Genomic DNA, 116923 nt, shown 5'->3' with positions numbered 1-116923 from the left:
CACTGTGGGACCTTTGTAATGCTGCTGGACCTTTTACCTCTTAAGGTACCGCAGTAAGATATGGCCGCAGCCAGGGCAGTTTCTAGGTAAATTATTGTCTAGAGTGAATCTCAAAATATCGCTCCCCCCCCCATACCAACCTACTTAGTGTGCCGGCTCGTTTGCAAGCAACCCATTGTTAGTGCATAGCACAGATAAGTCTTTTTTTCCACAAAATATTTTATTTGGTTTTCAATATTCAAATCAAAATTTTAAAAAAGTAGAACAGTAGAATAAACAGTTTACATAATAATGTCAACAACAATGTCATATAACAAAACACTGTTATAGCCTTATTCAGCCATGGGTAACCTCTTGTATTTGGTATAATAAGATTACCCACTGGTCACAATAGGGAGTAGTGCTCGGAACGTGAGCACTCCATACAAGACCGCTGCGTCCCCATACTGTGATTTTGGAAGCAGGACATTGTTACATCCTTGCATGCATAAGTAAGGTGGTTCTGACATTTGTATCCCCAATGAGCTTAAAGGAAGGTGAAACATGGCATATCAGGACATGCTCCAGCTATTTCTCTGAATATACTTACCTTTTTCCCTGACCCGTAGGTCTGCAATAGGGCCAGTGTAAACAGGGAAAGGTTCCAGTCGGGGTGGCAGTTGATAACGGATAACGAAGTTAGGCTATATAGGGTGTACTAGTCGCTATCTGAATAGGGTGTATCAGGGACAGTGTTGTACTCACTATCCCTTTTTCATTCTGACAGTTTGACTTTTCATCTGCAAACTTTGTCTACATATACTGTTCTCCCTGTTTTATCACCTATTTTATTGAAAATACATGGCCGCAAATGCATCTATGGCTGTGGGTGTCTACATAAGAGGAGACGATTGAGGAGACGGTGCACTTCCCATGCATTGATCACAGCATCAACTTCTATGGTGAGTTTCCTTACTTAGAACCATAGCATTTGTGGATCAGTAGTTGGTCAATCCTGATATGGATCCTGAATTTTAAACAGTTACAGTCCCATTTGTGTCTAGTTCATTTTTCCATTCATTTCATGAACATATTTTAATTATCTAAAGTAAAAGTTATATTTTATTCACCATTTATACTAATTTCTTATGACATAAGGTGATTTCCCTATTTCTACCTGATACCATTAATATTAACATATATATATACATACACAGTATATGTAGTAAACACCTACAAGCACAACACTAAGCCAATTTAAATCAGAAATATACAAAATCTTTATTATTTCTCATTAAAAATTACAAAAAACCACAAAGGGAAAGAAGGGGGAGTAAGGAATACAGGCGGATAGTGAGAATGTCACACAGGAAATATTTAAAAACAAGGACGACTGGGAGGGTAGTGAATGGTACAAAATCAAGTCACATGGGATTAAAGCTAATCATGTAATCCGTATAAGTGTAACAGTACACACGCATAAAAGTACTAACAAAAGTTATTTAGGCTGACAAATGCAGCCTTTTGAATGCATAAAGTGCCCAGTGCAGACGAAGGCTAGCGCCGAAACGCGCGTCGGGGAATCTATCCACGGCAGACGGGAGCTATAATACTAAACATGGGTATGTTTATACTTTAATCCTTTGCACATGCACTGGGCACTTTATGCATTCAAAAGGCTGCATTTGTCAGCCTAAATAACTTTTGTTAGTACTTTTATGCGTGTGTACTGTTACACTTATACGGATTACATGATTAGCTTTAATCCCATGTGACTTGATTTTGTACCATTCACTACCCTCCCAGTCGTCCTTGTTTTTAAATATTTCCTGTGTGACATTCTCACTATCCGCCTGTATTCCTTACTCCCCCTTCTTTCCCTTTGTGGTTTTTTGTAATTTTTAATGAGAAATAATAAAGATTTTGTATATTTCTGATTTAAATTGGCTTAGTGTTGTGCTTGTAGGTGTTTATTTCTAAAAAAGCCAATCAGATGATTTGACCGAATTATAGAAAGGGTTGAAAAATAGGACGAGACTACCTTGGTACTATGTACATTAGATGTTATGAATCTATACCCTTTTCCATATTTGTAGCAGATTTTTCTGTACAGTATATGTAGTACCAGATTTTATAGGGTTAAAGGGGGTGTGATGAGCCGATGCAGTAGAATAAACAGTTTACATAATAATTTCAACAAGGTCATAAAACAAAACACTGTTATAGCCTTATTTGACTATGGCTAACCTCTTGTATTGGGGTATAAGCGGTGGAGAGATCTCTTACAAGATTCATATACATAGTCCTCACTGTGCTCCGCACACTGAAAGGCTCAGTTAGAGAAGTGGTAATTCGAACAGCACCCTGACTCTGACTTGTTACTATTTAAGCCCGCCTAGTTGCCTAACCCTAACACTTCGGGTTACAGACTTTCCGCACCCCCATAACCAGACAAGGCTCATGTAAGGATAGTTACATAGGACACCAGACGTTATTAATAAACTCTATTCCCTAGAGCAGTGATGGCGAACCTTTTTGAGACCAAGTGCCCAAACTACAACCCATAACCACCCGTTTATCACAACGTGCCAACATGGCAATTTATTCCCTTACATATTGCTTCCCGCTCTGTTGTAACTTTCATTCGTATCAGTGTTCTGAGGACACCAATACAGTAGATAGAATGGTTCCCAGAACAGGAAGAAATTAGTAGCTCCAGGCAGCGCTGTTGCTTTATAATAACATTGAGAATGACAAGTCCTGGGTTGCCTGGGAGTGCAAGTAGATAACTTGAGTCCTCTTTGGTGATGGCCTGGGTGCCCAGAGAAAGGGCTCTGAGTGCCACCTCTGGAGGTGGCAAGGAAAACCGATAACCGATAACACCCCTTCCCCCAATTGCATGTGTATGCTAGCCCCCCTGCCCCTCCTTTCCCCAGCCACAATGGAGGCCATCATCACTACATTCGCAGGCCGAAAATGAATAGTTTCCATGACGAAAAAATAGTTTTTCTCTCCTTCTTCTCATATCGCAATGTGTCAAGTTTGTCTACGTTCATCAACTAGTTTAGTTGTTCTATCAGCTGTCCTATAGCAGGCAGTTTTGGGTCTTGTCAATTTTGTAGTATACACCTTTTTGACACTAGGAGAATGATTTGTGGAAGTCTAAGATTTTGGAAAATCTGTGGTCTAGCATCAACTAGCCCCTCTGAACTATTCTCACCATCAAGTATGTCGTGCAATAGGTATGTTTATGGTAAAAGACTTTTATGACTTTTACTGACATCCTGTCTCTATGTATTTGAGAAGTTTTCAGGGATACCCACACTCTCTTTTCTTTCCACAAAAAATTTGTAAATCTCTAGCTGATGGTTTGGACATCAGAGTGCCTTAATACCATAGCATCAGCAGTGTCTGCATGCGTAATTGCCGTTTCCCTAATACCCAACGGTTTATGTGAACACAGACCAACACTGGAGGACTGTGCACTGGTCCGCAGGGTTACAAAACTATCATGCATGCGTTTGGAGCCCTGTGTTCCGTTGCTATGCTGCCCGGTGCATGCGTGAATGGAGATGACCAGGTTAGAATGTCTCCTACATTTAAGCAAAATGCCAATTGTCAGGCTAGGATGACTTTAACGGGATGCTACATAGGTGTTCCAAGCCTAGTGCATACAGAAGTTCTCTTTCACATAATACTGTCAGCGCATTCTGCTTGATCTCCTCCGTGAGGCCCATTATTCATAAATTGTTCCTCCTGACCTGGTTCTCCTGATCTTCTATACGTTGGAACAATGGGGCTTATTTACTAAGGGTGGCACATCTGCACTTTTGTCGGACTTTGCACCATTTTCGGGATTTGCACGCCTTTGACAGGTATTTAAAAGTTGTCTGAGCTGGGATTGTGTCACATGCAATCGGATTTTGGCGCAGCTGCGCTGGTTTCCATGCAACACAAATTGGGGACGTAACATTGGAAGATCCGATTTATTCTCACTGAGCGCAGGATTGAACTTTCAAATTGTGTTGTAAGACAATACACTTACATACACCAGGAAGAAGAAGGTGAACTTCACAGAACAAGAGCGGGGAAGCGACACATGCATAATATCGGGCGCACGATCTTAGTGAATCAGTGGCACTTAGTGGCACAGTGCATTATCGTCGGACAATACATCTTAGGTGTACTTCGGGACCGAGTAAGTAAATGTGCCCCAATATCTTAATTTCCTCCAACACTTTAGTAAGAGAAGATTGCAGGTCCTCATTGTCACCCTCTAGGGTCAGAACCCTATTTTACTGTGTATTAAGATGTGCAGCATATTGCTTGATATTTTCCCCTAGCTTATTACAGGAGGCCTGCAGTGTACACTACAGTGTTTTCTGTGTATCAGGGGCAAGTTGTCTAGCCACCTCAATGGCCAGTGATTTGTAATCAATGCCAGGCTTTTCTGAGTGCCGCTTGCTGTACTTCACTGCAGAAGGACTAGCTGGTTCAGTTTTACTTACTACTGCCTTGGGATGTTCAGGCGCCGTAGCTATCTTGGAATCGCCTGGCATTGTTGTGTCTTTCGGTTCTTTGGGGTTTGCTGGTGCTGCGCAGGAGGTATAGTTCCATAGACCATTTCTCCGGGACTTCTAGTAAGCTCCTTACATGACCGCACAGGAACCAGTAGTCCTCCATTTGTTGTTTTTTTGAAATGCATTCAAACCAAAGTCCAACCCCTGGGACTACTCAGAAGATTCTATCAGGATGCAAGGTAAGTTATAACACACAATTATATTGTAATGCAAATGATGAGAAAAGGCAGAAAGACATATTTGCAATGCAGCTGTATAGGGCTTCTTCAACCCAAATGAGGAAAGTGAAAATGAGGTCCCTAGTGACGGGTTCCCTTTAAACAAATTAAATAAAAGTGATCTGAGAGAGAGATTTCACAATGTTGTTTACATAAATTGTGTGGTGGGAAATGAGAAAAAAACATTATTATTTGTTAACAAGACTTTGCTGTTATAATTGCACTGCTTGGACAATGCCATCTTTTTGTTCTACATAAATGAAACAATTATGTTTGTTGTGGATGGAACGCAGACTGTCTGTAAATAAATAGCTGACTGGTGATGACAGGAATACCACAAATCACGGTTGTACCACGCTTTTGCATGTAATCATGAGTATCTTATGTCTCTTAATGCCAGGGCCAAGCTTGTGACAGTTTTCTTTTTAATGGTGTAACAAATCAATTCCACTTTAGAAAATGATACATTTCATCTTAAAAGAGATCACTACTTTACAATTAGTTAGGAGTCATAAGATATTGTTAAATAATTTCTATTTTATTCTACATTATCAGAAGACTAGACTGTGAAGAACTGCTTGATTCATAATAAACCTCTGACGCAGAGCCTTTAATTTGATTTATCGCCTAGTCATGGTACTACTCCTAGACTATCCTGAAAAACTAGGGACACTAACTTATATATACAGGCACAGTGACTGTGGTAATCTTCATATATTTGTTATCCTTCTAAAAGGTTTTTAAATTATGTTAAAGGGTTATCTAATTGATCCTAACATATACTGCCAGTATGGAAGTATATGAGGATTTACCTCGCACATTGTAACTGATGGTGTAAAACGATGGTGACCCGAGGCTGTCATGGCAACAGATCCCCCCCCGATGACTTCACAGGGGGCAGTGATCAAGTCCAATATGGCGGCACCCATGATTTAAATGCCTACGGCAACTTTGCCGGAGGCGTTTACAGGGTTATCACCCGTGATAGGTGGTGTCACCGGTGGGTGTTTGTTCATATAACCACAGCCAAATTGTGACATACAGATACGTCACACGTTGGGGTTAAAACCTTCAAGCTTTATTAATACAAAAGAGGTTTCTTTATAAAATGTTCATTGGCCAATACATAGGCATTATAAAAGGTGCACTTGGCATGGTTAAGCTAAGCGTTTCAAGCTGTTCTCACTTTGTCAAGCACGGAGACACCTAGATGAAGCTGAATTTAGTACTCAGCTTCATAGGGATGCAGAAAAGACGATGGTGTTCATTTGGTGCATGCTACTTGTAAGCTGGGGTCTGTGTGCCAACGCATATGGCCAATGGCTCTTGCACTGCTTTAATCCTCTGAATAAGCCCTCCTGCACACAATGTTTTTTTTTGTGGCGGTCTCACAGCTCCATGTACAGTATTGCTCTGGGCACACACTCACTGCTGTGGATTCCCCAGTACCGTGTCTAGTGATGTGAGGAAAAACTCAGAGCATGTCCTATTCTAATCTGTGTTTGTGGGTCAGACAGTCCCACAGAAGTCAATGGGGCGGTAAAAAAACGTATTGCTCAGGTTTGTACAAGGTTTTCTGACTGTTTTTGTGGTTAGATGCTAAGCAGTGATCACATGACCTCATGGGCTGCCCAGCTCAGTTACGGAAACACACCTTACACATGGACTAACTTTGCAGATATACATTTGTGACATGGGTAAAATACCGATCACACACAGCCCACAAATATGCCCATTACAGCTGCAGATTGTAGACATAGAAAACCCATGATTGTGTGCAGGAACCCACAGAAAGCACCTACCCATACAATCTAAATCACAGGGAGGGTTTCTCCATGACACCACCTTTTTAAAAATTATTTAGCTTTAGTGTATTTCCTTGTGGTAAATGAACATGATGTTGGCTCCCCTGAGCATGGAAAACAAGATCATTACCAGTGAACCATAGACTCAGAGGCTGTTTGTGGGAGGATCTTCTCTTGTAGTTACGCCCCTTTACACCCCTAGGGGGCTCTTGAGAACATCCCACCTATGATCAGTTCCAGGACCTTGGATGAGCTGTAGCTTCTCAACGGGAAGTCATAGGATCAAGGCTCCGGTCTCAGTGGATACGACTGGATCTCTGGATTAAGACTGCCACAACATTCCCCCCCCCAATCACAGAGTAAATTAAATTTTATATCTTTTCTTCCTTTGAAGCCTTTTTTCTTCCAGAGTAAAGTTATTCAAGATGGGGGAAGTGAGTGACATGTGTGATGCACTGATGAACAAGACAAAACCTGACAAGTAGAGGGCATCTACTTCCCTACTACACATGGAAATGGAAAAGGCACAATGGTGTTGTGGGGAGCCAATGGCTTTCTGAATGACGCAGATGGAGTTGTGTTGTGGGACACACAACCGCCCAGCACAGAGGCCAAAATCTGGGAGTGTCCTGATGGATTTGTGATGATAGGGATGTATGCTTGCTGGCATCAAATGCTTTATCATACCCTTATATCCCTGATGCTATATAACACTATAAAATTCATAACAGAGTACCTACCTAAGGACAGCATTCATCGGGAGAAGTCACCGTGAAGTTCTATATTCAATTCAGCAGATTGTCACTTGTAAACCCTGATACCTGTCAATAGTGATATCCTCCAACTATAGGAAAATTGCATTCCATTGCTACACTGGGGTGAATGTGGATCACTTTTATTTATAGTAAACAATGTCTTGGTACATGGGGATCCTCCACTGTTCTTCCCTGCTTCTATCCTGTTTTACAGTGCAATGAGCTCCCTTTGCATCCATCGACAGCCCACGGTAGCGGGGCACTGGTGCAGATAATGTCACAGGCAGCCTGGAGGTCCTCTGACCACACAAAACACCAACAGGCTAAAAAAACCTAGAACAGCATTTATCCTGTACAACAAAATATGGAAAAGAAAAATAATATAAATGTACAATTTTATTGGTGCATGACTTGTTATCACACGTGGTTCTGATTACTCTCTGCGATACTAGTGGCTTGTGCACCTGTGTGACATCACATGATCATGGACAGATATTTATCCAGTGTAAGTAAACATAGAACCTTACAAAAGCAGAACAGCAAACAGAGGTCTAGAAAACCATGAGGAATTGATACAGAAAGTATATTGGAAAATTGTATAACTTTACATTACACAAACAGTATAAATTATTTGCTGAAAGTGGACAACCTCTAACATTTTACATGCCACCAGCACACGGGCGCCTACATCTTGGCTGCGATCATCATGTGTGTCCTTAATCTTTAGAAGACCCAAGGACTTGTAATTTCTTCAGATCATGTGCAAAAACACCATATCCTGCTATACTTTATTATGGCAGTACATGGTAGAAGTATTCAGACCCCTAGGGTTAAAAGCACCTAAAGTAAAAATATAATTAAAAACAATGTACAAGTTCACCCACCTTTACCTAGAATTGATATCAATAAACAATATAAATCATAAACATGTTAGGTATTGCCACGTCCCTAAAGTCCCCGTCTATCAGTATATAAAAATGTTTTTTCCTGGAGGTGACCCTGTAACAGAAAATAGACGCCACTTTTTTTTGTCATTTTGCAACTCATAAAAATTTTAAAAATAAATTCAAAAGACAAAAATGTCAGATGAACAAATTGTATTTAAGTCCTGCAAAAAAAAAAAAGACACCTTACAGAGCTATACATGCCAAAGTATAAAAGTTAGTGTCAAAAAGAAGATTTTTGTTTTGTACAAAAGGTTTTATTTATTTTAAACTATCACAGAGGGGGTGGATTCTCAGGACCAATGTTAATACGCAACTTAATACATAACTAAAAATTGAAACAATGACGTCATTAGTAGAAATAAAACCACTTCTACTTAATATTAATATGTGCTCAGAGGATGGACTGGCTCATTTCTAATTGCCCTATGTCTGTAGGCCTTGGATGATATTTATGATTCCCATCTCTGTACATACATCCAAGTGGCTGCCCTTAGCTACACTGAGCAGCCACTAGGGTGAAAACATCGGAATTCCCCATTATCAAACCCAGTGTACTCGATGTATGTAACTTATTGTTAGTACTGCTTCTTACGTCTCAACACATTATTACACCCATTATCATTCAGGTGAGTGATGAGGACAATTAGGAGTTGCATGAGCTAATCCAAACTTGCTGACAAGTCTCTCTCTCATATTCCTTGTCCCGGTTTAAACATTATAGACAGATGCGGCAATCAATTGAATGACACTATCTGATTCATCCTTGGTTATAGGTGTCAATAAAAGGTCTTAAAGGGGTTATCCAGGTTTAAAAAATTTCTTATGGCCGGGCTGGGGAGGGCTATTTAAACACAATAAACATGTACTTACCTCCTCCGGTGCTGCCGATGTCCCGCGCCGCGGCCCGTCTTCTCCGTGCGCCGGTTTCAGTACAAGGGCGCACAGGGAGCTTCCGGCCGGCCAGAAGCTCCCATGCGCACCATTTCCCAGCGCTTACAACGCTGAGAGATAGGGACGGATGGGAGGAGCCGTCCACATCGCGGACCGGAAGCTCCCTGTGCACGGCTTCCGTGCCCCTGTAAACAAACATGGGCACGGATCGAAGGGACCGCGGCGCGGGACATCAGCGGCGCCGGAGGAGGTAAGTCCATGTTTATTATGTTTAACTAGCCCTCCCCAGCCCGGCCATAAGAAATTTTTTAAACCCGGATAACCCCTTTTAAGCATCCTGTGCAAATCTCTTTACTAGTTGGAAAACCTTTCTTGAGTAACACAACGATAGAATTGTCGGCCTTATTCCTCCACGTTTGCCAAAATCCATTTCTGAGGAACAATTCCTACTTACTGTTAGAAACTTCCCCTTGGGGGATCCCCTTGTTGAGAGGGACAGGGTGGTGGCTGTTCCAGGACTGCTGGTTGTTAGTTGCAGTTGGCTTCCTGTAGGCAGTACTTGTGATCACTTCCTATTAATCAGAACACTCAGGTAAAAGAGCCCCGGATCATTTTGATGAATTGCTGAGACAAACGCAGAGTAGTTCAATTGTCCTATTCCACAGAATATAAATGTTGTCTATGTACCCAAGCCAAAGGCCCAGGTACATAGACAAGTGTTCCAGCTCTTCACAAAAAAAACACAAACCACTCCTCCCACGAGCCCAGGAAACAATTTGCGGATGTTGGCTATGGTTTGCCTAGTGTTGGAGAACTCCTCCTGTTACTCTGCTCTATTCTTCCTGCCAACTACATTATCCACGGACCTTCTGTAGATGAATACTATTTTGGACCAATATTTATTCCAATATTCTTGTTCCCAGATTTCATCAGAAGCATTAGCCCATTTAAAACCAAGGGGTTACTATAAGTATCTCGTAATATGTCGCACTGTTCTTTGTTTTACAAATGCTAGCTATCTTCTAGCTAAATCTTTCCATGTTGGATGCCCTACAATTGAGACCTATTATAGGTCACCATGTTGTTAGCAAGGCCGGGGGCTCTGTCCTCCCACCTACCGCGTTCCCCCCAGCTAGGGCGGTGGTGCTAGTCGCCACAGAAGGCTCATATAGCCACAACTTAGTCTGACCGGGTACCATATGGCACCCGGGTTGTATATGTATATATGTATGTTTATGTTTTTGCTTATGTTTTATCTTGCACACATCCCCCCCCCCCCCCACTTCTTTCCTCTCCTACTCATGCCTCCCCTTCCCCCCTGGCTCTCTCAGGATTACGGGTCACTATTCAAACCTTGCTTCACACTTGATTCCTCATGACAGTCCTAACGTTTTGTACATACAACACTAGAGGTCTTAACAAACCCGAGAAGAGAAGCCAGATTCTCTATAGACTCCACAAGAAGAGAATCATGGTGGCCATGTTCCAAGAGACCCACTTTAAAGCTGACAAAATCCCGAGATGTGTTAGCAAATTTTATCCATCTTGGTATCATGGCCCCCACCCTTCACAAAAAATATGCAGAGTTTCTATAGCCTTTCACAAGTCCTTCCAGCCCAAGGTGCTAAGTTCAGAGGTCGACCCAGAGGGCAGATTTATTTTCCTCAAAATTGATTTCCTTGGCAATGTTCTCACCTTTGCTAATGTTTATTTTCCAAACCAGGGCCAGGTCCACTTTGGCTTACGAATCCTGAAGAGGTTAACTGACTTTGCTGAAGGATCACCAATAATCCTGGGTGGTGACTTCAATATCCCGTTCGAACCCTCGCTCGACTCTTCCACAGGTAGGTCCTCGGTATCACACACTGCAATTCGTAGATTAAGACACACCATGCTTCAACTAAAACTGATAGATCTGTGGAGGACATTACATCCTGGTGTTAGGGACTACAGCCACCACTCCTATGCCCACAATAGCTACGGTCGACTGGACTACTTATTTGTCTCCCACTCTCTGTTAGACAGAGGCCCTAAGAGCTCCATCGACAACATCCTATGGTCCGATCACGCCCCTGTGTACAGCTGGTTGGGTAACATAGGCAGACGTTCGAAAGAATTCTCGTGGCGACTTAACGACAATCTCCTAAACGATGCTCTCTGTACAACGGAGGTTAGAGACACGGTAGCTAAGTTCCTGTCTGACCACGCCTCCTCTCCGTTGCCTCCTCCAGTCTTATGGGAGACACTGAAAGGAAACATTAGGGGTACCTTCATGTCACATGGAGCTCGTCTCAAGAGAGATAATTCTGCCAAACTGCTCTCCCTGTTCTTAGAGTTATGTTCGAAAGAATCCTCGAACAAGACCTCTGGATGTCACCCGGGCTGAGATTTCCGCTATTCGCCACCAGATTCTCCAGATTCCAGATCAAAAAAGTCTCTGTTTCAGGGACAAAATCAAGAAGGATTATTATGAATATGGTGACAAATGCGGAAAGCTCCTTGCCAAGGCGCTCCACCCACGATCCTCCCAACCCCCAATCATCTCTCTCAACTCCCCTCTGGGTGAAGCTATTAACTCCCCAGCCGGGATCCTGCAGGAGTTTAGGAACTACTACGCATCTCTCTACAATTTAAACCCAACCTCAGACCCAGAATCTCAGACCTCGATAAATAGGGAGATTTCGTCCTACCTTGATAATCACCCACATAAGAAGATCCCCCTGAACTCGGCTTCCTCATTGGACAGCGATTTCACTGAGGAGGAGACTATGTCCGCAATTAACAACCTTAAAATAGGTAAGAGTCCGGGACCAGACGGGTTCACCCACAGGTTTTATAAAGTTTTCGGGGAGGTCTTGACTCCAATCCTAACCAAGTTCTTCAACTCTGTCTCGTGCGACTGTCCCTTCTCACCCCCTTCTCATATCTTGGTAATTCCGAAACCCGATAAGGATCACAAAATATGTATCAACTACAGGCCTATCTCGTTAATTAATATGGACGTCAAAATTATAGCAACTCGTCTCTCCCCTCTCATCCCCGATCTCATACACCCAGACCAAGTCGGTTTTGTCCCGGGACGTGAGGCGAGAGACAACACGATAAAAACTTTAGCCATTTCCTCCTGGGCGAGGCGTTCGGGGATACCCCTATGTTTATTGACAGTAGATGCCGAAAAGGCATTCGACAGGGTCCACTGGGGGTTTCTCGAGGCCGCGCTCAGAGGAGTGGGCCTGGGCTGTCGCATGAGAGAGAGGATCATGGCTCTATATAGAGGCCCATCTGCTAGGGTTAGAGTCAATGGCTCCGTCAGCTCCTTTCCCCATCTGTAATGGTACCCGCCAGGGCTGTCCTCTCTCTCCCTTTCTATATACTCTAGTTATGGAACCTCTGGCGCACGCTCTGAGGAAAAACCCGGTGATTGGGGGGGTCAGAATAGGAGGTAGAAACCACAAGCTATCACTCTTCGCCGATGACTTACTTATGTATGTCACAGACCCTGTCAACAGTTTCCCCAACATTTTGAAAGAATTCGAGCTATATAGTAAGGTCAGTAACTTTAAGGTTAATATACAAAAATCTGACATCCTTAACATCTCCCTACCTGAATCGATGATCCCTTCACTACGCTCTTCCCTTCCCTTCTCCTGGGCTAATGGTCATATAAAATACTTAGGAGTCCGGATCCCATCGGATATTGGACGACTATTTGACCTCAACTACGCTCCTCTTCTTAGATCTCTAGAGACAGACCTCAAATCCTGGAGCTCACTCTCGCTCTCCTGGTTTGGCAGAATAAACTCTCTTAAAATGGACTCGTTAGCTAAAATCCTCTACTTCTTTCAGACGCTCCCACTAGACCTTCAGAGATCCTTTCTTCAAAGCTTACGTAAAATTGCCACTAAATTCATCTGGAAGGAATCTTCCCCCAGAATAAAATACAGCCTCCTGACTAGACATAAAGAGGACCGGGGGGGGGGCAGGATTACCGGACTTTACCCGCTACTACAGAGCATCCATTTGTAAAGTAGTCCTTGACATCGCTTCACAGAACAAAGACAAACTATGGGTTGGTATCGAGAGTGCTTTCCCCAAACCTAGCAACCTACCTGGCTTATTCTGGCTACCCCCCAAAACCAACTGGGAGATCTTGAGAGTTTCTCCCCTAATGTCAGGGGTATTGAAAGCCTGGAGCAAATTCGCACCCACTTCTAAAATAACCAGCATCCCTGGCCCACTCTCTCCTGCCAGGGAATTCCCAGGCCTACCCCAGGTGCTCTTATCCTCCCCACTCCTGGAGCCTATTGACGGGAAACCCCGAAAAATTGTTGACCTATCCGATACAGGAATACGTCCCCTCACTGACATTTTAGGTGAAAAGGGAAGCTACCCAGGGGCTTGGCTCCATTACCTCCAATTGAGGAGTTTTTTTAGCTTCCCTGAACCCCACAGAGTGTTTTATCAAGGACTTAACCACGTTCAAGAACCTATGCTCTAAACAAATCGTGCCTCCCCATGGTGTGTCTTTCATATATAGGCTTTTATCTGATACTGATACCGAGGACCATCTCCTGTCTTACATGTCGGCCTGGGAAAAGGAGCTGGGGGAGAATTTTGCCAAGGAATCATGGGAGAAATCCCTTATTCTCACCCACAAAATGTCTGTTTCTGGTAAAATACAAGAAACTAACTACAAGATCCTTACCCGTTGGTATAGGACCCCAGTTCGCCTCCACAACATGTTCCCATCAGCCTCGCCAACCTGCTGGCGCTGCCTCTCCGCCCTGGGAACTATGCGCCACGTTTGGTGGGATTGTAAGGTTGTTGCCTCCATCTGGTCTGCCGTTTGGGATCTCTATAAGGATATGTGTGGAGCTTCTGGGGATCTCTCACCCGCAATGGCGCTACTCTCAATGCTACCAGGTCGCCTACGCGACATTAAGAAAGGTATCTTAAGGCATCTCTTGGCGGCCTTCAGGTTAGTGATCCCCAGACTATGGAAATCTACAACCCCCCCTACCCGCTTGATGTGGGTCGAGGAAGTAGACCGTATCTGTCGCATGGAACAACTCCGCGCGTCGGACGGCAATCGGATGGAGACCTACTTCTTCACCTGGTCGAAATGGACACAGTGGAGGAACTCCGACTTAGTTGCCACATGGCTTACGGGTAACCCTTGATAACTGAGGTATTTTCCTTACCTTCACTCTCTCGATACACTTATATCTTTTTCAAAGACCCCGCAGAGCCAGGGGGGCCTCCTTACCCCCCCTCCCCCAACTTCCCTTCCTTCCCCTTACATCCTCCCCTAAACTCCCTTTCCTCCAGTTGTTCTTATTACTTGTTTTTGTAAAAAGGTGCCTTGAATGCCTACACCTGTGTTATTTGCCATTATTCTGTACTTCACTATGGTGCTGTGTCCCGAATATATTAGATGTAGGTCTCTGGGTACCTGTACTTTGTTTTTACCCTTCATACTACTGTCATTTTTTCCACAACTGTGTTTTTACTTAATAAACTCTTATTGAACCATAAAACCAAGGGGTTATCCCCGGAGGAAATTAAGGATTTTGTCAAAACACTTCCAGGAGGGAAATAAAAACTTATTTACCACTTCTCTTATCCCACTTGGTTAAATTATTTAACAAATTCGCCAGGGTTGAGCAAATGACACAATGTTTACCTCCTACATTACAGTGGTCCCCAAGTATGATAAAAGCCCATCAAAAGCCTCTAGTTATAGACCAATCAGACTGTTGACCGCAGATCTAAAGCTCATTACCAAAAACATTTAGCGGAGCGATTGGGAATGGCATTAAAAATGTTTGAAGACATTTTTTTGCACAACAGATTCCCATGGGCTTCTGTGATTTGCATCCATGAAAAAAAAAAAAAAAAAAAAAAAAAAAAAAAAAAAATAGAAAAGAAAAGAAAAGAAAAAAAGGGTGTTTTCACATTGGCAATAATGGCTTTGTGAGGAATCCGTGGAAATCACTGAACCATGGATGTGAAAGGGCACTAAATTAGAGACTAACTAACGCATTATGGATTCTGCAGACCTTTGGTAGTCTATATCGAGAATATGAGAAGTCTGCATACATGTTAAAATGGGAAGGATGGCTAGGGAGTACTATCCCTATACCTACATAGATATCATATGGTATAGAGCACCCAAGGGTTTTATTTTGTACATTATTTACATAATTTACTGGGATCATTTGTTGAGAAAGGTTGCAAACTTTGATCAGGCTTGTATTTGGCAACAGGCAGCAAGTGTTTAGCATGGTTTGCCTTTTTTTTTTAAATTTACCTTTCTTCAAGGAACAATTTAAAGTCCATTATAATAAAGAATGAAAGTCAAAAATGAGAAAAGTTTATTTCATAAACAATTCCATATAAAATACATACATCTCATCAAGACAAATTACAAAAATGCTGTACAACAATGAAAGTGTTGCGTTAATGAAAATACTGCTCACACATATCTGCATTGAAGTGAAATATATACACATTGTGGTAACTGCATCAACGGAAATATTCCAGCCATTTTACTCCAATATCCAAATCTTTTATTTGAAAAACAGTCATTCAATGGTATTTTTGAAGATGCTATCTGCCTGATGGGACAAGTTCTGTCAAAATCCTGTCAGGTTGTTTTTTTTTACACTAAATTGGCCCAAGCATGTGCAGAATCAAGCATAATCTGTTTTTAGGGTCTAAAACTAAGATTCCCTTAAGGGCTTAAGTCAGGATTTGTATCCCCCTTTCTACAGGAAGATCCATATTAATATGAGATTTAAAATGCTGGAACAGATCAGTAGGACTTTCTATCCACCATTCAGCAGATTTGTATTTTCATGAGCAATAGAAAGGTTAGTTAGGGGCACTATTGCAAAGATTACTTGATGCTGCATATGTTGAGGTTCCCCTTTAAACCAGATATAGGGACTCAAAATAAATACCAGCCAACCAAAAAAAATGGTCAAAAATTACCTAAAAGGTTCATTGTTTTTAGAAAAGCATTAACAGTATGGCCGGGCTCACCAAGTGGATATATTCATTTTACAACGTTAGTTCTATGCACTTCACGAGTCTTACACCAAATATCAGGCAACAGGGGTAAAACAGTTATATAGCTGTATAGCAGTTTTTGTTTTCTTTACATACGGCACAAGAAATGAAAAAGGGATATTAAAAACAAACGCAAACCCATACTCCATGATTCCTTTAAATAACAAGAAAAAAAGTATTCAAATATTTATTATCAAAGTTCACCAAAAATCCACAATATATTTACTCCTGATAAACCAAGGTTGACTCTCCTATGGGAAAAAAAAACACAAAAATCCAAAATCAGACCGTTGTTGACACAATCAGATTGTACATAATTTGATATTGAGATAAAAAAAATCTTTACTGCAAATTTGATGTTCAGGTGATCAATTGAAAAGATGCAGCCATACAGAGCTACTGTACAACAAACTAATTCACCTATGAGCCCTCTCCAATCACCTGCATCATTAAGGGCTTAAGAACAGATTTACGAGAATGTTGTCCTTTACAATTCACCTATCATGGAAAAACTTGCTGGAACTGATTGGCCTTCTGACAGGTTATAGAAATGTGGGTAAGATTCCTCTCGGGTCATGATCCCAGACAGATTGGGAGCTACTACTTAATGCCCAACTACTGAGGGCATTGAACCCCAAACCGTTGTGGTCCATCATTACATGGACCATAACAGTTTTCGATTCAATTACCATAATTAGGCTATGATTTGTGCTATAAACCTGACCAACACCTCGCACTACAACCAACCCCCTTGTTATTTAGAGGGAAAGAGACCAGGTTAGCCAACAAATAAGTGTAAAATAAGACCAGATTTAAGATCTTAAAAATAACCAGATTTATTGTTCAGAATTAGCACATTGATCAATCGGGCACAGTTTAGGATGGTAATAATATATTCACTGGTGGTCCCATGACATAGCAGAAAACTAGAAGGGAGCAGTTAACTCACAAATACAGAAAATGTTAAAAGGACAGCTACCATCAGTTTACTGATGGTGGACGTGTCCCTAATTAGATGTCCCTCAGGACTTCTTTTATTATAACTTTATAGGCTGCGATTGCGGAAATACAGAGTTATATAAGTTTTGCCAATTACCATGTGGTGCACAGGTAACTTTTATAACTATATTTCCACAATTTATGCACATCGCACATTGTAATGAATAGGTTAACGGCTGTCAGGGCAACCCATCGCCACCCCTGGTGACATCACAGGGGGAGGGACTCCCATACTCCGTCAGGATTTAAATGACTCCGGCAGCTTTTCCAGGAGCATTTGCAGGGTTAACACCTGTGATCGCTGCCTGGTGTAAGGAGTTAAATACAGATATCACTTAATTGTATGGGTGTTGTTTTCACTTAGGATTTATGTAGAAATTCTTATTCCTTGATTTTACTGACTAAAAGTGAAAGGAACATCAGCCACTGAATATCCATAATTCTTCCATTCCACTTACCCAAGCATCCCAGATTCTTTAGTCTTTATTATGTACAGAAACATAAGCAATGTATGGAACAAATTGTTTCTCCCCTTGAAATATATAAAAAAACAAAAGTATATTAAGTCCTTGCGTATTATGTAGCTGCTCAAAAATATCTATAACTGTTACATTGGTGAAAATATAATGAAGACAGCACAGTGTCGAAATCCATTTGTTCCAGTTTCATACAAATTACCAAATAGACAACAATAGCCAAGACTATACACTCAGTGCTCCAATTCAGCTGAATGGAGTTGCCATGCATGCATGGCACAAACTCAACTTCACGCAGAAGCAGGATGGAGGTCAACGGATACCTATTCCAACGATAGGCGCAGGTTTATGATATAGAGTGGACAAGTCATAAATACTAGATGGTAAGGGTGTCCCTACAGTATATCTTAACCAGGAATTTCTTCATGACTGATACCAAAAGCAGTAACAGCACCCGCCAAAACAGGTTTTTACTTTTTATTTTCGGTAAACAAAAGCCGTTAACAAGTGTTCTATGCTATGCTTTGTCAGAGTTACTCAAAAAGATGGTTTCTATTTTTAATTATGTTACCTTCGGCAAGTTGTATATATGCTTTTGGTAGACAAGTTCATAGTGTGGAGGGTTAATGTTGCTCTGATGGATGCAAAAGACATTCTCATTGGTAGTATCTAAAAAGGAAAACAAGTATCAAAACGGTTTAATTGAGAAGTGAAGACTTGGAGAATGCTCATGCATACAAAAGCATCTGCAAAATAAAATATAAAAAAAAAGATAAAAATCGTATCATGTCTGTTGCATGAAATTTGTTATTTGTGTATGCTAACCTAGACCATTTGGCAATGGCTGACCTAATAATCTATTGATTTTGCTGTAACATTCATTTGAAAGCCACATCCAACAACTTTAAAAATCATTTGCTTTGTAAATTGCAATTAACACGTAAATTTAAGTATATGTGTAAAGTCATACATTAAAGTGATCCAACAGCATTTTTAAGCTGCAGACAGTGTTGGGTGATTGAGATCTGTGCAGACTTACCTTTCTGCAAATTGCCTATAGCAGAAGGACTGTAAAAAATGCTTTTATATTACAGGATTGAAAACCATCCACAAAGCGCATTTATTCTGGTTAGACTACATTTATATAACACCAAACATACATGTCATAGATGGCTATAAATTCTGGTGCAAATCTAAATTTTTCCTGCCCACTTTAGCAGGAAACATTTAAAATTTGCATCAGAAATGACAAACTCTTAAAAAATTGTACACATAAATTGCCCCATTGTGCATGGATGATTTGCAGAAGTTAGTGATCATTAAACACTTCAGAGACCATCAGAAAATTTGGACAAAACACTAGGCCAAACTCTGCCATCAGGATTCATGATGTGGATTTTTATTAAAATGCCCTATATTCGGAGCAGAGTCAGTATGGAAGGTGCCTATAATATAGGTCATATTCCTCCTTTTTTCCATGAGGGGATAATGGCAATGAAAAAAATTTTAGAATTTTCAAATACAGCCTCTTGCAGTAATCTAAAAGTTTTTTGGTGAAATAGCATACAAAACCAGACTTGTACTGTGTTCCATAATGACAAAATTATGGCATTTAAAAATAAACATATCTGAACACATACAGACCGCTTAAATACATACCAGGTTTATCTGGAGTCTGAACAAAGTGTTGGGAGGTGAAAGTTTTGCCATCAGGATACTTGGGATGAGGAGGCAGTCGAGAGTCAAGGTATGTACAGAAAACATGCATGAGTATCTAAGTGAGGGAAAGAGGAAAAAAAAAAAAAAAAAAGGTGGAAAATTTTTTAAATACAATTTAGCTTTATTAAAAGGGAACCGGCCTTCAGGATTTCACATTTTGACCTAGTGACAGGTTCCCATAGGCAGTTTAATACCCATTATCAGTCTTCATTAATAATAAACATTGTTAGTTTCATTGTTAGCTGGATCCCTGCCAGCAAAGTCATCGGAAGCCTCTGGGCAAGGCTGTGAGTACCTAGAAAAGCTGCCGGCGGCATTAAAGAGCCGGCGGCGCGTGGGCGCCGCCCATCTTGGCTCCGATCGTCACTCCCCGTGACGTCACCGTGGAGCGGCGATCCGTTGCCATGACAGCCTCGGATCACACAAAGATCTGCACATTGTAATAGATGGTATGCAAAATCCCCATATACTGCCATACTGTAGTATGGCAGTGTATGGTAGGATCAATCAGACAACCTAGGGTTAAAGTACCCTAGGGAGTCTGAAAAATAGTAAGAATAAAAAAAAAAAACTAAAAATTCAAATCACCCCCCTTTCCCTAGAACTGATATAAATATAAATAAACAGTAAAAATCATAAACACATTAGGTATCGCCGCGTCCGAAAATGCCCGATCAAAATATAATAACCGTTTTTCACTGCGTTTTACCCCGTAGCGGAAAATAGCGCCCGAAGTCGCAAATTGCATTTTTTAGCCATTTTGAAAAATAGAAAAAAATTCTATAAAAAGTGATCAAAAGGTCGCACAGTCCTAAAAAGGAGAATTATTCTCACCGTTAATTCGGTTTCCATTAGTCCACCATGACGGCCCCAACTGGAGGATGACCCTTGACCTCTGTAGGGACAGGAAGAAGAGAGGTTAAATACCCCACCCCGGCATCCGTACACCAGTGGCTTCCAAATAACTACACCGGCCTTGGATGCAACCCATTTATTGTATGTTATCAATGCACACAGAACAAATAGGCAATTTCAACTTTTTTTAAATTACAGGGTGGGAAATATATATGGGCCGTCATGGTGGACTAATGGAAACCGAATTAACGGTGAGAATAATTCTCCTTTTCCATAGCGTCCCCCATGACGGCCCCAACTGGAGATGTACCAGATAAATAATTAGGGTGGGACAACAGCTTGTAAGACCTTCCTTCCGAAGGACTGGTCTCTAGCACTTTGAACATCTAGCCTATAGTGTTTGGCAAAAGTTAGGTGAGTAGACCAGGTAGCTGCTCTACATATGTCCTCTAACGAGGCGCCCCGTTTTTCCGCCCAGGAGGCTGCCACTCCTCGGGTCGAGTGGGCCCTAATAGTCCCTGAAATGTCCAGGTTGTTGGCATCATAAGCTTCTTTGATGACTGTTCTTATCCACCTGGCGATGGATGCCTTTGAAGCTTTTCTGCCCTTGCACTTTCCTCTAAATTGTAGGAGAATGTTGTTGTCTTTTCTCCAGGATTTGGTAACTTCAAGATAATGTAGCAGGTATCTTCTGACATCTAGCGTATGCCACTCCTGTTCTTTGGGATGTTTTGGATTCTGACAGAAGGAAGGCAGAATAATCTCTTGGTTACGATGAAAAGATGAAGCTACTTTGGGAGTAAAGGCTTTATCTAACATTAGTACAATCTTATCTTCACATATTTTAAGATAAGGTTCTTTAATAGACAAACTCTGGATCTCACCCAAACGCCTAGCTGTTGTTATGGCTATGAGAAAGGTGAGTTTTAGCGTTAATTCTCTAAGCTTGACCGACTCCAGAGGTTCAAACGGTATTTTTGTGAGATAATCCAGTACTAATGAAAGATCCCAATTGGGGATATTCTGTTTTATTTGAGGTCTTAGTCTAGCCGTAGCTTTGACAAACCTTTGGATCCATCTATTTTCGGCTAATGGGGTGTCGAAAAAGGCACTGAGGGCTGAAATCTGGACTTTTAAGGAATTCGTCTTAAGGCCCTTGTCAAACCCTGCTTGCAGGAAGTCGAGCACCTGTGAGACATTAGGGGACATTTGGTTAGGAGGAGTCCTGCCACAAAAAGACACAAATCTTCCCCATATCCTGGCGTAGATTTTGTGGGTAACTGGTTTGCGGCTCGCTTTGAGTGTGGAAATTACCTTGTTTGATAGTCCCCTGGATATCAGCAATCGCCTTTCAGGATCCAAGCCGAGAGCCGGAGAGCCTGTGGATCTGGATGGTAAACTGGACCCTGGAACAGAAGGTTGTTTAGAGGTTCCAGCATGACAGGTCCTTCCAATGCCATCTTTCCTAGCCATGGAAACCAGTTCCTCTTTGGCCACCAGGGAACAATGAGTATAACCTTTGCTTGGTCCTCTCTGATCTTCTGAATCACTCTCGCTATGAGAGGTATAGGAGGAAATGCGTACATTAGAGGTCCGCTCCAGGACTGGCTGAAGGCATCCCTTTGGCAAACCGGAGTATTTGGATCCAGAGAGAAGAAATGAGGAACTTTTGTATTTTTGCTGGTGGCAAAAAGATCTGTCACTGGTTGTCCCCATTTTTGTATGAGACTTGAAAAGATGTTCTCGTTTAGACACCACTCGTTGTGGTCTATCGTCTGACGACTGAGATAGTCCGCTACTTGATTCAATTCTCCTTTTAGATGGGTGGCTGAAAGAGAGCGGATGTTGGTTTCTGCCCAGATGAATATCTTGTCTGAAAGATTGAGGAGATCGGGGTTCCTGGTACCCCCCTGATGACGGAGATAAGCCACCGTGGTGGTGTTGTCTGAATAAATTTTTACATGTTTTCCCCTCAGGCTTTGAGCACTTGCTCTTAAAGTCTCTAGTACAGCTCTCAGTTCTCGGAAGTTCGAGGAACGGGATCTGGTCGAGTACGGCCAAAGACCTTGAACGGGAAGGCCTGCTATGTCCGCTCCCCATCCTGACTGACTTGCGTCCGTCCGGATATTTATCACTGGCCAGGGATGCCATGATATCCCTCTTCCCAGGTTGGAAGTATCTATCCACCACTCCAGGGATTGCTTGACAGCTTCCGGAATCTGGACCTTTTGATTTAGATGTTGGGGATCTTTGTCCCAGGAGGCCAATATCCAACTTTGAAGGACTCTGGTGTGACTCTGGCTCCACTGTACACTCTGTATGGAAGATGTCATAAGGCCCAGTATCCTCATGGCTTCCCTTATCGTGCAATGACTTCTTTTTTGAAACAATATGACATGTTGCATTAGTCTCGTTGCTTTCTCTGGCGGTAAGAAGGACATCTGCTGGATCGAATCTAATAACGTTCCTAGAAACACAACCTCTGTACTTGGGTTTAGTTTGGACTTTTCCAGGTTTATTATCCATCCTAACTGATGTAGGATCCTCATTGTGAAATCTCGGTGGTGTATAAGCTCTTGTTTCGAACTGGCCACCAGTAACAGATCGTCCAGGTAGGGGATGACTAGAATCCCTTTCCGCCTCAAGAAAGCTATCACCTCGATCATGATCTTTGTGAATGTCCTGGGGGCCGAAGAAATCCCAAAAGGCAGCGCCTTGTACTGATAGTGGACCTCTTCTCCCCAAGGTGATCGTACTGCGAATCTGAGGAATTTTTGAGATTTTTGATGTATTGGCACATGGTAATATGCGTCCTTCAGATCTATCGTACACATAGACGCTCCTGGTTGGATCAGAACTGCTGCCGAGCTCACTGTTTCCATCTTGAACTTTCGATATCGTATGTACCTGTTCAGATTCTTCAGGTTGCATATCATCCTGAAAGAGCCATTCGGTTTTTTTATCAAGAAGCGGGGAGAGTAGTGTCCTTCTTTTAACTGTGTCTGAGGTACCGGGATGATGACATCCAACTGAATGAGTTTTTGTATCTCTGACCACAGCGAGTTTGAGAGGTTTCCTGAGGGCTGCTCTGTCAAAACAAATTTTCTGGGGGGAAGAGAGGTTAGTTCTAGATGGTAACCTTCCCGAAGAATACTTAGTATCCAGGGATTTGATGTTATCTGAGTCCACTGGAAGTGGAACTTCAATAGTCTTCCCCCCACCCTGGCGTCATTGTTTTCTAAACGCTGGGGCCGAGTTGCTGGCACTGAGAAGGAAGCCCCTTCCTCTCCCTCCTTTAGGGTAGCTCCACCTGCCCTGTTTGCCTTTCCCTCTAAAGGGCTGTTTTCTGTCCTTAGAGTCTCGAAAGGGCTGCTTTCTTTGGTTACTTCTGGATTCCGGAAACCCTTCTCTTATAAAGCTACGCATTTCATCCACAAATGAGGTTCTCTCTTCTCTGAGTAGATTATCTACGCAGGTTTTACAGACCGGCTTTTTATAGTCCGTAGGGAGTTTCTCTAAGCACATATTACACTTTTTGGAAGTGGTTTTCTTTGTGCCGGACTGATCTTTAGCTCTCCCTTTATCCTTCTCCTTTTCCCTGGGCTCCTGCCAAGGAGAAGGAGAGGTAATTAGTCCGTAACCGACACCTCATGTGAAAAATATAGGGACATGTGGGTGACCCACCACCCTATCCCCGGTTGACCCTACTTACAGGGTTCAAGGATATGAGGTCCAGACTTGAAGCCTCCATGCCATGTGTCTCCATATTCCCAATTGTGGGACCACTGATATCAGCAAGCCTAAACATTTATAGAAATGTGAGATAGACTGTGACATTTAATCAAGTGGAATATAACAAGGGAGTACCTGAGGTATCTTGAGGGTTATACAGCACAAGCCCCTAAGAAAGATATACACATGTCTATATAGACCTGAATTGTATATAACACATATGACACATATGAGGCAACCATACAGCATGTTAACCGACCTAGTTGGCTGGAAAATGCTCAGAATAGCGTCCGATTCTAGCGACTACTCTCGTCAGGACCAGAGTGCGACTATTAGACCTCAGATCAACGTGAATACCTGCTTTTTCAAGCTTACCGCTCCACGCTCCTGCTTCCGGGTCGCGCCATCGTGACGTCACATCCGGTCCCGTCATTTCCGGCGGAAGTCGTCACCAGAGTCGGACGGCGGCCGGCCCACGTGACCTCCGCGATGGACACGCTCCGGGTGTCCTTAGCTGCGCAGAGCCGCGGGCAGAGCCGGAGAAGAAGGCATCTCTGTCTTGTGGCAGAGGAAAGGACCGAAGTCCGATCGAGGCCGAGACTGCCTTAGGGTAAGGGACGATTCCCTGCGCCACACTGGTCCCCCCTCACCGTCCCAACTACTGGGGATGAGGAGAGACTTCTCTCTACTCCCTGCCCTGTGTAGGGACAGGAAGCCACTGGTGTACGGATGCCGGGGTGGGGTATTTAACCTCTCTGCTTCCTGTCCCTACAGAGGTCAAGGGTCATCCTCCAGTTGGGGCCGTCATGGGGGACGCTATGGAAAATAAAAGCGTTGAAAATGTCATCAGAAGTGGCAAAAAATGACACCACCCACAGCTTTGTACACTAAAGTATGAAAAAGTTATTAGCGCAAGAACACGGCAAAATGAAGAATTTTTTTTCTGTACAGGAGGTTTTAATTTTTGTAAATGTATGAAAACATTATAAAACCTATACAAATTTGGTATCCCTGTGATCGTATTGAAGTAGATCTGTTATTTGGGGCGCACAGTGAAAGCTGTAAAAACCAAGCCCACAAGAAATGGCGCAAATGTGTTTTTTTCATCATTTTCACTGCATTTAGAATTTTTTTCCCGCTTCCCAGTACACGGCACGAAAGATTTAATACCATCACTACGAAGTGCAATTTGTTACGCAGAAAATAAGACATCACAAAGCTCTGTACATTGAAAAATGAAAAAGTTATAGATTTTTGAAGGTGGGGAGTGAAAAATAAAAACGCAAAAACGAAAAAGGGCCTGGTCCTTAAGGGGTTAAAACTAAATGTAACCAATAATGTTTTTAATAAAAGATTCAATGTTCCTACCCTGTTTCCCCTTAAATAAGACAGTGTCTTATATTAATTTTTGCTCCTAAAAAGGCACTAGTTCTTATTTTCAGGGGATGTCTTATATTTCCATGAAAAATAATTCACATTTATTGTTGAACAAAAACTAAACTTCTCTAACATCCTTATAACTCTCCGAACTTATTTCATGCTGATTTTTGGTGACTCCATTTCTATTGGAATCATTGGCCCCAATCGCTCATGTTTACCATAACACTTTCCTTAAATGATCCCCTTCTTGTCAGCACTTCATGTCTGGGTAGCTGCTGGTATCACATTTGCAGCCCAACAGTCAGAGACTTAATCCCATATTTCTTCCCCATGTCACAACCTTCTGCAACATTTAAATGATCTACTAATATTAACCCCTTAACGACTTGGCCTTTTTTAGTTTTTTCACTTCCATTTTTCACTCCCCACCTTCAAAAATCTATAACTTTTTTATTTTTCCACATAAAGAGCTCTGTTATGGCTTATTTTCTGCGTAACAAATTGCACTTCGTAGTGGCGGTATTTAAATATTCCATGGCGCGTACTGGGAAGCAGGAAAAAAATTCCAAATGCAGTGAAAATGGTGAAAAAACACATTTGCGACGTTTTCTTGTGGGCTTGGATTTTACAGCTTTCACTGTGTGCCCCAAATGACAGGTCTATTTTATTCTTTGGGTTGCTACGATCACAGGGATACCACATTTGTACAGGTTTTGTAATGTTTTCATACATTTAAAAAAATTAAAACCTTCTGTACAAATTTTTTTTTTTTGATTTTGCCATCTTCTGGCGCTAATAACTTTTTCATACTTTGGTGTACGGAGCTGTGGGTGGTGTCATTTTTTGCGACTTTTGATAGCGTTTTCATTGCTATCATTGTTAGGACTGTACGACCTTTTGATCACTTTTTATTAATTTTTTTATATTTTCCAAAATAGCAAAAAAATGTCATTTTTGACTTTGGACGCTATTTTCCGTTACGGGGTTAAACGCAGGGAAAAACCGTTATTATATTTTGATAGATTGGACATTTTCGGACGCGGCGGTACCTAATGTGTTTATGATTTTTACTGTTTATTAATATTAATATCAGTTCTAGGGAAAGGGGGGTGATTTGAATTTTTAGGTTTTTTTAATATAATTTTTTTTTTTTAAACTTTTTTTTACTTTTACTTTAACTATTTTTCAGACTCCCTAGGGTACTTTAACCCTAGGTTGTCTGATCGATCCTACCATATACTGCCATATTGCAATATGGCAGTATATGGGGATTTTACTCCTCATTCATTACAATGTGCTGATAGCACATTGTAATGAATGGGTTAAAACGAGACAGCATCGGGCCTTCGTGAGACCCGATGCTGTCATGGCAACGGATCACCGCTCCCCGTGACGTCATCGGGGAGCGGCGATCCGCGGCAAGATGGCGGCGCCATCTTTTTGAAGCCTCCGGCAGCATTGCCGGTGGCGATCGCCGTGAAAGCACCCGCGATCGGTGCTAGCACCGATCGCGGGTGTTACCGGTAAGCCTTTGCTGCAATATGCAGCAAAGACTTACCGGCTATGGAGAGGGCTCGGCCCGCGAGCCCTCTCCATGCACCGGGACCCGGCGCGCGCCGTACTAGTACGGCGCGCGTCGGGAAGGGGTTAATGTACAACATGGGGGGAACTGCTGCAATGGCTGCTGCTAGCTCTTATTTTCAGGGGAGGCCTTATATCTCTAAGCTTGAACAAAATTGTACTAGGTCTTATTTTCAGGGGATGTCCTATTTTAGGGGAAACAGGGTATGGGAACCTGTCATTAGTTGTCATCACTTGCAGAATGGCTCTCCAATCTGACACACTGACTATTGGACATCTTGACTGAGGGTTTAGCACTGTCAGATATTTTTTTTAATGAATTATTTCATAAAAGTCAATAAAATCAATTAAATCAGCAATATGTGGGATGATGCCTACTGGTACCCATTGGTCCAGGACCATGTTAATGTAAAACATATAGTGCTGACAAGCAACTTACAATGTCATACATTTATGGCATGGGGTAGCAATGAAGTAAACTGGCGTTTATAGGTATTTTAGTGTATTTTGTTGCACAATTTAATATACAAATATATAAGCAATCTTATCTCTTTGTGCCATTAAACAACCACCAAATATGTCAGTTCCAGCTGCATCCTACCACAGAATCTGTAGGAAGGTCAGTGTCCCATTTCCGACCTTTATAGTCTCCACCTCCATTCCACCGAAAAGAGCTCATGCAACCACCATGAGACAGTTCTGCAAACATTAAGAAAACAAAAGCAAAAGCAATCAAGGTGTAAAATTGCAGACATGCCTCCAAATGTAATAATGGTGCTTTGTAAAGGACATTTATATCAACATATACAACTACACAATGCATAATCATCTTTCCCTTTTCAATAAAACAGTACATCAAAAATAAAGTACAGCAAATTAGAGTGTGTGGCCACGCAGGTCCCAAAATGAGTAAAGACTAGCCATAACATAATATTGAAGGATATAGAATCAGGGTGGTAAAGTCCTACAAAAGGTGATAGGCACTAGGTCTCTTATGGAATCCCAAAGAGTCAGGGCCAACCATATATTATCTTACCACACCGTAAAGTGAAGTGCATAAAAATGAGAAACCTGAGATTGGGAATGAGGAAATAGGGGAGGAAAGCCATGGTTCTAGGGTCCGTTTGTATCATCTATTCAGTTATGGAAGTCTTCTACTAAGTAAATCCCAAACCGGGGACTAAACCACAATAAAATAAATCCATTTGACTGACAAAAGTGCAGTAGAAGATTGCAGGGGCACACACTCCAGTGTGGTAGAGGGGTAGAAGCATCACTGAAATGCCATGTGCCACATTTATTGAAGCTTAGACCATTTTTTAGGCAGTTTTCCGATTCATACAACAAGGGCACAACCGCGATATCCAAGAAGTGGGAGCGTGACCGGATAGAAAAAGAGTGCCAGAAAATTCAATATTGTGGTTCAGCAAACTAATAGGTGGGAAAGTATTCCCACCAGTCTTTTACTACACCAGATTAATCATCCAGCAGCATACACAGAGATTAATCTAATAAAATCTATAAAAAGATATCTGCATCACTTTGGCTAAAAAGTTATATTTTTGATTTATATGGGTTTTTTTTTAGGTTGCATGTTTTTCCATAGTGGAAGAATTGGCCTACTATGTATAAAATAAAAATGGTTAGGAATATAATCCAAAATTGTTATTTTGCAGCTGAAAGACAAAGATAAATAGAAAAGGAAACTTAGGAGGAGACTAAGTTATACAATCTAGGACAAAGAAGTTGTTACCTTTAATACGCTCAAAGAGGTATTCCTGATTTGGAGTGACGTCCAGGTACTGGACTATAACATTTAGTGAAGGGATCAATTGTGCTTTTACAAGAGCGGCTTGCTTTAGACTGCTAATGCTGGACTCTAGGAAGAAATGCAAAAATATTCTCATTACTGTTAGGGGTCTTGCAATTACCTGTACAGACCACCCTCTTTTCATTTAACCGGTTAAAGACCGGCCCTTTCCTGTTTTTTTCATTTCCATTTTTCACTCCCCACCTTCAAAAATCTATAACTTTGTTGTTTTTACACAATTCATGCAATTCATAGTGATGGCATTGAATATTCCCTGTCGTGTACTGGGAAGCAGGATACCTAATGAGTTTATGATTTTTACTATTTAGATTTATATCAGTTCTATGGAAAGGGGGGCGATTAGAATTTTTAGGGTTTTTTAATTATAATTTTTTTTTTTAAACTTTTTATTTTTACTATTTTTCAGACTCCCTAGGGTACTTTAACCCTAGGTTGTCTGATCGATCCTAACATATACTGCCATACTACAGTATGGCAGTATATGGGGATTTTACTCCTCACTCATTACAATGTGCTGATAGCACATTGTAATGAATGAGTTAAAATGACGTAGCCACTGGTAGTCGGAACACCCGAGGCTACCATGGCGACGGATCGCCGCACCCCGTTGACGTCACGGTTGGCGACCATCCTCAGAAAGATGGGGGCGCCACCTTTTTGGAAACTGCCGGCAGCGATCAGCAAGAAAACACCCGCCAGTGTTACCGTTACGCCAGTGTTACCGGTAAGCTTTTGCTGCAATATGCAGCACAGACTTAACGGCTATGGAGAGGGCTCAGTCCGTGAGCCCTCTCCATGCACCGGGACCCGACCGCCGCCGGTGTTACACGGCGGGCAGTCGTGAACCTGTTAAAGTGCAACAAAAATTTAGGCCAAAATTGCTTACATCCCTCGACGTTTTACAAAAGTTTTTGTCCAGTTTACCCACCCTCTGCTTTTAGCAGTGTGTATGAATCAAAACTTTCTCTTCTATTCACATCAACATCTGATAAAAGGACATATATATAGGGACAGATAAGCTTTTTATAAGTGTCCTGAACCAAACACACTGCTGGGGACTGGATTCCTTAAATCATATCGGTATACTATATATGGGGATTTTTCTGCTTATCTGTAACCATCTGTCCTCTTCATAAACCCTTGTTGCAGGATGCAGTAATAGTACGTCCATGTGCAGTTAAGAACCTACAACATTATTATAGTTGACTGCATCAGCCTCTTTGTGAATGCTGCATAATGTGACTGTGCCCTAAATCCCTCCTTAATAAAGCGGATGTAGTCACTGATGGTTTAGAAACCCTGACGTTTAGAAATTTTGCTGAAAATTGCATTTAACATCAAATTATTCAGACTAACTACAATGTTCTAGGATTTCTAAAATACCATCTTCCAAACATAAAATTTTTACCCCCAATTTGCAGCTCGGGGCAACCGAGCCTTCTCATCTGCATGTTAACAGTTTCCATCTCTTGAACCAATGGCACCAGAATTGTTTCATTAATCCACTGAATGGAAAAAAAAGATTATGCTAATTAATATTTCTGACAGAAATTGCCAATTTAAGAAGTTTATGAAGTATAGCATACATTTCGTAATTTTTCTGTCCATGAATCCATGTGGTCCAAAAGTTGGCGGTTCATTGTTACTCTTGCCCAGATCTACAAAGTAATTATATAAAGTTCATTATTGCAACACATTAGAAGTTCATTTTTGAAAAAAACTTTGTTTATGGATTACCAAAACTCCCAAGAAAAACTTAGAAGGCTCCATTCAAAACAAATCAATAGCTCCACCCATGTCTAGCAGTTATCCTCCTCAGTTTGGCCTGTCTCTGCAGTAGCTGTGTCTGAAAATTCATGCATTGCAAAGGCATTCCATCAATTTTAATGTGTATGACCTCATTTCCCCTGCAATGGTGATGTACAGAAAAAACCCTGTACTTCTTTCAGCTTTTTTACCGACTGTGGACAGACATGCTATAATCAGGCATCCTAAAATAAAAGGGATGGTGGGGTGTGGGGGACATCCAAACTGAATGAAAGTTTACTTCAGATTACCAAAACACTGCTTTACTAGCTGCAAGGTGTGAGGTGTTTCCTCAGAGACCTCTTTTCTCTAATCATGTGCAAATGCTTTAAAGGTCAGGGCGATATTAAAAAAATAAAAATAAAAAAAATAATACATGCCAAGGCCTCATGCATACGGGCTACCCAGTGAGGGTGCGGTCACACGTCGCGTTTACCGCATGCGTTAAAAAACGCATTGGAATAGCTGGAGAGTGATTTGCCTAATTAAACACCTCTTAACACTTGTGTTTACAAAACGCATGTGTTAACGCATGCGTTAACAATGCGTTAACGGTTGCGTTTTGTAAACACAGGTGTTAGCAGCTGTTTAATTAGGCAAATCACTCTCCAGCTATTCCAATGCGTTTTTTAACGCATGCGGTAAACGCGACGTGTGACAGCACCCTAACAAACTGAAAGTTTTTAATGATAAATTTAAGGATTTCTTTTTATTCCAGTTTATTAAAGATTTACAGGCGGTCCCCTACTTAAGGACACCCGACTTACAGACAACCCATAGTTACAGACAGACCCCTCTGACCTCTGGTGAAGCTTTCTGAATGCTTCATTATAGTTTCAGATTGCAATAATCAGCTGTAAGGTGTCTGTAATGAAGCTTTATTGATAATCCTTGGTCCCATTACAGCAAAAAATGTTTAAACTCCAATTGTCACTGGGGCCTAAAATATTTTTGTCTGGATCTACAATTATAAAATATACAGTTTCGACTTACATACAAATTCAACTTAAGAACGAACCTCCAGACCCTATCTTGTACGTAACCCGGGGACTGCCTGTATACTGGAATTTCCAGCAATTCTCACTCAGGCCTTTAGGGTTAATAGTTCATGGGCTTAAAACATATAAATATCATACGATATAGATGTTAAACAGCAGGATCCCAGCACAATGTCATCTGAATATAACAGATATGCCAGACCATGGCTCTGGTTTATTTTTCCCAACCCACTCCTTTTCAATTTAGACATTTACTCCAGTTTTATCATTTCACGGTGTGGTAGAAAGATTTATATAGCAGTTATATTCAAAAAGTTGCAAATTTTATTCATAAATCCACTTCAGTTACCCATAGGCGAAGAGGGAAAAAAAATAAATGAATAACACGTTTAGCATCTGGTTAAATAGCAACAGCTCTTTCTTGATGGCCGTGTTATGAATCGCTTGAATTACATGCATTTTGAGCTCACTGAGTAAGCACACATCCAAATTCAGAAGTTAACTCCTTAACGCTCTGCGCCGTAGCTCTACGGCGCAGAGGTATAAGGAAAGTATGAAGAGGGCTCACGGGCTGAGTCCTCTTCATACAGAGGTGGGGGTTTTTGCATTTTGCACAAAACCCCCACCGCTAATAACCGCGGTCGGTGCTTGCACCGATCGCGGCTATTAACCCTCTAAACGCCGCCCGCAAAGTCGCGGGCGGCGTTTAAAAGACGGCGGCGCGCGGGCGCCGCCATCTTTTTTTCGATCGCCACGCCCCCGAACGTCATCGGGGGGCGGCGATCGGTTACCATGGTAGCCTCGGGTCTTCTCTTGACACGAGGCTACATGGTTTATGCAGGTTCGTTACAATGAGCCAGTGGCTCATTGTAATGTAAGACCTGCAAAAACGCCATATATTGCAATACTGTAGTATTGCAGTATATGGTAGGAGCGATCTGATCATCTAGGGCAGTGATGGCTAACCTATGGCACTGGTGCCAGAGGTGGCACTCAGAGCCCTTTCTGTGGGCACTCAGGCCATCACCAGAGAGGACTCCAGGTATCTGCCTGCAGTCCCAGACAGCCCAGAACTTGCTGTGCACAGAGCTATATTAAAGTGACAGCTCTACCTGGGACTATTTTCTGCTTTATTGGTGTCCTCAGGTGCTGGTATCAATGAAAACTGTGACAGAGAAGGGAGTATAAATCACAAATTAAATTTCTGTGATGGCACTTTGCGATAAATTATTTGTCTTTGTTGTAGTTTGGGCACTCGGTCTCTAAAAGGTTCGCCATCACTGATCTAGGGTTATTGTACCCTAGATGGTCTAAAAAATAGTGAAAAAAAAAAGAAAAAAAAAAGTTTAAAAAATAAAAAAAATTAATAAAATATTAAAAGTTCAAATCACCCCCCTTTCCCTAGAACGGATATAAAACATAACAAACAGTAAAAATCACAGACATATTAGGTATCGCCGCGTCCCAAAATGCCCGATCTATCAAAATATAAAAACGGTTACGGCCGGCGGTGACCTCCGAGGCGGGAAATGGCGCCCAAATGTCCGAAATGCGACTTTTACACCTTTTTACATAACATAAAAAATGAAATAAAAAATGATCAAAATGTCGCACAGACCTCAAAATGGTAGCAATGAAAACGTCGCCTCATTTCGCAAAAAATGACCCCTCACACATTTCCGTGCGCCAAAGTATGAAAAAGTTATTAGCGTCAGAAGATGGCAAAATTTTTTTTTTCTTTTTTGTACACATTCGTTTAATTTTTGAAAATGTATTAAAACACAATAAAACCTATATAAATTTGGTATCACCGCGATCGCACCGAACCAAAGAATAAAGTAGGCGTGTTATTTGGAGCGAAGAGTGAAAGTCGTAAAAACTGAGCCCACAAGAACGTGACGCACGTGCGTTTTTTTTTCAATTTTTCCACATTTGGAATTTTTTTTCAGCTTCGCAGTACACGGCATGTTAAAATAAATAACATTACGGGAAAGTAAAATTTGTTACGCACAAAATAAGCCCTCACACAGGTCTGTACACGGAAAAATGAAAAAGTTATGGATTTTTGAAGTTGGAGAGCGAGAAATGAGCCGGAAAACCCTCCGTCCTTAAGGGGTTAAGAAAAACACATACCATATACACTCACCGGCAACTTTATTAGGTACACCTGTCCAACTGCTCGTTAACACTTAATTTCTAATCAGCCAATCACATGGCGGCAACTCAGTGCATTTAGGCATGTAGACATGGTCAAGACAATCTCCTGCAGTTCAAACCGAGCATCAGTATGGGGAAGAAAGGTGATTTGAGTGCCTTTGAACGTGGCATGGTTGTTGGTGCCAGAAGGGCTGGTCTGAGTATTTCAGAAACTGCTGATCTACTGGGATTTTCACGCACAACCATCTCTAGGGTTTACAGAGAATGGTCCGAAAAAGAAAAAACATCCAGTGAGCGGCAGTTCTGTGGGCGGAAATGCCTTGTTGATGCCAGAGGTCAGAGGAGAATGGGCAGACTGGTTCGAGCTGATAGAAAGGCAACAGTGACTCAAATCACCACCCCTTACTAACAAGGTAGGCAGAAGAGCATCTCTGAACGCACAGTACGTCGAACTTTGAGATGGGCTACAGCAGCAGAAGACCACACCGGGTGCCACTCCTTTCAGCTAAGAACAGGAAACTGAGGCTACAATTTGCACAAGCTCATCGAAATTGGACAGTAGAAGATTGGAAAAACGTTGCCTGGTCTGATGAGTCTCGAATTCTGCTGCGACATTCGGATGGTAGGGTCAGAATTTGGCATCAACAACATGAAAGCATGGATCCATCCAGCCTTGTATCAACGGTTCAGGCTGGTGGTGTCATGGTGTGGGGAATATTTTCTTGGCACTCTATGGGCCCCTTGGTACCAATTGAGCATCGTTGCAACGCCACAGCCTACCTGAGTATTGTTGCTGACCATGTCCATCCCTTTATGGCCACAATGTACCCAACATCTGATGGCTACTTTCAGCAGGATAATGCGCCATGTCATAAAGCTGGAATCATCTCAGACTGGTTTCTTGAACATGACAATGAGTTCACTGTACTCAAATGGCCTCCACAGTCACCAGATCTCAATCCAATAGAGCATCTTTGGGATGTGGTGGAACGGGAGATTCGCATCATGGATGTGCAGCCGACAAATCTGCTGCAACTGTGTGATGCCATCATGTCAATATGGACCAAAATCTCTGAGGAATGCCTCCAGCACCTTGTTGAATCTATACCACGAAGAATTGAGGCAGTTCTGAAGGCAAAAAGGGGTCCAACCTGTTACTAGCATGGTGTACCTAATAAAGTGGCCGATGAGTGTATACTCGTGCATAAGCAGAGTTTTTCACAAGCAAAAATGTGCTGAAAAACTCCAACTCAGCTTATACTCAAGCGTATAAAACAAAACAACCTTACATGCTCAGTTTCTGATGCTCCCCCCCAGATACTCTTTCTTCTTCTCTTCACTTGTAAACAGAGTGGGCAGAGACACGTCCATGCACTCTGCCCAACAGCACCCACTATAAAGCGGAAGAGAAGAAGGAAGAGGAGCTGCAGGGAGTATAGGAAAGGGAGTATGTATAGTTTTTACACACCAAGGGGGTGCAGGGCATTACATTAGTGGGGGAGGCTGCGACCAATCCATTTCCACCCGAGGCTTATACTCAAGTCAATACGTTTTCCCAGTTATTTGTGATTGTTATTTTTTTTTACTGGCAATTTCAAGCATATAAAACGTGGCCAAAATCAGTGCATCTTACTTGGGACCATACCTCTTCTGCTGCCTGTTTGGAGCCAAGATCTGTTTCATCCTTGTGTGCAGAAGGAGCCTGAGACCTGGATGCCAGCTGGTACTGGTACTTCCTAAGAGTGTGAGCATAATCTCCCATTGAGCGACTATAATTCCAGAATGTTGGGCTGTTTGACGTTGAACTGGATTCCGGACTCCCTAAATTGGATTGAAGTAAAAAATTAAAGACTAAAAGCACTATAAAATAAAAACTGTCATAACTGCACATTGCAAAGTTTGCTTTATTCAAGTAGAATTCCAGAAATGAGACATGTGGTCTAGAAGGTCAATTTCTGCAAAAGATTTACTACTCAGTCACTGTATATTGCCGATTGCCAAAATAAATACTCATACCCAGCTGAGAACGTTGTTGCTTTTCTTCTTCACTACGGATGAACGTATCAAGTAACTTGAGATCAGTCATGTAGTCGTCCTTGCCAGCAGGGGAACTGTAAGCAAACGGTGATGAACGATATCGTGATCTTAAGCCACTATTTTCCAGTGGACCAAGGCTGCTGGGGTATGTTGGAGATCCAGCTGTGGGACTAAAGTTTTGCAACTGAAAAGTTAAAAAAAAAAAAAATTCTAATTATCTTTTATAGTATATACACACACACCCATACCCATAAGTGATCAACTACTACATTATAAATCTCATTTACCCAGTAAGGACTGTTCAAGTGTTGCCCATGGTCTGAGTACACCCCTGTTAGCCCTGTGACCCCCCCGCCCCAACCTCCTGGCATTTGCTGGACCCAGAAGAAAAGGAAGTTTGCCGAAACTAGAGCGTGGAAAGTTAAAAAAAAATATATATATATAAATAATAATAATAATAATAATACAATCAAAGAAATCCCATTTAACTCTTAGACTCCTTAACATGTTCCACAAATAAATAGCTGGTAAATAAGGATTCAAATAACAATCAAATTTACTCAAGTTTTTATTGACATTACCTTGGTGAAGCTATTGTTCGGTGAATAGGCTACAGCCGTAGCAAAGGAACCCCCACTGCTTGGTAGCAGAGCCTGCATCTGGGGGCTATAACCACCGATGAAACTGGAAGAAAATTTGGGACTAGTGCTAGGTGACCGTGATGGACTGTAGCTCAGGACACTCTGCCCTTGTATGCTAGGAGAAGGTGTAGAAGCTGGGACTACATGTTTCACAAGATCCTTTGGTGGAGTACACTGTACATCTACAAAATAATGTAAGAGAAATTGAAAAAAAACAAAAACAAAACACTATAATTTTGATTTAAAAGAATATTTCAATGTGGTATCCTCAAGATATATTCAATAATGTTAACACATAGTTTGGGTCAAAGCAAAATTACACAAGGAAGGCTGTGAAGCATTTTTATTATTTAACTCCTTACCAACCTATGACGCAACTGTACATCACATGTCTATTAAGGATGTAAACGGGTGGAGCCTGCTCCATACACAGTAGGTGTAAGCTGCATTATTCAGTTAACACCTGTGGCTGACACCCACGATCAGTGCTGGCACCGATGGCGGATGGTTTTTAACCCCTTCCCGAAGTAATAGTACAGCAGGCGTCGGGGGCATATTGCAGAAAACAGCCACCAGCAGCACCTGTGGCATTTACATGCGTGCCACCATATTGGATTCAATCACCGCCCCAGCAATCGTTACTAGACTTGTCCAGGCTTGTCATTCAGCCTGATCTTTAAGCGTCTATTGTATTTTAAAAATGTTGGATTGTCATAAGAACCAGGGTTAACAAAGCTTCAGTGCAGACACCTCTGATAATTGTTACAGCTGTTGTAGCCTAGGGCTAAAGTACAGTAAATTATTAATTACCAGAGGTCCGTTTGTTACTAGGGGTTGTCTGTAAGTCGGGTGATCTTTAGTAGGGGACCGCCCGTACTAAAAATTTATGCTACACATTTGTAAGAGAAATCAAATACTTACTTGAATTTTGTACTCCAAGGAGTTTTTGCTGAGAAGGGCTTAGTGTAAAATTTGGCAATGCCATAGTATATTTAAAATACCTCCAGAAGTCAACCAATGCATTCAGACTAAATAGTAAAGCAAAAGCCAGCTCTGAAAAAGATTATTTTAAAAAAAAACAACACTAATAATCGGATGCACATGAATTTTTCTTGCAGAAAACATCTGATGATTTAACATTTCCAAATGTAAATAATTGATTTGTAGATCTGCATGAGGAAAAGTGCATCAAAACTTACCAATGTACCATAAGGGCCAACATGAAATCTTATAATAAGTACTGATCATTTTCCCAGTCCTAAAAGATGATATGAAGCAAAAGATAGTGAAATTACATTATTGCTTTCTGATTTTCTGATTACCAAATACATAAAAACAATAATTCTGAGTAAAACGAGTAAAAATATTTATCCTAGCTCTTGTTCAAAGGGGTAATTTACCTTTATCCACCCATGATAAGAATGGGTATGGTGCAGAGCCCCTTACACCGATTTCTGGCATATGGTATGGACATGCCCAGTTGCCCAATCTCTATGGGATTCGGTGACAGCCCTTTTACCTAGTATACTGAATATACCTGTTCTTCTTAACCCCAAAGTATGCTTGTTAGGGATGCTCCATTAAGAGGCAGCATCACTCACGTCAGCATCATATTCTTGAGAGAATCCCTTTTCCTGGCAAGAAAAGGGTTTGCACTGTGGTTGATGGTGCCCTGTACGCAGACTTTCTCCAGTTTAAAGGGAGTTTCCCACGGACTAAAGCTACGCCCTATCCGAGGGATAGGGCCTAACTTGCTGAGAACCCCACAGAACCCTCGCTGCTCCATCAGACTAATGGAGCAGACGGCTGCGCAAGACCATTCTGTTCCATTAATCTCTCAATCGGCCATCTGCTCAATTAGTCTGACGGATAAGTGAGGGATTCGACTGAGCCCTCGTTTACACAATCTGTGGTGGTATCAGCACTGAGACCGCCACTGAGCAGCAAGTTAGGGCCTAACTTTAGTTTGTGGGAATACCCCTTTAACCATGTCATTCCCTTAAACCACCTAGTTTGTAAGGGCAGGGGTTGCCCTGATAAATACCAAAAGGTGTGGGGAAGGTGATGCGAATCACTTTTGATGCAATGCTCAGCCGATTCCTTCACCAATCAGGTGCATACTCTGGATCTCGATCTTCTTCCAAGGGAGTAAAGGGAAGGGTACCAGAAAATGTATTCAACTTGGTCTAATGTGGTGTACCCACTTTGTATGTCAATGGTTAGCACCGCTGTCTTACTGTACCTAGCATCTGTTGCTGTTTGTTACCTTTGACTATGAATAATGTTATTTTGCTCCATACTTAAAGCTTAATAAAAAGGGGTTTAAAGAAAAAAAAAAAAAAAGGTGAGTTTATTTGTAATAATACAAACTTTACAATACACAGGACTACAAAGCTGTCAATCCAGATCCATAGAATGACGGTCTAGCCAACCCTTGTGGCCATAATAATGGTACATTAAAGGAAACCTACCATTTAGAATGGCAGGGGTAAGCAGTAAGTACCGAGCACCAGCTCGGGGTGAGCTGGTACCGGTACTTACTTTCATTAGTGTTAATAACCGCTGTATCGCGGTTTTAACACTGTTTAAACTTTAGAGCAGAAGAGGCTTCGGCGCTGCATGCGATCGTGCCAACACTGCAGGACTCGGGGAAGGTGGTAGGGAATAAGACCTGACTGGAATCCTGTAATTTTTTCAATTATTTTTCAGACATTTCTGTGACAGCCTTTATTGCCCAAATTAAAAATGTTGCTGGTTTTACTCACATTTCTGTATAAATCATTCCAGCGAGGGACAAATTCAAAAGCCCCCAGGCTAGGACAACATTTCGGGCATGGGCCTCTCTTCTCATCTTGATGGCAGTATCAATAAATGATATAGATGGACTTTGCTGCTCAGTCTTCTCACCTACGAAACAGACAAGAAATACTATTTTATCCAAATGATTATCACAATAACATCCAAAGAAAAATTACAAATCCCTGCCACTTATCTTCCAGCCCTTTAACTCTAAAGGCAGCCACACACATTAAACAATGGTTCAGATATGGGGGGGTTTTGGCCAATCATTTAATGCATAATTCGAATTCCAATAACCCCCTGATGACAGGTCATAGAATATAAGGATCAATACAGCAGCTTGTTCCATCTCCAATAAGAATACATGCACACTTGTTCAAGCCTAACAGACGTGTATTGGTCAGTGTGGAATCAGAAGGAAAAACAGTCAATTTAAGCTCCTTGTCGTCTCCTGAATAAATATTTGGTGTAAGCAGTGCTTTAATAATGTCATTATCCCAGGCTGTGCAGTGTCTGGATATTTACAGACCGACCACAGTGCCACCAGTCATAACCAGTGATCTTCAAGGCAGGTGCGCCAAAGACACACACTGGAACCACCAGGCAAGCGCACTTTTACTTTTTTTTCCATAGTGGTTACCTTGGAGGTTTTCCATGATTTCTTTAAAATAAAACCTTTAAAGGAGTGTTATATATCTACCTACCCACATCACAGGAGAAGATATAGCTGTATAGTCACTTAGGTGATAGCAGTTACTAGTATGGGGCTCCAGAGCCCCCAATGTAAAGGTTATTATTGTACACGGATGGTCAGGAACGTGCTGGTGCTTCGGAGGCAAGTGAATGAAGCACAAATGTATATTAGCGAGAACACTGTCATCTGACACTTAGGTTTCCAGGAAACATTCAGTGATTGGGGTATAATATATATCTCTATATACAGCGCTCATAACTTCCGGCATGCCTGAGCACCACCACGCTGGGCCACCCCACACTCTGCACAGCACATATAGCAGCAGTACCTCGCCTGTTCTCCAGGTAAGAAGTGCTCTTGTTACTGTCCGCCATCACGAGGGGTTAAAACCGCTGCTACACACACGCCGGGCACGTCACTCACGACTACCGAAGCCGGAACGGTACAAATAGAGTCCCTGTCACACAGTGCACCAGCCACAGCGCTACGGGACCGCTGCGGTAACCATCGTCCTCCCGCAGCCTGTCCGGTACAGTATATGAGAGAACTTCCCGCCTACCGGTACCAGCCAGCATGGAGTGATGACATCATAGCCACGTGACCGCAGTGTACGGGAAGTTTTACCCCGGGCTGTCCGATAGGGGGCGCGAACAGTGATTTTTTTTCTTTATGGGGCTGTGTGCTGGGCAGGGCCTTTATTAAAGGGCACCTACCACCACAAATCTACCTATAAAGGTAGATCGGGTGGTAGGTGCATCAATGGGACGTGAGGATAGCCCTTTTAAGGGCTAATCCACACGTCCCCTCACTTTTTTGATAACTTTTATTCCACATATATTTAAATTTACTTATGCGGCTACCGGGGCGTGGAGTAGCCGCATATGAGATTACACGAGGCGGCTACTCCACGCCCCGGTAGCCACTTTACCCCTCCTACTCACCCATCTTCGGCGCGCAGCTCCGCGTAGCTGCGCGCCCTCGTCCGGCGATCCTGCCGTCTGCGCATGCGCAGAAGAGCAGGTCCGCGCCTGTTTCAGAGTTGTGACCGCGCAGGCGCGGGCCTGCTCTTCTGCGCATGCGCAGACGGCAGGATTGCCGGACGAGGGCGCGCAGCTATGCGGAGCTGCGCGCCGAAGATGGGTGAGTAGGAGGTAAAGTGGGTACCGGGGCGTGGAGTAGCCGCCTCGTGTAACCTCAGATGCGGCTACTCCACGCCCCGGTAGCCGCATAAGTAAAATTTAAATATATGTGGAATAAAAGTTATCAAAAAAGTGAGGGGACGTGAGGATTAGCCCTTAAAAGGGCTATCCTCACGTCCCATTGATTCACCTACCACCCAATCTACCTTTATAGGTAGATTTGTGGTGGTAGGTTTCCTTTAAGGGTCTCATTTATTTACTTTACTTTTCTTTTTAACGACTATTTAGCATTTTTGCCTCTTTTTTGTGACTTGTTGCCATTTTAAAAAGTTCATCATGTTGTTTTTTTCAGTGGAGAGTGATTTGTAAAAAGTTTTCAGATGTGGGCATGTAAAGAAAATTTTGGTGTAATCGCAGTAAAAAGGCACAATTTTTTTGCAAATAAACTCCAGGGCAGGTATAGGTGCAACACCCCTGCCAATGTATAGGCAAGGGAGTAGTTGCTAATAAGGCCCTCTACCTGTCAGGATCCATCTGGTGAGCCTGCGCAACTCACCCAAGGGATAATGCAGGGAGATCTCAGGTAATAGCACCTGTAGATTCTGCCTGAACAGGCAATAGTTAAATGGGTGTAAGATATTAACCAATGAGTTGGCTGTATTGTAAACTGGAGTGTGATTGGAGAGGCGCTACCACCTGACCAGGGGAGAAGATAAAACCCCTGTGCAGTGGGAACACAGGCCTCCAGACCTCATGGTCTTTCTACAGAGCCACAAGGTCCAATCTGCAGAGACAGAGTGAACAGAGAGAGACAGTGTTCAGTACACCTTCAGTACTGACACAGGAGACTCTAATCCAGAGCTGCAGCTTCCTCAGTTTGGACACAGCTCCATCCCAGCCTGCATCTACTACCAGGCTGGTGCATTATTCCTGAGGACCACTCTCCCCAACCACTACAGTACCAGAATCTGCTGTTGACCGTTTGGCCTGTTGCCTGCTACCTGTTCAATAAAGAACCATGAGTTGATTTGCACAACGTTGCCTCCATCTGATACCTGGTTATGGCTGTCACCACCATGCGCTTCCCTATCCATTACCCAGGGACTAATCTTACAGACACTCAGGGGTTGCCCCAGGGAGAATCAGTACATCAGCCTCTCCCTCCATATTTCTTGCACACACCACCTGCTGGAGACCTGCCAGGCTGTAGGACAGCCCTCCGGTCCCCATACCAAGCACCGGAACATCAGCGTGCCCTAGGCTGCAAAAGCCAGCCACTCTGGTATTCTGGGCCCGGCTGCCTCCAGGCCCCAAGAATAGACTAGGCCCCAAAGGGGGATGTTGCATAGGCAAGGGGTCACTTAAAGTGCACCTGTTACCTCGAATGAGATTTTTAGACAGGTTCCAATGCTATGCTGATTTTTTAAAAATCCCTTTGTCAGCATTCTGCATAATTTCAGTAGTTTATATAAGTTTTATTACCTGGCTCCCTGCCACCATCGTGTTGCGGGAACCTGTCAACAGCTAAAAATCACATTCCTGGTGACGAGTTTCCTTTAAACATATGAGACTTTTCTGACAAGTCTCATACCAACAGAGTTATCTGCCTGATTTATCAACCACTGAGAAAAATCTGGCAAGCCCAAAACCTTACAAAAAATCCCAAAAACTAAATACATGTTTCGAGACTTAAACCGTAACTGTAGATTTACTTGGCAAAAATTAGTTTTGGCACAGCTAGCACTAAAATTACATTTTTGAGATAAAAACACGTTTTTTACTCTGCACTATTTACTTTGCATTATATTTTGGGAAGCATGTTGGGGGTTAAAACGCTCACCACAACCCCAAGTAAAAAGGGGTCCAGTTTCCAAAATGGTATAACTTCTCCGAAGTTTCTATTGCACTGGTACTTCACGGCCCCTGGGAATATGACATGGCATTCCAAATCCAAATGTGTGAAAACAGTGCTGCAAAATTTCACTCCTTCCCTACTCAGCCCTTCTGTGCGCCCAGCCTGTCAATTGTTGGCATGTGTGTGGTATTGCCGTACACAGGACAACCCACAGAATGATTTTTGGGGTGTTTGTCTAAAGTGGCATGGGTTGGGCACAACATATTAGGCACTAATGCTCACCACAGCCCCCAAAAAATTATTTGTGGGGTCGTGTTTCCTAAATGGTGACATCTTTGGAGGTTTTCTATTGTACTGCTACTTCAGGGGCTCTTCAAGTACACTGTGGCACCACAAAGCATTTGCAGCCAAATTGGCCTTCCAAAAAGAACTCTGTTCTTGACATCGCTGTGTGACAAAACAGCAGTTGACATCCACATGTCTGGTATTGCCGTACTCGGAAGAAGCAGGACAAAAATTTTGGGATGTATATGAGAATAATCGTAGTCAAAAATTTAAATTTTGAAATGTTCAATCCATTTTTGTTTGCTTCCGGAAAAATAATGAAAGGGTTAACAGACTTCTCAAATGCTGATTTGAATAGGTTATGGGGGTATATAGTACAAAAGCCTTTATACGGCACTTCCAAACTGAATTGGTCACCAAAAATATAGAATTTTTTAAATTTCAAGAAAATCTGAGAAGTTGCTACTAAAACTTGAAACATTCTCACATCCGTAAAAAAAAATGGAAACGTAAAACAAATTATGGAGATAAAAAGACCGATGGCAAAAGGTTTCTACAAAAAGAAGTTTGTGGTGTGACTTTTTGTATAAAAAGTAGAACATTTGAAACATTTCAAACTTTTCCTAAATTATTGAATTTTTACCCCCCAAAAAAGGAAGGGATCACCAAAATGATACTGCTAACATAAACTACAGTGTCTCACGAGAAAACAGTCTCAAAATCACAGGGATATCTTAAAGCGTTGAAAAGTTATTACCACACTGGTCAAATAAAAAAAAAAAAAGAGAGCCTTAACGTAAAAAACAGGTTATGCCCTTAAGGGGTTAAGGCCATCGGCTCCCTGCTGATTCCCTTCATTTGGGGGTCGATCTAAGCTATGATTACCTAATTTACAGCTTCCAAAATTGGGCTCATGGGTGGGGGGAGAAATACTCCGATCTCCAGAAATACATTTGGCAGAACATTTAGGGTCAGAGCAACTGTGGCACATACTGCATACCCCACTCTGGTCAGGCAATAAACTTCTGCTGGCACATGAGGTGGCAAGGACAGCTTGGCAAGAAGCCAATCGTCTCATTTAATACAAGGACATACCCCTAGAGGCACACCCCATGATTTTTGCCGCATGAAACCCGCCGCTGCGCCAAAATCTGATCGCGTGCGACATAATTACCTTCTAATTACCTGTCACAGCAGTGCCAATTCCGAAAATGTCTAAAATCCGCCGAAAATGCGATCCGCGGAACCCTTAGTAAATAAGCGCCCATTGTGTTAATTGCTTTATAGAATAACCCGTTCAACCTTACCTTTTTCATTACCTTTTTGAGCCAGGGCAAGGCCACACTATCAAAGGCTTTTTCTGCGTATATTGATATTATTGCTGCATTCTTTCTCTCCTGTGGCCTTGCCCTGGTCCAATCCAGCACTGTCATAACCAAACATACATTTTTAACCCCATTTCTCCCCTTTTTCAAAACCATTCTGGGAACTGTGAATTAAACAGGGCATTACCATTGCCAATCTGTTAGCTAATATTTGTGAACATATTTGTGTATCTGGACCAGTCTTTTCCCCTCTTTCCTTCGGTATTACCTTAATAAACGCAAGATTCCTTGTCATAAGTGACTTCCCTTCTAGGTACATGTGATTGTAAACCTGAGTAAGTGTTTCAGCAGTATATGGGCCCACCAGTTTATAATAGTCCTATGTACACCCATCAGGTCCCGGTGCTTTGTCTTTCACTAACTTTCTGATAGTATCAACTATGTCTTCTTTTCTTATTGGAGATGAAAGGAATGTCTGCTGTTCCACAGATAGTGACGTGATGACCAGGTCTTCTAAAAATGTTTCCATTTCCTCTTCATTTTCCTTTCCTCTCCTTCACTACTTCCCCTTTTTCATTCCTCAATCCCTGGATTCTCACCTCTCTCATTTTTTTATCATGTTTGATAACATCTTCCCAGTCTTATTACTCATACGAAACAGGTTTTTCTTTCCCCTTTCTTCATTATCTCTCTGTATCTTATCCACATAATGTTCAAACATTTGTTTACTTTCCATCATCTTTTGCTTATTTTCCATGTGTTGAACTATTCTATAGGTCTCTATATTCTCTATATTTCTTTTCCAGTTCCGGATATTTACGCTTCCTTCTCCTATTTCTACTTGCTACATATAGCATTATTCCTTTCTCACAAATAATTTACTTGTCTCCCAATACAATATAGGATTCTCACTCAATACCCTGCATAATTATCTCTCTCTCTCATAATTATCAAACTTGGCTCTTATCAAGTCTTCTCTTTACAAAACCTGCCTGGGAATTACCACAGATTAAATCCTTTTTGCCTCTCCCATAATTGCAGTTCAATCTGCATAGGGGCATGGTCTGAAATTACAGCCTCAAATATCTTGCTAGATCTCGCATCTCTTGCCAGTGACATTGATATTAGCACCTAATCTATTCTAGACCACGTCTCATGCCTCCCTGAGAATTACGTATATTCTCTTGCCTTCTTATTTTGAATCTTCCAAGGGTCTATCATCAATCCTGACTGGTGCATGTTAAACATCAGTAGATCTTCCCCTTTTTGTTTGCCGTTCCTATGAATAGTGGATTATCTATCTTCTCATTGATAACACTATTGAAGTCTCACCCCACACTTTTTCCTCTACTTTATCTTTGGCTATTCATCTTGTAATTTTCCTATGGAAGTCTTCATTACTTTTCCTATCATTTGGTGCATATAAGTTGTATATTCTAAGTTGTCTATCACCTACTTTTATCAACACCCTCATAGCCCGGCTTTCTTCCTATACTCCCCTGAAATAACCTCTGCTCTTAGCTTTTTATTCAACAGTATTAAGCTTTTTTGAATACATTCCTTGTCCCATTGAATTCTCTACCCATCCTCCTTCTAGTTTAGCTATTTCTTTCCCTGATAAATATGTTTCTTGGAGTAGGGCAATATCAGTATCTAACCTTTGTACAGTCATGGCCATAAGTTTTGAGAATGATACAAATGTTAATTTTTACAAAGTCTACTGCATCAGGTTTTATAATGGCAATTTGCATATACTCCAGAATGTTATAAAGAGTGATCAGCTTAACAGCAATTAAAGTCAATATTTGCCTAGAAAATGAACTTTTTCCCCCAAAACACATTTCAACTTCATTGCAGGCCTGCCTTAAAAGGAGCAGGTAACATTGTTTCAGAGATTGCTCCATTAACACAGGTGTGGGTGTTGATGAGGACAGGGCTGGAGATCAATCTGTCATGATTAAGTAAGAATCACACCACTGGACACTTTAAAAGGATGCCGGTGCTTGGCATCATTGTTTCTCTTCTGTTAACCATGGTTATCTTTAAAGAAACACGTTCAGTAATCATTGCACTGCACAAAACTGGCCTAACAGGGAAGAGTATTGCAGCTAGAAAGATTGGACCTCATAGGTATTCTTCCAGCTTCTATGAGTGAAGTAATGATAATTTTACTTCCTAAGCCTGGCAAAGACCTTAAACAACCAGACTCCTACAGGCCAATATCATTACTCCCGATGGACGTGAAAATTCTGGCTAAGGTTATAGCTAACCGTCTGTCTGGTATTATTACTTCCCTTATTCATGTTGACCAATCAGGGTTCATGCCAGATAGATCCACCGCATTGAACATTCGGAGATTGTATTTAGATCTTCAGTCAGATATGGCGGCAAGAGAGGGGTGTTCTATTCTTTCGATAGCGTTGAGTGGAATTTTCTGTGGGCTACTTTGGCCAGAATGGGATTTGGACATAAATTTATAAGGTGGATTAAGTTACTATACTCAGGTCCAAAGGCACGGATTAAAGTAAATGGCTGTGTCTCCAATGAATTTGCATTGGAAAGAGGTACTAGACAGGAGTGTCCTCTATCCCCTTATCTGTTTGCTATAGCTATAGAACCCCTAGCTGCCATTATTAGGAAATCTACTGAGATTAGTGGATTCCCAGGGAAGGGGGGAGAAGAAAAAGTATCGCTATATGCGGACGACATGTTGCTATATATGGCAAATACAAACAATTCCTTCCCCAAGGTGATGTCATCTATACAGGAGTTCGGTTCTTATTCCGGATTCACAATTAATTGGGATAAATCGGTTTTAATGCCACTGACAAGTAACCACAACATTACTGTCCCGGTAGAAGTGCCGTTACAGATAGTGAATAAATTTAAATACCTTGGGGTGGTAGTAACCCCCGACCCAAAGGAATATCTTTGGATAATTTGGAACCATCACTGTCTAAATTTCCACAAAATAGAGAAAAATATTTTCACTATGACCGGAGCTCCAAGGATTCTAAAACTTCGATGAACAGCACCAATCTTCAATTTCTCCTGCTGAAAGTATGTCACCATTCAGACTAGCACCATCGCATTCTCATTCTCCTCCTTTATTATATTGTAACTGGAAGAAAATATGCAGGCAGATGGTGTGGTACGTTCCAACAAGGTTAAAATTTATTCCAATTCATTATACTCACAAAAATCCAATAAAAATGCGCATATCACAAATTCACATAACGGGACGCTAGCTTTCTCTCCGCCCGACCCAGGGTTTCGCCGGCAAGGCTTCTTCCGGGGCGTTGCCGGAAGAAACCTTGGGTCGGGCGGAGAGAAAGCTAGCGTCCCGTTATGTGAATTTGTGATATGCCGATTTTTATTGGATTTTTGTGAGTGGGTGGGTGGTGGGAATTGGGAAGGGAAGGAGGGAGTATGCTACCAATAATAAGCATATATGATAAAATGTAAATCCTGTATGGGAAAAGGATACAACTGTAATTCTCTTTAATGCTTTTATGAGTATAATTTGAGTTTGTATTATTGTATAAAACCAGAGCTTATTGTAATTATATGTACATACTCCCCTCCAGGTTGTACTTGTTGGGTGTGTTGTTATATAAAAAATGTTCAATAAAAATATCTGATTCAAAAAAAAGATTGCACCTCAGTCAACAATCTATCACATCATCAAGGAATTCAAGGAGAGAGGTTCCATTGTTACCAAAAAGGCTCCAGGGCGCCCAAGAAGGATCAGCAAGCACCAGGACTGTTTGTTAAAAGTGTTTCCACTTTGGGATCAGGCTACCAGCAGTGCAGAGCTTGCTTAGGAATGGCAGCAGGCAGGTATGAGTTCTGTGTTCAGAAGGGTGGACAATATTAAGGATATACTGACGAATAGTTACAAGGGAAACTAGAGGTATTAATAAAGGAATAAAAGGTTTCTTTTTCTGTGAAAAATGCAAAGCCCGTAGGGAAACTATGAAACAAAGAAAAAAGATTGGGAATATCCCATTAATTCTTTTATCAATTGTGATACAGTAAATGTAATCTATTTAATAATTTGCACATGTGGTTTAGCTTACATAGGGAGGACGGGACAAAAGTTAAAAACTTCCATTAGAGAACATTGTAGAAATATTAGAAAGGGTTTAACAACGCACAGTCTATCAGCCCATTTTAAGTTAGCTCATAATTCAGACCCGGGACACGTGGTTTTATGGGATTGAAAAGGTCGAAACACATTGGAGAGGAGAAAATATAAACAACAAGATTAATAAGAAAAAAGGACAATGGATATATAAATTGGGCTCTTTGGCATCGGGAGGGATATTGATTTTGAATTAAAATGCTTTTTAAAAGATTAACTTATAGTAGCATATTTAAGGCACAATGTTTAAAATTCTGTACACTGAAGGGTGAATATAAATTAACTATAAATTAAATGAATGTGAATATATGTGGGGTAATATAATATTTGTTTATAAAGAGATTAGTATAAATGTACATTTAGAATTCTATAAGTCCATTTAGAATTCAAATCGATCATCTGGAATAATATATTGGGGCAGATTTATCAAACTGTCTGAAAGTCAGAATATTTCTAGTTGCCCATGGCAACCAATCACAGCTTCCCTTTAAAATATTCATGAGCACTGGCAAATTGAAAGCTGAGCTGTGATTGGTTGCCATGGGCAACTAGAAATATTCTGACTTTCAGACAGCTTGATAAATCTGCCCCATTGTCTCTTTAGTAAGCACAACATTGTGTAGAGAGGTTGTTCCTGTCCTTTTGAGTTTTCTCTATTTTATTTTTCATAGAAAACAGGTGGTGTTTGATTGGTTAGAGGTGGGGCTGTGAAGAGTATTCAGCATATTTCTAATGATATTTCTCATTGAGGATAGGCATGTTTGTGATTGGAGGAGAGCGGAAAGTGATGAAAATGAAATCCCTCCTCTGAGGCGTTCCCCTGATTGCTGGAAAGAGATCGAGGGGAAACCCCTGTTTTTTTGCTATTTCTCATAGGGAAGAGGCGTTCCCCTGATTGGTGGAGGCAGATTGAGGGAGCTATTTCTTTGATCAAGTGGGAGGTGTGTAAAGAAAGTAACTTCAATTCCCTGATGGGAGTGATTTTGACATTCTAGGAGGAGAGTAGGCATCGTGCTTATAGGATAATAATATAGGTGGGAAAATGACGCAAGCGAATTTAAATTTAAAAACAATAGGTGAGGCTCAGGAGAGATAAATGATTGGCTGAACATGGATAAAGGAAGAAGGTATCATATCATAGTATCATAGTATATAAGGCTGGAAGGAGACGCAAGTCCATCAAGTCCAACCTTTAAGAATTAAATAAATGTTTTATCCCCATAACCCGTGATATTTTTCCTCTCCAGAAAGGCATCCAGGCCTCTCTTGAACATGTACATAGAGTCCGCCATAACAACCTCCTGTGGCAGAGAGTTCCACAGTCTCACTGCTCTTACAGTAAAGAACCTTTGTCTATGTTGATGGTAAAATCGCCTCTCCTCTAGGCGCAGAGGATGCCCCCTTGTCCTGGTCACAGGCCTAGGTATAAAAAGATCTTTGGAGAGATCCTTGTACTGTCCGTTCAGGTATTTGTACATTGTAATGAGGTCTCCCCTCAGTCGTCTTTTTTCTAAACTGAATAATCTCAAATTTTTTAGTCTGCCAGTGTATTCTAGTTCCCCCATTCCCCTAATAATCCTGGTTGCTCTCCTCTGCACCCGTTCCAGCTCTACTATATCCTTTTTATACACTGGTGCCCAAAACTGTACACAATATTCCATGTGTGGTCTGACCAGGGATTTGTATAAGGGCAAAACTATGTCTTTATCATGAGAATCTATTCCTCTCTTGATACATCCCATTATTTTATTTGCTTTAGCAGCAGCCGCCTGGCTCTGGTCACTAAAATTAAGTTTACCATCCACCAATACCCCCAAGTCCTTTTCAGCTTCAGTTTTACTAAGTAATTGACCGTTTAGGACATAATTATACTTTTTGTTTCCATGGCCCAAGTGCATAACTTTACATTTATCTACATTAAACCTCATCAACCATTTCTCTGCCCACTCCTCAAGCTTCCACAAATCCCTCTGTAATGCTAAACTATCGACCTCAGTATTTATTACTTTACACAGCTTAGTATCATCTGCAAATATTGAAACTTGACTGTGTAAACCCACTACAAGGTCATTAATAAAAATATTAAAAAGAAGTGGCCCCAATACTGACCCCTGTGGCACTCCACTGGTAACATCAACCCAATCTGAGAATGTGCCATTAATGACCTCCCTCTGTTTTCTATCACTAAGCCAATTACTTACCCAAATACACAGATTTTCTCCTATTCCGAGCAGTCTCATTTTATATACCAACCTTTTATGTGGCACGGTGTCAAATGCCTTTGAAAAGTCCAAATATACAACATCTACAGCATCCCCCAGATCCAGTCTTGAACTTACCTCCTCGTAGAAACCAATCAGATTAGTCTGACAGGACCGATCTCTCATAAACCCATGCTGACGCTGGGTTATAAGGTTGTGCTCAGTGAGATACTCCAGGATAGCATCTCTAATAAACCCCTCAAATATTTTCCCCACCACAGCAGTTAGACTCACGGGTCTGTAGTTTCCAGGATCGCTATTTGATCCTTTTTTGTATATTGGTACCACATTTGCTATGCGCCATTCCTGTGGAACATAACCAGTCCTCAGTGAATCTTCAAATATTAAAAATAACGGTCTGTCTATCACGGTACATAATTCATGCAGAACCCGGGGGTGTATGCCATCTGGCCCAGGTGATTTATCTATCTTAGTGGTTGCGAGGCGGCGCTGTACCTCTTCCTGGGTTAAACTGTTGACATTATAAAAAGAATTAACATTATTCCTCATTGTGTCTTCCACCAGGGGATTTTCCTGGGTAAAGACAGTTGAGAAGGCGACATTTAGTAGATTGGCCCTTTCCTCATCTCCTTCCACCATGACCCCCATGTTATTTCTAAGGGGACCCACACTCTCTGTTTTTAGTTTCTTATCATTTATATACTTGAAAAATAATTTGGGATTATTTTTGCTCTCCCTGGCAATATTTCTCTCAGTCTCTATTTTTGCGGCCTTTATCTGCTTTTTACAGGATTTATTTTTCTCTCTATAATCCTGTAATGCCTCATCGCTACCTTCACGTTTTAGCACCTTAAATGCCTTATTTTTCTTGCTTATTGCTTTCCTTACAAGACTAGCTAGCCACATTGGCTGTTTCTTGTTCCTCTTATGCTTTTTCCCATAAGGTATGTGTTTCTCACAGGACTTTTTCAGAATATATGAGAAAAAGTCCCATTTTTTGGGGGGGCTTTTGTCTATGAGAACATTATCCCAGTCTATGCCTTTAAGGTCTTCCCTTAGTTGCTGAAAATTTGCCCTCCTGAAGTTTAGAGTGTTGGTTGCCCCTTCACTAACGCTCTTAGTAAAGCGTAGTACAAAATCAATGATATTCTGATCACTATTCCCCAGGTTCCCCCCAACCTGTAGTTCTGATACCCTATCAGGTCTGTTGGTCAGGATAAGGTCCAGCAGTGCCCCCCCCTCTTGTTGGCTCCAGGACTAGTTGCGACAGGTAATTGTCTTTTGTTGTTGACAAGAACCTGCTGCCTTTGAAGGACCTGCAGGTTTCTGCCCCCCAGTCGATATCTGGGTAATTGAAGTCTCCCATGATAAGTACTTCACCTTGCTTTGAAGCCGCATCCATTTCACTTATCAGCATTTCCTCTGCTGCATCCATTATATTTGGAGCCTTATAACAAACCCCTAGTAATATTTTATTATTCTTTTTCCCTCCCCTTATCTCCACACATAGGGACTCCACATTTGCGTTACTGATGTCATCTCGCAGGACGGGCTTGAGGCAAGAATTCACATATAAACAAACCCCTCCACCTTTTTTATTTATACGATCCTTTCTAAAAAGACTATAACCATCTATAGTAACAGCCCAGTCATAGCTACTGTCCAGCCATGTCTCGCTGATACCCACTATATCATATTTCCGCTCCAACATCAAGAGTTCCAGTTCCTCCATTTTGTTTGTGAGGCTTCTGGCATTTGTGTACATACACTTTATATGGTTTTCCCTGTCTGTATTCCTTTTGTCCTTATTCCCCAATCTCATTCCAGCCCCCCTTCCTCCCCCATGGACTATAACTCTTCCCAGCTCTCTATGTACACTGTCTATTTGCCCTGCACAAGTGTAGTTGCCCTCCCCCCAGGTCTCTAGTTTAAACACTCCTCCAACCTTCTAGCCATTTTTTCCCCTAAAACAGCGGCCCCCTCCCCATTGAGGTGCAGCCCATCCCTACTGTAGAGCCTGTAGCCAACAGAAAAGTCAGTCCAGTTCTCCATGAACCCAAAACCCTCCTTCCTACACCAACTTTTGAGCCACTTATTTACCTCCTTGATCTCCCGCTGCCTTTCTGGTGTGGCACGTGGTACAGGCAGTATTTCTGAGAAAATTACCTTTGAGGTCCTTGCCCTGAGCTTATGGCCTAAATCTCTGAAATCATTTTTAAGGACCTTCCACCTACCTCTTACTTTATCATTAGTGCCAATGTGGACCATGACCGCTGGTTCCTCACCAGCCCCTCCCAGTAATCCGTCAACCCGATCCGCAACATGCCGAACCCGAGCACCCGGCAAACAACACACTGTTCGGTATGCACGGTCTTTGTGACAGATTGCCCTGTGTGTTCCCCTAATAATCGAATCTCCCACTACCAGTACCTGTCTGACCTTGCCTGTGCTCCCATTACCCTTCTTACCGGAGCAGACATTCCCCTGGTTGCTAGCGGCCACGTCTTTCTGCAGCATTGCTACCCCAGAGCTGATATCCCCCTCATCCGCCAGCCTGGCAAACTTATTGGGGTGCACCAGATCAGGACTAGACTCCCTACAACTCTTCCCTCTACCCCGCCTTCTACATGTTACCCAACTAGCTGCCCCCTCACTCTGCACCTCCATACTTCCCTCCCCACACCCATCTTCCCCAGAGAGTTTGTGCTCCAGGAGCAGCAAACTTCGTTCCATATTATCAATTGCCCGCAGCCTTGAAACTTGCTCATTTAGATCCAGAATCTGGGCTTCCAGATGAGCAATTTTCACACATCCCACACAGCAGTATTCCCCCTCGAACGGCTGTTCAAGGAAAGCATACATGGCACAGGATGTACGCCGTGTAGCAATGCCACTTATGGAGTCCATTATTCTATTGGGGATTACAATAGAAATATGCACAGAAAGAAGAATTTACTGTCAAAGTAACACAAAATACAGCAGTTACCTGCTAAAGTCCCTCAAACTTAAGTCCCTTAAACCTAAGTCACACTTAAAGGAAACCTACCACTTGTAGTGGCAGGTTTCCGATGGAAATACCGGGCACCAGCTCAGGGTGAGCTGGTGCCGGAGCTTATTTTAGTTAGTGTTTTAAACCGCGGTATCGCGGTTTAAAACACTTTTTAAACTTTATAGCCGGCGCAGGCAGGTACGCGCTCGGCGCTTACCGTGCACGCGGCTACATAGGAAGTGAATGAGAGCCGCGTGCACGGTAAGCGCCGAGCGCGTACCTGCCTGCGCCGGCTATAAAGTTTAAAAAGTGTTTTAAACCGCGATACCGCGGTTTAAAACACTAACTAAAATGAGCTCCGGCACCAGCTCACCCTGAGCTGGTGCCCGGTATTTCCATCGGAAACCTGCCACTACAAGTGGTAGGTTTCCTTTAAGACACTGCACACACTTGGGATCAATGCACACTCGCCGCCAAGCTCACACACTCGCTTTTCTGATGCTTTTTTTAAAGGTAATGTGCCTCAAAAATCTGCAGAGCTCACTGCAACAAGATCTGGCTGCAAAACCCAAGGTGATACTGAAAAAAAAGGTTGTTAGATGATAATGCATAGTTGTGAAAATATAAAGAATATGGTGTATTAATAATTACTGTTATTGAAACAATGTACATATGTGAATTGTATCTTAAAATTGATATGTGTTATGAACAAAGGTTGGAATCTGTATAAATGAGGAGAGGTTCTATGGATAGTCATACAGGCGAGGAATGAAGCACTACAGCTGATGCTCATAGTTCTTATTCCTATTCCTATATGAAATCTTGGCATCCTCAAGGAAATATATAAATAACCCGAAAAGAGCTGATACCATTTATGTCGAGCTTCAGTCTTCTTTTTTATTTCTTCCTATGAATTTGACTGGTTTGTGACTGTGAGCTCCATGTTTTAAAGTTTTTTTTGTGCTAGCACATAAATGTAAAGAAAGGAAAAATGGGTGAGCTTGAAGCCATGGTATTAGAGGAAGAGTTGTAGATGTAGTTGGTGTAGCAGAGACATGGTAGATCCATCATATGATTGGGGTGTTAATCTTAAGGTTTTACCCGCTTTCATAAAGTCAGGGCAAATGGAAGAGAAATGTATTTTCGCAGAGTCCTGGTGAGGAATAATATAATCCTAGAGGCTGTGACCTTGCTGAGTAAAAACTCCCTATCAGTATAGGCCCTCCTGAAACTCCACACATGCAGCATTTAAGCCATTAAGCAGACAAATAAGTGTATGAGTGAAGTTGAAACCAATATGTGGATCCACCTAATGTTTTGTGTCTATTTATGTGATTTTATTGAAAGCTTTTTGATAAAAAATATTCCTTTTAAGTCACATTTAAGTAGAATCACCACACTCAAATGTTGGCAAATAGAAGAGGAGGTGTGTATGTCAGAAGAGACTTGAAAGCAAGTGTGAAGGAGACAGTGCTCAATGAAGAGTGTGAGGAGGCTGAAACTTTGTGGGTTGAGATTTGAAGCCAAGAGAGCTTTTAGAACATTATTTTTGGCGTAATTTATAGACCACTCAATATCACTGAGGAAATACAATGGGGAAAGAAGTATTTAGTCTGCCACCAGAAAACAAATCTAGAAAATCACATTGTCTGATTTTTAAAGAATTTTTTGCAAATTATGGTGGAACATACGTATTTGGTTACCTACAGACAATCAAGATTTCTGGCTCTCACAAACCTGTAACTTTTTATTTGAAGGTGTCAGGCATGGCTCTGCTATTCCCCATCTAGTTTGCCTTGCCCTTAAGTTTGCCCTCAGTTAAGATGGTGGATGTTGTCTCAACCGGGTGCCATCTTACTTCCTGTTTGGTATATATTTCCTGTCCTGCTCAGTAGACATTGCTTGAGTATTGTGTTTAGCTCCTGCTTGGACAGTCCTCTTGCTTGGAACTCCTTCTCCGGATTGTTCCTCCCTTCTGCTTGCTGAACTACTCCTCCCAGATTGTTCTCCTGGCTTTTGCAAGTTCTGATTACCTGCTTGCTGTAGTACTACAGTTCCTAGCCTGCTCACTGCACCTCCTGTGTCCATCCTTGGTGCTACCAGTGTCCTGTCTAGTCCCTGCTATTGGATTCCAGCAATATATCACCAGTATCGTGACAGGATACTCAAGCTTTAAAGATGGAGTCCGCCGGGACTGGAAACTTGGAGGTTCATATTAAACAACTCCAAACTACTGTGACTAATATGCATACTGAGATGCAGACTTTCAAAAATGCATATGAAGCCTTTAAAGGACAGTCCAATCACAACACCCAGGTTTATGGACAAGCAATTCAAGATCTACGCAATACTGTGCAGACGCTGTCTGATCGGATAGCCCATTTGGAGAATCAGACTACACCACAGATCCCAGCAGCTACAACAGTGCCTAAATTGCCACCATTCAGATTTGGTGGAGACCGCGACAAATTCCGGGGATACCTCAACCAGTGTCGCTTATACTTTGCTGCAAATCCTACTCTGTTTCCTACGGACAAATCCAAAGTCTTGTGTATAATTATGTTGTTGACACATAAAGCCATCGCTTGGGCAAATCCGTTAATTGAGACTGAAGATGCCCGGCTGAACAACTTGAAGGACTTCATCGATGCCATGAGTCAGATGTTTGATGACCCCAATCGTGCTGCCACAGCTGAAGCATCATTACTAGTCTTACGCCAGGGCAGACGCCCAGTCACTGAATATGCAATGGATTCCAAGAGGTGAGCTGTCGACACTGATTGGAATGATGCAGCAAAATTATCTTTTTTCAGAAAAGGGCTCTCTAGCTCCTTAAAAGATGAACTTGCTCATGCAGAGGCCCCCGTAGAATTGGATGCCTTTATTAACCATTGCATTCGAATTGACACCCGACTGTCTGAACGAAGACAAGAGAAATGGGCTACCTGGAATCCTGATATTAATCAACCTTCCTCTCTCCCTGTCTCTATCTCCAGGGAACCCCAAAGGAAAATTTCCCGGGAACCAGTGAGTGAGCCTATGCAAGTGGATTCCGTATCTCGAAGGGAGAGCAGCGACCGAAGGGAGCGTAGGCTGCGGGAGAACTTGTGCCTTTACTGTGGGAAGTCGGACCACTTCCTTATCAACTGCCCTAGCCGCCCACGGAAGTTTGTAGCAGCCCTTGCGGATCCTGACTTTTCTGAGGTGGAATCAACTGCTTCCGAAGCTGAATTACCTGAGAAGACAGTAATTCATTCCATTTCTTCAGTGGCTCCTCATATTAAGAAAGAAAATAAAGACTCCCATTGCTTTCTACGAATCAAGCTTCTGATTAATTCTCAGTGGATACCCACCTCTGCTATGGTGGACTCTGGAGCTGGTGGCAACTTCATGGACCTCTCTTTTGCTTTGAAGCATGGGGTAAAATGTTGTAAAAAACTTTCGCCCATGGTAATGGAGACTGTGGATGGTTCTCCACTGAGTTCAGGGCCAGTGGATCAAGAAACAGAGCCACTTGAAGTCATTATAACACCCCATCACCGTGAAGTTCTACCATTCCTATTAATTTCATCTCCACATTTTCCGGTTATCCTAGGTTTGCCCTGGTTACAGGCACAGAATCCTGTTATCAACTGGGAAACTAAGGAAGTAAGTTTCCCAACAGGTGATGCTCCTCTGGCACTCCAGTCTGAACAAAGTCGTGAGAAGTCAGTACAGGATGTCAAGACAAAAGAATTACCTCTTGTATACAAGGAATTTGCAGATGTCTGTGATAAACAAAATGCAGATAAGCTCCCTCCACATCGACCATATGATTGCCCCATAGAGTTGCTTCCTGGTGCTTCTATACCTTTTGGAAACATCTACCCTTTGGCAGGCCCAGAACTACAGGCCCTTAAGGACTATATAGAAGAGAATCGAGCTAAAGGGTTCATCCGTCCATCTTCCTCGCCAGCAGGGGCTCCCATATTCTTTGTAAAGAAAAAAGATGGCTCACTAAGACTGTGCATCGACTACCGTGAGCTAAATAAAATTACTATTAAAAACCGTTATCCTTTACCACTGATCCCCGAGCTTCTAGAGAGAGTACGACATGCAAAAATCTTCACCAAATTAGACCTACGTGGCGCCTATAATTTAGTCCGCATAAGACCCGGGGATGAATGGAAGACAGCTTTCAGATCACGTTATGGACACTTTGAATATCTCGTTATGCCATTTGGCCTATGTAATGCCCCAGCCACCTTCCAACATCTTGTCAATGATATTTTCAGAGATCTCCTGGACCAGTTTGTAGTTATCTACCTAGACGATATCTTGATCTTTTCCAACTCGGTGGAAGAACATCAACATCATGTGATGCTCATTTTAGAAAGATTAAGAAAGAATCATCTCTACATTAAGATTGAAAAATGTGAATTTCATCAGACTGAGATCCGGTTCCTCGGCTACATAATTTCGCCTCACGGATTACAGATGGACCCCAGCAAGATCAAAGCAATTATTGAATGGCCTACTCCTAAGAACTTGAAGGATGTACAACGTTTTATAGGTTTTGCCAATTTTTATAGACGTTTTATTAAAAATTTCTCAGAAGTAATCGCCCCTATCACACAGCTGACTAAGAAAAAGAATGTTTTTGCATGGTCTTCTGAAGCACAGGAATCCTTTTCTCGGCTAAAATCCAAATTTACGACAGCTCCTATATTAGTTCATCCCGATCCAGAACTTGCTTTCATCGTAGAAGTAGATGCTTCAGACTGCGCCATAGGAGCTATTCTGTCACAGAGAAGAGGAGAGAAAAGCTTATTGCACCCCTGTGCTTATTTTTCCCAACGCTTATCACCTGCTGAGAAGAATTATGATGTGGGGAACAAAGAATTGCTAGCCATCATTGCAGCCTTTAAGGAATGGAGACATCTTCTTCAGGGAGCCTCACAGCAAATAATAGTTCTGACTGACCACTGTAACTTGGAATTCATGAGATCTGCCAAGTGTTTGTCCCCTCGTCAAGCGCGTTGGAGTCTGTTTCTCAATCAATTTAATTTTGTGATCTCATATAGGCCTGGTTCCCGTAATGGTAAAGCTGATGCTTTGTCCAGAATATTTTCCAATGACTCTTCTACAGTTCCACCAAAGACCATCCTTCCTGAATCTAATTTTGTTGGAGTAATTCATAATAAAGACTTGCTTGAAGAAATACGAGTAGCCTATGACACCGACACTTTGTTATCTTGACCACCAGATGACTTACATCTAATGCTTAAAAACAAGATGTGGACTCCTGGGCAACAGCTGTATGTACCCGAAACAGTAAGATTAAAGATTCTACAATTAGTCCACGATTCAAAATTAGCTGGTCACAGAGGAGTACAGAAGACGCAAGAATTCTTAGCCCGTTTCTTCTGGTGGCCCAGTTATAAAGGGGATGTAAGAAAATATGTCAAGTCCTGTGATATTTGCGCGAGATGCAAGACACCACGTTCCTCACCCACAGGCTTATTACAGCCTTTGGCAGTCCCCTCTCGTTCCTGGGGTTCTATATCTATGGACTTCATTGTAGATCTAACCCCATCTAAAGGTAAAGATACTCTCCTGGTAGTAGTGGACCGGCTCACCAAAGCTGCACATTTCATTCCATGTACGGGTCTACCTTCTGCTAAACACACCGCTGATTTAGTAGTCCATAATGTGTTCCGTCTTCATGGAGTCCCTGATGAAGTTGTCTCGGATCGTGGAGTGCAATTCACATCAAAATTTTGGCGAAGTTTCTGCAAGGCACTTGATATCAGAATCAATTTATCAACCGCATTTCATCCTCAGTCTAACGGGCAGACAGAACGCACAAATCAGACTCTTGAGCAGTATCTCCGGTGTTATATTTGCCACTTGCAAGATGACTGGATAGATCTGCTCCCGATTGCTGAGTTTTCCTATAATAACACTCAAAACGCTTCCACCAAGCAAACTCCTTTTTTTGCAAATGTAGGTTATCATCCAAATATCCTTCCAAGATTTCCCACCATGGCATCTATTCCTGCGGTAGAGGAAAGGATTTCTATGCTACAGCAAAATTTGGAGTTATTGAAAAGAACACTAGAGACCGCCCAAGACAATTACAAGAAGACTGCAGATAAGCACCGTAGACCAGCACCAGTTTTTAAGATTGGGGATAAGGTATGGCTGTCCACCAGAAATCTGAAACTTAAGGTTCCTTCATCAAAACTGGGACAGAAATTTGTCGGACCTTACAAGATTATGGGGATAATTAGTCCAGTAGCTGTTCGACTCAAGCTCCCGCAATCTATGAAGATTCATCCTGTTTTCCATGTATCTCTTTTAAAGCCCGTCATACCCAATGCTTTTCCGGAACGAGAACTTCCTCCTCCCAATACTGTGGAGATAGACGGAGAAGAACAGTTTGTGGTGGAGAAAATCTTGGACTCAAGAATTTTTAGGAACCGCCTACAATATCTCATTAAGTGGCAAGGTTATGGACCTGAAGAGAATTCCTGGGAACCTGTGAATAATGTTAATGCTCCTCGACTGATCAAACAGTTTCATCAAAGACATCCTAATAGGCCGAGTCAAGTGCCGTCCAGAGGCCGCTGTTGAGGTGGGAGTAATATCAGGCATGGCTCTGCTATTCCCCATCTAGTTTGCCTTGCCCTTAAGTTTGCCCTCAGTTAAGATGGTGGATGTTGTCTCAACCGGGTGCCATCTTACTTCCTGTTTGGTATGTATTTCTTGTCCTGCTCAGTAGACATTGCTTGAGTATTGTGTTTAGCTCCTGCTTGGACAGTCCTCTTGCTTGGAACTCCTTCTCCGGATTGTTCCTCCCTTCTGCTTGCTGAACTACTCCTCCCAGATTGTTCTCCTGGCTTTTGCAAGTTCTGATTACCTGCTTGCTGTAGTACTACAGTTCCCAGCCTGCTCACTGCACCTCCTGTGTCCACCCTTGGTGCTTCCAGTGTCCTGTCTACTCCCTGCTATTGGATTCCAGCAATATATCACCAGTATCGTGACAGAAGGGGTTTGCCCATGAAAGAAAGCTCTCAAATTTTAATCCCCTAGTGGTGTTTACACAATAAAGATACTTTTTAACTACTCATACTTTAATCAGTTTTATTGCTGTTTTTTGTCCTACCAAGCTGTCATGTTCAGTGTAAAATTTGAGTGGGCGGCCACTAGCTGAGCAGATATTTCATGATTCCTCTCTGCTATGAGATGCTGTGTGCTGACAATGTGTTTAGATTATTAGGGTACAGGGTTTATCTACACTTTCATTTAGCTTCTGAACAGTATACCAGCATCTGACACATAGAAAAGAGAGATGAGAAAAATAAGAGTCATGAGATTGATTTAAGACAAAATGACACACTGAAGCGCAACTATAACACACATAGCCAGCACTACTATGCCTCCCACTCCCCTAGGATAAAGACCTTATCTTGCCTGTAGTTTGTAGGGTAAACTCCCTGATTAAACACCCTGATTAACGGCAGGAAGTGCATGTGTCTGAGAAACCCATTGAGAAACATCAGAGAGATTGAAACACAACCAGTGTACTTGTGGGCCATGTAGGTTCGGTAACATTACATATACAGAAGTTACAAAGGAAATCCAGCATCCAAAAACCAATAAGGATCCAATAATGTCTGAAAAGACTGACATGTTTCGGACAAATGCGTGTTTACTTATAGACTATGACTAGGGACGCTTTTGTCTGAAACACGTTAGCCTTTTCAAACATGATGGTGTTTTTATCTCTTTGTTTTCTACTACAATGAATAAAGTGATCATTTTTATGAGTTAAGAAAAAAGATTTTTTTTTTCCTTATTGGATTTTGGATGTTGGATTTTCTTTGGAACTTGTGTATATGTTTCTTAATGCTGGTCCCCACACAGCTTTCCGTGCATCAAGCTAAGGAAAATGCCGCGTACGGAAGGGAGGTGAGCTGAATTAATTTTTTCCTTTTTCTTTGGTAACATTACATTTACGTCATCCATTTACTCTGTGTTTTAAAACCTTCTTTTAATATGTATCACTGTTTTTTATCTATATGTGTATATATATACTCCCATTTGTGTGGATTTTCCTCCATTGTGTTTGATAGATGCATTGCCTTTGAGAGTCCACAATTGCCTCATTCAATACTGATCTTATATTTGGCAAGATGCCCATTACTTCTGTTAGTTTTTTTATTTACCACATTTTTTTTTTAAAATAAATGACTCGAAATGTTTTGGGTTGCAATGTATAGTTATGTATTGTTTAACCAGAATTCTTAGTGATTCATTTACTTGTTGCATCATAAATAAGAAGAAAATAAAACTGAGTGTTGAGCAATGTACAAGTCTTATTTCAGCAAGTCACCTTGAGCGTCACCTGGCCATCTGCAGCTTCTCACTGTGTTGCACATGCTGATATCCATTCTTATAAATACCTCACACCTAGTGTCTACAAATCTCACTTTTACCATGAAACTTTTGGTGGTCCTCACTGCCCTAGTGGCAGGTGTGCTCTGCGAAAAGACGTTTATAGGGTAAGTTGAGAGCAGCAGCGCCTCCTTGTAAAATGTTTGATTTTTGCTGCCTTGGTGTACTATTTTACTTTCCTGTGACATGTATTCAAAACTTTCATACGTATCATTGTTTTGCACCAATGTATTTTTTGCATTCAATGTTTTGCTACATTACATTATGTTCTTACATACATTATACATATGTTTTCTCTAAACCAATCTGGAGTCAGCCAATCTACTTTTACCATTGTACATGGTACAACAATGCTATTAGGAAAATGTACATTAGAGACAAAATAAACCTTAGGATGTTGTTTTTTCAGAGAGCAGGTCCTTAGGATCAAAGCCAGCAATGGAGACCAAATACGTCTGCTGCAAGACCTGCAATCTCTGGCTCATCTCGAGGTAAAACTAATTTATCAAAAACATCTATGGGTGTCCATTCATTTGCATGGTTACTTATCAATCAGGTTATTTATATGACTTGATGTCAACCAGTAGTGACCATTTAAGTTCACCGAGTAAAATAAGCATTTTAGGACATTTGTGTTTCTTTATTTGCAGCTGGATTTCTGGACTGAACCGTCTAACCCAGAAAGACCCATTGACGTTCGAGTTCCTTTTGATAGTCTTCAGTCCGTGAAGATTTATTTGGAATCCAACAATATTGATTATTCCATAATGATCAAGGATTTACAGGTAAACTAGTCAAAGGTAAAATATTGTATGATGAAGTTATGAATGTAAGGTTATGCAAATACTGCAATGAGTGTTTGGTTGAGTGGCTGTTTAACTTCCCTAGCAATCTACTATTTTCTCTGCTTGTTAGACTCTTTACATCGTGAATCTTGAAAATGGTAATACATTTGCACTAGACTTTAACTTATTTCATTGGAGCACATACATAAATTTGGTCAATTTGCTTGTACTGTACTGTATGTTAATAAAACATAATGCTCTTGGATGTAGGAAACTGCTTAAGATATGTTCATGAATTTTACTCTATCTTGTAGGAAGTATTAAATGCAGAAAAAGAGGAGATGGAAATCAATGAAAGGAAGGAACGCAACTCTGCATCTTTCAACTATGGGTCTTATCATACATTAGATAATGTAAGGAGCAATATTTATGATTTCCTGTAATGAATTAGGTAATATTTAATAGCAGCTAGTAAAGATGGATCTACAGGATCTGCATTTTGATGGCCTTTTCTGACTCTTGGCACCCCTGCTGATCAACTGGGTGGAAGGACCATTAGACTGGTGTGAGCGCTGAAGCTTCTTAATGTATACATACAATATATGAGACTGATATGCTGTATGCACATATTACCTAAATGCTTACTTGCTGTATGTGAAAGTGCTATCTAACTATATTTTTCTTTTCGGTCTTAGCTATACAAGGCGATTGATGCTATTGTGTTGGATTACAAATCAATTCTCAGCAAGCAGCAAATTGGTTCCTCATATGAAGGACGTCCTCTGTATGTTCTTAAGGTAAACAGTTTGAAATCCTTTTTAAAATGGTTGAAAGCAGATCTCCATTTGGGACTATTTTATTAAAGGGGTTGGATAGGGCCCAACTTGCTGATCAATGGGGGTCTCAGTGATGAGACCCCCACAGATCACGAAAACAAGGGGTCTGATAGGGCCCCACGTCCCCCTCGTCGCTCCATGAGATTAAAGGAGCAGACGGCCGCTTATGACCATTCTGCTCCATTAATCTCTATGGAGCTGATTGAGATCACCGAGCGTGGGGCTCGGTAATTTTCGTCAGCTCCATAGAGATTAATGGAGCAGAATGGTCAGACGCGGTCCGTCTGCTCCAATAGTCTAACGGAGCGACGAGGGGTCCAAAGAAGGTACGTGGGACCCATCGGACCCCTCGTTTTCATGATCTGTGGGGGTTTCATCACTGAGAGCCTTGGATAGGGCCTAACTTGTGTTTGTGGGAAAACCCTTTTTAACAATAACAGTTTTTTAAAATTAAACCAATACCAGGGTGGTGATAAAAAGGGAAGTGCCATCTGTTTATTTGTTTATTTTCCCTTCATGATCCAATCCAAGTTTTTTACTTAGTTACAGGTTATTTAATAAATAGTTTGTGTGTTCCCTTACCTTACCCATACATTAAAATACTTTCATTAATAAAGCTGCTTATTACAATTACAGTTTAGCACTGGTGCCAATCGCCCTGGCATATGGCTTGATGCTGGCATACACTCTCGAGAATGGGTCACCCAAGCTACTGCTCTCTGGACTGCACATAAGGTAACTGTCATCAACACAAAGAATATGAAGACTTGGGGGAATTTATGAATAGATGTGCACCAAAATTGTGGAGTGTTTCTTGGGCAGTTTAAAAACTTACACCAAAACCAAATAAAATATCATGCATTATCTTGAGCCACATATTGACATCAAAAAGTTGTGCAAGGCAGAGGAAGCCTGATGCTTTATTTTGAGAGTTAGTTTTTATTGTTTAAAGGGGTTATCCAAGTTTAGTAATAATTTAGGGCCGGGCTGGGGCGGGCTATTTAAAAATTATAAACGTGTACTTACCTCCTCCGGTGCCGCCGATGTCCTATGCCTGGGTTTGTCTGATCCGTGCCCCTGTTTGTTTACAGTGGCACAGAAGCTGCGCCCATGGAGCTTCCGGTCTGCGTTGTGGCTGGCTCCTCCCATCCGTCCCTATCTCTCAGCATTGTAAGCGCTGGGAGATGGTGGCAGATGGGAGCTTCCGGCCCTAAAGGGCTCCCTGTGCACCCTTGAAAACAAACCAGCACACAGATCAGATGGACCGCGGCACAAGACAATAGCAGCGTCGGAGAAGGTAAGTACATGTTATTATTTTTAAATAGCCCATCCCAGCTTGGCCCTAAATTATTACTAAACTCGGATAACCCCTTTAACACATTCTTTAAAAGAACCAACCGATAACAAAATGTTACACAAGTTAAAAATTTACTCTCCAAGCTTGTTTTGCCATAAATTGGCCCATATGTTTCACTAAATGCATATTTTTACCACATTAAGTTACTTCAGAAGTTGAAAAAACGATTACCGTATTTTCCGGGTGATAAGGCGCACCGGAGTATAAGGCACATTACTAATAAAGGCCTTATATATGGAATAATTCCATATGTAAGGCGCACCGGACTATAAGGCGCAGAGTCCGGGGGCGTGGAGGAGGTCCGGGGGCGTGGTGTGAAAACCGAGCGGAGAGGTCGCAACCAGCGACTCTCCACAGACCCCGGCAGAGGTGAGCGGTCTCCCCAGGGAGATGGGGAAGGGGGTCTGTTCAGGTGGAGGAGGCAGCGGACCCTACTTACATAGGTCCCCGCTACCGGAGACAGCAGATCTCGAGCGGGAACTGCAGACCACGCGGCAGAAGTTGGTTCGCGCTATGGCGCCTGTTGTTCGTGCCGCGTCTGCAGTTCCCGCTGTAGATCTGCTGTCTCTGGTAGCTGGGACCTATGTAAGTAGGGTCCGCTGCCCTCCTTTAGTAGGGTCCGCTGCCCTCCTCCATACATAAGGCGCACCGGACTATAAGGCGCACTTTGGATTTCTAAGGAAATCTTAGGTTTTTATGTGCGCCTTATAGTCCGGAAAATACGGTATATATTTCAGTGATGGACTAGTAAGTTGGAACTTGTTATATGCATGTTGTATGTTGATGATTTTCCTTTACTTTCTTTTAAAAGCTTGCTTCCGACTATGGAAAGGATGCATCCGTAACCTCGCTTTTGAACAGTTATGACATATTTCTATTGATTGTCACAAATCCTGATGGATATATCTACACCCACTCTGTTGTACGTATACAAGTGTGAATTCTGTGTATTATGGTTCATTAGCCTTGGATGCCTTGGATACATTTTTCATACTTCATTCCACTTTATTATTGCTGTCATAGATTAAAATTATTTTGGTGTAAAGTATACTAGAGTGGAACACATTTGGCTTATATTTTACAACTTTCTACACTCACCGGCCACTTTATTAGGTACACCATGCTAGTAACGGGTTGGACCCCCTTTTGCCTTCAGAACTGCCTCAATTCTTCGTGGCATAGATTCAACAAGGTGCTGGAAGCATTCCTCAGAGATTCTGGTCCATATTGACATGATGGCATCACACAGTTGCCGCAGATTTGTCGGCTGCACATCCATGATGCGAATCTCCCGTTCCACCACATCCCAAAGATGCTCTATTGGATTGAGATCTGGTGACTGTGGAGGCCATTTGAGTACAGTGAACTCATTGTCATGTTCAAGAAACCAGTCTGAGATGATTCCAACTATCCTGCTGAAAGTAGCCATCAGATGTTGGGTACATTGTGGTCATAAAGGAATGGACATGGTCAGCAACAATACTCAGGTAGGTTGTGGCGTTGCAACGATGCTCAATTGGTACCAAGGGGCCCAAAGAGTGCCAAGAAAATATTCCCCACACCATGACACCACCACCACCAGCCTGAACCTTTGATACAAGGCAGGATGGATCCATGCTTTCATGTTGTTGACGACAAATTCTGACCCTACCATCCGAATGTCGCAGCAGAAATCGAGACTCATCAGACCAGGCAACGTTTTTCCAATCTTCTACTGTCCAATTTCAGTGAGCTTGTGCAAATTGTAGCCTCAGTTTCCTGTTCTTAGCTGAAAGGAGTGGCACCCAGTGTGGTCTTCTGCTGCTGTAGCCCATCTGCCTCAAAGTTCGACGTACTGTGCGTTCAGAGATGCTCTTCTGCCTACCTTGGTTGTAATGGGTGGCGATTTGAGTCACTGTTGCCTTTCTATCAGCTCGAATCAGTCTGCCCATTCTCCTCTGACCTCTGGCATCAACAAGGCATTTCCGCCCATAGAACTGTCGCTCACTGGATGTTTTTCTTTTTCGGACCATTCTCTGTAAACCCTAGAGATGGTTGTGCGTGAAAATCCCAGTAGATCAGCAGTTTCTGAAATACTCAGTCCAGCCCTTCTGGCACCAACAACCATGCCACGTTCAAAGGCACTCAAATCACCTTTCTTCCCCATACTGATGCTCGGTTTGAACTGCAGGAGATTGTCTTGACCATGTCTACATGCCTAAATGCCGCCATGTGATTGGCTGATTAGAAATTAAGTGTTAACGAGCAGTTGGACAGGTGTACCTAATAAAGTGGCCGGTGAGTATATATATATATATATATATATGTATGTTTCTTTTTAAGGAAACCTAACATGAAGAATCTAGAGTCCTCTTAACTACATCAAACCTAATCTTTATTTTGCTGATCTAAAAACCTAATATAACTTTTAAAAATTTTTGTAAAAATAATATGTAAGTTACCTGCAGAGGCATGTAAATAACCTGGCCGGCTGCAAGTAGCCTCTGCATGGAAGCCCACTTACATGCTCCTCTTCTTCTTCAGACTCCTGTCCCGTGTTATATTGATGACATGCGCCTGTGGAAGCCCGGCAAGATTCTCTTCTTTCAAACATTGCTGGCTTCTATGGAGCTATTACGCACGTGCAGTACCTCCGACTCGTGGTACACGTCATCAATATAACACAGGACAGAGTCTAAAGAAGAAGAGGAGTGCACAACTGGGCAACCCTCCGGAGGCTACAGGGGTGTGGAGTAGCCTCTTCACTGGTTGCCTGGTCAGGGTACTGCACGCCCCAGCAGCCTCTGTAGGTATATTACATATTTTACAACATTTTTAAAAAATTAGGTTTTTAAATACCAAAATAAATATTAGGGCTGATGTAGTTAGAAAGAATTTACCATCAGATCTATGTCTGATGGTAGATTCATCATGGTAGGTTTCCTTTAAGTACAACATTCTCTATTGTGTATTTTCAGGACCGTTTATGGCGTAAAACTCGCTCTGTTACCAGTGGTAGCCGATGCGTTGGAGTAGACCCCAACAGAAACTGGAATGCTGGCTTTGGGGGTGACTAAAAGTTTTCATTTACATACCTAAGAAGACATTAATTATTATACATATACATCTAAAATTATCAATTTTCACTTTCGTTTTGTGTAGGTCCAGGAGCCAGCGCAGACCCCTGCTCTGATACTTATCACGGACCAAGGGCAGAGTCTGAGGTGGAAGTTAAGGCAGTTGCTGACTTTATAAGGGGTCATGGCAGAATCAAAGGCTTCATAAGCATCCACAGCTACTCTCAATATCTACTTTTCCCTTATGGATATAAATGTACCAACCCTCCACACTTTACAGAACTTGTAAGTAAATTTAAGAATATGAGTCTTAAGACACCTATGTACTAGAGATTATGATTGAATGAAAAGGGCTATTTATATAATTTTCTACATAATACCAGTGCACTTCAATTGCACAAAGAAGAATGGTGGATATCTGTGAAAATATAATTTTTGCCAAGTTGGATTATTTTTGGTTACCGAAAGGTGCTGTGGTGGAAATATTCTCTTGCTGAATGACAGATCTTTCTATAAATAATAACATTCTGGGCAAAGTCACAGAGATAGACATCCCTGCATCTATTAATTTCACCAGCTGAATATCCTACTTCAGCATGGGGAGCTTGACTTCAGCAATGAGCACTCGAACTCTATGAGGAGAATTTATCAAGGCGTGTTCTGGCATGGCAAGGAATTGCTACTCCCCCCCCTCGCCCCGACACACTAATTGGTTGTGGAGGGGCGTGGAGTGAGCACGTACACGCCTGCACCAACGCATAAGCTATAGCTAGGGCCTGGTGTAGTATAATTTTAGACTCTAAGAATATCTGGCACAACCAGTGAGGCAGGGGCACCAGTGATTTTAACTAATTGTCATATAACGTAACATTTTTTAGACAATGTGTGATAATAATATTACTCCTCCACAGTTTGTTTGTTTTAGATTTTTTATTTTTCTTTCTTGTGTGTTGTTTCATTCTGTCCTGTTATCAGTCATTAGGCTCCATTTGCTTTTTACAGCCAGCCAGGAAGAGTCACTGGGCAGTGTGTCTCCACACTCCAGGGAGTCCCTTTTGATCAGTGCTCTCCCTTAAGTGTGGAAATTGACACTTAGTCCAGAGTGCAGTTTAGAATGGGGGGTGAAAGTAGGAGCAGACTGTAGTTTTTCCCTCCAAATTTAGACAAAGGGAATACCATAGCTGTCCATAACTGGGGCATAATTCATAATTATGGGTCCCCAGTTACACAGGACAGTTATGGGGTTTAGACACACTTCTGAAGCGAAAATCAGAATGTTAGCACCAGGGGAAGGCAGCCAATAGCAGAACACCCCTGATATTAGGAATAACGTACCCGTTTGGTTGGAAGCCATGGCACAATTGTGCCATGTTCCAATCAAAAGTTATGGGGTTTTGATAAAAACCCAGACCCAAAAAGTCACTGATGGGAGGGGGATAGAAAAAACTCCCCCTCACAGTGACATCACAGCCAGAGGGTCAAAATACCCCTGGGTTTAAATTAGTGAAGCAGCCACATAGTAGAGTTTAGTCTGGGGATTCTATGACAGTAGAAGGCTGGATCGCTGTCTATGCCCTGTCCTCGGGCCAAAGAATTTCTTCCTATTCCACTAGCAAGAATTTTTTGTTTCTCTCTTCCCTAACTGTTTGTAAGTATCGTTGTATGTGTATTGTTTTAATCTTTTTTTTATTTTATCTGACAATTTAATTCTTTGAGTGTACTGCATGTAAATTAAAACTTTTTAGTTAGTCTCTGCTTGTAGCCTTAAAGAATCTGAGACTCTGAAGGGAATCACGTTACCAGAGGTCATTGTTAGCATAGTCCATGTAGTAAGCGATTGCATGTTCTGTGTGAATTTATAATTGTATTATCGTGTAAGTAGTGAGTGAATGTGCTAAATAATCATCAGGGTGCAATGTCTGTGTGGTTGAGGTGCCTACGGCGAGTAAGTAACCCGTGGGTGGTGGCAGTGCGGATTGGCTGGGGCTGAAATTCTGTGGAGTAAATTTAGCGTAAGGACGCCATTATGTGGAAGTAGGCGGAGCTTAAGGGCTAAATTCTGGGACTCCATAGAGTAGGTATCCCTGTGAGTGAACTCCGGTGAGTCGGGTTTGTGACACAATGGGGGTCATTTACTAAGGGCCCGATTCGCGTTTTCCCGACGTGTTACCCGAATATTTCCGATTTGCGCCGCTTGTACATGAATTGCCCCGGGTTTTTGGCGCACGCGATCGGATTGTGGCGCATCGGGGCCGGCATGCGCGCGACAGAAATCGGGGGGCGTGGCCGAACGAAAACCCGACGTATTCGGAAAAACCGCCGCATTTAAAAACCGAAAATGTGTCGCTTGGGGAGCGCTCACCTTCACCTTCTATGGGATGGTGCATTCCAGGGCGTTAAGATTATTTTCGGCGCTGCAGCGCCACCTGGTGGACGGCGGAGGAACTACAATCTTAAATCCTTGCCGGACCCGAATCCTGTGCAGAGAACGCGCCGCTGGATCGCGAATGGGCCGGGTAAGTAAATGTGCCCCAATGTCTTAGCATGAACATGATCTGGAAGGTCATAATGTTCTTGGTATTTGTTTATTAGGTTCATTTCTGCTCAAAGGTTCCCTTGCATGTATTGCCATCTTGATCCTCAATTTACGATTACTATTCCAAATTGTTTAGCAATCATTACTCTACTCCTGTTGGTGTCACATAATAGAAATCAGTGAGGAATTTCACTTTGATTAAATATATTTTATGTTTTCTAGAATAATGTTGGCAAATCTGTTGCTAGTGCAATCAGTTCCTTGTATGGCACCCAGTACAAAGTTGGAACGATCTGCACTACGATATGTAAGTATGCATGTTAAGGTTAAGTTATACTTTTTATTTATTACATTCTTGCAAAACTGCATCAGTTGACCACAAAAAAACTGTTGTAAAAATTAATATATTAACAGTTTTTAAAATTAATAATGACACACCCTTTCCAGAAGCAAACACTCATTGCATACCCTATATTTAAATGTTATTGATGCTTTTATATAACTTATGATTTAATGTTTTAGTTTCTGTTGCTGGTTGATGTGTGTTTTGTGTCTCTCTGGCGCATTGTCCATCGCTCCTTTATTCTCTTCTTTATCCTAAAACCCCCCGCACTCCAACATAACTCTCCCCAGGTTTTATAGATGACATAGTGTCATAATAGAAAAGATTACATTTTTTTAAAAATGCTGGCTTACAAGTGCAGCAAAGTAGTTTTGAGTAACTATACTATTGGAATTTAGGATGGGGACCATATTTTATCATTTAATATGTTAATAATGTTTCTTGCTGCAGATCAATCTAGTGGTGGAAGTATTGACTGGACCTATGACATTGGAATCAAATACTCATTTGCCTTTGAACTTAGAGACACAGGACGTTATGGTTTTCTACTTCCAGCCACCCAAATATTGCCAACAGCACAGGAGACCTGGTTGGGACTAAAGAAGATTCTAGAGCACATAAGAGACAACCCTTATTAAATTTTCATCTTCGTAAAAACAACATTGAAATGTTTCCTATGAGTCTCAATTTTTACATTTTTTAAACTTTTTTGTCTATTATTTTTACTTTTTTTTTCCATTTTCCTTATCTTTGACACATGTAGCAAAAAACAGCATAACAGATGTTGGATCATCATTATTTACTATTGCTAAATTTTTACTTTATAATGTTCATCTAGTATAGTAGCAACTTGTTTGCATTTGCATGTTATATTTGGAACAATTACAGTAACTCCACTTGGGGGGAAGAGGCCCATAAATACATGTATATAGATTCAGCTCAAAATGAATGTTTGGAAAAATTACCAGTGAATCTTATTTAACCATGTTTGCATATAAATGGCATATAATTATCAAAAGATAATTAGATTATTTTCTTTGCTGGTTTATGCACCTGAACATTTGTATTTAAACATAGTAAATATGCAAGGTACATCTGTGGAGGTCATTACTTTAAACAACTTTTGTTTGAGATAAGAGTATATGATCTTACATTAGTCAACAGAATTTTGGTAACTTATTAAGAAGTCAGGATCAGGGAAGGCTGGAGTAGGTTCATTTTGTAGTCTTTTATTGCATAAGTGTTGCTTATTGGACTTATTTTCTTCCTTTTGATTGGATATCTGGGATATCTATGGGTCTGACCTCATTAGGCACACACATTAGGCAAGTATTGACAGGTAATACCCTGAACTCTCATACCGTTTTATATGGGGCCCAAGCATTTAATATAAAACCGGGTGGAAATGAAATAATTTTATATAGGATCTAAGAAGAAATATAATATTCTATACATCCACGTCTCAGCAGCATTAAGATACACCAATGCTTACAAATATGTATACAACAAACAGTGCTCAACTGTAACATTAAAAACAAGGACCTGAATGAGTTTGACAAAGAACAAATTATAATGGCTAAATAACTGAGAAAGAAGATCTTTAAGTGACATTTCTTGTGGGTTATCCTTGCCATACAGCTGTTAGTACCTACTAATCAATGGCGTAACAAGATTCCAAGATTCTTAATGTAAAGTTTGGATCAGGACCCATATATCTAAAATCTCCCTATCTCTCTGAGAATACATATATACTATACGTACACACACTACCCAGACATATACACATGTCCATGGATGACACTTTCGTCAGATTTTTGAAGTTTTCAGGATTTGCGCCGCTCTGACAGGTATTTAACTGGGGATTGTGTCGCAAGCAATCAAATTGTGGTGCAGCTTCGCTGGCTTTCATGCAACACAAATCGGGAGGTGGGCCATCTGACGATCCGACTGATTCAAACTGAGCTGGGATTTAAGATTCAATTTGTGTCGCAAGACAATGCACTTACATACACCGGGAAGAAGAAAGTGAATTTTGGCGGACCTGAGCGACACATGCATACCGGGCGCACGATCTTAGTGAATCGGCTGATGTGCGATCCGGTAGGACAATGCACTTTCGCCGATCACGCAGGACAGGTAAGTAAATGTGCCCCATACTGTAATGAGGACTCAGGACTACTAAGACAATCCCTCCATAGGCTACAGTGCAGACATGTAACAAAAAAAGACAAATGGAAAAACACAGGGAGAGTAAACAGTCCGGCTCACAACTGAGGTATAATTTCAAACACCACATAATAGTCTCCACAACAAGCCAAGAATCAAATATCAGGAGAAAAGGAGAGGTGAACTACAGCAACAGTTAGCAGATTCATTTGACAAGTGAGAACTAGACTTTGTGAAGGATATTTATAAAGTTCACAGTCACATGGTGTTAACTCTTGCTGATTCAGAGCCTGGCTGCAGAGTAAATTGAACACAATTCACAGCCAGCCACTAGACCATAGTTCACACCAATGAACAGGAGAAAACCACATGAACAGTCAGTGTTTCCTCAATATATCAATGTGAATCAAGGAAGACGCATACATGGACTTAACAATATTCCTTTCTTAGGAGGGACCACGGACAGGGGAGTAACTAGGAAAGATTGGGCCCTATAGCAGACTTCTGAATGGGGCCCCTTCCCCCTACACTAGGCAGTCTTATTATCCCAGGGTGAGGGCACTCAAGTAACTGTAAACCACATAGGGGAAGTAGACGGCAGGAAGCTAGAGATGAGAGATTTCAAGTCCTGCTGTCCACTCTCCCGACAATTCTTATCTAAGTTCCGACTGTGTACTGTAGAAGATTTCACTGTTATATAGATATTATTATGTAAAATTTGCAACATTATATGTATTTAATGGTGCACATTTGCCATTCTTTAGTGTGTAAGGTCAGATGCCGGGGCCCCCTGACACTGCGGGCCCCATAGCAGTCGCTAAGGCTGTTACCACTGTAGCTACGCCCCTGGCCACCGAACCCTCATTAGGACCACCAGGTTTGCAGAGGTTTTGATTATCATACAGCCTAACATGGAGCATGAAGATCTGGGACAACCATGAAGGCACTTCCTGCCTAGGCTACAGTGCAGACATGTAACAGGACAAACAAGATGAAAAACACAATAAGGGATGGTTAGTCCAGGTCAAAACTGAGAAAACATATAAGGAACAGAATTGCAAACATGTCTCAAAAACAAGCCAAGAATCAAACACCAAGAAAACAGGAGAGTAGAATTACAGCATGTTAGGTAAAAGCTAGTAAATGAATTAGACCAGTGAGCAGTGATCTGCATACATAATATTTATAATGAGGAGGAACTGTGCTCCAGGTGGTAGGAGCAGGAACTCACAGTCCCATGGAGTTAACTCCTACTGTTTCAGAGCCTTGATGCAGAGAGATGGCTGTGGTGAACAGAATTTACAGCCAAAAAAAAACAAAGGCTGGTTTGTATAAAGATGACCCAGTAAATAATACCACAGATAATAATACAAAATAGCTTTATTTGGCATACTCTAAAACACTTAAAACCACACATAGGACGCCTAAGATGTCCATATCAATGGATGGTGTAGATAAGCCATAACCCAAATCCTCCTACAAAAAATATAAGGTTCTCGAGTGCACTCACTGAGATGAATAAGTAACAATCCTCACATATCCAAGGAATAAGGTGCAGAGGAGAAAATGCATAATTCTGATCATAGGGCTACAAAGGTAAAATACCCAAATTGTATAAATAGTAAAGTCTCTATAATGCAGAAAAAGTGCAATGACTAACAAAATATCAAAGAATAACAGAGCATCACTGACTTCTGTTGGGAGAGAGAGGCACTGGGCTGTAAACACTTTTTACAGTGACCATATACCAGACAGTACTGGAGTTTGGGAAACAATTTGTAAAGATGCAGGCGCAAGTACCTTTGTGGTAATGGGTGCCTCCTCAGTAACCTAAGGCAGTACTTCTCTCCACAGTATTACATACTCTTTACATACTTTTAGTTCATATCAGTCACACTCTCAACGCTATGTAAGCTACTACATTTTCTGTGGCCAAACAAGTATATTGGGTCATTCAGAAGACAGTTTACATCTCAAATTATCTTTTTGAAGCTCCTCTCAACTAAATATGCCACTATAGGGATAGTCCTTTGATTCCACATTTTGTTCACAGTTTAGGAGCTAACTAGTTGGCCAGGGTTTGAGGGAACATGAGGACTAAATATACAGGCAGTCCCCGGGTTACGTACAAGATAGGTTCTGTAGGTTTGTTCTTAAGTTGAATTTGTATGTAAGTCGGAATTGTATATTTTATAATTGTAGCTCCAGACAAATTTTTTTTTTTTGCCCAAGTGACAATTGGAGTTAAAATTTTTTTGATGTAATTGGACCAAGGATTATCAATAAAGCTTCATTAAAGACACCTTACAGCTGGACATTGCAGTCTGGGACTATAGTAAAGCCTCCAGAGGTCTCAGTGGGCAGAGGGGTCCGTCTGTAACTATGAGTCGTCTGTAAGTCGGGTGTCCTTAAGTAGGGGACCGCCTGTAATTAAAATTTAGCGTTTGGCTATTCCAATCAATCATATAAATGAGCGTCCCACGTGCCATGTATACATTTAGCAGCATGAAGTTAAATAAACAGGGAATGCAGGCTTTGCAGCGCTCACCAATACATAGGTTGAACCTTTTTTTATTTTTCCAAGTAATCCATAGAAGTACAATATACAGCCTAGCAGCTGATTGGCACAATGGCTGTTTCACATCTCATATGATTCCTCATCCAGGTGCTGTGTTCTTCTTCATCTTCCTTCAAGCCATATGAGGATCTACATGTGAGAGAGCACCACTGAAGTCTATATGGAGAGTGAATACTAATGTGTCGCTGTATAAAGAGGCCTTATTCCCTGGTTTGAAATACTGTACATGTGAGGTGTAGTGTCATTTACCTACTAGTTTATGGTACTCTCACATTGCCTCACACTCAAAAGTAGACAGCTTGAAGATCCTTCCCTAGAGCCTAGAAGGAGATCAATCTCACAGTTGAAAGGCTAATATTTTTTGTTGAAAACATAGGCAAACATTGCAATGGAGGTTGACCTCCTCCATTTGACATTCAGACAAAAGCAATGAAAAACACTGGGAGGAACAATTTGAACCCTATTTAATCAATTCTCCAGATCCCTATCCATAAACCCACCTAGCTGTTCTTACCTCCTTGCCAATACCACCCTAGGCGTAGGCAAATGGGAATTTTTTGCAACACATTTTAAGAGAATGACTTTGTGTAATGAAGGACTACCACAATTAATGGAAAAAACATTGAAACATTTATTGATTTTATTTATTTTCTGTCCTCCATGACAGGCTTAAACATTGAAATCAGCACTTTATCCATGATGGATACAGCACCTTCTGTTCCAGCCAAGATATGGCTATAGATGTAATAGAGCCTGAAATCTTTATACTAAATCTGATTTCAGCAGTGAGAGGGGGGGCGGGGGGGGGGGGGCAAAACTGGACTTCTAAATAGAATATGGGGGAAGTCAGCACTGACCACCTGTCTTACAATACAGGGTGTTCACACAAAAATAGGGCTTTCAAATGTCTGCAGAGCAGTCAAATGAGAAAATGGGGCATATTTATCAGGACCTTTGTGCAACGCCAGTGGCGCAGAGGCCCTGAAATAATCGCAAATGCTAGCTTATTGCTAGCTTTTGCGATTATTTGCCCCAATCCGCCACCTTCATGCCAGTGGGGTGTGAAGGGAGGGCGCAGCCGTCCGGGAGTGGGCCGGCGCGGGGCGTCCCCGTTCCCTGCGCCCTTGCTGCTGCCGGCGACTTTTCATACGCGAAAAGTCGCCGACTGCGTTTTTTTCTACGCCAGGCCTCTTGATGTATCCCGCTGCGAACATGCAGCGGTGGGGCTATCATACGCTCGCACACAAGCTATGAATATGCCCCAATTAGTCTATTTCATATACAGTATATCACATTGATAAGACAATAAAAGATTAACCGGGCTACAGATGGTTGGTGACATTTCCTTCCCTTTCCAAAGTGAAACACTGGCACAAAAACAGGACAAAACAAAACACAGGAGGAAGGTTATGCAAATATGGCATAAAGAAAGAGTTCTACTCAGAACACAACCGGTACAAAAGGTAAGAAGGAAAGATCAGAATAAAGCAATACAAAAGTCACTAACAAACTCCACAGATGACTTATATCAAGTACAAGGAAGACAGCAAATTAACTTCTTATTAATATCAGAGCGTGATGTGATTGGACCAGCAGGGGAGGATGTGAATGGAGAAAACATCTGTCCATCACAACTTGCTTAATCCTCTGCAGCCCAGAACAAAATCTGCAAGAGACATACGGACATACGGACATTCAGACTGAATGCAAAATAAATCTAAAATCAAAGTTGACAACCCATTCTGTGCTGTACTTTATGGACAGAGGATGGTTGAAGCACAACCAGGTGTAGATGTTACACCTGTAGATGTTACAATCGTTTGCATGTTGCAAATGACTGTAGAAAATGACTGCCTGAAAGCGCAGAAACAGGAATAGGACCTTCTCCAAAAATGGCGACTCAGGCTGTCAGCTCACCCACTAGCAGCGGAAATCATGGCCAAGAGTGAGCCCATACATATAACCTAATACCAAGGCTATAAAAGTTCATCCTGTGCCTTGTCATAGTAGGGCACAAAGATAATTAGGTACTTTCGGTACATCCCTGTTTGAGTGTTATTCTCTCTTCAGGATTTAGACCAGACTATCATTTAAGGGTATGAAAATCCAGTAGAATGATAAACAGTATTAGCCGATAATATGTTGTTTTTTTTCTTTCTATGTTGCAAGTTCTAATGTTTGAATTGTATCCAAATCACTATAGTATATGATGACTTCCATTCTTATCAATATGAGGAAAGCAAACAGTTCAGGGAATTACTGAAACAAACACAGTTTTATCTCAGTGCCCTGAAATGATAACAACAGCTGTGGCAATTTTCACAGTCTTTAGAACATACTGGCAAATCAACTGCCTACCCTACCATATTTCATGCCCATACTGTGGCCTGAAACATATATTAACCTCTTGGATAAGTAGGAGCTGTCTCTGATATGGGATATCCTGATATAGAATACCTAGATAGGTCTGTTTTGGTGAATATCTGTATTACACATGGAAAAGCAAAAACTGTTGGCTGTGTTGCCTTTTTTATATCTATACTATTTTTTTTTTTTTTTTTAAAGAAGAACCATTCAATGGCTCCATGTATTGCCCATGCACACAGTTGCCCTTGAAGATAAACTCAGAGCAGGTCCATTTCTTGGATGTGTTTGAGGCTCTGCCCTCCCACAAAAGTCTGTGAACCTATGAAAAATCAGATTGACACAAAGTGGCCCACATTTATTAAAGCGTTTGCACCAATTTTCGGTCTGACTTTGCATTGAAAAGAATGTGCAAACTGCTTGTTCATGTATTTATAAAATTTCTCCACCAGTTTTGTGTCACGGCTTCACTGTGTCCCACAAGACAGAAAAAAATGTGCACCTAGGGGTGTGTTCATGCTTAGTCGGAGATTGTGCCACGCTTATAACTGACGTGCGCCACACTTATTACACTGCACAGGCAAACTGCACATAGTACAGACTGCACTAATGTGGGCCAGTGTGTCATCTGTGTGCAGTACGTATTTGCAGATCCATAGCTAGATAACACAGTAATGTGACACTCCAAGGGGTGAGGACAAGCAACTGACATAATTTACCAGCCTCCTTTTTGTGGATCTGCAAAAAGGATGGCATATGCCTCAGAGCAGTGAATTGAGTGCCTATGAGTCCCTTGTTCTACCTATTTCTGGAGGAACCAGAGTTTGAACTCTGATCTGTAAATTATCCTCTACACCTATCCTTTACACTAAAATTATATAGATTACTGCTACATTACAATTACTAACTTATAACAAACCGCATTTTAAATTAAATTTATGCCCAACGCACTATTGGTCACAAAGCTTCATTAGGTGTTGTTGCAAATTCTGTCATTGCGGATAGGTCATCTATATCACAAAACATTTATAAGTAACTTCTGTGAATAACAGCATTATCTATCATGTGTAGTACGCTGATGCCAGGACATAATTAATAGCTTTTGATAAAAGAAGACCTTGGTTGAGATTCACAATAAGCAATATAAATGACCAGGATCTCACATATCAAGTTCTGTTCCTCCAAATAGTGAGAGAAATGAAGATCTTGATAGCTTTCAGCGTTTTCTTGGCAGCGGTATTCAGCCACAAGACTTTTGTTGGGTAAGTAGGCTTTTTAGCTGTTAATTGTAATTGATATTCCTTTTGAGTATACTAATACTAGTAATGAAAACATCCATTGTGTGTGTAAATTTACACTTTTTTGGGCCGTGAATGAACTCTTTTCTGTTCATTTTTAAAGACATCTTCCCATCTCGGACATTTAGAACATATCCACATATGTCACCCATTTCCAAACGATGAGGTCTTGCAAGTAGCTAGAGAACAAGGATCTGCAACACATTTGCTTTGAATAAAAGGGCTGGCTTTGCATTAGTTTTATCCTCATTAACTTCAATGGGAGTTCTGAGAATTGCTGAGCAGGCATGCTATGTTCATGGAGGCTTTAATGTCAATGACATTTTATGCCTCTGGGGGTATATCCAATTGAATGTTCCCTATAACTATCACACTCAAAGGTTATTAGACATTTCCCCTTAAACTTATAATATAAAAAATTGCACCTGATCATCAGTTTACATTTTTCATAATACTGACTAATTTTTATTTTAAAGAGTAACTGTAAAGTTTTTTTTCCACAAATCAATAGCTCTTGGGATGTAAAACAACTTTGCCTATTATCTTTGTTACCTATATTCAGTAGTTTCTTTGCTATAGCCCTCAGATTACCTCATTGCTGTAATGGCTGCTTCCTCTCCATGTGCTGATAAGCACTGTGTATTTTTACTTTGTGTATACTTTGTTTCTCAGTCAGTTTCATGGGAGGGGAGGAGGTCATGTGACAGAGCTTTCAGTGTATGTAGCAGAGCTGGATGTGTACAGTGGATACAGATGTCTCCCGCACAGAATAGTGAGAGGCAACAGGGGAGATCTTGTACATCAGTCCCTCCATCCCAATCTGTGATTTTACAGAAAGTTCTCTGTTTTTCCTCTCCTCATGCTGTTCCTTCCTCTGTGCAGATAAGCTATTAACCCTTAGTGCTCACACAGCACAGGTTCATCTAATAAGAAAGAATCAAAATGAGAAGAGTGCCACATATTGTAAATTAACATCAATGCCTATTGTGATTGTTGGGATATATTTTTTGAGATAATACAATTTGTTTTGCAATATTTTATTTTTCTTTAACTTTTCAGTAACAAAAAAGGTAAAAGTAAAGAGAAAAAATAGTTTGGAAAAGATGGAAGGACTTGTGAACCAAACATTCAAAGTTTAACATGTAAATAGATTATGAGACATCTCCGCAGTAGCCCTGTCAGGAACTCCACATCTTTTGAATTATGCCTCCTTATCTGAAATCATGTCTAAATGGTCACTTATCACAATCTAGTTAAAAACTCAATTCCTCAAGCTACCAGTGAGAAAGCCTTTAAGGTGTATGGGCTATACAATTTGGAATGAATAAATCCCTTTGAAAATGTTTAGAAATTAAGGAACAAATCCCCAGTAATTAAAAATGTAAACTATTAGTAATAATGGGGCACATTTACTTACCCTTCCAAGTCGCGATCCCCGATCTGGACTCTCCAACGATGATGCACTGTGCCTCTTTCCACGTAGATCCTGCGCCCGATATCCTGCATGTGTAGCTCCCCGCTCAGGTCCGCCAGAGTTCACCTTCTTCTTCCCAGTCCATGTAAGTGCTTGGCTTGCGACTAGAGATGAGCGAACACACTCGTCTGAGCTTGATGCTCGTTCGAGCATTAGCGTACTCGTAACTGCTCGTTGCTCGGACGAATACTTCGCCAGCTCGAGCAAATGGCATCTCCCGCCGTTTTGATTTTTGGCGGCCAGAAACAGAGCCAATCACAAGCGAGACTCTGCACTCCACCCAGCATTACGTGGTACCCTTACACGTCGATAGGAGTGGTTGGCTGGCCTGATCAGGTGACCCTGGAATAGACTAGCCCCTGCCCGCGCTGCTCGCATCATTCTCTGTCTGGATGCCGTTAGGGAGAGAGCTGCTGCTGCTGCAGGGATAGCGCTAGGGTGTTATATTAGCTTACTGTTAGGCAGGAGTGAGTCTACAAGAACCCAACAGCCCTTGTTAGGGCTAGAATAGCGTTATATATATTTATTTTTTGTTTGCTTGTGGCTGGGCTTGCTGGCACTAGTAGTGCAGCTAGTACCATATTGTGAGGAATTTGCAGAGAGACTTGGGAACGTTATATTTAGCTCTTAGTGACACACACATCTGAAACACCTAAGTGGGACAATTTATTAGGGGTTTGATTGAATTAGGCACAGTCTGACGATTTTTTTTTTTTCAAAACTTAAAGTGACTTAAAATCCAGTTGTGTGCTGTCAGTGTAGGTTAGAAACTAGGCATACAAGAACCCAACCGACTTTCTTAGGCCTACAATAGCGTTATATATTTTGTTGATTTGCTTGTGGCTGGCCTTGCTGGCACTAGTAGTGCAGCTAGTACTATTGTGAGGAATTTGCAGAGAGACTTGGGAATGTTATATTTAGCTCTTAGTGACACACACATCTCAAACACCTGAAAGTGGGACAATTTATTAGGGGTTTGATTGAATTAGGCACAGTCTGCTGCTTTTTTTTTACTTTTATTTTTTTTTATAATTTAAAGTCATCAGGCACAGCACAAAATCCAGTTGTGTGCTGTCAGTGTAGGTTAGAAACTAGCCATAGCAATAGGATAGCATCGTTTTGTATAAAAAACGCCGCAGAGCTACACTCCCTAGGTTCATGTCTCAAGTTACTGGGACTCGTGGTAGAGCACTGTTGAGGCCAGAACAATGCGAACAGGTGATGTCGTGGATTGCGGACAATGCTTCTAGCCATTTGTCCACCAGTCAGTCTTCCACGCAGTCCACCCATGTCACCGAAATCAGCACTCCTCCACCTCAGCCTCCTTCCCCCCAGTCTGCCCCCTCACAGGAAAATTTGGCATTTGAACCGGCATACTCTGAGGAACTGTTTTCTGGACCCTTCCCAGAGTCACAAACCACTTGTCCAGCTGCTGCTGAGCTCTTTTCCGATGCCCAGGTTTTCTACCGGTCGCAGTCTGTGGGTGATGATGACATTGTTGACGTAAAGAGGTGTCGGACGATGAGGAGACACAGTTGTCAGACAGTGGTGAAGTTATTGTCAGGGCAGGAAGTCTGAGGGGGGAGCAAACTGAAAGATCGGAGGATGATGAGGTGACAGACCCAAGCTGGGTTGATAGGCCGGGTGAACACAGTGCTTCTGAGATGGAGGAGAGTCCTCGACGAGAACAGGTTGGAAGAGGCAGTGGTGGGGCCAGACGGAGAGGCAGGGCCAGAGCTGGTGCATCAGCGCCAAATGTTTCACGTAGTGAAGCTCCCGTGGCGAGGGCTAGATTTTTGGAAGTCTGGAGGTTCTTTAAAGAAACACCGGATGACCGACGGACTGTGGTGTGCAACCTGTGCCACACCAGGATCAGCAGGGGTTCCACCACTACCAGCTTAACCACCACCAGTATGCGCAGGCATATGAATGCTAAACACCCCACTCAATGGAACCAAGGCCATTCACCTCTGCCCGGGCACACCACTGCTCCTTCCCCTGTGTCATCTGCTGCCTCTGCTAGTCAGCCCCCTGCCCAGGACCCCGACCCAAACACCTCCCGTGCGAAAACTACACCTTCGCCTCCACAGCATCCACCAAAGTCTCCATGCACAGCGTTCAGCTCTCCATACCCCAGACGCTGGAGCGCAAGAGGAAGTACAGTGCAACCCACCCACACGCCCAAGCCCTCAACGTTTACATCTCCAAACTACTTAGCCTGGAGATGCTGCCCTATAGGCTGGTAGAGACCAAGGCCTTTCGCAACCTCATGGAGGCGGCCACCTCTCGGTATTCGGTCCCCAGCCGCTACTACTTTTCCCGATGTGCCGTCCCAGCCCTGCACCAGCACGTGTCAGACAACATCATCCGTGCCCTGACCAACGCCGTTTCTGACAAGGTCCACCTGACCATGGGCACGTGGACGAGTGCTGCCGGGCAGGGCCACTATATATCGCTGACGGCACATTGGGTTAACTTGGTGGAGGCTGGGACCGAGTCTGACCCTGCAGCTGGTCATATACTGCCAACGCCGAGGATTGTGGATCCTACCTCGGTCCAGGTCTCTCAGGCCTACTATGCCATCATTTACTGATATTATTTCAGCGCTTCTTGCGCATTTGTTTACATTCCCCTCACCTGCCATAACCCAAACTTATAAGAACACTACTACACTTGATCTTATACAAAAGGTTCTTAGAAGTGCTGTTTGGGGAGGAGCAGAGAGACAGGGGCATGGACAGGCGAAAGCTTGCCTGGCAGCGGACCGGCAGCTCCATCCCAAGATCCAACTAACATAGTTTTAACTGCAGCACCTTTAATCTACTACTACTACCTTACTGCCTCCATACATGGTCCCCTTATAAAACGAGCTGTGTCAGGCAGAATTTTGGGTTGTTTTCATGGCTTCCACATCAAACTTGTTAACTTTGTCGCCACCCTGCTGTGTTATCCACAAAATATACTGGCAAACTTTTATCATTTACCGGAATTATTTCAGCGCTTTTTGTGCATCTGTTTAACCCTAGAATGCATACCTGGGGCCTCGCAGGCCCGCTCTGTTAGTTTTTTTCTTTTTACTGCAAGACTACTTTAGTTAGAATTCTGAAAGTCTAGGTATTCCTCAGTTATATAGTTATTAGTCATTTCCAGTTGTTCATATATTTTTATGTTACAGGCATTTCGGTATAATAACTCTTTTTTGTCAATACCCCATATTTACATACCTGGGGCCTTTTAGGCCCGTACTAGGTTTACATGTGATCCTAAGTCTTTTTGTCTTTTCTGTTGCTGGAGAAAACTGTGACTTAGGCTGCATTCACACTGCCGTTGCCCGCCGTACCGTAGCGGGCAATGGCAGCGTGCGGGGAGAGGAGGAGGAGGTGAGCACAGCTCACCCCCGCCCCTCTCCATAGGGATACATGGCGCACGGCGCCGTATTACGGGTAAAGATAGGACAGGTCCTATCTTTTTCCCGGGTATGGAGCGGTATGGTGCCGCACGTGTGCCGCACTGCACCGCTCCCGTAGGGCGCTGTGCGCCCATTGCCGTCTGTGGGGGACGTATATCGGCCGTATATACGTCGGCCGTATATACGTCCCCCATACGGTCGTGTGAATGTAGCCTTAGTGTTTATGACTCTGCTGTTGTGGATTGTGCCTGACTACATGGTCATGTGATCTTGGGAAGGAGGCTACCTCATGATGTCATGCGTCTCTGACATCATCATAGTTCCTGAACAGGAAGGAGGAAGGAGTCAGCTTTCTTGTTTCTTGAAAAAGAAACTCTGAGCTCCAAAAATCCAAAGATTTCCACTTCACCTAAAAGAAAGTGGTGACCTGCTGAGGGTGAGAGGAGGGGGCTGCACAGACACTAACAAAGAGTCTACAACCCTTATTGTAATCATTTTTTTTCATTATACTTTACTGACTTCTAAGGTTACAATGGCACAGTCTACATCCAGGGGTTTGACTGACCAAGAAATCAAAGCAATTATTTTTGATAGACAGTCCTGTGTAAAATACTACAATTTCATCTTCCAGATGTTGAATTACAGATAACATGTGAAAGATGTTGCGGTCATTAGTAGCATCATGTTTACTGCATGTTTTAAGCATGTTTACTGCAAATTTTATATATATATATATAAAAAAAACTTTTTGGCGCGCGTTAACACACTGCGCGTTTTGGTTGCCTTTTCATTGCATTTGAAACGCATATACAACAGCTGATGAGAGGTGATTTGCCCAATTACATTACCGTTTATGTTAGTAAATGCAATGTCAACGCATGTGTTAACAAAACACATGTTGCGTTGTTAACACATGTGTTTACATCGCGTTTACGATGCGCTTTGTAAACGGAAATGTTAACAGTGATGTAATTAGGCAAATCACCCCTCCTCAGCTGTTGTATATGTGTTTCAAACGCAATGAAAACGCAAGTCAAAACGCAACGTGTGAACGCGCCCTCAGACAAAAAAACGTTATTATAAAGAGTTATATCGAATGAGTATATTGGGCGTTTTAAGCCCGTTCAGTTGCTTTATTGTTGTTTTTTGCACAAAATGTTTTGAATTATTCTTAGGATGCATTTTCACTAGTGCTGGTGTCTGCCAGGAGGTGATCCGTAATGGATATGATCTCTTGGTAACTCCAGTTAAGATTGCCGAAATGCCCGGATTCTACCAGCCTTAGCTGGGGACCCCAGGAGGTCAGATCCAGTACAGATCCCCTCCCGGCAGACACCAGTACTAGTAGGAATGCATCCTTACTTTGCATTTTTCAAATAAACTTTAAAAAGTATTTTTATTTGAGTTATTCCATGTTATTTGCACACGGGCCTAAAAGGCCCCAGGTATGTAAAAGTGTAGATTTTGATTTTCATGCATTCTAGGGTTAAATTCCCCTCACCCGCCATAACCCAAACTTATAAGAACACTACTACACTTGATCTTATACAAAAGGTTCTTAGAAGTGCTGTTTGGGGAGGAGCCAAGAGACAGGGGCTTGGACAGGCGAAAGCTCACCTGGCAGCGGACCGCCAGCTCCATCCCAAGAGCCAACTAACATAGTTTTAACTGCAGCACCTTTAATCCACTACTACTTCCCTGCCTCCATACATCGTCCCCTTATCAAACGAGCTGTGTCAGGCAGAATTTTCAGGTGTTTCACCAGATACATAGTGGAACTCGGCCCATCTGTCGCCGCCATGCTGGAGACCTGAAGTTGCAATCATAGCAGCGCTATACTGTCGCTCTTAATCATGGAACCATTTACGAAAAAACTATTAAAAATATAACTGCTATGCTATTCCATTATTCCTAGGTGAAATATTCAAACGACCCCGCCTGCTTTGAAAATTATAATTTTTTCCAAGTAAACGTTTCTGGCCCCCAGGCCCATTTTGGGTGGGGAGGAGCCGAGAGACAGGGGCTTGGACAGGCGAAAGCTCGCCTGGCAGCGGACCACCAGCTCCATCCCAAGATTAGGCAGCCTCAGAGGCATCCATGCATACTGCCCCTGCTGTTTCCTGTCCATTTTGCCTCCACGATCCTCCACAGCGTCCACCAATGTCTCCATGCGCAACTTTCAACTCTCTATACCCCAGACGCTGAAGCACGAGAGGATATACAGCATATCATCCCCTTATCAAACGAGCTGTGTCAGGCTGAATTTTCAGGTTTCACCAGATACATAATGGAACTCGGCCCATCTGTCGCCGCCATGCTGGAGACCTGAAGTTGCAATCATAGCAGCAATATGGATGCCCCATACTGTCACTCTTAATCATGGAAGTCGTCTCCATGGCTGCCTCCACATGTCGTCCCCTTATCAAACGAGCTGTGTCAGGCTCATTTTTCGTGTGTTTCACCAGATACGTTATGGAACTTGGTCACTATATCGCCACCATGCTGTGTTATCGACTAAATATACCGTCAACCTTTTGTTGACATAGGAAATCATTTCAGCGCTTCTTGCTCACCTCCTTTGGTTCCTCTCTGCCACCCATTGGTTTGAAGCCTGAGTCCATTTAGGGTATGTCGCTATGACACTCTCTAGCCTGCCGCTGCTGCCGCTGCCTCTGCATGCCGTCCTCTATAGTGTCAGGGTCAATTATTGGATGTTTTAGATGCTATCTAGCCTCATTTGGTCACTCTGTCATGGCCATGCTGTTGCCCATAATTTTGGCATAATGGTGCGATTAAACAGCCTCAGAGGCATCCATGCATGCTGATCCTGCTGTTTCCTGTCCATTTCCGTGCTGTTTACATCATTTTCTGAGGTTTCCAGGTGTTTGACCAAGCTTCCCTGTGCAGACCCTTGGTCCCCTTGAAAAATGCTCGAGTCTCCCATTGACTTCAATGGGGTTCGTTATTCGAGACGAGCACTCGAGCATCGGGAAAAGTTCGTCTCGAATAACGAGCACTCGAGCATTTTAGTGCTTGCTCATCTCTACTTGCGACACAAATTGAAATGTTAAATCCTGCGAATAGTCCGAATCTGTCGGATCGTTTGACGGCCCGTCCCCAGATTTGTGTTGCGTGAAATCCGCCACGATTGCGACACAGTCCAATAACGTGTGACACAACCCCTGGCGCGATCCCCAAAAATGACAAAAATGTGGCCCCAATAAGTCTGAAGCTTTGTGTTATTATTTAGGTTATTTGTTAATTTACCCCATTGTGAATGGCTAAAGAAATGAGATTGGTAGTCATGTCTGTTGGGTTGGCTGCTTTACCATTACGGAAAAAACCCTACTTCATAAGGATAAATGCAGGGCACCATAAAGGTATTGATCATGTAAGCTAGGATTTTTATAAAGATCAAGTTAAAGGAAACCTACCACTTGATCCTTGCCGAAATGACCTCCTCACACCACCCTCTTCTCGCGCATGTGCAGTCAGCCATGACACATTGCAGCTGTGCGAGATTCACTGCTTGCACATGCGCGAGAGGGGCCAAGAGCCGAGTGATGTCACTGGCTCTTTGTCCAAGGAGGAGGAACACAACGAAGATGGGGCATGAATAATTAAACATCGGAGGTGCGTGGAATCGCCAGGGTGACGTAAGTGAAGCGCCAAAGTCACATTTCTATAGATTATAAAATACTTTTTTTGCCTAAACTATCGGTTTGTGTCCCTAAACAAAGTATGTCCTGGTGTCAGTGGTAAAGAGCCGAGAAGGTGGTGTGAGGAGGTCATTTGGGCCGGGATGAAGTAGTAGGTTTCCTTTGACATTAACATAAAGCTAACATTAATTAATAAAGTAAGACACAAATTGTGGCACTACTACAGTTATAACAGTGGTCATGGGATCGCTAATATAAAGGCTTTCAGTGCATTAGTTCCCAGGGTGCCTCGCCAACTTAAAAAATTAAAGAAGCATTCAGATTGTGGAGATTTTTTAAAAATATTTATATTTATTTTTTATAAAATAGTTATGAAAAACCCATCAGGGTCTGTTTTTTCCATGATTTAAAGAGGGAACGGGACATAATATAATTTGGACTAAATATAATTGCATTGAAAGATTAAATCATATTAAAGTGTTTTTTTTAGCTCAGACGCAAATTGGTACGTTGTCTGTTCAACAGGTTATGTTAAAATACTAGTACATGTTGTTGCTAGGCATGTTACCATCCAACACAGGTCATATTTTACTTGCAAAAGTGTAATGCACTGTTTGAATATATACTTACTTTTTTTTCATAGAGATCAGATTTTACGTGCACATCCCAAAGATAATGCACAGTTGAATATTTTAAGAGAATTGGAAGCCATGAATCATTTACAGGTACAGTGCTACCTTACTAAAAAACTATATGGAATGTATTTTTCACAAGAATAACATACCTAGTGACAATATAACTCTGATGAATAACTGACACTGATTGTTAGTGAAGAAATGGACACTGATTGTTAGTGAAGAAATGCATAAGTAGCCTCTGCACTTCCAATGCTGAAACCACTTTTATGGCATACAAAAGTTTGCGTCCTTCTATCAAATGGAGTCTGAAGTAGACTTTCACCCAAACAAGTAGTAATTGTTTATTTTTAGCTTTTTTCTCTTTGGGCAGATTCACACTGCCGTTGTCAGTCCGTGAACCACGGACTGTGCAGGGTCCTGTGGCAGGAGCCGAATTCAGCATCTCTTCCCCATGCTTTCTCTGCATGCAGAAGTAATGTCATGTGATGAGGGTGACATCATCGTAGGTTCTTTAGCATGCTAACATTAGCAAACTATACACCAAGCATATATCTCACAAAATCACAGCATATCATATCACATGAAACAGTGGCGGATTAAGTTTCCCATTGCCCTGGGCTTTTCACATGATTAAGGCACCCCACCATCCAGAACTGCTAATCTATATCCTTTATTTACTCTATGTCCTTAATTTTACAGTGCTCATAAAAGTAATTAAATGATGAACTTCAATCGTGCTCTTATAACCATCTATCTAGGAAAGCCGATTCCCTAACTGCATGAAATTGTCTACCCGGTGTGAGAAAGTGAGAGGTGTTGTGTGGGAAAACCGCTATCTGTCTTACAGGCAGATGAAATGCTGGTGGTAAAAGCCCTGGGTTTGTCTGCAGTAACCCAAGGGTTAATGCAGACATGATAAGCAGGAATAGTCTGTTTTGTCTGTGTTGGCCTAGCTAACATGGACACATTTGTAATGTCCGTACTGGGCCTGCTTATTATGGAGTAGGGGTAGGCTGGTAGTGGGACTCCTACTCCACCCGGGCTTCGGTCCTGGGTTTGTGAATTGCCCACAGGTGCGGGTCACAGGCCTCATTAGGATCTGATTTAGTCTGCAGGCCAGAAGCAGTAGGGGAGGCCCTACCTGGAGAGCTGAAAGCGAGATTGCATTCTCACAGCAAAGGTAACTGGGGGTCTCCTGTCTTGCTGCTGGCCAAGAGCGTGTGCCAGGCAGCCTGGTACCCGGATAGCTAGGGTCCTCAAAATGTATTAGACAGCGCCTAGCCGGGCAGGAATTACTTTTATAATGTTTTTGCATGTGCCTAAGCCAAGGCTGAATTTGTGTTCTGTTTTGCAAGTGTGAATAAACACTTAAGTTGGACTTTTAAACCTGCGTGTGTCACTGCTTCCTGCACTGCTACCTGTCAACTACCAGAGCAATTCCCCACATATGGTGGATTGGAGCGGGCAAAGTGCAGTGAAGTATACACTAGTGCATGTCCTGGAAGTTGACAGCACTGAAGCTGCAAGCCACAGCCATGGAGGAGTTAATCAAGCAGCTTGTCCAGTCCAACGTGCAGCAGCAAGAGACAAACAGATTGCTGCTCCAGCAGATAACAGCCCTGACCGCTGCTCAGCAAAGGACTGTCCCAGCAATGACGGTGAAGGACGCCAGGAAAGAGGTCCGCAAAGCTATGACCAAGATGACCGCCGAGGATGATGTGGAGGCCTATCTGACAGGCTTTGAGAGGGTGGCCACCCGAGAGAGGTTGCCACAGCAACACTGGGCAGAGGTGTTGGCCCCCTTCCTCGTCGCTGATCCCCATCAGGCATACTACGACCTGAGCGAGGAGTATGCCCGGGACTACTCCAAGGTAAAGGCAGAGATCTTGGCCCGACTAGGAGTGGATCAGCATCTACGCGCTCAAAGAGTGAATAGCTGGAGATACCAGGAGGCGCTACCACCGAGGGGGCAGATGCACCAACTTGTTCACTTGGTCCGCAAGTGGCTTCAGCCGGAGACATCAACCCCAGCCCAGATGGTCGAGAAGGTTGTTTTGGACCGTTTCCTGAGGGCCTTGCCGGGTGAGATCCAACAATGGGTGGGACACGGGGACCCGTCTGATGCCGATGCGCTGGTGGGGTTGGTGGAGAGGTTTTGTGCCACTCAGGCCCTAACAAAGAGAGCCCCTTATACCAAGACAGGCCTTAAGGCACGGAAGGTCTTGTCACCCACAAATTCCCGGGGCAGGACAACGCCCAATGTCTGGGAAGTACCCCAGGGGAGGAGGAGGGGGGAGGCTCCCACCTGTTGGACCTGCCATGAGCCAGGTCATATTGCAGCCCATTGCCCCAATTCCTCAGAGCCCATGGACTGCAGTTCCGCCAGAAGGGTTTCTCTCTATGCTGCCCCTGTCTACACAGCTACTAGTCCCGACTCTGCTGATGTGCGCCACCTGTGCCGGGTGACTGTGGCAGGGCATCCAGCGTTGGCCCTGCTGGACTCAGGCAGTCGGGTGACCTTGATTAATGGGTCCCTCACAGACCCCAAGGCAGTCACAGGGCGCACAATTGGAGTCCTGTGCATCCATGGGGACGTAAAGGACTACCCCACCACAGTTATTAACTTCCAGACCTCTTGTGGAGAGACACTACATGAGGCAGCGGTTGTCAAGAACTTGCCCCATGACCTTATCTTGGGACGGGACTTCCCCATGTTCTGGACTCTATGGCGGGGAAACCAAGAGTTGGGGGGTTGTTCTCCTGTGTTGTCTGGTCAGATCTCTGAAGCCGAGCCTGATGACCCAGACTCTGGAGTTCCTGCCGTAGGGGTGACCGCCACAGAAGATGGAAGTGTAATGTTTCCCATAGATGTTATGGCAGGCGAAACTGAGGAGGTAGTGACAGGACCGCAGTTGTCTGATTTGGAGGTATCCCGTGACAACTTTGGTACTGCCCAACTCCAGGACCCCACTCTGGTCCGCGCCAGAGAAAATGTGGTAGAAATTAATGGCGTACCTCAGCACCCAGGTGCGGATAAGTTGTTCCCTCGTGTGGTGGTAAATCAGGAGTTGTTGTACCGCATTGATAAGGTCCACGGTGAAACCCGGGAGCAGTTAATGGTGCCTCAGCCATATCGTCAGATGGTGTTAGACCTTGCACATAAGCATGTGATGGGAGGGCACCTAGGTACCACAAAAACTCTGGAACGCATCTTGCAGCGTTTTTACTGGCCAGGAGTATATGATAGGGTAAAAAGGTATTGTGAAACTTGCCCTGATTGTCAATTGCATGCTCCCATGGTACACTTTCGAAGTCCGTTGGTACCTCTGCCCATTATTGAGGTACCCTTTGAAAGGGTCGCCATGGATTTGGTCGGTCCTTTAGTTAAATCTGCTCGGGGGCATCAGCATATCCTGGTAGTCATGGACTATGCTACCCGATATCCTGAGGCCATCCCACTGCTGCACACCTCTGCGAAACTAATTGCCAAAGAGTTGTTTGCCATGTTCTGTCGGGTGGGACTTCCCAAGGAGATCCTCACAGATCAGGGGACTCCTTTTATGTCAAAGGTCACCAAGGAGCTATGTCGGCTCTTTAATATTAAACAGTTACGCACCTCTGTGTACCATCCTCAGACGGATGGATTGGTAGAACGGTTCAACAAAACTTTAAAGAGTATGCTAAAAAAAGTGGTAAACAAGGATGGGAAGGACTGGGATGTACTATTGCCATATTTAATGTTCGCCATCCGAGAGGTCCCACAAGCCTCTACTGGGTTCTCACCGTTTGAGTTAGTGTATGGCAGACATCCCAGGGGTCTCCTGGACATAGCCAAGGAGACATGGGAACAAGAGCCCACCCCCCACAAAAGTGTAATAGACCATATCGCAGATATGCAGGACAGGGTGTCAGCCGTCATGCCCATTGTCAAAGAGCATATGGAGGAGGCACAAAGGACTCAAAGCCGGGTTTATAACAGGTCAGCAAAAGTAAGGAGCTTTAATCCCGGTGATCGTGTGTTGGTACTAGTCCCCACTGTAGAAAGTAAGTTTCTCGCTAAATGGCAAGGACCGTATGAGGTTATAGAGAAAATAGGAGAGGTGAACTACAGGATACGTCAGCCCGGACGGAGAAAACCCGAGCAGACTTATCATGTAAATCTGTTGAAGGCCTGGAAAGACAGAGAGAGTCTGCATACAGAGATGGTCCTGGCCAGTCCACCTCCTGCGCTACCCTCACAGGCTGCAGATAAGCCTGTGCCGGAGGCAGAAGTGCGAATAGCCGATACCCTTACCAAAGAGCAACAGCGAGAGGCTCGAGAGTTTGTAGCAAGATATACAGATGTGTTCTCAGAGTTGCCTGGCTACACGTCTGTAATTAAACATGATATTGTCACTGAGCCAGGGGTAAGGGTAAGATTAAGGCCGTACCGAGTCCCCGAAGCTCGTAGACAAGCCATATCAGAAGAAGTTCAGAAGATGCTGAAGCTAGGGGTTATTGAGGAGTCCAAAAGTGAGTGGGCCAGTCCAATTGTTCTAATTCCCAAACAGGATGGGACGTTGCGATTTTGCAACGATTTTAGAAAATTGAATGAGGTGTCTAAGTTTGATGCCTATCCTATGCCCCGGGTGGACGAGCTTATTGAGAGACTAGGGGGTGCTCGGTACTTCACCACCCTGGATCTAACTAAAGGATATTGGCAGGTACCCCTGACAGATAGGGCTAAAGAAAAGACAGCCTTTATCACCCCTGAGGGCCTTTTTCACTATGTTGTATTACCGTTTGGGCTTCATGGGGCCCCCGCTACCTTTCAACGGTTAATGGACATAGTGTTAAAGCCACATAGGAGATACGCCTCCGCCTATCTAGACATATCTAGACATTATCATCTACAGCCAAGACTGGGCGAGTCACTTGGCCAAGGTACAGGCCGTAGTAAACTCTCTAAGGGCAGCGGGCCTGACTGCAAACCCCAAGAAGTGTGCGCTGGGAATGGAAGAGACACACTATTTGGGGTATGTGATCGGTCGAGGTATAATTAAACCTCAGATCAACAAGATTGACGCTATACAGGGTTGGCCTCAACCAGTGAGCACAAAGCAAGTCAGGGCATTCCTGGGCATTGTAGGGTACTACAGACGGTTTATACCAAACTTTGCCACCATGTCCGCTCCCCTGACAGACCTGCTGAAGGGTAAAAGGCCGGTCATGGTGCGGTGGAATGAACAAGCAGAAGGTGCTTTTCAGGCATTGAAGTCTGCGTTGTGTGGATCTCCCATCCTCATTACGCCAAACTTCAAGAGAGAGTTTATTGTGCAGACGGATGCGTCAGATGTAGGACTGGGAGCTGTCCTGTCTCAGGAGGTGAATGGCGAGGAACACCCCATTACTTACCTGAGCAGGAAGCTCACGCCAGCTGAAAAAAATTACAGTATCGTAGAGAAGGAATGTCTGGCCATAAAGTGGGCATTGGAGTCCCTACGGTACTACTTGCTGGGACGACAGTTCCGTCTAATAACTGACCACTCTCCTCTCACGTGGATGAGTAGAACTAAGGAGAAGAATGCCAGGGTCACTAGGTCGTTCTTGTCCCTCCAAAATTTCAGTTTCATGGTGGAGCACAGAGCCGGGAAGCTACAGGGCAATGCGGATGCCTTGTCCCGAATGCATTGCTTTATGTCAGGAGTTTGCCCCGGTGGGTCTGAACTGAGGGGGAGGGTATGTGAGAAAGTGAGAGGTGTTGTGTGGGAAAACCGCTATCTGTCTTACAGGCAGATGAAATGCTGGTGGTAAAAGCCCTGGGTTTGTCTGCAGTAACCCAAGGGTTAATGCAGACATGATAAGCAGGAATAGTCTGTTTTGTCTGTGTTGGCCTAGCTAACATGGACACATTTGTAATGTCCGTACTGGGCCTGCTTATTATGGAGTAGGGGTAGGCTGGTAGTGGGACTCCTACTCCACCCGGGCTTCGGTCCTGGGTTTGTGAATTGCCCACAGGTGCGGGTCACAGGCCTCGTTAGGGTCTGATTTAGTCTGCAGGCCAGAAGCAGTAGGGGAGGCCCTACCTGGAGAGCTGAAAGCGAGATTGCATTCTCACAGCAAAGGTAACTGGGGGTCTCCTGTCTTGCTGCTGGCCAAGAGCGTGTGCCAGGCAGCCTGGTACCCGGATAGCTAGGGTCCTAAAATGTATTAGACAGCGCCTAGCCGGGCAGGAATTACTTTTATAATGTTTTTGCATGTGCCTAAGCCAAGGCTGAATTTGTGTTCTGTTTTGCAAGTGTGAATAAACACTTAAGTTGGACTTTTAAACCTGCGTGTGTCACTGCTTCCTGCACTGCTACCTGTCAACTACCAGAGCAATTCCCCACACCGGACTACCTTCCGGATCACATCCCCCAGACAATGTAGGAGATGTGGATGCAGCCCCTGGCTGGCACGGCCATTATGCTCTCAGCTGAACTCCCCCTCATACTGTAAATACTTGCGTATAAGCCAAGGCTCCTAATTTTACAACAAAAAACTTGTAAAAGTTATTGAATTAAGTATGAGCCCTAGGGTAGGAAATGCCGCCGCTACTCCAATAAAATGTTTAGCAAAATATCTTATTTTTGTAAATATCTTATTTTTGTCATTGATTAATTTCAATAAAGTTTATTGAACATAAAATGTTTAGCAGAAGCCGCACCTCATTACTGAAAAGTCCACAGCAGAGCCAGCTTTACAGAAATGTCCACAGCAGAGTCCCCTTTAATTAAATGTCCACCCCCAGATGCCCCCTTTTAATGAAATGTCATCCCAGATAGTCATAGTGTAAGGGCCTGAGCAGCGCATACACTATAACGTCATGCGACCGCGTCACCATCGCCTCACAGTGTATGCGCCGGCCGGAAGTAGGAGCCGCGGGGTGGGGGAATAGAACCCGGAAGGGAAGTATAGATTTTTTTTTTTTTAAGACTGATGGGGGATTTTCATATAGGGCCCATGTATGGGCACCCATAGCCCGTATATGAAGATCCACCATTGACGTGAAATCACAAAGACACAGTAGAAGCCCACGCAATCATGCGTTTTTTATTTTTATGTGCTCAGATATGTGTATGGGGTACAGTTTGCTAATGTTAAGAGGCTAAACGAACTGTTATAATGTCACCTTGGTCACATGACTTTAGGCCATACACCTCAACTCGCTCTATAGTTCCATAGATACCAGGCATGTATAGAACTCTAATTTTATGTGAATGTGAGGGAAACAATTTTTAGTTAAAAGAAGGGGGTCAGATAGTTACTAGGGCTCTATAGGAACCTACCACTAGCTGTATTTGTGACAAATGTGCGTAGATTATCATGCTACAGGATTTTTCTACACTTTCATTTAGCTTCTGAACATTCTACTAGTATCTGACAGTCCCATTGATGTTGGACTTTGTATATAAGATGGCAGCTGATGACTGGTTCAAGCAGTAGCATTTTTATTTATTAAATTATTTTATTCTGATCTCTTACTGTAGGCTCTTGTGAGTAGGGCCCTAACTTCTATTGTTCCATATGACTGTTTTATGTATATAAACTATTATTATAGTTTTTTAAATGTCCGATGTCTACACCGTTCCCTGGCCCAATGCCCACACCGTCGCCCGGCCCGATGTACGCACCGCCGCCCGTCCCAATGCCCGCACTGCCACTCAGCCTCTGTTGGCAGCATATCCCCTGCCTGGGCTGCACCCTTCTCCAGCGGCTTAAAGCCATCCAGAGCTACCTAGGCTTGCGCTGCATGCCTGGCTCCCCCTGTTCCAGCAGTCGGCAGCTCAACTCGTGCCTGGACCCAGCCTATACCGGAGTGCCCCTGACCACATGGAGCTGCTTGAAGCACCACCAAAGGGAACATGGTGAGCGCAATGTACGTGCTTAGCTAGGCCCGAACCACACACCAAACAACCACCACACCTGCAGCAAAAACGGGGATCACACTATGGTTTGGGCTACGGTCGGAACCTTCACCAGGAGCGAGGCAGCTTCTGAACCTGGGTGTGCCCATAAGCTGCCACCATTTCCCCTTCCACCTCCTTCCCATTCAAGTACCTGTTGGGATCGCTTGCACCAGGCTGTTTGGGTCTCCTGGTTGAGCACAACAGAGTGCCGGTTTTCTTCCAGCCTGCCATTAGCGCCAGTACTGAGGAGACACCAGTCTGCCGAATTGCAGGTGATCACAAGCAATACTGGTCAGGTCCAACCAGAGTTCTGACACGCAGTTCTGGCGACATCAGAACCGGGCAGCCTAAACACTGGTACTGGTGGGACCACAGCAGCGTGCGGTGTTCAACAGCTGTAGCCAGCATCACAACGCCATCCATGTACCCAACCAAGTACAGGTAACCGTCATATAAGCTATGTGACCCATGTTGTTTCTACTGTGACTGTCAATTGTAGCTCACTGTGAGCTGTGAAGTGACAAGTGAAGGAAAAGAAAGTATACAGCCCACGGTGGTGAGATTTGGTTGGTGGCGCGCCCGCACGTGGCTACAAAGCCTTTTGCTTCTTCCATATATACACTATCACGGTGTACCGGACATTGGAGCAAGTGGGAGCTGCTGGAGTAACCATTATCGGAGACCTGCAAAAAGGGTGGATATCATCCCCCATTTTGGTTTTCTTATTGCACTTGTAAAGTGCCCATCAGGTGAGCACCTTTCAATACTTACCTGACACAACTACTCTGACGATATCACGCGAGGCGCCGTCCTCTTTGTTGTACTTTTGTTCTCCAATTCTAAATACACTGAATTACCTGGAAGGTCTGATGGCAGTTTCTTGATATGCCTCCTGCAGCAATTGTCCATCAGGCTAGTAACCCTTGCTGGACAGGGCTGTACTGCAGAGAGCAGGGTGTGGCTCAATAAATTCGAACATAGAGAAACCTAAGGCTGCATTCACACACATGTATGGGGGACGTATATACTTCCCCCATACACTTCTAAAGGCTCACGGCACCGTACTGGAGCGGTACGGTGCAGCACACATGCGGCACTGTACCACTCCGTAGCCCGGGAAAAGATAGGACATGTTTTTATGGAGAGGAGCGCTCACCCCCTCCTACTCTCCCCGCACGCTGCTGTGTGCCCGCCGTGCTATGGCAGTGTGCATGTAGCCTAAGTCACAGTTCACACACTAGAGATAAACATGTTAACGTCACCTATTCCGCCAACTGTGGATAGAGGGGAGTTTTGGCACAGACATTACAGAAATGCTGTATTTGTGTTAATGACAGTAAATTAGAGAATTTGTTATTTTGTTATTCTGAGTATATTTAAGAATCCAGTCTTCCTGGGAATGATTAGATTCTACTTTTTATTAGTAAATAGGGATAGATTTAAGGATATTAACATAAAATAATGTCTTTCATCCAGGTTGATTACTGGCGCAGTCCTTCAAAACCTAATCTACCTGTTGACATGAGAGTACCTAACACTGTTTTACAGCAAGTTAAGATATTTCTGGAGTCAAACAGCATTGATTACACCATCATGATAGAGGATGTCCAGGTACCTATTAAAAGTCACGTTAAGATTTTTTTGTCACCTTTCTGTGAATGTGTGAGAATAAGGAATAAAACTGAAGCTTTAAAAAGTGCATGACTTCCTTCTATAGTACATTGATGTATATGTTGGGTATCATTCATAATAATCACACATAATATAAAGCTACTGTATTTCGGTGCTAAATGCATATGACAGCCCAAAGTGACAAATGTCATTGCCTTCTGCAGATACTGGATGTCAGAGCATCTAAGCATTGAGATGACTCTGCTCAATCCCAAATGTATGTTCTTACAACATGTTTTACTGGTGGAAAACTTAGTAATTGAATTTAAGATAAATCATCAACTGAAATCTAAATTATTAATTGCTGTAATTTCTGTTTGATCTCATCAGCATTTCCAGCAATGTCACTAATATGCTACAGCTATAACTACCACAATATCCTCTCATCAAGAAATACACTGCAGCAAAAGAGAAGACAATACATTATTTGAACAAAAACGCAATCACTTGTATTAAACAAAACAATAGAATACATGAACTTGAAATAAAATGTCTACATTATAAATTGGTGGCATACAAGATGCTTTGGGAGGAAACAAGGTGATTCTCCCACTTTGACAAATGCATCCAGCGAGACACATGTCGGATAGGTGTGCTCTCCCTATACCTGTGGTTTGTATTATGCCTGTATATACCCATTGGGGCTCATTTACTAAGGGTCGCTTTGCACACTTTTGTTGGACTGTGCACCTTTTTCGGAGCTAAAATTGCTTTCACATGTATTTAATAACTGTGTGCGCTGGGATTGTGGTGCATGTGACCCTTTTGTGTCGCTGACTTCCATGCGACACAAATTAGGGGTCGTGCCGTCAGATGGTCTGACTGATTCAGACTGAGCTCTGTATTTAACTTTTAAATTGCATCACAAGCCCTATGTTTAAGGGCGCTGTCCCACGTTTGCAAACGCAGACAAAGCCGCGCCCACCGGGGTGGGCCGTGGCCCGATCGCATCAGCGGTTCTATGGAAACGCCTGCAATCGGAAACGAGCCGCCGATGTTTTGTGTTAATTTATTGCAAAACACTGGCGGCTCGTCCCCGATCGCTGGCGTGTCCATAGAAACGCTGATGCGATCGGGCCGCGTCCCGCCCCGGTGGGTGTGGCTTTGTTTGCAAACGCAACGCGGGACAGCGCCCACAATCTTAGTGAATAGCTGCACCCTGCATTAAAGACAGACAATGCACTTTCATTGAACTCCGGTGACCCTGTAAGTAAATGTGCTCCATTATGTCAAGCAATGTGAAGGTTTTCTTTAGGCTGTGGACCTTTATGATATTGGGGCACATTACTTACCCGGTCCTGTCGCGATCCCCGCTGTGTACTCTGCCGCAATTCACAAAGATTGTGCGCCCGATATCCTGCATCTGTCGCTTCCCCGTTCAGGTCCACCGGAGGTCACCTTCTTCTTCCCTGTGTATATAAGTGCATTGGATGCGACACAATTTTGAAGTTAAATCCCGCGCTCAGTCCGAATCCGTCTACGGGCCCACCCCAGATTTCTGTCGCATGAAAGTCCGACGGCCCATCCCCCCCATTTCTGTCGCATGAAAGTCCGAAGGCCCATCCCCCCATTTCTGTTGGATGAAAGTCGGCACCAAAATCCGATCACGTGCGACACAATCCCCTTCTAAATACCTGTCCCAGCGGTCCAAAAATTGATGCACATTAACCTCTTTTTTTTTTAAATGTATACATTTTTGCATATATATTTTTTAAAAATTTATTGGTTAAGGGTGAGGTCACACGTGATGTTTAGGTTGTGTATTGAAACGCATTACAACAGCTGAGGAGAAGTGATTTTCCTAATTACATTACTGTTGCTCATTAACAATTTGCGTTTACAAAACGTGATATCTACATTATCTGGGTTTACAAACCACACATGTTAACACATTTTAACACTTGCATAAACACAGTGTCAACGCATGCTTTAACATTGTGTTTATATTGCATTTTGTAAACGCAATTGTTAACAGTAATGTCATTAGGCAAATCATCTCTACTCAGCCTTTGTTATGTGTTTCAAAATGAAATGAAAACGCAAGCAGACGTGTGACCGCAGCCTCATATGTCTCAATTATACACCAAAGGAAAAAAAAACTATGATACATGTTCCCCACTGAATGGATTTGAGGGGGAAATGTTTGCTTGTGCTGTTTGATGCATATTTCGTTTGAAATGAATGGGACGTGGTTTAAAAGCATTTTTCATATGATCCCTTCAATGTTAAATAACGCGATTGAAAAATTGTAAGAAAACAATGCAAGGCTTTCAAGGGAACCTGAAGATGAGGATTTAGTTGACTCCCTAATAGCACTCTGGAAAATGTGGCCACGTGCATGAGCTTTTAGAAAGAAATAAGGACGCATGCTAGCCACAAAAGAAATGGTTAGCACACAGTCCCATTGTGGGACTGTGAGGACTTACAAAAATGACTTATGGATCTACATCCTCATTACAGTTTAACTTGCACATTACCCCATTGAGTTGATCTAGAAATCTGTACTAAAATTTCCTTCACAATCTGCTAGTGTTACATAGATAAGGCAGCAAGTTAGTTTAAAGCAATTTACTATTTAAAGTAGCTTTAAAGTAGATTTTGAGTACTTTTTAATATGTTTCTGCTTTATTACCAATTCCCTTCTTTTTCTGTTTCTTCCAAGGAACTTTTGGACCAGGAGCAAGAACAAATAAAATCTGCAAAGTTTCATGAGAGAAGTACTAATAGCTTTAGTTACTCCACTTATCACACAATAGAAGAGGTGAATAGATGTTTCATTCAATTTTAATCCTAAAATCAGATGGCTTTTCTTTTTTTGGGTAAAAATTAATCTTGTAGGGTGGATTCATCATTGTTATGTGCTGTTTCATTTTCTGCCTTATATGCTAAGTTTGCATAATTAGTAGAGATGAGCGGACCTGAAGTTCCCGTTTGGGTTCGGGTGTGCCCTGCGTGAGCCGGACATGCTGCCGGATTGGCTGTTGAACAGCCAATCTGACAAATTAACTCCCCTAGCTACTAGCTTGGCTGTGATTGGCCAAGGGAACACCCCTAGCTAACCAGAGCCATGGCCAGTTGCTAGAGGCATTAATATGCTGAATTTATTGTTGGCAGCCAATCTGGCAATATGTCCATGCCGCGTGGGGCACAACCATACATGAACCCAAATGGAAATTCAGGTCTGCTCATCTTTAATCATTAGGCATGCACACTGTTTATAAAAATTGTACTGAATGGGGAAAATATAACCATAATAAAAGGGCAGCGGTCCAATTTGCAGTCTTTGCAGTGAAGGCATTTCAGCATTGCTATTTATTTGCAATTGTTGGCTAAATTAATTATCAGAAAGAAGTGGTCAATTCATTATTGAATTCATGATAGTGAACAGGTAAATGTCAATAATCAGCCTTTGCCAGTAGGTGTAAAATGTGCAAAAATCTACCTATGCAGAAATGGTTAAAGCATAGAATACCATAGAATAAGTAATGAACTTATATATGGGATAGATAGGATAGACAAGTAAATATGCATACAAAGGGGCAGGTATACCTTCTTAACTATATTTTGTACTGATCCAATAGTTTAAAAATAAATTGTAAAAGAGCTTTACATTAGATAAAATGGCATAACTGTAATCCCTCTACTGTTTTTTGTAAGATTTATCGCTGGATTGACAGTTTGGTGATGGATTATCCAAAACTCGTTAGCAAAATTGATATTGGTCAAAGCTATGAAGGTCGTCCAATATATGCTTTGAAGGTAAATGTGATGTAAAATACCATGCAACCTAATAGAGGACAATTGTAGTTTGTTTTCCTTTGGAAGATATGTACTGTATGGGATCCATGTTATGGCCTCTCACTAAGCTAGACAGTACCATGCTCATATGCAAGTCTTATAAGAAGCTACTGTGTCACTTTGCCTCTAAAAAGTGTTGGTCCATATGACAGCACATGACAGTAGTCTTTTATTTTTCTTAATGATTTTTCTTTATGTACTAATTCCAAATGTAACTGTTTAAAAAATGTTTTTCAATGAAAACATATTGAAACAGACATTTATCTGCTGTCACCTCTAGTACAATTTTAAATTTGTTATACAAAATGCACAATTCCGTGCTCTTACTTGACTTCACTGTATATCAGTTTTAAACATATTATTTTCCATATTCTATCACAGTTGGTGGGAAGGATTAGTTAACTGTCTTTGTGGGTTTGTGTTTTACATTGTACTTTTTGGTGGCTTTCCTACACAAATGTATTGATAAGTGTTACTTAAAGGATTGTTAGACTGAAAAATTAATAATTTCAGTAAAGTATACATTCACTTGCCCATAATGTGTGCCGATTAAAACATTGTAGAGAACATAGCCGTTCCTCCCGCATGCTTTTATTTTCATCTAGCAGACATATTTTGGTTTATTACTGCCTTTATTTGTTTTATTCCTTTGCAGCACTAAACTAACATTACAGCACCTTTTTAAAATATTTTTTCATTTTTTTTTAAATATTCCAGTTTAGCACAAGTGGGAACAAACCAGCTATTTGGATCGACACTGGAATTCATTCTCGCGAGTGGATTACCCAGGCCACAGGAATATGGACCGCTAAAAAGGTTGTGATCAAGGGCTAGCATATTTAATTGTATATATATGTAGTGTATTCCATTTGTGCATTTTCAATAAAACATACTAAAGTATATTATTTACCTTGTTAACTGAAACTTTATTTATAGATTGCAAGTAGCTATGGTGTTGACTCATCACTGACAGATATTCTGGACAACATGGACATATTTTTGGAAATTGTAACTAACCCTGATGGTTATGCATACACCCATAGTACGGTAAGATTAATAATATTACACTTTGGAGAGCAGAGCCTTGTAACTTTCTTCTTCTAGACTTCTTTACATATGAATAAATTATAGAAAATAGACACAATGACACAAAGCCTAATAAAACACAATCTTCTACTGTTTCCTCTTTTAAAGGTCCACAGTTTTTTTAGTTTCAACAAAATTTTATTAAAGGAAAACAGAATGGTGCCTTACGATAGGTCACGGCAAAACACATACCCCTCGCAGGGGGAATTTACAGAGTTTGGTATGATACATAGCCAGCTATTGTATCAATCAAAAAAAGAGTGAAAACAGAAGGATGGAAGAAAAGGGGTGGTGGGGTCACAGGGGGGTTGGAAACCAGGAAATGGAATTAGTACAAGATCAGTATAGTTGCATATGTGGCAGTATAGATAACCGGAGTATCCATGTATACAGATATGCCATGTGAGATTACTAAAGGTTATTAGGGGAGAGCTAGAGCCCTCTCAAGGGTTGGTGAACCTTGTGCTGTGATCCATGAGTTCCAAATGCCTTCAAATAGGGGTAAGGTGTCTGTCCTTGTTGCCTTTATCCTTTCAAACAACGTCAGTAGTCCACAGTTTTTTTTAAATTATTTGCCATATGATTACTCTAGAACCGTATGTGGAGAAAGACCAGGTCGATCAACGTGGGCTCCTCTTGTGTTGGTGTGGATCCCAACAGGAATTGGAATGCAGGCTTTGGAGGTAAAAATAACATTTGTTTAGGTTGATATTTGTAAAAGTAGAGGTGAATGAAATTGCAATGCAATCAAAGGGAACCTGTCACCAGGAGACCCATTTTTAGCACTTCCCAGTCCCCACAGAGCATAGTACATACACTGCCAAAGTGTTTTTGTATTAAAAATTGGTTTTACAGAAAAAAAGATATGTTATATTGTACCTTTCATTAGCATCTGCTGTGTGACTAGGCAGTTGCCTTTTGGCAGGAGCTGGAAAGGAGCAGCCCCCCCCCACCCTTGGGGAACAGCTTCTCCATGTGACCTTTTCAAATATATGAAAACACCCATCACTTGGCTTAGCTACGCCCCCTGCTCCTCTACAGCCAATCCCGAGTGAGGGGAGTTATTCATATATTTGAAAAGGTCACATGTTTCCCAAGGGTGGGGGGGGGGGAACTGCTCCTTTCCAGTCCCTCCCAAAAGGCAACTGCCTAGTCACACAGCAGATGGTAATGGAAGGTACAATATAACATATCTTTTTTTCTGTAAAACCTATTTTTAATACAAAAACACTTTGGCAGTGTATGTACTATGCTCTGTGGGGACTGGGGAGTGCTAAAAATGGGTCTCCTGGTGACAGGTTCCCTTTAAGCTTACATAGAACATATATACCTCCAAAATCAACGTTTTTATTCATTTTGTGTTAGATTTTGGCAATGTTAAAACATAGAAAGGCTTCAATTTGAATGAAGTAAAATGAAGATTGTTTCCAATGAGTAAGTTTGTTTCGACAAACTTGCTTCACACATGGGCAGGATTTACCAGACATTCCATGCTTGTTATGTAGCCCATTTAAAGTCTCTGGTGCTGATCCAGTCACACAGGCTCTATAGCAGTGGTGGCTAACCTATGGCACTGGTGCCAGAGGAGGCACTCATAGCCCTTTCTGTGGGCACTCAGACCATCACCAGAGATGACTCCAGGTATCTTCTTGCAGTCCCAGACAGTTCAGGACTTGCTGTGCACAGAGCTATTTTAAAGTGACAGCGCTACCTGGGACTACTGGAGGAATGGGAAGGTGTGGACAGATCTGGATCATCATTGTAGCTCCTGCTCCGGCCCTGACAATTCTTCCTGTTTATGGGACCCTGGAGGGAAGCTACAATGATCATCCAAATTTCTTCTATTTCCTGCTTTATTGGTGTCCTCAGGGTGCTGGTATCAATGAAAACGGTGACAGAGAAGGGAGTATGAATTAATTGAGTCACAAATTAAATTTCTGTGTTGGCACTTTGCGATCAATAAGCGGGTCTTGGTTGTAGTTTGGGCACTCGTTCTCTAAAAGGTTCGCCATCACTGCTCTATAGCATACCCCTCCAGCTCGGATCTTTTTGATCCAACTGCTTATAGTAAAAGTTAAATTGCTACGGTAGAAATGTTATTAGAATTTTTAAAAAGTTTTTGTTTTAAGGGAAAACCTTTGTAAGTTAAAATTAAATAACTTCCTCTGATAAACCTGATAATCTCACAAGTTTTAACAGAAAGGTATTTTAAAAGATTACAAGTTGTTGTTTTTTTAGGTATACATTTTTTAGTTGGCAGGTATATACGTAATATCTGGAAAAATGGTTTATACAAACATCAAGGTTTGAAACAACAAAAAGTATACTCTATTTCAGAGGAAACCCACAAATTGTTACTATTAATTCATCATGTGTACAAAACTAAAGGAAAGCAGTAGACATATGGTTTTCTGGTTTTGTAGGTCCTGGTTCCAGCAGTAATCCATGTGGTGAGACATATCATGGAGCATATCCTCACTCTGAACCTGAAGTGAACTCTATTGTGGATTTTATCTTGGCTCATGGCAATGTGAAGGCTATGCTTACCATACACAGCTACTCGCAGATGCTTCTCTTTCCTTATGGCTACACCAATGAACTGGCACCTGACCACAAAGAACTGGTAAGAATGAACAACAACTGTGTGTACATATATTATAAAAAAGAATGGATAAAATTGCCACCTACCAAATTTTTTATATTGGTAGATGGAACTGGCCAAGCGAACAGCGACTGCTTTAGCATCCTTACATGGAACTAAGTATACTTATGGGACCACTATTGCCACAATTTGTAAGTACCACTCTATTAGAGTAATTGTCTACTTTAGGAAATAGGATAACAATGTTTCAGCAATGAGGTAAATAAATGTTTATCATTTAAAGGAAATCTACACTCAAAATCTATCATGATAAACCAGAGACACTTACTCATAAATGCAGCTTCACAGGATATTACATTGTGCAAGAGTGTATGGGAATGGGGTTTATTTTAGTGTGTATTGTGCATTCTGATTAAAAAAATATGGGTGTGGGATACGTTTATTAATGGGTGTGGTTTGTTATTTTAAGTTGTTGATGGTGTTGGTTTCTGCTGTAATAATTGGTTTGGTGGGGTGAAGGATGTTGTTTAATTATTTTGGTGTGTGTAACATTATTGTTATAATAAAAAAGTGTGCTAGATGTGAATGGGTTGGACCAGCAGGTGAGTTATTGTAAATATTTTGTATACAATAGGGGAGGGTTTATGTCATGTATTATTGATATATTATATGATTATTGCTATGTTTCATACTTTTAATAAAAGATCTATAGTGTCTACTGCGTCCTCAAATTTCCTCTGACGGAGTTAGATTACATCAGGCAGAGGGAGGGTGGAAGTAGTGTTGAGGGAGAGGGAGACAATGTAGCAGCCCATGAAGCTACAACATTGAGGGGCTCTGGTAACACCCCCAGAACCCTTCTGACTCATTAGCAACATTTTAAAAGTTGATTTTACAAGGGAGGAGGCCATGGATAACAAATATAAGAAGATTACCACAGTGAAGGTGCCTGGAGTAAGTGCCCCCGGTTTATCATGCTTGATTTTTGTAGTAGTTTTTTTATGCACTGAAAATATAAGAAGCACAAAAATCTCCTATCCAAAAAGATTGACATCTCAGGACAGAATGGTTCATCTGGATACATTTAAAATACATTTCAAAACACAATTCATTTGTATCTTGTAAACACGGCATTATGCAATGTTCACACTATGGGGCAGATTTATCAAGCTGTCTGAAAGTCAGAATATTTCTAGTTGCCCATGGCAACCAATCACAGCTCAGCTTTCATTTTACCAGTGCTCATGAATATTTTAAAGGGGAACTGTGATCGGTTGCCATGGGCAACTAAAAATATTCTGACTCTCAGACAGCTTAATAAATCTGCCCCTATGTATGTTTTAAAATGCATTGCACATACAACGGGAAAAAATGCTACTTAAAACACATCTGTGTTTTTAACATTGTTAATCATTTTTTCCCAATGCGTTTGCAATGCAATTCAAAACACAATAGAAATGCATACTTTCAGCATGGTCTAAAACTATACATTTACTATCAGTAAGCAGCATTTGGTTGGCCCCCGGAAATAAATTTCACTGGTGACCCTAGTCCCCCCAGTCCAACCCAGCTCTTGTTGCACCAAATTTATCAAACATTGGGGCACATTAACTTACCTGTCCTGACACATTCCCTAAAAGTGCATTGTCCGACCGGAATGCACTTTTCCGCGATTCACTAAGATTGTGTGCTCGCTATCCTGCATGCATTGCTTCCCTGCTCAGGTCTACCAGAGTTCACCTTCTTCTTCCCGGTGAATGTAAGTCCTTGATCTTGCAACACAATTTCAAAGTTAAATTGCGCTCAGTCTGAATCAGTCGGATCGTCCGACAGCCCGCCCCCCGATTTCTGTTGCATGAAAGCCAGCGCAGCGATCGACACAATCCCCAGTTAAATACCTGTCACAGCGGCGCAAATCCTGAAAATGTCAGAAAATCTGATGAAAGTGCCACCCTTAGTAAATAAGCCCCAATGTGTGGCATTTGATATATTAGACATTGAAGATTCCAAAACTGACTTAAAGGGGTATTTTGATCTGGGAATTCACATTTCATTTAATTCATCTGCTATATATTGCATGTTATTTAAAAAATCTTCCCGTGTGAAGATAATTTCCCTTAAATGTAATCATATGGGTCCTTGAATATGGCCACCCCGACCTCTTAATGGCTCAGGATGATGCTGTTTATATTTAAATATTGTTTTCAAATTATTGGATTCTATTTAGACCAAGCAGATGGCACAACAACCGACTGGGCCTATAATAATGGCATCAAGTATTCCTACACCTTTGAATTAAGAGATACTGGAAAGTATGGCTTTATCCTTCCTGCTGAACAGATCATACCCACAGCAGAAGAAACTTGGCTGGCACTTATGACAATTATGGAACATGTCAAAGATCACCCATATTAACTTGATATTTGGATATGAATATTAAACTTATTTTTGTCTGCCCCACAGCATTTTGTTATTTTTTTTGTTTAATTATCTCTCTTAGTTTGTTGTTGACATGCACATTACATATAATTCTTAAAATATCCTCTGTAAATATTTAGATTTATTTAAAGGGACCCTATAAAAAAAAAATCATGCTGGCATAAGGTACACAACATAGTGATTTCAAGTAGTGGGATTAAGGTAGGAAGTAATAAAAACAGCAGCATCACACTTTGTGATCGCACATATTTGTGATTTCTATCCAGTGATTACACAGTAAAGGGAACCTGTCAGCCTGTTTGTGTTTGGGTAATGTAAATGTTGATGACATGGTTCTAAGATATTGAAGATGGTGATGTATAAGTACAGTATTAGGTTTCCTGAACACAATGCATGCAGTTCCTTCGGTTGCAAATAACATTCCCATTCCTTGCAGTCATTCGCGGCTGAAAAAGACTGCCTAGCCGCAAACTCTGGCAGAAATAAGAACTGCTCTATCTTTTGAAGCAAGCTCCGGCAGTTGGGCTTTGGAATACATGGCCATGGCTATAAGTCTAAAGAAGTAAATGAAGTGCCTGACGAAGGCCCTTGTCCAGGGCCGAAACGCGTAGCAAACCATTTTTTAATTATGTTTTAATAATACAATAAAGAACCTGCTTAGAAATTTACTACAATTGGGTAGTACTTTGGATCCACGCGGCGCCGACGCTTCCCTTATCTCCTCCACGGGAAATTTCCACAGTATCTCTGCCACTCCGCCGACTGGTACGGAATTTGCATAAGGGACCACGGGCTGCCGATGCGTGATACCCTAAAAAGGTGCTTTTGATTAAGCCCTCAGGTGAGCGGCCAAACTTAACCTTTACAATTTCTTCACATTATCACTACTATTTCACGAGGTCAGCGCACCTTTTTTCTGTTTTCATCTCTTCCTTCATTTTTCATCTCATGAGATTTGAACATCGAGACCAAGTGTTCTAAGAGCTGATTTGAAGGCATCACTAACCTCCAGTACCGTTACGAAAGAAGTAAATGAGCCCTTAAAGGGGTTTTCCCATCTAGGCATTTAATTGATTTCATTTGCCATATGTAAATGTTTCTTCAATTGGATGTTATTAAAAAAAATGTTCCCGTGTGAAGATAATCTCTCATAAATGTAGTCATGTTGTCCCTTAGAAACGAGATAGCTTAATCGGATACGACCACCTCACATTTTGGCAGCAGTGGCCAGACATGTGCTATTGAGTCCTGTCTGACCACCTGGATTCAGCAATCATTACCACAGGGCGGCTGTAGGATATGTAGTAGCTCGGAGACATTTCATATACAAACACCCTTTGTGTCTTTGTGCAATCACTCAATCAGAGGTGACCGTATCCAAGGACATAGTCTTCTTTCTAAGGGACCATATCACTACATTTATGAGAAATTATCATCACACAGGTAATTTTTTTAATAACATCTAATTTAAGAAATGTACCGTATGTATATGGCAGATTAATGAAATTGAATGTGAATGCCCAGATGATAATACCCTTTTAAGGCCTCATGCACATGACCGTATGTCTTTTTTCTGTTCTGTATATTTTGTGATAGGTATAATATGATGTATGATGATGTTGAATTGTAGCCAGTCCAACTTATACCACTCAACGGGAAATAATTCAGGACAGACAACTTTAGTTATTTTCCAAAGACTGCCAGACAATGAGAATAATGATAGGAACAATGGTGACAGCTCTGGCTTGCAAATATAGATGAATATTATCACACCCAGATGTTATAACACCCAAACAGTTTTCCCCACTTGTACAATTTTCTTTACATTGACTAACATGTAGAGAATATCTTATTGGTTAAAATAGAGATAACGCAAGTGCCTACCAAAAACTCCTATTGCTATTGGTTAATTAATGGACACTATTGTTATGGGGACAACTAAACATACTTCTCTTTGAAATGCAGTGGGATAAAATACGTAGAATTATATCATTGTTTAGACATTCGTCTTTATGCAGACAATCCTAGATCCTGTTTCTTTTGCATAACACCATGTAAGAAGTCAACTGCCACTTACCCTTATTATTATTCCTGTCTACCAATTTGGTTTGTCCAGACATGACATTTGCACATGTAAAGTGTAGATCATTGTTCACACTAGAAGTCAGCAAGAGATACTTGCAATATCTTATCTTTCCTGCTCTTATCAATACATTAAACAGAACCGGGGCTTAACTAGGAGAGGCAGGGCCCCATAGCAGACTTCTGCATTGGGGCCTCCCTACCCCCTCAGAAAATATACATATTTGTATACACAAACATTTATACACACTAACACACAAACCAGCATTTATACACTCTTAGGGTACATTTACACAGCTGTATGCCCGCCCGGCCGCGGCTGGGAGAGCATAATATTGTGTGCTGGAGAGGAGGAGGAGTTGACCTCACCCCCTCTATAGAGAAAAGCGGCGCACACATGGGCAAATATAGAGCATGCTCTATCTTTTCCCAGTGTTTAGCGCAGAATGTACTGCCGCCGGACTGCAAATTTGCGGCCGCATATACATCCCCACAGACGGCTGTATGAATGTACCCTTGGGCTACATTCACACGACCGTGCCAGGGACATATGTACAGCTACGGCTGGGCGGCCCTGCATCCATGTGAATGTAGCCTTACACACATTTATGTTCTGATATATACATTTATACAGTTACACAGATCTGCTCTAGTAGCCGCTGACCACATAGGGGAAGTACATGGGAGAAATTAGAGATGAAAGATCCCTAGCCCTGTCATTCTGCTGTATATAATGGTGCACATCCTCCATTCTCTAGTATGTCAGGTCAGATGCCGGGGCTCCCTGACACTGTGGGCACCATAGCAGCTGCTATGGCTGCTACTGCTGTAGTTACGCCCCTGAACAGAATAACTCTCTATTGTTAACCAAAGCAACAGTTGTAATAGAACAACTTTCCACATTAAATAAAATGCATCCAGAAATGAAAATAATAGAAAATATATGCCTACACTATATAACTTTATTTTGGCCGTAAATACGTCTGTATGTGCATGTATGGCATCATATCTGTCGGCTGGCACATAATGCCTGGCTCACTATTGGATGGCTAACAGAATGCACTTCCCACTGGTTCTGTTCTCCCTGGGTACTGCACGTATATATGGTGCATAACATCCAACATCCAGAGAATTTCACCAGAGGTCATAGTGCGCATAGAGGTCCGTGCTTTGTTAAGCCATGTTACCATGTGAGTGTCTGTGTGCTAGAAGATAGCTACAAGCAGTGTGTGTCTGGGTGAACTGTACGGTACCTAGTGAAGCGTTTATCTTAGTTTTTGTGTGTGGTTCTGGTGTAGGCATCTCATAAGCCATAATTATGGGTGGTGGCAGCTGCAATAAATGTATGAAATAAGTGTGTAACTGTATCATGAGCAGAGTGGTTCTATACAGTAGAATTCAATAGGTACTTAAGTGTTAGAGAGTACATGGAGTGGTTGTTTGCCCCATGGCCTTTACTTGTGTGATGTGCAGGGAGTAGAATTTAACATAAGGACACCATCTTGCATAGGAGGGCAGGGCTTTAGGTGCTAAATTTGAGGCTCTCTAGTGAAAGTGCAGTCTGTGACGTAACTCAAGAGTGGGAGTTCATCACAAATTGCCTCCTGCTTTTAGAGATTGCTTGGGAGTTCCATCCATAGATCATCTCACAAGACCATCTCCATGGCTCCCTCTGGTTAGACAATACATAAATATGGCCTTACTCACTACAACAGTTCCATTCTAGACAAACATTAGCTCTGAGTTAGCTGGACTTTAGTCTTAAGAACACCAAAAAATCCAACTAGTGATATATCCTGGGAGACCAGCATTCATGGTTTCCTTGACCCTGCCAAGCTGCCATCCATATGTAAAGCAGCCTGATACCCCTGGTCCTTTGTGACCAATAAACATATTACAGATACATTCTCACTGGGCTCCCCTGTAACACTTTTTGGGCTACAAGCTAGTCCCATCCCTTCCTGCAGAACACTGACTGTTAGTGACTGCAGATAAAAAAGGGTTCCACCTCATCATTAGATGGATAGAACTTTATTAATAAACCACTTCAACAGTGAAAAAACACCAGTAACAAAAAAACAATAGCAATATAACACACAAACACATATCATACTATTTACATGATACTAAAACAATAAACATAAGGAACCCACCTCTACCCGCAATCAGTAGATACACCGGCAAGCTCTTTGTTGTACAATGCAATTGCAAACGATATAAAGTATCTTCTATAGCGTTTTTTTTAGAGAACTTCATCTGAATAAATCTTGCACTAAAATGGCTTTTCCTAGCCATGGGTAAAGCAAATAGAGGGTGATCTGGATTATCTATTATATTATTACATTATTACATATCACATTATTGTCATCACATGTTGCTTGGCTATGCAAGGTACTGTAGAATTAAGCGGAGTACATGTGACTTTGTCAATAGTATACAGTTCAACTGCACTTAGGGGAAGTTGAATACTAATTTCCCCAAGTCAGGTACCACTTCAGACTCTTTTGAACCTCTAACCTTATCATCATCCATTTCTATATTAGTGCAGAAAACAGTATAATCCAGAGGAGGACGTGTGACATGGACATGATTAGACATTTCCGCTGCAACATCCTTGGATCCTACTCACTTCATATCAGGTCCGACTTCAGGATTCTTTGGACATATCACATTGACATCATTGCACTTTTCTAGGCAAGGAAGTGTAGGACAGGTGACATTCACATTATTATGCATTTTAACTGTGGTGGGGAAAATATCCCCACAGACTGGGATACAAATTCCTGGGTCAGTCCCCAGTAAAACATTTGAAGGCATCATCTTAGACACCTGGACTTCCTTTAATCCTCTTTCAGCACTTCCATCAAGGCACCCATGTGCCATATTTCCAGCAGAGTTGACTCTCCCAATCACAATAGAAACAGGGGGTTTAGTTGTGTCACGTGGTGCACTTGCATTAGAGAACCTCACATTTAGCACCTAAAGCCCCTACGCAAGATGGTGTTTTTACGCTGAATTCTACTCCCTAGCACCAAGCACCCAATTTTGTCAGAGGAACCACTCATCAGACCCCCTGACACTACACACCACACACACAAAGCCCAGGGGGTGCACAACAACACTATGCATCCCCTACAACTTACGTGCCGATGGTATGCTACCGCACAGAGCTACTCTGCTCAATGATACAGTCGCACACTTATTTCATAAACTTATCACAGCTGCTACCAACCTTTAATTATGGCTTACGAGATACCTACAGAAGGACTGCACACATACACCCAGATACATACAGCTCACAGTGTACCTGGACACACACTGCTCATTGCTATCTGCTAGCACACATACACTCACAGGGTAACACAGTTTGGCACTAATTCAGTTATGGGAACATATAGACCCACAAGTATGGCTTATTAAAGGACAATTTAATATGCAAAATGTACAATACTCATATGCTACAAAAAATATTAAATAAACAGACATACATAAAAGCAAAACTAATACGCCCTCTTTGTCATGTGAGAGGGGTGTGCTAAAGCTGTATCCAGGTGGGATGTTGTGGACATATTTACTAATTATACCATATCTTCTCCCAGGGGTCTCCTAGGAAGAAGATATTCCCAGCACAATAACCAGCATGAGTTTACAAATCTTGCAATACCAAACACCACTATAAAAGGTTGAGCCACTTGTTTAATATCTATTTTGTTGGCTCCCTTACTCTGAAATCCATGCTCTTGACACCCAAGGACTGTCAGAGGATGCTGAGTACAGATTCACTGACAAGAAATTGAAATATTTGAGTTATGACAAAGCTGACTTTGAAGTATAGTTTGGCCTAATCCTAAGCAGCCATTTTACAGACATCAGAAACACACATGACATTTGGTGATGGAAAGTCTACATCAATTAACATTTGCTATACATGGGACAGAGGATACAAAGAGGGGCAGAGTAAGAACTTGGCCTAGTGAATTGGTGTTTATTCCATTATCTTATAGCCAAGGTGGTTTTATCTGGGTGGGTACATCATACCCCATAATTAATCACATTTATATATTTGGATTTATATATTTGGAATTTTGAAGATTGTAAAGGAAGTCCACCATGGGTCTGACCATACAAGTCAGCAGACATTGTTAGTTATTGTCCCTGGGGATCTGTATAATCATACCTTTGTGTATATTCTTACTAGCAGTAGGACTGTTTAAAACAGATTTTATTTAAGGATGTTTGAGAATTGTAGCTTGAGCACTATGTGGTATACAGGATACACAAAGGATTTCACCCCACTGTAGTAAGTCAATATAAAATCCTTGAATATAAAAGCATTTAATTTTCATATTCCTGTTGCTACAATATACTCCACTATCAGGGGCAAAACTAGAAAAGGTTGGGCACCATAGTAATATTTTTAATAAAGCCCCCCCCCCCTTCCCATGAACCAGAATATTTACATTTTCCCTACCCTCGTCACACTTCCCTTTCACTCAGCGGAGACCAGTGAAGTCAACAGCAGTACTGCATCCCCCCAGCCTTAGCACCCACAAACAAGTCACATGGTTTGCTTTGCTGCTCTGGACTTTTGTGCATATAGAGATAGATAGGATATACCATGTTTCCTCAAAAATAAGACAGTGGGGCAGATTTACTTACCCGGTCCTGTCGCGATCAAGCGGCGCGTTCTCAGTCGAGGATTTGGGTCTTCCGGCGATTCACTAAGGTAGTGCGCCCGATGTCCACCAGGTGTCGCTGCTGCGCTGAGGTCCGTTGGAGTTTGCCGCAGTTCACTATCCTTTTCCTCTTGCAGGTAAGCGCGTGTCAAGCGACACATGTTTTAATTAAAATTCTGCGTTTATTCCGCATTTATTTCATGTTGTTAACGCCAAATTCTGACCCTACCATCCGAATGTCGCAGCAGAAATCGAGACTCATCAGACCAGGCAACGTTTTTCCAATCTTCTACTCTCCAATTTCAATGAGCTTGTGCAAATTGTAGCCTCAGTTTCCTGTTCTTAGCTAAATGGAGTGGCACCAGGTGTGGTCTTCTGCTGCTGTAGCCCATCTGCCTCAAAGTTCGACGTACTGTGCGTTCAGAGATGCTCTTCTGCCTACCTTGGTTGTAACGGGTGGTGATTTGAGTCACTGTTGCCTTTCTATCAGCTCGAACCAGTCTGCCCATTCTCCTCTGACCTCTGGCATCAACAAGGCATTTCCGCCCACAGAACTGCCGCTCACTGGATGTTTTTTCTTTTTCGGACCATTCTCTGTAAACCCTAGAGATGGTTGTGCGTGAAAATCCCAGTAGATCAGCAGTTTCTGAAATACTCAGACCAGCCCTTCTGGCACCAACAACCATGCCACGTTCAAAGGCACTCAAATCACCTTTCTTTCCCATACTGATGCTCGGTTTGAACTGCAGGAGCTTGTATTGATCATGTCTACATGCCTAAATGCACTGAGTTGCCGCCATGTGATTGGCTGATTAGAAATTAAGTGTTAACGAGCAGTTGGACAGGTGTACCTAAAAAAGTGGCCGGTGAGTGTATATATGTATATTATTTGGGGCTATACCGTTATTATTTTATACTGGGGGGGAATGCTATATATATATTATTTGGGGTTATGATTGTTTTATACTGGGGGGGGGTGCTATAGATATTATTTGGGGCTATAATTATTTTATACTAGGTGGGGTTCTGTATATTTTATTTGGGGATTTGGGGCTATAATTATTTTATACTGGGGGGGATGCTGTACATATTATTTGGGGCTATAATTATTTTATACTGGGGGGATGCTATATACATTATTTGGGGCTATAATTATTTTATACTGGGGGGGATGCTATAGATATTATTTGGGACTATAATTATTTTATACTGGGGGGATGCTATAGATATTATTTGGGGCTATAATTACTTTATACTAGGGGGGGGGTGCTGTATATATTATATGGGGCCATAATTATTTTATACTGGGGAAGGATTCAGTATATATTATATGGGGCCATAATTATTTTATACTGGGGGGGAATCAGTATATATTATATGGGGCCATAATCATTTTATACTGGGGGGTCCTGTATATATTATATATCACTATATCACTAAGCTGGGGGGATGTATATAGGATACAGTATATTACTAAGCTGTAGGGGATCTGATCTGTATATGGGAGCTGTATATAATTTAATTGGGTGGTGAATAACGAGGCCTTTAAATATATGAGAGCAGGGCTATATAAAAATAAATTTATTATATATATATATATATATATATATATATATATATATATATTCATTAGGGGGTGCTATATATTTGATCAGGGTTGCACTGTATGTAAAATCATGTAACATAATAACACGGTGGGATATATTAGTTATAGGATACAGATTACTTTGTACCATGTAAACCAAATGTTGGGGGGGGGGGTCTGTATTAATAAATTGGGGGTGTTATATATT

At 42.1% G+C, this 116923-nt stretch overlaps 4 protein-coding genes across 4 annotated transcripts; 2 read left to right on the top strand and 2 right to left on the bottom strand.

Annotated features, from left to right (window-relative positions):
* Positions 1-15526: 15526 nt before the first annotated feature.
* TMEM209 (transmembrane protein 209) lies at positions 15527-40592 on the bottom strand. Its single transcript, XM_072147501.1, has 15 exons — positions 40280-40592; positions 39224-39365; positions 37658-37716; positions 37380-37511; positions 36399-36640; positions 35797-36001; positions 35426-35601; positions 30406-30477; positions 30228-30324; positions 28742-28867; positions 27590-27687; positions 19381-19495; positions 18293-18390; positions 17704-17777; positions 15527-16497 (listed from the first exon to the last, which is right to left on the bottom strand). Exons 1-15 carry the CDS (start codon positions 40323-40325, stop codon positions 16440-16442), a joined length of 1740 nt encoding a protein of 579 aa, XP_072003602.1. The 5' UTR covers positions 40326-40592; the 3' UTR covers positions 15527-16439.
* LOC140127156 (uncharacterized) lies at positions 20387-24828 on the bottom strand. Its single transcript, XM_072147500.1, has 2 exons — positions 24008-24828; positions 20387-23901 (listed from the first exon to the last, which is right to left on the bottom strand). The coding sequence occupies exon 2, from the start codon at positions 23224-23226 to the stop codon at positions 20617-20619; it is 2610 nt and encodes an 869-aa protein (XP_072003601.1). The 5' UTR covers positions 23227-23901; positions 24008-24828; the 3' UTR covers positions 20387-20616.
* Positions 40593-62295: 21703 nt separating the features above from the next.
* On the top strand, positions 62296-71922 carry LOC140127155 (carboxypeptidase A2-like). Its single transcript, XM_072147499.1, has 11 exons — positions 62296-62456; positions 62759-62840; positions 63000-63134; positions 63449-63547; positions 63830-63931; positions 64607-64705; positions 66139-66249; positions 68285-68375; positions 68469-68668; positions 71142-71226; positions 71713-71922. Exons 1-11 carry the CDS (start codon positions 62332-62334, stop codon positions 71898-71900), a joined length of 1317 nt encoding a protein of 438 aa, XP_072003600.1. The 5' UTR covers positions 62296-62331; the 3' UTR covers positions 71901-71922.
* A 7595-nt stretch (positions 71923-79517) lies between these two features.
* On the top strand, positions 79518-108395 carry LOC140127154 (carboxypeptidase A1-like). The gene is made up of 11 exons (XM_072147498.1): positions 79518-79632; positions 88854-88935; positions 98253-98387; positions 101110-101208; positions 102105-102206; positions 102963-103061; positions 103182-103292; positions 103924-104014; positions 105755-105954; positions 106040-106124; positions 108161-108395. Exons 1-11 carry the CDS (start codon positions 79568-79570, stop codon positions 108346-108348), a joined length of 1257 nt encoding a protein of 418 aa, XP_072003599.1. The 5' UTR covers positions 79518-79567; the 3' UTR covers positions 108349-108395.
* The last annotated feature ends 8528 nt before the right edge of the window (positions 108396-116923 follow it).

Source organism: Engystomops pustulosus, chromosome 4, assembly GCF_040894005.1.
Source record: "Engystomops pustulosus chromosome 4, aEngPut4.maternal, whole genome shotgun sequence".
In the NCBI taxonomy this organism is placed as follows: Eukaryota; Metazoa; Chordata; class Amphibia; order Anura; family Leptodactylidae; genus Engystomops; species Engystomops pustulosus.
Note: the sequence above shows the minus strand (reverse complement) of the source record. Positions and strands in the feature narration are given on the sequence as shown.

Coding starts and splice junctions, on each gene's coding strand:
- LOC140127156 (XM_072147500.1), bottom strand. CDS start 23,226: ATGCAACCTGAAGAATCTGAACAGGTACATACGATATCGAAAGTTCAA.
- TMEM209 (XM_072147501.1), bottom strand. CDS start 40,325: ATGGCGGACAGTAACAAGAGCACTTCTTACCTGGAGAACAGGCGAG. Junction 30,325..30,405: donor GGACAGAAAAATTACGAAAT/GTATGCTATACT, acceptor TTTTCCATTCAG/TGGATTAATGAAACAATTCT. Junction 28,868..30,227: donor CCCCGAGCTGCAAATTGGGG/GTAAAAATTTTA, acceptor ATTTCTTCCTAG/AGTCCAGCATTAGCAGTCTA.
- LOC140127155 (XM_072147499.1), top strand. CDS start 62,332: ATGCTGATATCCATTCTTATAAATACCTCACACCTAGTGTCTACAAAT. Junction 63,548..63,829: donor CTTATCATACATTAGATAAT/GTAAGGAGCAAT, acceptor TTTCGGTCTTAG/CTATACAAGGCGATTGATGC. Junction 63,932..64,606: donor GTCCTCTGTATGTTCTTAAG/GTAAACAGTTTG, acceptor TTACAATTACAG/TTTAGCACTGGTGCCAATCG.
- LOC140127154 (XM_072147498.1), top strand. CDS start 79,568: ATGAAGATCTTGATAGCTTTCAGCGTTTTCTTGGCAGCGGTATTCAGC. Junction 102,207..102,962: donor GTCCAATATATGCTTTGAAG/GTAAATGTGATG, acceptor TAAATATTCCAG/TTTAGCACAAGTGGGAACAA. Junction 104,015..105,754: donor TTGGAATGCAGGCTTTGGAG/GTAAAAATAACA, acceptor CTGGTTTTGTAG/GTCCTGGTTCCAGCAGTAAT.